The sequence below is a fragment of the Brachyistius frenatus genome, unplaced genomic scaffold (genome assembly GCF_029030835.1).
Source record: "Brachyistius frenatus isolate BFR_SWC_R1_liver_20210118 unplaced genomic scaffold, ASM2903083v1 Contig_69, whole genome shotgun sequence".
Classification (NCBI taxonomy): Eukaryota; Metazoa; Chordata; class Actinopteri; family Embiotocidae; genus Brachyistius; species Brachyistius frenatus.
Genome location: NW_027210668.1, coordinates 439,784 through 583,346, shown reverse-complemented (window position 1 = coordinate 583,346; position 143,563 = coordinate 439,784). Strand labels below are relative to the sequence as shown.

General features: G+C 43.2%; 6 protein-coding genes and 3 non-coding genes across 19 annotated transcripts in view; 5 read left to right on the top strand and 4 right to left on the bottom strand.

Annotated features, from left to right (window-relative positions):
• Positions 1-7,795, bottom strand: part of itgb4 (integrin, beta 4) — a 28,162-nt gene extending 20,367 nt beyond the window's left edge. The window contains 7 exon segments of the mRNA XM_069707452.1: positions 56-227; positions 341-437; positions 516-720; positions 832-933; positions 1,129-1,211; positions 1,860-1,942; positions 7,315-7,795. Of these exon segments, the coding sequence (XP_069563553.1) occupies positions 56-227; positions 341-437; positions 516-720; positions 832-933; positions 1,129-1,211; positions 1,860-1,935 (735 nt within the window). The 5' untranslated portion in view covers positions 1,936-1,942; positions 7,315-7,795.
• Positions 7,796-9,762: 1,967 nt separating this feature from the next.
• On the bottom strand, positions 9,763-26,683 carry sap30bp (SAP30 binding protein). 4 transcript variants are annotated; one of them, XM_069707448.1, is made up of 10 exons: positions 26,571-26,683; positions 25,949-26,061; positions 23,920-23,964; positions 20,143-20,182; positions 15,544-15,632; positions 12,928-13,019; positions 12,529-12,641; positions 12,392-12,450; positions 11,224-11,314; positions 9,763-10,496 (listed from the first exon to the last, which is right to left on the bottom strand). In XM_069707448.1, the coding sequence occupies exons 1-10, from the start codon at positions 26,662-26,664 to the stop codon at positions 10,315-10,317; spliced, it is 918 nt and encodes a 305-aa protein (XP_069563549.1). In that variant the 5' UTR covers positions 26,665-26,683; the 3' UTR covers positions 9,763-10,314. The 4 variants fall into 4 exon arrangements, with proteins under 4 accessions (XP_069563549.1, XP_069563550.1, XP_069563551.1 ...); XM_069707449.1 differs by having other exon boundaries at positions 9,763-10,493; XM_069707450.1 differs by having other exon boundaries at positions 10,357-10,496; positions 12,345-12,450.
• Positions 26,684-42,708: 16,025 nt separating this feature from the next.
• LOC138626050 (cerebellar degeneration-related protein 2-like) lies at positions 42,709-55,081 on the top strand. Its single transcript, XM_069707446.1, has 6 exons — positions 42,709-43,165; positions 50,943-51,055; positions 52,067-52,215; positions 52,304-52,468; positions 52,561-52,768; positions 53,058-55,081. Exons 1-6 carry the CDS (start codon positions 43,087-43,089, stop codon positions 53,823-53,825), a joined length of 1,482 nt encoding a protein of 493 aa, XP_069563547.1. The 5' UTR covers positions 42,709-43,086; the 3' UTR covers positions 53,826-55,081.
• A 2,301-nt stretch (positions 55,082-57,382) lies between these two features.
• On the top strand, positions 57,383-57,455 carry trnar-ucg (transfer RNA arginine (anticodon UCG)). The gene has a single exon. It is a non-coding gene; the product is annotated as a tRNA-Arg (tRNA).
• A 311-nt stretch (positions 57,456-57,766) lies between these two features.
• On the top strand, positions 57,767-57,838 carry trnam-cau (transfer RNA methionine (anticodon CAU)). Its single transcript has one exon. It is a non-coding gene; the product is annotated as a tRNA-Met (tRNA).
• Positions 57,839-57,972: 134 nt separating this feature from the next.
• On the bottom strand, positions 57,973-60,381 carry mrpl58 (mitochondrial ribosomal protein L58). The gene is made up of 6 exons (XM_069707425.1): positions 60,208-60,381; positions 59,948-59,972; positions 59,778-59,837; positions 58,629-58,711; positions 58,278-58,447; positions 57,973-58,192 (listed from the first exon to the last, which is right to left on the bottom strand). Exons 1-6 carry the CDS (start codon positions 60,370-60,372, stop codon positions 58,108-58,110), a joined length of 588 nt encoding a protein of 195 aa, XP_069563526.1. The 5' UTR covers positions 60,373-60,381; the 3' UTR covers positions 57,973-58,107.
• A 183-nt stretch (positions 60,382-60,564) lies between these two features.
• Positions 60,565-60,636, bottom strand: trnaq-cug (transfer RNA glutamine (anticodon CUG)). The gene has a single exon. It is a non-coding gene; the product is annotated as a tRNA-Gln (tRNA).
• Positions 60,637-61,127: 491 nt separating this feature from the next.
• Positions 61,128-75,757, top strand: daglb (diacylglycerol lipase, beta). Its single transcript, XM_069707445.1, has 15 exons — positions 61,128-61,801; positions 61,886-62,037; positions 63,744-63,918; positions 64,011-64,278; positions 64,993-65,115; positions 65,201-65,328; positions 66,605-66,731; positions 66,853-66,936; positions 68,722-68,799; positions 68,883-68,963; positions 70,830-70,957; positions 71,988-72,056; positions 72,408-72,480; positions 72,579-72,832; positions 74,578-75,757. Exons 1-15 carry the CDS (start codon positions 61,707-61,709, stop codon positions 74,771-74,773), a joined length of 2,031 nt encoding a protein of 676 aa, XP_069563546.1. The 5' UTR covers positions 61,128-61,706; the 3' UTR covers positions 74,774-75,757.
• Positions 75,758-76,534: 777 nt separating this feature from the next.
• Positions 76,535-123,809, top strand: spag9b (sperm associated antigen 9b). 8 transcript variants are annotated; one of them, XM_069707454.1, is made up of 30 exons: positions 76,535-77,189; positions 88,708-88,828; positions 92,452-92,522; positions 93,709-93,806; positions 102,163-102,310; positions 104,610-104,675; positions 105,954-106,392; positions 106,511-106,604; positions 107,607-107,731; positions 108,274-108,331; positions 108,842-108,994; positions 109,118-109,175; positions 109,970-110,100; positions 112,867-112,920; positions 113,985-114,164; positions 114,767-114,896; positions 115,021-115,104; positions 116,223-116,384; positions 116,503-116,674; positions 116,770-116,979; positions 117,122-117,278; positions 118,417-118,545; positions 118,633-118,713; positions 118,806-118,873; positions 119,358-119,506; positions 119,603-119,774; positions 119,887-120,000; positions 120,454-120,633; positions 120,934-121,092; positions 121,183-123,809. In XM_069707454.1, the coding sequence occupies exons 1-30, from the start codon at positions 76,890-76,892 to the stop codon at positions 121,299-121,301; spliced, it is 4,182 nt and encodes a 1,393-aa protein (XP_069563555.1). In that variant the 5' UTR covers positions 76,535-76,889; the 3' UTR covers positions 121,302-123,809. The 8 variants fall into 8 exon arrangements, with proteins under 8 accessions (XP_069563555.1, XP_069563554.1, XP_069563556.1 ...); XM_069707453.1 differs by having other exon boundaries at positions 76,536-77,189; positions 112,867-112,923; XM_069707455.1 differs by having other exon boundaries at positions 76,537-77,189; positions 112,867-112,923; positions 120,955-121,092.
• Positions 123,810-143,563: the final 19,754 nt, after the last annotated feature.

The window sequence follows — 143,563 nt, the reverse complement described above, 5'->3', positions numbered from 1 at the left end:
CAGGGACACGAGCCTGTTCTTTGCCACCAAAATTTAGTTTTGTATTTTTACTAACCGTGCACACTGTGGCCTGCAATATGGCATCGAACCCTCCTTCAGGAGCGTCCAGGTTGCCAGATATTTTCTCGTTCTGGAGCTTAGTGGTGAATTCGTTGACGTCGTTCGTCAGCTTGATGACGTTTTGGAAAGAGAACGGAGCGTCGCTGTCTGGCCACGGCTGAGCAAGTCTGAGAAAGTCGAAGGAAGGTGGACAAATGAGAAAGAGGAAACAGCATTTTCACTTGCGGCCAGTGCATGTACGTGCTTAAGTTTCTTCAGCGTGTCACGTTTCCTCTCTTACTTGGAGGGTCTCATGTCGGTCTGGGGCTCGATCACTTTGTCCACAAACTTTCCAAATCCAATGGTGTAGTCGTCTGACAGGTCCTTCACCAGTGTAGCTGCGGGAAACACATTCACCGTCAGTATTTACATCGCGGGCTCCTTGACGGCCATCGCAGCACATCGTCGCCGCTCACCCAGCTCGTTGCCCATCCTCTTCAAGTTGTCCAAATCGTCGGCCATGGAGTTTGAGAAGTCCATGAGGATGTAGAGATCCAGGGGGCCTTTGGTCGGAGCGAACACCTCCAAGTCCACCACTTTCTCCTCTCCGGGCAGGAGGGTCATGCTCATCTGTTGCGGAGACACCTGCGACTGATTGATTTTCATGTTGATTTGTTGGTTCTGGGCAGTGAGAGGAGGGAGAAAGAGGAAGCACAAGAGACAACTCAGACTTAAAACTCTTGAATTTGAAGGAACGGTGGAATGAGTGGAAGAGAAATGACGAAGACTCACTTTCAGCATCTCATAACTGCTTTTAGCCGTGATGATGGCGGCAGCACTGCAGCCATAGCTGAGTATGTTCTTATAGAGGTCACAGCGAGGGCCGTTAAAGGTCTGCGGGAATAGGGAGTTGGATTCGTTAGTTTTGCTTTTATGCAGTCTTTATTTATTAGAATAATTAGAACTGAAATAAAATATATTTTCTGAATCCCGCTGCACATATTAGCTGGAGGGTATCGTTCCATCCCAGGTTTAATGCGATAAACCAAAACATGGTCTGGTTCTCTTCCTGCAGTTTTCGGCTCTCACCTCATCAGGGCAGTAGGCGCAGTCCTGCCCGGCCTGCAGACACTCTGAGCAGGTTTTGGCCCTCGAAGCAAAGCAGTAGTTCCCTGTTGAGGCCCGAAGGAGAGAGATGGTGAGGGAACAGTGTTGGGAGGAGTCAAAGAGAGGCAGTGACGTGAGGCTCAAACCCATGAAGCTCAGCTAGAATACCTGCGGTAACACTAAACAGACTTTGGCTCATCTTAGTTTCTTCCTGTTAGAGTTCATAAACACAACAGTCGTGAAGCAGCGAACCGAAAGGCTGATCAAATCAAGATACTGCATGTAAAAGATGAAGGAAATTATGCTTCTGAGATAAATCTTCACAATTTAAAAGAAATACTGTACTTACTGTGCAACCTGTAGTATTTTACTGTCAGCTACACACACATTAGTCTAAAATAGTGGGCTAACTTTTTTAATTTAAAGCTACAACCAACTATTACTTCAACAATCAATGAATATATCAATTATATTTTTGAATTCATTTGTAATTTAGTGCATAAAAAGAGAGAAATTGGTGACAAAAAAAAAAAAAATCTATTGACTGTCTCCTTAAGGTCCAAGTTGATTTTATTTGAATTGCTTGTTTGTGTTTTGTTTTTATCTACGGTTAACTTATAAAGACACAATAGCAACAAAAGACTTTTTTTGGGAACTTTTCTTCAACAAATGTCCATGTTGCTGTCAGTAAAGATGGTTCTGGTCTTTCTCACCTTCAGCAGGACAGCAGGCCAGCAGGACGGCGAGAAGCCCGACGCCCACTGAGAGATGTAGCGTCCATCTCCCCATCTCCTTCCTGCAGCACAAACAAACACAGACACGCTCACATTTAGAAATCTACAACAAATCCAGTGTTACAGAGAAAGAGAGAGAGAGAGTCTGCTGCTCATATCTCTGCAGACGAAGGTGTAACCCGAACCACCTGTACTTTCACCTGGTCACAGTCCAGAGAAAAGCGAACAGGCCCAGACTCTCCTCCTACCGTCACTTCACTCTGTGAACACAGCGGCCAACTTCAGAGCGGTTCAAAACAGAAAGACGTTGTACTGCCAGAAAGCGTCGCTCCCAGCAGACCTTTCCTCTCTTCAAACACAACTGTTCTTTAAAGGAACATCAACTTAACTGTTACACCTGAATTTAGGCATAAATAGTGACCAACGTGACATTTTTTAAGGGCCTGTTTATCCGCGTCCGTCTGTAGTTGTATTTGTTCCTACAGGTGACTTTGCTGCTCAGGTTTTGAGATATCTGAAAAACATGAGGCTGCGCCCCGACGCACTGGAGCTCAACGGAATCTCAATGTCCGATTACTGCGAACTGATTTCCCTGAAACTCCCTGCTACAAAGGAAATCGTTTCTTCTGACGTCCGACGTGTAGGATATCGAAAACTGTGAATCTGGAGGTAGATGTTGGAATTTGTCCGCGAATTCCATTGACTTCCATTAAAATGTGAGATATCACAAATCAATAAAACAATGAAATGCAAAACATCCGCACGGCTAGTTTCAATACTTCATTGCAACGCAGGGTGGAACAACACTTTGATTTCTGGATGCTATTCGTAGGTGATAATAAAAAAATATGTGGTGTGTTGTTTGTTATGCTTTTACAGCTAATTTCAGGCTTATCGTGAAGAGACAGAAACAGAAAAGAAAGGATGGACACAGAGATGGAGCAGCATGCTGTGTCGACTCCTCACAGTAAAACCACCGTGTAGTTTCATGCTGGAATCTTGGACAGAAAACAATCTGTTAGATATAAACCCGCAAAACAAATCTCCACTAAACACAGAGCGAACAAAGGGTACTGTGTGGCACCAAATGTCTCAGTAATTGTCTCAGTGGGCAGATGCAAGAAAAAAAATTTGTGGTCCGGAGATTTACAACTCCAAGAAGGAATTTCTCCTTCAGGCGAGAGAACGATGGGTTCAAGTTAAAAACACAGCCTGACGACACATGGGAACGGCACCTTAGCACCTCGCTGTGAGCTTGAGCTGGCTACAGGTGTGTACATGTGTGGGAGAGAGATCATGGCAGGAGGTGCCACATAAATCACTGGCCAGAGTGGCTCGGAGAAGCCAAGAGAACAAACTCTCTTACTTTTCAATCTTCATATTTAGCCATTGAATATAGGCGAAAAAGAAAAAAAGAGGACTTTGTCTTTTGCTGCTTCTCTTCTTTGACAGAATCAAAGGCGCGCAGGCGTTTATAACACTGGCAATAAACTGGGAGACACAAATTACAGCTTCCAAAGGATGGAAAATAGAAGTGAGTCATTCATGCTGGTTTTACTTTGTTCTGAATGACTCCAAAAAAAACAAAAAACAAAACAAAGAAGAGGGGGACATTTCCCAGAGTTCAAAGTCACAGTTTGTTTCTGCGCAGACAACAACATGCCTGCCAGGTGAGCATACCACCCCTGGGTGTGGGTCTGACCCTGTCATGACTTCCTCAGTGAGGGACGGGGTCTTTTGTAACAGGTTGGGGGGGGTCATGGTCGGGGACCTTCTGATGAGAAGTTCAATAACAAACAAAGATAAGTTTCAGTTTTATCTGTATTCGTCCTTTAAAACCCAAACAACACCGAGTAAACTTTATATTATGTCTTTAACAGTAGACGACAACTATTCTGCTTACATAAACACGAGGAATGCTTGCTGTGTTATTTGTTCTGATCTCGTTTCTTTCACCTGCGTTGCTTTGATGTAATGCAGAACGAACAGCGAAATGAATAATAATAGACAAGGTTCAATAGAAAAGAAACAAAAAGCTAAATCCAATTTGTCCAAAAGCTGAATCGTCAGTTTTGCATGCAATTTAAAATCCACACGGCGTGATATAAAGTTGCATAACGCACACTTTACAGCCGCAGACCTTTCTCAAACGTCACACAAAGACGGAGCAGCAGAAGAAAGCTCACAAGAACGTTTAAAAGTGAAGGGCACCAAAAACAATGGAGCCTTTAGGGAAATTTATGACTGAGATTACTGATCAAACAAACCTCTCACTGTGCCCTCGCCCACTCCAGGTCCAAAAGTCCAGCAATAAATAATAAGAAAAAAAAGCTATTTCCCTTTGTTGGATTCTTTGTATCCACCTGTGTTGGAAAAAAAAATGTCTTCAAGTCCTCCTGTTCAAGTTAAAAGTTCCTCCAAAAAAAAAAAAAAGAGACTCAGACTTCCACTTTTTCTTTCGGTCTCCTGTTTCTTCTTTCCTGGTCTGGTCAAATATTCACTTATTTGCCCTCAAACTCCGCTCAGTCGTGAGTGTGTGTGTGTGTGTCTCAGAGTGTGTGTGTGTGAGTCTCTCAGAGTGTGTGTGTGTGTGTGTGTCTCAGAGTGTGTGCAGGAGTTTTTCAAGCGTGTCCGCAGGAGATATGAGACACAGTGAGACTTAGAGCAACTGAGTGAGTGCGACTGTGAGTGCTGCGACTTGATCCCTCCTTTTTGCTTGCTGCGTGCACACACACACACACACACACACACACACACACACACACACACACACACACACACACACACACACACACACTCACTCCCTTCCCTCTCCAGGTGAGTAGCTCTGACGGAGGGAGTTGACTCCCTTCCGCTGCCTCTATCTCCTCCCCACCCTGAGAAGTTGAAAGCTCCACACCTCTGTGTGTCAGCGCCCCCTCCCCCTCCTCCCCCTCCTCCCCCTCCTCACCTCCCCCCCGCTGCATTCCACCCCAACAGGAGTTCACCTGTGTGGGCTTGACACTCAGCAGTCTGGCCCCTCCTTCGCCGGCCTCCTCCCAAGCTCTTGGGAGCGGCACACGGAGCAGAACACTGCCTGCAGGCAACGGGAAACAGCTTTGTGACTTCGTGTTTACACAATCATGTACTCATACTTGCGGGCGCATTTTCTACTTGGCAAATATTTGATTGCCAAATTATGATTGCCACATATCTTGTCCTTTTTCAGGATGCAGAACAATTTCCTTCATTTGGTAGAAGAGGTTTTGGTGCCAGTAAGAACCGACACCCAATCCTACCGCTCACCGTGTCTTATTGTGTTCCTACGGTTTACTGAGAAGCTCACAAAGCTTCTGTACATTTGTAGGTTTTGACGAATGTGGAAAAAAAATTGGTGTAAATATCCTCTCGCCACAAAGAGTCCAACAAGTCCTCCGACCTGAACAACAGAAGAAGTCGTGTTGTGTGTCAGTGCTTTCAAAACAACTCATGAGTATTTTCTGATATGTTTTACCTTAAAACCTCAAAACCATCACAAAACGGATTTATTTTAGTTTTCTGGTCTTCCACCTCGAAGTAAAGCAAAGCTGCTTTCCTGCCACATCGTGCAGCTCAAGTCAACTCGACTCTGCTCGCTCGCTACCAGATTTTTCAAGATTTAATTTTCCACTTTAGATACTAAGCCCTCAATGTACCTGGTCGTCATAGCGATGCCACGTTAAACCACAGTGACGTCATCGTCAACGTGATACACACAGGAAGGATGGGCGACATCAAAGGGATGCTGATAACATGTTAGAAACAGTCATCCATCTGAGACAGAACAACAGCAGCATTCATTTAAGGTTCGGTTCATGAAACAAAGTCCAACAATTATGAGAGTGATGCTGAACCCAAACAACAAAGCTGCAGATTGTAAAACCAAAACAGTGAGCTAAAAGACACTAAAACTCTCCGTACAGCTGAACTACTCTACAGTGTGTTGGGGAAAGATTCAGCTACAAGCAACTACTTCATAAAAAAATAAAAATTAAAAAAAAATCATTTGATCCAAATTTGATTCAAATATTGATTAAATAAGCTTTAAGTGTTGATGCAACATAAGTCAAAAAAAATTAAATGTTCAAATAAGAAATGGCACAACATTTGTTTAAAAAAAAAAAAAATAATGGAAAAAAAAAGAAAGGCTTTTAAACTACAGATTAAGTTTGAGTTATAATTTGGGTACATGCATCAACTTCTACGTTGCTGAGACTCTGTTGGAGACGTCACACCTCGAGTCTGTGGAGTCTCATCATCAGAGGTCTGTTTTGGAATAACGTTGATGTTGTTTTTGGATTTCTAATCACCGGATGAACTATTATTCCAATCTTGCTTTTAAATTGTTCTGGTGGCCAAGACTTAAGTTTATCTCTAGACTCACAGAAATCAACAGATTTTTTTAATTTTTATTTTGTTGATCGGTTTCAATAAATCACCTCCTATCCTTTTTACAGTAACTTGATTTCATCACCGCTTTAATCTAATTTGATATTGTTTGGGATTTGCATTCTTGTCCGACAGGTGCTATCTGAATAAAATTGAATTAGGCAGCTGGATCATGTTCGAAGTGAAGTAGGAGGAGTTGCAGACGGGGTCGGTGTCAGCGCAGCAGTTTTCTGTGTGCTTCTCTGCTAACTTTTCCTTCAGCAGACCTCACATCAACAGTTTAAGGGTTACTCGCAATCCCTTACTGTCTCTGCATCCCCATCCGACGCCCTTCAACTGGGCCGACACAGACTCAGATCAGGACCCGTCCCAGGACTTTACATGACTCAGAGGTGAAAGCAGCTCATTTCCTCTCCACTGTAAATACCACTGAGGGCAGTTGCGCTCCCATAGCAACCAGATCTGGTTTAATACAATGGATAACTCTCTCTAGGGGGAACAAAAAAAAAAGAAACTTGCAGAAAACATCTCTTCCCTCCTATCAGGCTCACTGGGCCGACACTTAAGCAGCGATGCCGGTCTAAACAGCCCTTTCACATGGTGAAGGAGGAGCTGCAAGGGAGCGGCCCACTTACTTTAACATTTTAATTTGAACAAAGATTCTTTGTGAAAGAAAACACAGGTGTTGACTCTCAGCAGGTAAATAAGACTAAATGTGGAGAGGGGTTGCCACTTCTGACCATGACAAGGATCCTCAGAAAACCTACATGACGCCACAGGGATCTCCTTGATTTGACCTCCTTACAGTCCCAAATACAACATTGAATTGATGATTATTGATGACAGTCCGGAGAAAGTTTATTTCATGTAGAAAGTCATATTAAAGTGTTAAACTCTGGAGTTGGATCATTAAAAACATGCACAAAGTACCCGTAACACAATCACAGCTGTCGCATTGTTTTCTTGTTCTTATTAACCATGTGCCCTTGAGCAAACAGCCACAGTGAGAGTAAAGACGGTTACTTACAATGAATAAGATGCTGTCGTGGTGAAGTGGGCTCATCAGCAGAGGACAGATCTGCGCCCTCCACACACACAAAAAAAACAACCAACAACAAGTAGAGCTGCATACGTTTTCGGAGTTTTCAGAGACGAAGCCTGGACAATAATGTCTCCACTTTCAGTCCTCAGTCTGTGTCCAACTCATCGCCAATTTACATGACAAAAACGGCGCTCTTTGGATCAGTGGGCTCATTCACTGCTAATGGCATCTCTCGCTTCCCCCCCCCCCTCCACCACCAGTAAATGTGCTGCAGAGCTGGAGACCTCGCAGCACATTTCAGAAAGCGTTGCACACATATGACAACTATCAAGAAGACTCAATAAAATGTAACGCTACGGAATCTTCAATTAACTATTTGTGGCTCTAATTAAGTACATGCGATGATAAAAATGCAACTAAGGGTGACAAACAAGTGTATTTTGCAAGGAAGTGTTGCTTATATCAACAATTACAGTAAAACTGTTGAAATATTTAACGTAACATATGACGTCAGAACTGGGAATATACATGATAACAAACGCGCAGTAAATAGTAATTAACCTACCAAGCTACCACAACGTTTTACAATAATAAACAAGGTCCACGCGCCCGCAGGAAGAAAAGTAAATAGTTTGTTTCCTCGCGTCAGCACATTTTGAGGCGCATGTAGTGACGACAGCAGCAGCTCGAGGGGAAAGCTGAGACCTGCTCAGTACGCGCTGCATGCGGGGCGTGTCTCGCGGGCTCACCCGCCAGGTGTGAGCGCGCTCACAAGACCTCACGCGCACAACTGCAGTGATGAGGATCCGCAGAGTTCACCGCGTGTCCGCTGTTCACAGCAGGTCGGACTTTACAGCCTTCATACAACCAGTGTGGTACTTTTGAACCGTGTTTTTTTTTTTATTGTCGCTCTTCAACTATAATCTCAGCAAATTGTAGAAAAATATTTACTACAGCTGATTTAAACTATTGTTTGGTGTTTATTACAGTTTTATAAACATATACATACATATACATATATATATATATATATATATATATATATATATATATATATATATATAAAGTCAATATATAGATGTATAAGCTCAATTTACAAGTGAAGTTCCCGTTAAATTACCATAAAATAAGTCTTTACATTTTCACACGGTTGTATTCAGTCACTGTTACATCAGTGCGACCAGCTGTTGAAAATAATATGGAAAATTAAGCTATTTTGTAGTTAGACTCTATACAGGTGCATTGGGATAAAAAAAAAAAAATAATAATCAATTACACTATCAATCAAAGGAACCTGCTAATAGGCTGCAGTTTCTGTCTCAACCTTGGAGGGTTTTCATTCTGCAGTGAGGAACCAACATGTCAGACACATCTCAGAGGGAGCCTGCAGGGTTTTTTTGTCCACGTCATTCCTGTATTTTCATTCCATTCTCAGCCAAAAAAAAAAAAAAAAGCTGTTCAGATGGAAGACAAACGTGGACGTTGGTTCACCTCCGTACCAAACGCATGACTTCTGCATCGGCTTGTGGCCAAACGTGGGCATGATTCAGCTGATTGTCATCAATGACTCAGGTCTGAGGCACAATCTGCGTTAACCCTGGAGGGTCCCAGAGTCCCACAAAGACTCTCACGGAGGATTTGGATCATGGTTGGGGTTTTTTTTTTTGCCATCTTTTCCTACTTCTAAATTGTAAAAGTTAAAAAATGGTGAAATTATTGTGTTTAGAAAATATTCATTCATGTCAGGGCTTAATCAGATTTTTCTGTGTTCCAAATAGCAAAATAAAAAAAAAAAAAAAAAGTTAATAGCGAACTGGATGCTAATACATTAGTCAGTTTTATCGCTGGCTGTCATGTATCTACTTTTTTTTTAGGAAATTAATAAAACAGAAAATTCAGTTTTAGATTAAGACACAATTGAAACACGAGGAATTCTCCTTTGCATAGTTTTGATGTTGACTCAGGCAAGTTCAAATACAACGCCCAACTTAATTATGCCGCAGTGCGAAAGGTTACGAAAAAATATGTGCAGCTTGTAACGGTAAATAAACGCGAGGCCTCCGACTTTATTAATATTTTTTCCTGATCTTGAAGGCACCTGAACTTTAACCCCGCGCCTCGCCTCAAACGCACCGACCTCTGGATGCAGTTTGACAGGACTCAGATGTGCAGTCTGAACACGCAGCGCTCCCCGACAGAGAAGACAGAAAGTGTGAATGAGCTCGTGGGCGTCGATTCTTCGAGCCCAGAGCTCGATCGCCGTTAAACGTGGAGCGTCCTTTCATTTCCTCGGCGACACACCGAGATGTGCAGCTTCGTGAAAACGGACATTTGTGCAGCCACAGAAACGGTTTCCTCATCTGGATGCCAGCTTACAGTGTGACGTGGTTTCAAAATAATATATAAAAAACAAATAAAAAAAAGTGAAAAGGCAACATCTGATCCATTTATTCACCTCATCATCAATTTATATGTACAAAAGAAGGAAGAAAGGATCTTACCTCAGCCGTTCACTACGCCACTAAAGACTGCTGGAAAATGTACAAACATGTCGAGCTAGTACACATAACCGCTACAGGAGGCGTGATGATACTGCACCAGAGTATAAAAATAAAAAGTTCTTCCAGGTCCGTGTGGGAGCTTTTTCTTTGTTCAACCATCATCTTCAACTGTTTAAAACTAACAGCTGTTGCCAATGTATAAAAAAATAAAATAAAAGAAAGACAGACAAATGTGTGATCTGCATGCGTCAGATTTACAGCGGAGGCGACGAGCACTTCCACCAAACTGTCGGTTTGGCTTTACGATGCAGTCGTGCAGGTACAATCCCCGAGAGAAGGCAGTCCAGTCTTTAGATGAGTCCTGGTTTTAAATATGAACACTGAGCGTCCATCAGTTCGTTGCATGATGAGTGCAGGACTTCCGAGTTCGTGTCGTTGTTTCGTTACTCACTCTTACAGACAAACGGGATTCAGCACCTGCCGTTCACTGCTTTGCTTTCTTCAGGATGGTGCCCACCGCCGAGATGACCGTGGTCTTGGTGCCGCTGGCTGTGGTTGTCACGGAGACGACGGCCGGCAGGGTCGCCGAGGTAGTGATGAGGGTGGGCTGGGCCAGTGTCACGGGGATCGCAGAGTCCCACTTGCTTTTCCTCTTCTGCGCGTCTGCTGGTGAGGAAACAGAAGGGGGAGGAGTCAGTGAGGTGAAGGTCAGAGTTCAGAGTTCAGGTCACCGGGAGGTCTGTGGTCAGTGGCAGCAGTGTGGCAAAAACAGAGAGGAAGTAAATAAACGTTTCCATAGTCCTTTTTTTCTCTGATCTAACATCAGCATGGCTGAGCTGTTATGTCGTGATGTCATGAATTTTCAAGCACCAATCAGAGGGGTTGCTGGACCACCATCAACCAAATGTAATTCGTCCTGATTGGACAGATTAGAGGAGCATTTGACTTTTAAACTCTCGATAAGTAAATTAGGTTTTTCTCAATCTTAAACTTTTTTGATTGTCGAGTCACAAATTTATTATTTCATATGATTTTTAATTATTGACTATCATGAGGTCACAGAAAACCAGCGCCGCTTCTTACAAACCGATTAAACCCTCTAAACACTCCTCATAACATTTCTAATCAATATTGTAATTCATTAAAACGACTATAATATATTTCTGCCTATTTTATGGCCTCAGCTCTAATATAGTGTTTGAAAATGTGACTTTAAATTGTTAAATTTGCTAACTCGCTGCATGTGGAGTGTAAACCGATGACATGGATGAGAACTGAAAAAGTCAACAAGTCGAAGTGTTCGGAGTTTGTCGAGCCGTCGCTGCTTCATTTAATGTGAAATCTGGGATGTTAAACGTATCCTGTGTTGAAGTGTTGAAGCCTGGTGGTGTACCTGTGGCGGTGGTGGTGGTGGTGTTGCTGGTGGTGGGGGCTGCCGTGCTGGAGGGGTTGGTGCCCTTCTTGGTCCCCGTGACAAACTCGATCTGAAGAACAGATGAACCTGTGAGAACGCTGGTTTAACGCTGCGTTCAAAAGGAACTCACGAGCTTGCGGTTACAACGTGGACGCTTGGCACTCAAGCGGTTAAGTTGTAAAAACACGGTTGCCAGGCAACGACAACGTGGCTGGCGTCTAGAAGCCACGGGGGTTAATGATTAAGCGAGCGAACAGGCGGGACGACGCCGTGCAGGAAATACAACGGCAGCGAGGGAAAGGTTTTCCTCAGACGGAGGCTGTTATCTAAAGTTATGAAGACGAACTCTACGTGACTGAAATTACAATTTACTCGCTTAATATCAGACGAAGAATGAACTTCCGCTGCCGCCGACATTTCTTTAAACGTCAGCAAACACGTCACAACTCGAGAACTCGTGGCTTATTGAAAATTTGGACTTCCGACGTCGTGAGTAGCGATAAGAGGGCGGCGTTCATTTGGACTGTTGTCGTGTACGCGGTGAATACGACGCTCTGCGCGAGGATCCAGAACATATTTGTAACGCGTCACTCGTTAAAAGTTTTGAAAAACGACATGCGTGTCAACTGCAGCCTGCAAACCACCGGCTGCATTTATCAGCGGAGAATAAGCGAAGAGCTCCTGTCGGAAACGTGTTCGCTCAGGTTCAGTTTAGGACTTCGGTGCATTGGCAGGAATGCTGCTGATGGCAGCGTGCGTCCCCCCGTTTTCTAACTACATGTGCACGTTGCCACGGAGACAGACATCACTCACCTCTTCAGTCCCACCGAGCAAACTGACAACGCTCTTTTAATAGTGAAAGCAAAACCAGCCAGAAAAGACAGATTCATGGAAAACACGAAGGGGGCTGCGTTGGGAAGGAAGGGGGGGCAGGAGTGGGGGAGGGGAGGGGGAGGGAAGGGGGGCACAAGGGGGAGGGGAGAGGGGCAGGAGGTGGGCCTGCACTGCTGTTACAAGAACTCAACTTGGCAATGTACATTGATTTCCGAACGTGAGGCAGGTGGTGAAGCAGAAATAAAGAGCCGCTGGTGGAGACTTGCCCCTGACAGCAGGCTGATCCACGTCTCTTTGTTCCTGCGAGTCTCACCTTGGTCCGCTCCTTCTTGGCTTTCTCCAGCTTGTCCATCTCCACTTTCTGGGCTTTGGCTGCAACAGTGAAACACAGTTAGCGAGTGTCGCGCTGCGATCGCAAAGAACGCGTGAAGAGGAAGTAAATGGTCTCACCGAGAGCCTCGTAGTACGAGTCTTCTGACCAGCCGTGAGGATTGAACATGTCCTTTGGGTAGTTGGTTCCCAGTTCGTCTATACTGCAGAACTGAATGAGCTTCTCATAAATACTGAAAGAAAAAACAGAGAAAAACTGGATGAGAGACTCGGATACTTGTGTGGATAATCTGGATTTATGAGCAGAGAATATTTATGTGCTTGTTTAGTGTTTCTACCCCAAAGTGTATCTACAATCCTGTGTAAATGACAGGCTGTGTGTGTGTGTGTGTGTGTGTGTCTGTGTGTGTGTGTGTGTGTGTGTGTGTGTGTGTGTGTGTGTGTGTGTGTGTGTGTGTCTGTGTGTGTCTGTGTGTGTCTGTGTGTGTCTGTGTGTGTGTCTGGTTTTGAGCTGCACACCTTGGGTTTCTAAATTCCTTCTTTTTCTGGATGTGGTTGTTTGTGTCAAAATCTCCATGGAGCTTCCTCTCGTACAGCTTGTGGATCTTCTCCTGTTACAAAACCAACAGATCAATGAGACAGGAGGTCAACCGTGGCGGTAAAGAGACCGACACCTCGGCCCTCGACTCCTCCACACTAAACATTTGGCAGGATACAATGTCAAAGTTATCAAAACAAACAAAAACTATATATATATATATATATATATAGAAATAAACTATTTCTATATATATGATGAGCTCTGGCCAGGTGAGGGTTAGTGTGAATGGAGCTATTGTATATGAAGTTTCTGATTCCTCTGAAATATTTGACAACCAGGTTCCACTGAGCCGCAGGGAGCTGGCAGAAGTATCCAGAGCATCCTCCGTGATATGAGTTAGAAACAGTTTGGGTGTTAACGAGGCAGGGAGGGTTCGGAAAAAGAGCCGCGTCATGAGAAATGTGAGATTCTGACCCTTTTATAAACTTGACCTGCATTAGGGAATAAAAGTCAAGATGTCCCTGCTGCTGTCAATTTGACCGGGCAAAAGAAAAGGACCATGAACAGCAGACTTTGTTGACCCGGTCTGCATCCACTCCTCCTCTTGCACTTATATTGTGTCTTTTTTACTTCAGTGGGAACAAAACACTTTCAAATTTCAACCTCGTTCCCCTACGGACACACACCACTGACGAGGCCGCAATCAGGACCGATTTTGGCTTCGATGTCCTTCTTCAGGACACTTCAGCATGTGAGCAGGCGGTGACCGAAGTAGACATCCACCTCTACCAGCTGTTTAACTGCTGCATCAAACTACTTCCTGACTTTAGAAAAAAAAAAAAAAAAAAAAAAAGGATCTTGTCGATAGAAGACAGGCAGTTTTCTTTCCTTTTGGATAAAAACAAATGTCCGTTTACTTGGACCGTCAGTCTTCAACACACATCTGAGGTTCAACCTGAGCTGTGTGTGCTGGCAGATAATGGATCCCAAGGTCACGGCCTGATTTTAAAAGGCGCTTGGAAACGGCTCACAAAATGGAAACGTTCCAGCTGTGGTGAGAGGACGGGAACAAAAAGCCAAAAGTATTGCAACAACATAACATCCGCGAAATCCAATTAAACCCCATTCGGGGAGTAGAAGCGTCCTGGGTGACCCGAGGGCCGGGATATCCAGGCTGCTCTGGGGACGGTGAATCATTGGTTGCTCATCTGAAAGGTGGAGGAGTGTCTGACCGCAGGGGAATACTGCTGAGCTGTTCACTTACTAAGTCAGCTGTGTGTCCCGACCTGCCTCAACTACACACCAGACCGAGCTTACAGCGAGTTGGACGCGCAGCGGTGAAGAGAGCGGCGGTGGTGATGCAGCGCTGGATGAAGGTGCTGCTGTAATTACCGGGGCGAGTCCCTCATGTAGCCACCAGAGTTTATCTCTAACCCCAGAGGGAACGAGGGAAACTGCTAAATTATTCACTCGGCGTCGAGAACAGGTTATTCTGAGTGCACCAACATTTGAGATGACGTGTGTGTGTGTGTGTGTGTGTGTGTGTGTGTGTGTGTGTGTGTGTGTGTGTGTGTGTGTGTGTGTGTGTGTGTGTGGATGAGGCAGCCGTCAGTCCTTCACATTTTATTCAAGTCTTTTCATCCCAAATCTGTACTTGTGCCAAAAAGAGCGAGTGCAGACAGCGTGTCTGCTTACGAAAGCAACATCTTCCTTCAGAAGCCAACGCAACGTTTTTGTTGTTCAGCTGGATGAAACTACAACCTGGAAAGTGTTTATCAAACACATCATCAAGCCAACAGAAGGCGTTTTGGTTGGAGACTAAACGGGGTCGAGGGGCTTTTTTTCCCAGTTTGCAGATATGAACCCTGAAACGACGCAAACGGAGCGACTTCCTATATTTCTCTTCGTTGAATCGAAGTCACGCCGTGTTTCCTCCGATGTGTAAATGCTCAATGAAGCCTGGACTTTGTTGTCGGCCCATTTCTCAGTATTGCGCGTCTCCTTTGGAAACTTTCCTGTGCGGTTTTAATCACAGTGGAATCGGACCGGTCGGCACCGTGCTAGCTTCGCCGGTAGCTGTAGTCTACCAGGCTTACTGCTTACGCAGCGTTTTAAACAGGGCGGTTGTCTGTGCTCCTGTGTTCGACCGACCACCGTACACTCACGGCACCACAGCTCCTATTGTGACGGGGAAAGTATCTACCGAGGAGGAGGAGCTTAAAAAAATAAATGTTAAAAAAAAAAGTACCACAAATGGAGTTATAGGAACTTAAAAGGTTCAAGTTTTCCACTTTTTGGAGACAAAAAAAAAAAAAAAAAAAAAGGGGAACTCCCTCTCACTGTTCTTTAAACTGTGAAACAGTTCCTGCGGTTCGAAAACGTAGAGACACAAAGCACAGGTCGCCATGACAACGCCATCAAGCTCTCATGACAGCTAAACCCCGGCTACATCCTCACACCCGCTCCTCTGAAGGGATTAGCAGACAAAACTGTGGCATTAGTGGCGATATAAAAGCTGCTCGCACGTGACGACAGCAACAGTATATTGTGTTTAGATGAAGTGCTTCAGGAGACTGTTGGCAGGAGGCGAGTACCTGCAGCTGGATGGAGCAGCGTCCAGGAGGCTCGGGGGGGATCCTGATCTCATCGGGCGACATGTTCCTCACCTTCTCGGAGAACAGCGCTGCCAAGACAGAAAACATCAACGTGAGGTTTTCATGCGTTTCCCTCTCTGCTCCGCCCGCAGGGTGAGGATTAACATACAACATACAAAAAGGCAGCGCAGCGGGGAGAACCGACGCTGACGTGACGGGAGGCTGCATGTGGGGATGCACTGGAGAGCAAACTCAACGCAGTGACAAAGGTCTGTTGTGTGTTCAGCAAACATTGCTGGTGAATTCCTGAGCATCTTGTTCCATCTCTGTCTGCCGGTGGGTTTTATAGGGCCGTGTGGTATGAGGAGTGGCTGCTGTCGGGGCTTGTACGGAGAAGGGAGGCTCCTTCTCCTCCCTTTTGGACTCGTCCCTTGTTTTGCTCTCCTCGTCTCCCTCTTTGCTTTTCTCTGACTGCAAGCCAGAAATTCTTCAGAGTCGCTCTGTAACCACCCGACTGAAAGTCTCTACAGCCACTCAGCGCTGTCAGGCATATTGATTGTGTGTGTGTGTGTGTGTGTGTGTGTGTGTGTGTGTGTGTGTGTGTGTGTGTGTGTGTGTGTGTGTGTGTGTGTGTGTGTGTGTGTGTGTGTGTGTGTGTGTGTGTGTGTGTGTGTGTGTGTGTGTGTGTGTGTGTGTGTGTACTGCAGGAGCTCGCGTCTGCTGATGCTGTGAAGAACGTCGACATGTAAAAGCTTGACTGAACACAGGAAGATCATTTTTCTGAAGTGCTGACTCGGTCTTATGGAAGACTTCATCTTCCAAAACATTCGAGGAAAATTCCACCTGCAAATTTCTCCGAAAGAAACACTTCAGTTACATCAAATACTTTCACCTGAAGTTACCAATTTCACTATTTCTGCCAAAATCTCAGATCCCTAAATGTGAATTTACAGGTGAGAAACTGAGCTTTATCATCTTCAACAAAGAGTTCGAGCCATTTATTCACTGGGTGTAACTCTCTAAAGCAAAAAGCAATTAAAACTGTATCAGTTTGAACTAGTTTGAAGACTTTTGTATAAATATACTTTAGATGGTTTAATATTTTTGTATGTATATATCCTTCCTCGCGTTACAATGTATTACTTATTTTAGGATCATTTCTGTTGTATTTGTTCTTCTTGCAATTGTTTTCAATAAAGCATCTTCAAATAAAGTGGACAGTTTTTAATGAGGGAACAGGAGCACATGCCCATTAAAAAAAATACAATAAGTCAGACACAAATTACTTTTACAAGTCTATTTTTCAGTGTCTTAAAACATGTCTTGCTCGTGGTCGTTTAGTTTACATGAACACATGAGCAACTTGAACTAGGATCTTCTCTGTGTGGCTTATTTATTAAACAAAGCATTGAAAAACTACTTCGTCAGTGTTTCTTGGACACTGAGAAAATGACTCCCCGTTTACTATAATTTGTACTATTTCATTAGTGTGTAAATATTTCAACTATATGAAGCCCTAAAAACAGCGTGTGCACGACTTTCTGCCAGCACGGTTTGATGAATTGGACCAATACTCAACAGTAATCACATAAATGTGTCTAAAAACAAAAAACTGTGAAGAGTTCAAGGCTGTTCCCAAATGTGTGATAATGTTGACTGATCTTTGCTGACTGGTTCTGATTTAAATCCAACTTTGGCCAAATTTAGGCCAAAAAAAAAACTGGAGAAAAGTAACATTGAAAACCATCTTGTTTTGCTGTCAGGGCTGAAACACTGTGACACTTTGGCCCAGAGCAGATTCAGTAGCAGAATCATACGTGTCTGTTTACACATAAATCTTCCACAGTGGAGCAACAGCAGCACGAGGAGCTCGTGCCAGAAATGAACTGCGAAATGTTTGTTTGCCGTCGCACACTGACACACTCCTTCCGGCCGTCCCTCCCGTCGCTGGCTTTTCTGCTTTTCTTGGTCCGTTGATCATTTGAGACCACAGACTCACGTGTGGGATCCTGACTCGCCACACTGACCTCCCCTAAAGTAAGGAAAGTTCAGAGGAGGAGCAGCACCTCCCTCATAGCTGATATGGTCCTGGTTAACCTCCCCCCCACCGGGGCTAAGGAGGGGCAGGGCGTTGCCTTCGTTGGCTCGACACAGAAGTCATACCGAGCAAGCATGTGTGCAGGTTCATGCATATTTTTGACGGAGAAAAAACCCCCAAAAAAACAGTTATACAGATACATGAATATTAAAGGTTCATGTAACTCGTCTGTAATCCCTACGTTAGAAAAACACTGAAAATACTGTCGCCTCCAACGATAGAAAAACCTGACAAGGCAAGTCCGATGACTCACAGGTATTAGGTGGAGGCTCGGTATTTTGTTAAACTCTCTCACACACACACACACACACACACACACACACACACACACACACACACACACACACACACACACACACACACACACACACACACACACACACACACACACACACACACAAGGGTTTATTTAGCCTTGCTGAAACCTGCTAATCCGCTCAAGACAACCAGAGATTTACTTGATCATTTTGTAGCCTTGTTGGGCAAACTCTGATATAAACACCTAAATAAAGTGTCTCAGTAACGGTGGAAGTGTAAATAAATCACAGCCTGGTAATAAGCTGTTTGTGATTCAGCTAAGCAGGAGAGGAATATTCTCATGAAACACAGCCAGGAAGAGAGAAACAAACAGACAGAGAAGAGAGAAACAAACAGACAGAGAAGAGATGATATTCTGTTTAAAACTTCCATCTGTCGTCCCCAAAACAACAGACAGAAAGTCCCAATCTGTGCCCCGAGGGTCTTCAGGGACAGACGGACAATGTGCGTCCCTTCAGAGAGCAGACAAAGAGCTGTCTTCAGCCTGCTGACGGACGGCTGTTTGCCAGACGCACTGACATTTACTGACAGACGAGACGGAGGAATGTCAAGGGTCCGGGCGATGACTCACGCTCTCACACCACAGCACACTGGTGGCCATGGTGGCTGCACGGAAAACTAAAAATGGCTCGAATGCATTTCCTTTCCTCTGTGACTGCTTTTTATAGCTGCAGCCAACCAGAAGGGGGGAAGTGGAGATGACGGAGGGCAGAAGCGACCACGTTTAATCAGCTACGAGTGTCTCTCTCATGGAGCATGCTGGGATTTAATTTAGAGAGTGAGGCGTGTTGGTAAAACTACGCCTTGAGAACACAAAGGCACCATCATTTTCATCCCACTTAAAAGGTCCCATGTTTGATAATTTGATGTTTATATTTTCAGTCTTGATATCCACAAGAACATCTTAAAATAGTTTCACATCTCCTTTCTAAAGCTTCTCTCAGGAGCTCCACCAACAACAGGTTGTTTCATGTCCGTGTTCGTTAAAATTCATTGAAATGAAGTTCATTGAGTAGAGTGACACTCGCCCAGGTCGACCACAAGGCTTTTTTTCAGTCTTGCAGCTTGCTAACTCTGCGATGGAAAGGCTGCTCGAAGTTTTGTTCCGCATAAAATGTTGGCCAGTGGAATATGAGATGAGCGCGGGTTTGTGACATCACAAACTTCCAGAAGTTCAAACGGTACAGTCGGCGTGTGCATTTAACACCGGACAGTTTGACACTGTCCCAGAATTTATACATCACCTGCATTATAATAAAAAAAAATTAAAAAAAAATGGAAATCTGAATTTATATAACGTCGGGACCTTTAAGAAAAGAAATCTGCTCGACCAATCATCTCCACGAGACTTATAATATTCTATTATAGACAGATCTTCACGTTACCGTGTATCTTCTCTTTTACAGTTAAATAATAAATGGATATTAGTGTTGCTTTTCATAATCCGAACCATCACATGCGTCCAGGAAGAGGCAGAAATAAACAAACAGCAGAAGGGGAACCGATAGTGTTGAGAGTTTATGGTTTGACTGGTTATGACTGGTGTAGAAAACGCCGCTCCCCGTATCACTCACATCCTGTCTGATCTGATGCTCACTTACACACATGCACACCTGTACAGGTCAGCGATTGCTCACTAACCACTGACAGCTCCTGGTGAGACCTTCATACTCCTTCTGCCAGTCGGTGCACAAGGAGGCTTTTATAACTCCACCAGGTCTAGTTAGTGACTCATACGTTTACTACACCAACACCCAACTCGTACAATAAAAAGTCCAATCCCATTCTTACACCGTATCCTACATATTTGTCTTATTATTTACATCAAGAGATAAGTGTTAATGGGTTGTTTTCTTACAGACTTCCATTCCTTGTCTTAATAAAATAAAAGCCGCTGCAACCCCCCGAGAGTTTGATCCATTTGGTCCGATAACATTTGGAAAGTTTGGAAGTGGTGCCTTATTGACTTATATTACAGCCGTGGCCGTGTTTGCTGCAGGTCTGATTGGTTGATGCCTCTCAACATTATACCATCAGATTCAAATACATTTTGAAACTAACATAGCTGCCGGTGGGTTGTCAAGAGAAACTATTAAGTCTGGTGTAAATAAGTAAATAAATAAATAAGTAAGAACACAGGTTCAGCACAAAAGATATAGTGACACACAAACACACGTACTCACCCACAAGCTCATTGGGATCCTTTCTTTCTGCTTCTGGGATCTGCAAAACAAAAAGATGGAGGCGAGGATAAGAGAGAGAAACAGAAACACGTGGGATGTTTAGGTGTTAAAACAGGGGAGTCTAATCATCGAGGCTGGCGGGGGCGATGAACACCACCAGTGGTGGATGTTATCAAACCATGTTCTTAGTTTTTAATGTTAACTATGGAGGATTACGGGTAGGGTGGTGAGATGATTTGTCCAAAAGGTCAGTTCTGGTGAAAGATGTGCAGCTGAAGATAAAAGCTCTTTCCATGTGTACCTGAAAGCGAAAAATCACAGACGCTCACGCAACAGAGTGCACAGAATAGTTTCTAAGACGTAATAGAAACCAGAAGAGTAAATCGAGGCCGTTTCCAGTGAATGCCTCGGCTCAGGAGGAGGAGGAGGAGGAATCTCGCGCAGCCTCTGAAATATGCCTCCTGTTGTGCCAGCTTTGTGGGCATAACACAGGTTCAGCACAAAAGAACAGAGCTGTTATTCACAGGAATCACGTCGTCACCTAGCAACTGCTCGGGCACATCAAAGGATTGTCCTGAACTTGGCCAAATCACGAGGGGGAGGCGGGAGGACGGAGAGACACGGCAGTACAGCAGAGCTCGCTGGCACAAACCCAAATTAAATACATCTAAACAGTATAAATAGATGGCACCTTCTGTTGGACACAGAGCCAATAAACACTCATCGTTTCATTGATCGCCCAGCTGACATTTTTCTCCCATTTGGCCGCCCTTCAAAGTGAGGTCAGGGGTCACAGTAAGCTTAAAAAAAAAAAAAAAAAAAAAAAGAGGGCTTTTAAGATTTAGTGTCTTTAGGATAGAATAAAGATTTTTTTTTTTTTTTTTAATTCAGCCCTCTGATGAGGTCACACTGTAAACACAACACTTATGATCACAAATCATAATTATGCTTGTCACCAAAACTCTGGCCATGAATATACTAAACATTACAAACAGACATTTTCGTACCTAGTTGTTACTTTTGGACAACGAACAAAACATTTTAAATTAAAACAAAGTGTAATAAATTCTAATTAGGGCTGGCCAATAAATCTATATTATGATATAAAACTAGATATTCACGTCTGACCAATAAATCAGCTGATATCGGCCCATCAGATGTGTCAGTGTATGGACACATTTTTTTTTTTTTTTTTTACAGAACATAATTCTGAAAAAGATGTTTGGGATAAATTAAAAATTGATCTCATTTATGATCTATGTGGTGTTGTTTTTAAAAAAAATATATATACAGTTTATATAAGTTTACTGTTTCAGTGGACAATAAACAGTAAAATATTCTGCCTCCTTTACATTACATCATCAAATTTGATAAACAATTTCTAGGGATCACTGCAAAAAATATATATATGTTTATATACTGTATACATATATAGAGAAATATCAGCCGAAATATTTATATATAATCTTTTTTTACTCTGTAATATTAGTATCAGCATCGAGCCCAAAGATGCAGAATCAGTCGGACTGTAATTCGATTTTAGACAACGTTGTGTGATGTGACAAAAGTGCTGCATTACAGTAAATTGATGTCATTTTCTGAATTTAACAGACTGTTCTGTTATTTGTTTTAATCCAACAAGTCATTATATTCACATTACTCGCACTCAAAAATCGAATTTCATCAATATTTTAGTAAATATTCTGTGAAAGCACGAATCCAACGCAACAAACTATAGAGTGGATCAATACATCTACAACAGAAGACTGACTTCATGATGTGTTAAAACCTCAGATTGCTCAACTTCTGTTCGTGTCTGTGCAAATACATCAAAACTGGGAAAGAGATCTTTGGATGGAACGAGTCTCCTGTCTCCTGTCCCCTGTCCCCTGTGGGACTGAACGAGCTGGCAAAAGTCTGTGAAAACAGCCCTGAAATGCCATCAGGACTTTCTTGAACTTGGAAGCTCTCTAAATTAATTATTGTAAATGTTATGATCCAGTGTTGAGTTTGAACCCCACAAAGGACGAACTGTCGCAATATCTTTTCCAATTTATTGCTTCCATTTAGATCTGAATATTTTTCTACTCGTCTCTTATGAGGCCCCAAACTCTGTGACAGTTTACAACTAAAATCACTGGACTTCCTCCTTTTACAATTTCTAACACAAAGCCTAGATCTTAAAGAGAGTTGAGGCCTGGTGCTTCTAAGACCTCTTCTCCAGCAGGGACCTTAAATGTGGGATTGGACACTAATCCATCCAATAAGATATCAGTCTGGAGCTAGATAATAAAATAAAAAATAAAAAAATCAATATCACCAAAGTAATTGGAGCATTACTGCTGCAGATGTTTCCGTCGGGACTTAAATGACTAAGAAACAGAAAATCCATCCATTCTCACCATTTGGAGACAGAAACTCTGACATCTACTCATCTTACAGGGAAACGTCTCGACAACACATCCAGAGAAACCAACTGTAACGACACAACAAACCTCACAGCGGTTTGCTGGTTTAAGGAAGAGAACTCCTCATCCACGAATGTGGAAACTGAGAGTATATAAGCCAATCCGAACGTTACCCAACACTCTGTGAGAAAACACAATCACACATCCCAGCAACAGCCCAAAGGAAATTGGGGATTCGGCTTTTGTCAGTTCTGCTCCAAAGCTGTGGAACAAACTAGCTGTTAGATATCAGGGAAGCTGCTCATAAATACTTTTAAAACAAAGCTCAAAACAAATCTCTTTACTTCAGCCTTTAACTCGCTACTCCTGAAGCGGTGTGCATATTGCTGTATTTTATATTGGAACTCTGTTGCATTTAATTTGATCTGTTCTTATGCATTTGATTTATTTTCTATATATTTAAATGTACTTTCATATGTGAAATACTGCATGTAATTGACTTGCTGTAAAGCTATTTGATTTCTTGCTGTAAAAATAAAGTTTATTATTATTGTCCTCCACCACGACTCTTACCCAGCGTCACCTGGCAACGAGCTGGAGCAAGAATTCAAAGATTTCCGGAGCATTCAGTCTTCCTGGTGAAATGAGGCCCAAGCAGACATCACACTGAAGCTCTAATCTACAGACACAGAGCTGCAGCAAAACACCAAGCAGCAGCTGCCACTCATAAGACAGACAAGATAACTGCCCAGAAGAAGAGTAATGAAGTGGGAGGACTCTGGACCTGAACCCATACGAGCGTTCCCACCGGTCAAACCTTCGGCGCTGAAGAAAATACTCCTAAAACATAACAACACAATTCAACATTGAATATGATCCTACGAAGCAAACAGAAGTGTTTCCATGACATTCCTGGAAACGTTTCTCTTCCTCGGTAATAACGCTCCACATGTCGACACAAGCGTTGTGGGGAAATCGCATCATGACGCAGTCTTGATCACATTTCAAGATCTTTATGTTGCTGTCGCTCTGATCTCCCCTTCATGACATGAAGCACCCTGAACATACAAACATCCCAAAACGACAGCTTATCAGGTGACTGTCAATCAAAGACCTCAGACGCCATCTCAGACAAACCTAAAGTATTGTTTGTGCTTGTTAAGAGTTGTGAGTCTCACACACACGCACACGCACACACAAGGTGGGGTCAGTACGTGTGACGGTCTGAGCGCTGTTGATGAACCCACAGCGCCCTCTAGTGATCGTGCTACACAGCACATGGTGACAGAAATTTCTTTGCTTTTGGTTAGTTGACAAAAACATGACAAATGAATCGGGCTTCATCGTTTTCTGTATCCAGTTCAAATACCTCGACATCCTCTGCGTCCCTCCCCTCGTCAGATTCCTCCATCTCCTGTGAAAACAGAAACGCAGAAGGTTAACAAGTCTATCGGGCTCCACAGGAGAGGAGACCGAGGACGGAGAACCGAGCAGCAGCCAGCAAAGGACCGTAAAACTATCGAAACCTCGTCTGCTAGTTCTTGAAAAATGATAATTTAGGTCCAAGATTGAGATTTGGTTCGCCAGCATTTGAACCTGAGCAGGAACGTGGTACATTTAATGAACACTTCAAGGAGACACAAATATGATAATAAATGTGAATTCAAAAGGCTTTTCTGGGTGTGATAGCAGCTTGTGCAGAGAGAAGATAACATAACACATAACAATACTCCTCTCTGGGCTCGTGTTGTTTCTCTGGATCAGCTCTCAGTCAAACAACAGTTTTTATAGTTATTATTCATCTAAAGTCTTCGACACGGAGTCACGAGAGAAAAAACCGTCAGCGGTCCGACTTACAGAGAGACAAGGAATAAAACTTCCTCTGGAGGACGGATCAATTGTGAGGTTGTTGACAGAGTCAGAGACGCTACCATTCAACTCTATGGTTATTTTCAGGTTATAGTTTATGTTGATGTACTGAAGTGCACAAAAAACAAACATCTCTTACTGTGTTTCATTGCTGTTTTACTAAATGATGCACTGAAACAGACCTGCAAAGGAATAAAAGGACTTCAGGGGAGTTGCTGTCTACAGCGTATCCCTTCATTAAAAGAGCCGTCAATCAATTTTAATTTGACAGGACATTGTATTGGGTATAAGGCTGTGACTAACAATTATTTCCAGTCTATTCTGATGTGTCAGCAGTCATGATACAAATACCACGAAAGGTTCATGACAACTATTATCAAAAATAATAAATAAACAAATATATTTTAAATTAAACCGTTTCATTTTATGAAACTGAAAATGCAAACAGACACAACGAAGAGCCAAAGATGGAAATATAACATCTGTTAGTTTTATCCGTCTGTTTTCATCCCGATTAATGGAAAGTATTCTAAATATGTTATTAATGTCAAGTTTACAACCAAAACTTTCTCACCTTGAATTTTTAAATTCATACAGACTTTTGATCGTCGATAACTTTTCCCTCATCATCCGACTCAAACACTAAAAAAAAAACCACACACACACACAAGTCTCGGTGAGTTTTTCCCTGCAAGTCACAGCAACTCCAGCTGCCATTTGTGACTCCCTAACTCACTAACTTCTCAAAAAAATAGTAAAAAAAAGAAAAAGAAATCACAGATGTTGAAAATTAAAACAATAACTACAACACGAGTTAGGTTTTGGATCAAACATCCTACTTTTAATATCTGCAATTGTGGTTTTACTACAATAGACGTCTGAACGTTTCAGTGATTTGGTGCAAATTTGAAGTTAAACTGAGCGGTTGTGATATGATATTGTGTGTTTTTAGACTTCCAGCGCTGTTTCTTCAAAATAAAACGCTCTCTGTTTAAAGTCTGTCTGATAACAAGTCTCCTGTTAAACCACTGGATGCTTCCCAGACAATCTCCAGCTGTTTTATGGAGGGAGAAATCCCTTTTATTTATTTACATGTTCTAGTAGCATTTAATTTGTATTTCTATGACTGTTGACTTGTATTACTATGATCAGATTTAAGAGTTACTGAGGCCTTTACTGCAGTCGAGCTTTTATTTAGAGGTGAAACAGGAATCAGAATACTTTTACTGAATGGATGAACACTGGATTAATAACTGCGATGATATGATAACGTATCGAGATGTCAACAATCACCGGTTTGTAAACTACAACACATCCCTGCTCAAACACAAGATCACGTATCTACAACTGCCTTCAAAATCAAAAACAAACTGGTTGATTTTCTTCGACTTTGCGGTTTATGTGTTAACGCTTGAATATGACGCAGCTGCTGTCACAGCCGACACATCAGCACGTTTAAAACACCCAAACAAACACGAGAGGAATCACGTTTTAAAAGACGGAAGTGACTCGAGAGATGAAATACGGACCGAGTTGCTCTCTCTGCTGTCTTCATCTGCAGACACTTTGTCCCCGATGTCCTCGGTTCGGTTCAGGTCGTCGTCACCGTAGCTGTACACCAGGCCTCCGGCACGAGGCCCCGCTGGTGGACACCGAGACAGAGAGAGAGGTCAGAGGTCAGAGGTCAGAGAAGTGGCCCTGGGGGTCACCGTCGGCTCCGATCAAACAAACAGCAGCTTTGACGTGTTTCAGTAGAAGTTGAAGTGTTTCACAACTTATCATTATTATTATTATTATATTATAATTATTATATTATACTTATCATTCACGTTTCACCGGTGCGTGAAACCGGAAGTCAACAAGTTCATCTGGGAACTTTTTTTTTTTTTTTAAACCAGAAACTCGTTGACAAAATATTCACGGTTTCTAATCACGTTGCAGTAAATATAAACAACGACCGTCTGTGTTCAAAACAACAACAACAACAACAACAGTCCCCTCCGACGTGTTGTTTTTACCAACAATGACTGTAAACTACGTGAGCTAGGTTAGCTACCAGCTAACGTTAGCTGCCACATGAGGCTCGTCCAGCGACAGACTTGATTTCTAGACCATGAACGAACCACAGCATCTAACGTCGTGATCACTTACTTGTCTCTTCTGGTTCGGGGTCAGAGTCTGGCTCTGAATCGTCTCCATAGTCCGCTAAAGAGGAGAGCAGCGCACTCTTTTTACCGCTCGCCATTACTGTGCGCGTCGCTTAAATGCCTGGTCGCGGAATTATAACGTCACTAAAACGGTACTGCGCAGTACGCGGGGACCGTGCAGCGCTGGGAAATGTAGTTTAAAAAAACAAACTACATTTCATGAGGGGCGCTGAAGCTCGCGGAACTATTGAGGTCAGCACGTCGTTGTTTTCCGTGCAGCATTATACATAAATGAGCATCGTTTAAATCTATATGTGTTTTATATTTGAGACCAGACGCCGGCTGGGATCAATGCTCAGGGTTTGTTGTGGCTGTGCAGCAGAAAACACGACAGTTATGCACGTAAAAAGTTTGGAAAAGTCCTCCCGCAGAAAAAGAAACGTGTCGCACGAGAAGGTCTGAGTCTCCTCTACCAAAATCATCACGTGCTCACAACCATTTCTGATGGAAATATACCATATTTACATACTATGGACCATATTTACATGTCCAGCTGTGCAGCTTGCAGCTTTAACATACATTCAATCCAACATATATCATGTATTTATATACTGACCACTGCTGCACGTCAGTGTCTGAATACTACACGCAGTTTATGAGACAAAATGATATTTCACTTACTGTGAATAACTTTTAAAGCATGAAGCTCCAAAACGTACTAATAGCTTTTAGGTCTAGGATCGTAAATGCTTGTGGATAAATACAAATTGCAAATCTTACAGAGCAGAAAAATCAAGTTGTTTTGTTGGCTGGGAGAAGTTTTTACACAAACCATACTACTCTGATCCATCGCTACGTCCACCGGATCTGGCTTGCAGGTATATACATTTACACCTCGTCGTATCTTTGTCTTTAATCTCTAATGTATTGTGAACATAAATTTATAAAAATGTTTGAAAGACACATATGATGCACAAGCAGCTTCCTGTTGAGCTGCATTCATTTGATGATTTTCAGGTTAGAAAGACATCTAGAACGGACGCATCCAACCTTTGTCTCAAAAGCAGCGGATGACTGAAGTGAAGCTGACTCACTGAAACACGTCATTCTTCTTTTTCATAAAGTACATTCAGTATCTTATTCTTAGAAAATACCCAACAGATAATCACTGATTTTGTAAACATTTTTGACTGAGTTTTTAAACCAAAGATCTAAAATGAATTTGATTAAAAGATTGTTATACTGATATAATTGTGTGTTATTTTTTTAGCATCTGCCGTTTTGATACATCCCTTGATTGACAATGACACACACCGATAACATTACATTACAACAGGGTGGCTGCCAACTCAGCCAAAATCAAATGATGCTTTGATTAAGGTGATGTGATTCAGTGCAAATACAGAAATGAACAATACTGAAGAAATGTCAAATGTTTTTGGTTTAATTTAAATGTACATTTAAGAAATGGATATCCTAGAAAAGCTGTGACACACTGTGCAGTTGCGAAAGCTCCCAAAAAGTAACATTTCCAACACTTCTGGAAGATTAGCCACATGTGATTTCAACGAGTTGCCTTCACGCGTCTAAATCACTGCATCCTTTGAGCTCCTCTGCTTCTTCTTTGGTTTCTCCATCTGGGGGCTGCAGCAGCATCCGTACAGCAGGGCGAAGAGCGCCAGACACAAAGTTCCCAGCACGAACATTCCCATGACGACGACGCCGCCCAGCGCCCACGGCTCCTGATGCAGACGGTACAGGAACCAGTCCACCCAGTCCTCAGGTGACCCCGTGGGTCTGTGCTGCTCGGGTACACTGTGACGAGCGATGAACCGGTCAGAAGCTCGACCGGAGCCCAGATGTTTAATTAATGACATCACGCTATTGGTGCCATTAGTTTCTAATAATAAGACTTTACAGAGCTGCTACTGACAAAATGTCTGAAAGGTTTTTTACTGTAGTTAAATATATTTTGTTATCTGCAAATTGCACAGTAATCCGCTGATGTTACGACCTTTTGTCAGCCGACACATTCCTGTTGAAAAACTCACCTCTCCATGGCCATGTCCTGCTAAATGATCCTCTCACGGCTCAGTGACTCCAAACAGGCTGTGAATATAGTGTAGTGTGCGAGAACAGATCAGGTCCAGCTGCTGTTCTGATCTACGTACAGCAACTATCTAAAACAGCCCAAACATGGCAGTTTACTATCACTTTGTGCACAGCGGAGGCATTGCTGTAAATCTAAACAGTGGATGGGCTTGTGTCTTATTTTCAAGGTGACGGTGTAATTTGCTTCTGTGTGGGCACGGCAGAGCGAAAGCAACAGCTCCTGGTTAATGTTTAAACTCAACATGTTGACTGCAGGAGGGAGAGGGGAAGTGTGATCATAAGGCGTGCAAACAATAGTGAAATGATTCCCTGATGGGATTCAGATCCAGGCTCAGGTTTGGAGTCTATAAAGAGACACAAGTAGTTGCTTTTTTGAAATAAGATGATTGAACATGTATTTATACAAGTAAACACAACAAAACACATCGGCATACAGCTTCACACAACAGAATACTGTGTGACCTCTGTTTTACAACATAACAAGAATACAGTTGTAGTTTTCCATTGGCACAAAAACAGGTTGTCTTCACTGGGCCAGCAGAGGGCGCTCTGTCTTTTTTTTTTACAAAGGCAGGTTTGCGTTGAAAAGCTTAAAGTCCACAACACATTCACATGTAGGAATGTCTGTTCTCCATGTTGTTTTTTTACATCCCTGATGAATGTCAGCAGCACACAAAACGAGATGGATTTGTAGTATCTGCGTCTCTGTCACGTTCAGGCACCGATCAGCCTTGAAACGCTGCCACACAGAGTTCTTTGTTCTGGTTTGTGGTGAATCTTGATGAGTCGTGTCCCTCTGCTGATTTATATGGATTCCAGTGGCGTGGCTCTCTGGATGCTGATCCCGTCTTTAACCCAATACTGCAAATATCGCAGCAATGAGCCGCCATCCTTCCCTGGATTAAATGCCATTTGATGTCCGCTTGATCCCCCCAAAAGAAATCAATTAGTGTGAAAAGAATGATGTGAAACAGCGACTAAAGGCCTTCTATCATGTGGATGGAGGTTGTGTTTATTGGGGGAGTCTGGTCTCTGTCTCCTCTTCAGATGGTCTGTAGAGGCCGGACTCTGGGGTCGTGGTATTTGGGCCTCCCGGAGTAGTAGCAGTGGACGCAGGTCAGCACGATCATGAAGAGGAACGTGGCTGTGAGGACAAACAGGAGACAGGGGGCAGAACAAAGACGCAGGGTTTTGAATCGTATTTAAAGCTGCGCCAGTTCATAAAAACAACTGGTCAAATGTCTGTATGACATCGGATGCTTGAAGGGAGAAAGCTGCAGACAATTACAACTCTACAGGTTCCACCTGCTCTGTGGAGCATTTTAGCATCTTTTAGCTCATTGTTTTAGTTGTATGGTCTGCAGCTGTAATGTTTTAGTTTGCCCTCACCCATCTCACCTTGTTTCCAGGAACAGCAAGAAGCAGAAGCAAAAAAAGCTCTGATAAAACTACGACACAGCACATCTTCGTACACCGAACGACAGGTGGATGTTAACTACCAGGTGAAAACAGGAGGGCGTTCAGCAGCTAAAAAGACATTGTGTATACTTTACTCATAAGTGTGTGTGTGTGTGTGGTGGTGGTGGTGGTGGTGGTGGGGGGGACTTAATAATAACTGAATAATAATGTTGCTCTGCATCTCTTAGTGTAAACGAGCAAATGTCTGCAAACACTTTTGCCATATGAGCTTTTTAAGGCGACAATATGTCAGTGTTGTGTTTACAGCTTGTTTTGCTGCCCCCATGTGGTCAGAGAGAGAACTGATGCAGGTGTATTTACCAACAAACTCAGGAATACAAACGGTACCAAAGATGTCATCCTGGAAAGTAACTAAATACATTTACTCCAGTACTGTTCAGTCTTGAGGAAATTATACTTGTGTTTTTCCACTTTATATTTTCACTCCACTACATTTATTTGACAGCTTAAGCAACGTCACAGATAAAGATTTGACATAATGGATAAAATAACAAGCTTTTAAATTCATTACATTAGCAAAGATTAAACCTTCCATCTCCAATCATCTGATGTCTTACAAACAGCAATGTGTAATCAAGTCAGACGTCTTGAGTTGTTGTCATCTCCAACAAATAGTGACTTTTCCCTCTAAATGTCTCAAATATTTTATTGTATTAAATGTTCAAATGATCCAACATCTCAGCAAAAATCAAAGATGAGAGAAAAACGTGGAGAGTGCGTTCAATGTGGGTGGAGTTAAACGTGTGGCCCCGCCCACATTCAATGCTGCCCCGAATTGCAAACTGCAGTGAGGGACACCTGGGAAAAAGTCCAAAACTTGAAAACTTATTTGTGGATCAGAACTTTTCTTCAGTAATCATCTGATGAGCCTTCAGATGTGTTTGATAACTTTGTGTTTTAAATCTGTATATGAAGAAGTTCAACCTGCAGCAGCTACAACAGGAACATGCTGCTGACAGACTGATGCTTCAGTATTAATTATCAAATGATGTCATATATAAAACAATATATCAGTCAGAGGGACCAAAACAAGACTTTAACTTTAACACTTTAACTACATTTTGCTGCTAAGACTTCTGTACTTTTAATTACGTGGGATTTTTCTTTTGGGACTTTTATCTGTGAAAGACTTTTTCTCAAGTAAAGAATCTGAATACGTCTTCCACCACTGACGTCATCCCTGGTCAAAAGTTGCTGAGGGTGGTGTTGGGAGTGTGTTAGGTGAACTCATGATAACGGCGATAACTTTAGGAACACACAATGTCTCCAAAGAGCAGCTAAGACTCCTGTTTACAACTCATTTTCAGGATCCTTGAAATGTCACTAATGCGTCAGACAAAACTCACCAACAAACAGGATGAGCACAAAGAAAGCTCCCAGCTCCAGCGAATTTGCTTGAGGGAGACTTTGAAGTTTGGTCCACGCCTTGTGAAGAATATGCATCGCCTGATCTTTTACCTCCATGCTCACTTTCAGATGCAGGTGATGCCCGACGAGATGCAAAAATGGCCTCCGTAGAACCTACGACACTTGAAAAACACAAGATGAACGGGGATGAACGAGTGTTTCACTGTCTTGTGTAAAAACGGTCTGAATGTAGAAATGAAAAAAAGTTATTTTCATCTTCAGCTGCACCCTTCACTGCTGCGATTCTATACTTCCACCCTGCAATTACCCCTCAAGCCTGCTAGGATCCCTAAATGCTCTCTGCGCTTTGTAGGTACTCATTCATTATGGATCAGCACCTCCATTTAGCCCTCCGATTTACTTCCTGTACGTGTAGGTGTGTGTGTGGACAGACTGTGTGTGTGTGTGTGTGTGTGTGTGTGTGTGTGTGTGTGTGTGTGTGTGTGTGTGTGTGTGTGTGACAGACTGTGTGTGTGTGTGTGTGTGTGTGGACAGACTGTGTGTGTGTGTGTGTGTGTGTGTGTGTGTGTGTGTGTGTGTGTGTGTGTGTGTGTGTGTGTGTGTGTGTGTGTGTGTGTGTGTGTGTGTGTGTGTGTGTGTGTGTGGACAGACTGTGTGTGTGTGGACAGACTGTGTGTGTGTGTGTGTGTGTGTGTGTGTGTGTGTGTGTGTGTGTGTGTGTGTGTGGACAGACTGTGTGGACAGACTGTGTGTGTGTGTGTGTGTGTGTGTGTGTGTGTGTGTGTGTGTGTGTGTGTGTGTGTGTGTGTGTGTGTGTGTGTGTGTGTGTGTGTGTGTGTGTGTGTGTGTGTGTGTGTGTGTGTGTGTGTGTGTGTGTGGACAGACTGTGTGTGTGTGTGTGGACAGACTGTGTGGACAGACTGTGTGTGTGTGTGTGGACAGACTGTGTGTGTGTGTGTGTGTGTGTGTGTGTGTGTGTGTGTGTGTGTGTGTGTGTGTGTGTGTGTGTGTGTGGACAGTGTGTGTGTGTGGACAGACTGTGTGTGTGTGTGTGTGTGTGTGGACAGACTGTGTGGACAGACTGTGTGTGTGTGTGTGTGGACAGACTGTGTGTGTGTGTGTGTGTGTGTGTGTGTGTGTGTGTGTGTGTGTGTGTGTGTGTGTGTGTGTGTGTGTGTGTGTGTGTGTGTGTGTGTGACTGTGTGGACAGACTGTGTGTGTGTGTGTGTGTGTGTGTGTGTGTGTGTGTGTGTGTGTGTGTGTGTGTGTGTGTGTGTGTGTGTGTGTGTGTGTGTGGACAGACTGTGTGGACAGACTGTGTGGACAGACTGTGTGTCCCCTAACTCCAGGCTTGGTACACTTTTGAAGCCATGCTGCTCAGTTTAATTATAAACAAGACAAACTATTTCAGGCCTGGCATTTGAAGACGGAGGACTGTCAGCATCACTGCAGCAGCTGTGTGTGGGTGAGGTCCACCAGGCCGGTACTGGTGAGGACACTGAAGACAACCAGTCCTGAGACACCAGTGATGAACACAGGAACACATTTAATTAAAGAGTCTTCCCACACAGTTTGTTTGTGTTATTTACAGACTCTGGTACATTGTGCATCACTGTTTTGACTCCTTCTGCGATTAATATTTAAATTAAAATCAGTTAATGAAGATATTTTGCAGGACGTTTTTTATTTTCCCTCTTGACTGGACTAACTTTTCCTTCAGCCACAGAATATGTCACATAAATGATGAAGATGAAGATTCAGCAGCGGAACAAACAGGCGAAGATCAATTTAGCTCATTCAAGCCGCTCTCTCATTAGCTAAGCTAACGTTAGCGTTCACTTCATCTCTGCTGGTATAAAACTGATCAACGTTACACCACTTTGCCAACTGAATCATATTTGTAATTGAAAATTAAAAATACTAATTTTTCAGTTACCTAAACAACGAGTTATCATGTAAACGTTTTAAAATGTAAGAACTTCTGTAGCCACCGTACCTGAGAGTTGTTGTTGCTGCGTTGCTAGGCAACACGTCGTCAAACAACGTTCACCGGTTGACAAGAAACTCAGCGAGAATTTATTTTTTTATTCAAAACAAAATTTAACGATCAAATCCTATTTTTGTGTTTATTTATTTTACTGCCTTCATCTTCTTTTATATAGCTTTTTGGTAAAAAATTTTTTAGTATTTTATTTTCAAACGTTCGTGCAGAACATTTCACATCATATAACAAACTGAGAAAGAAAATTACACTACTTTTCTTTTCTTTACCTTTATTTTGTTTTGTTTCATCCTTTTCTTTTTTTTCTTTTCTTCCCTTTTCTTTTTGTCTGATATGGAGAAGAAACATCAGACTGCAGTTCTTACTGGAAGAACCAGATCTCCTGATATCACTAGTTGTGCTCACTCAGGACATCAGTATGAATATGTGTCTATCTTCAGTCTCTGGGTGGACATCAGTATGAATATGTGTCTATCTTCAGTCTCTAGGTGGACATCAGTATGTATGAATATGTGTCTATCTTCAGTCTCTGGGTGGACATCAGTATGAATATGTGTCTATCTTCAGTCTCTGGGTGGACATCAGTATGAATATGTGTCTATCTTCAGTCTCTAGGTGGACATCAGTATGTATGAATATGTGTCTATCTTCAGTCTCTGGGTGGACATCAGTATGTATGAATATGTGTCTATCTTCAGTCTCTAGGTGGACATCAGTATGTATGAATATGTGTCTATCTTCAGTCTCTAGGTGGACATCAGTATGTATGAATATGTGTCTATCTTCAGTCTCTAGGTGGACATCAGTATGTATGAATATGTGTCTATCTTCAGTCTCTGGGTGGACATCAGTATGTATGAATATGTGTCTATCTTCAGTCTCTAGGTGGACATCAGTATGTATGAATATGTGTCTATCTTCAGTCTCTAGGTGGACATCAGTATGAATATGTGTCTATCTTCAGTCTCTAGGTGGACATCAGTATGTATGAATATGTGTCTATCTTCAGTCTCTGGGTGGACATCAGTATGTATGAATATGTGTCTATCTTCAGTCTCTAGGTGGACATCAGTATGTATGCATATGTGTCTATCTTCAGTCTCTAGGTGGACATCAGTATGAATATGTGTCTATCTTCAGTCTCTGGGTGGACATCAGTATGTATGAATATGTGTCTATCTTCAGTCTCTGGGTGGACATCAGTATGAATATGTGTCTATCTTAAGTCTCTACATCAGTATGTATGAAAATGGACATCAGTATGTATGAATATGTGTCTATCTTCAGTCTCTGGGTGGACATCAGTATGTATGAATATGTGTCTATCTTCAGTCTCTGGGTGGACATCAGTATGTATGAATATGTGTCTATCTTCAGTCTCTGGGTGGACATCAGTATGTATGAATATGTGTCTATCTTCAGTCTCTAGGTGGACATCAGTATGTATGAATATGTGTCTATCTTCAGTCTCTGGGTGGACATCAGTATGAATATGTGTCTATCTTCAGTCTCTAGGTGGACATCAGTATGAATATGTGTCTATCTTCAGTCTCTAGGTGGACATCAGTATGAATATGTGTCTATCTTCAGTCTCTAGGTGGACATCAGTATGAATATGTGTCTATCTTCAGTCTCTGGCATCAGACATCTTGTCTGGTTTTCCAGGAGCTCCTCCGGCTGATCGTGGGAAGTGAAGAGCTCCACCACCTGCCAGAGTTAGTCAGAAGAATGTGTGACCTTTGCTGTGGACCCTCTTTATGTCTCAGTGTCCTCTTGTCTTTGTCTGTCCGCTGCACTCCCACATCATGTTTCATAAGCAGCACAACACGCAGACCAAAACATGCAGCACAAATCTTACTGAAGGACACATGGCAGGCCTTTGGAGATATAAGTAAGTCTGTGTGCCTTTAAATGAGCTCAGTCCTGAATAAACCTGAACAGTTGTTGTTCTTTACTTCCTGTGCTTCAGTATTTGAATATGAGCAGGAATAATAAGTAGAAATCCTGTTGTTTTTTTCATGCAATATGGATTTCCAGCTCCAAAATGTGTAAAGCTGCCTTAAAACACAGTTATTGCTGAAAACAGGCTCTTACCTCTGCAGTGAAACTCCTGTTTCCACTTGTTAAATCTTCTCTGAAAAGAAACTGTAGTTCATAAAACTGTCCCACAGACTTCTCCTCCTCCTTCTTGTTTTCACCCTCCCCCTCTTCTCCCTCTCTCCTTCTTTTTTCCCTTAAAGTTGTTTGTGGTGCTGCTGCTCTCAGGCTCTTCATCTAATTAGGCTGCTCCTGTTCAGCCTGACAGACCAGAGCTGGATGTTGGGAAGTAATTTGACTCTCAGCAGATCAGCAGCCTTTTTCTGTGTGACTGCAACTGTCCCTCCTGCAGTTCACTTTCTCCTCCTGCTCTCTGGGAGTTTGTGTATACCTCCTCCCTTCTCCTCCTCCTCCTCTTTCACCCTCCCTCTCTCTCTCTCTCTCTCTCTCTCTCTCTCTCGCCCTCACCCTTGGCCCTGTTTACATCTGAACACTCATTCACTGGTTTTTCCTCCCCCCTCCCTCCCTCTCTCTCTCTCTCTCTCTCTCTCTCTCTCTCTCTCTCTCTCTCTCTCTCTCTCTCTCTCTCTCTCTCTCTCTCTCTCTCTCTCTCTCTCTCTCTCTCTCTCTCTCTCTCTCTCTCTCTCTCTCTCTCTCTCTCTCTTTCTCTCTCTCTCTCTCTCTCTCTCTCTCTCTCTCTCTCTCTCTCTCTCTCTCTCTCTCTCTCTCTTGGTTGCTACAGACCAGCTGTGCCAGGGCCTCTTTTTTTGTCTTCAGTCACCGTGGAGACGAGGCCCCTTCTAGGAGCAGGCCCCTTCTAGGAGCAGGGGGTGGTGTGTGTGTGTGTGTGTGTGTGTGTGTGTGTGTGTGTGTGTGTGTGTGTGTGTGTGTGTGTGTGTGTGTGTGTGTGTGTGTGTGTGCATCCATCTGGTGTCCTGCCAGCTGACTCCCATATTTCTTAAGACCATGTTCTTTCACATCTGCGGTTGCTTCCCTTGTATGTCCTCCATGTTCACACAAAGGAGGTGATACAGGAGACATTTACAAGACTAGTGGTGCAGCTGATTTTCGCCCCTGTGAGTCCTTCCTCCATCTTTATCAGAGGTGGTGTGTCATGAGCCTCAAAAAAGGGTCTCTCAAAGACTGAGAGAAAGAACAATGAGGCCGCTTCTTTTGCTCTGCTGGTTTCGCTGGTTCATGTTCTGATGAAAAATGGTGGTTTTGATGAAAGACAATTGTGGGTGTCCACATGCATTAGAGGATAATTGGTCTTTCCAGGCTGAGTCGAATTTATGCAGAAGTGGCTATTACTCATTTCCCAAATCTTTCCTGCAGTGGAAATGTTACAGCTGAGGCTCTTGAAAGACGCTCTGTCGGTGCTGCTCTTGTAGAAAGCTGTAAAAACATTGAAAGACATGGAAGTTGGACTTGTTTTATTTCCACATCAGCCATTTTAAAGCAGTTTCACAGATTATCCAGATACCAGCTGGCCTGGCATTGATTCAGTTTTAAATACAACATGAAGCGTTACATTACAAAGAGGCACATACGAGAAAGAGTGTGGATAGTTTCAAACAGCATGAAATAGAATAAATAGTGCTCCACCTTGTTGTCTCATACAGCTCACTTTCTTCTAATGTTGTTGTATGATGGAGGTTCAGGTTTCAGCCACCTAATTACAATATGGGCTTTATGACAACCACTAACAGGGTTGGTAGCTGATGGGATCGGCTCATCCCTCAACATCCTCTAGAAGTTCATCTACGACGGTTACTTTTGGATTTTTGGAAATATATAGTGGAACATTTCTTGAAGGCCATCAAATATTTCCTTTTAATAATGTCTCACCTTTAAGCAGGACCAGGAAATATGAGTGTGGTTGCCAGTTTTTCTGTTTTGCAGCACTTCTGGAGGCGGAGCTCCTCGGGCTCCACCAGTTGTCCCTCCCTATATAAATCAGACTACATATATTCTCTTTTACTTAAAAAGGGTTTCGCTTCATGGCCAACATTTGAGATTAACATTGGAAATACCTTCCTCGCATCATTTCCAGTTTTCAATACTGTTACAAACAGTTTATCATTGGGAGATATTTAATGCAAATAAATAAATGAGTTCAAGCCTGCTTTGCCTACTTGGTGGAACAAAATGATGACCTGCGTGATCTTCTCGGGCAAACGATGAGTCTAGGAAATGTCTTTTAGCTCGATTTTGATCTCAATGAAACAGAGCAACAAGTTTATGTGTCTGGTCACAAGAGTGAATGTAAGTTCGATATTCACTCTGTTTCAGCTCTTTATTGGTGACTGAACATTGAGTTCTCTCGCTGTTATTATGCTCCATCATGTTCAAGTTTCATCAGCACTTTTTCACTAAAGGTTGCTTGAGTAAAAAAATTATACTACAAGAGTGAAGCAAAACAATTCATTTCTGGGCATAAAAAAAACAAAACAATAAGCTGAAAGATGCAAAAATGTGTGAACTGTAAAGTTAGTTTGATTTCATTTTGACTATGAATTGGTTATAACTGCTTGAGATATTTGACTGGTTGTGGCTAATTAATCTTTTTTAATGTGAGATCATACATTTAGTTATTAATGGAAGTTTAGAAGATGCTCTCCCTTTAGATCTTCCTTCATGTGGGTTATTAGTTAGATGTGGATTATTCACACTTGTTGCGCAACACATTCATCACCAGCAGGAACTGACTTTCTTACAGCAAAGAATGTGTCAAGTAGATGAAAACCTTTTGACGTCACTAAGTGTGACTATGGTTGTAGCTGTAAAAATATAAAGGTTTCCATTCCAGCCTACGAACACGGAAACTCCTCATTCACAGGAATCGTTTATTTAAATTCACACAGCTTCATTTTAAATGCCGGAGGAAAAACACTGATTTATTGTAAGGATGTCATTGATATTAATGGAAAGGGTCAGGAGTCATAAGGGAGCACAATGTGCAACACTAGGCTGATTTGCATCGACCCCTGTTTGATAGGGTGTGGGGAGGTCTGGAGAATAGAGGCCCCTGCTTGAATCAGTCTCCATTCAGGCTTTGTTTTAAGCAGACTCAACGAGCAACGTGATAGCAGCTTAACCTTGTAACCTCTGACGGTGTCAGACACACAGAGCCCTTTACACCAACTTACACCCTGAACTTAAGTGACCCTTATTGACACTTTATTTTGATCCGGACTTAAACACAGATACATGAATTGATACATATAAATGATCCATTTTGCTCTCGTAAATTAGTAGATTAACATGTGGCAGGTTTTGCAGATAAATTCGAAATTTGATGTGAAAATCTTTGTTTTAGGATGGTTGGATATTTGACACTGTTGATGGATTAACAACATTTCCGAGAGCACAAATTGTTTGTTTTGTCTACGCAGCAGTTGTGAGTTATAAAAGTGATAACTTTACAAATGTTTGTCTAAAGTGTGTGGATCTGTGTTACAATGTAAAGTTGTGTATTAGTGTACAACTGCAAACCATTTTGTGCACATGTATCTGACGTGTGGTAAAGGAAGGGTAGGTCTATGTCTGAAAGAGACATAACTCAACGTTAACAGACTGGTTATAATATTCATAATCCTGCTTGTGGTCTTAAACTCCTTTTCTTGAAGTAACACATTGCTTTCATCACACAAAAACACCCATTTGAATATCAAACTGGTCCTTCCTCCTCTGCCTTTAATCAAGACAAAGCGGCTCTAAACTCTCAGCAGATGTCTGTTTAGAGTTTTTTTCAGCCTTTAGCCAACCGTTTCCTGTTAAGAGTGGTGACTGTTCTTATGAATGTAAGCAATCCTCTGGAGTTAAACAAAACAGTGTGAAGCAGTTTGATTTTGGGAGTTTATTTTCGAAGTTATTCTGCAGCTTGTGTTCAGTGATACTCTTTGGTGGAGTAATATTTTGGTGTTCATTTGCTGGGTGTTGTATGAATCAACTCTATACTTGGTGTTTACTGTTCAGCTCTGTTGCTGTATTAGCATTTCCCAGCATGCATTAGTCATTTGTTTGTAAAGCAACCAAAGTAAATAAGTGATGGGCAGAAATTATATTTCCTTTGGTTAAAACATGCACTTTTGGAACATTTCAATGAAGACGTAATAATACATAAAATGGGCAACCATAAGTGTGCAAAGAATGTAATATATATAAATATATATATATATATAGGTCATTACTTGACTTGTAACTTGTCACACATGCTATATATTCATGCCGCATTAAATGTTGCACACTGCATATATTTCTTAAATGATACATTTGTTGTTGTATGATATTCATTTCGATGTCAAACCTTTACAGTGTGATGAAATTTCAACTCCATCAGTATCAAATAATACATACTGTACTTCTAAGTGTTGATTGTTAATAAAAAAAAATGTCCCCTTGGGGATTAATAAAGTAACTATCTATCTATCTATCTATCTATCTATCTATCTATCTATCTATCTATCTATCTATCTATCTATCTATCTATCTATCTATCTATCTATCTATCTATCTATCTATCTATCTATCTATCTATCTATCTATCTATCTATCTATCTATCTATCTATCTATCTATCTATCTATCTATCTATCTATCTATCTATCTATCTATCTATCTATCTATCTATCTATCTATCTATCTATCTATCTATCTATCTATCTATCTATCTATCTATCTATCTATCTATCTATCTATCTATCTATCTATCTATCTATCTATCTATCTATCTATCTATCTATCTATCTATCTATCTATCTATCTATCTATCTATCTATCTATCTATCTATCTATCTATCTATCTATCTATCTATCTATCTATCTATCTATCTATCTATCTATCTATCTATCTATCTATCTATCTATCTATCTATCTATCTATCTATCTATCTATCTATCTATCTATCTATCTATCTATCTATCTATCTATCTATCTATCTATCTATCTAGAAAAGGGTTACTTTCACTCTGCTTAAGAGTGTGTTCGACGGTCTCACATTTGCACTCAAATAGAGTTGATCTGAACTCACGGAAAGTTTATTCCAACGACCACAATTTGCTCATCTCTAACCCTAAAAATGATCATCATAACAACAGCTGGTGTAGATAAGGCAACTGTTTCAGTGTGTTTGCATGAGAAATGATTCAAATACAATCCTCAGAGACCATGTCAGCTCTCAACCGTGAAGACTTTCAGCAGAATGTCATGCTGTCAGAAAGAGAAAAACAGCTCTAGTCTGAGTCCGGCCTCCATCTGTATCCTCAGTGCATCATCAGGGCTAGAGGTATCACTATGTTACACGAAGGGGCGTGTGGGTGAGTCACGTCAGTGTTCGATGATTTCAAACAGAAAAGTGCATCAGTGTTTCAGAAGCACAGGACGATATAACATGCAACACGTTGGATATGTTTTCATCATTCAGAACACCGAAGATTTCCTTTTTGCAAAAGGCGCTGCAGCTGGACGTTCCAGACGTGTCATCGTCCTCTGCAGCTTTAACTTTTAACACAAGGAGATTTTCTGTAATACTAACCTGAATCCATCCTCCATCCGAATCCTCTTTCATTAGCTGTGGGACTTGGCAAAAGGGATTTCATGACCCAACTTTTACAGAACTGTGACACAGAAATTGCTTTTAATAGGCAAAGCGTACCTGCTCAGTGGTTTTCTAAAGAAGGTGCAGTGAGTCTTTGTGTTAAAAAAGGATGTTAATATTGTGTCAATTAATCTGCTTGAATGTAATTTCCAACTGTAACCCAGTGAAAGATCAGTATGGCTATTCTGATGAGCAGTTAAATGTGATTTTTATTACATGTAAATCTATATGTTACTGAATAATGAATAAAAATAACCACATTTGGTGCGCAAAGGGAGGAAAAGATAGAAATAGTATTGTATTATCTTAAACCTTGATGCTGAGAGGGACTTCTGATGTTGTTATGTCAAGTATAAAACACGAGTTCGCCCTCTACTGGTCTAAAATAACATTTATAATTTTTGTGACATGATCTAAATCATTTCCAGCAGTCTAAAGGACACAGTTCACTCAACTGCCACGTAACTCAGCATCTCCTGCCAAAAAAGCAGGTTCAGGGAGCTGCAAAAACACAAGACTATTATTCAAACTGCATTTACTTTGTATCAAACCTCAGTAATGTTTTAATCCAAAATGTGTTCACATAACATGATGATCTTTTAGTACTGTTGTACATTATTAGCTCATTTCCTGTTATGATTACACAGCCTGACGTAGTTGTGTTTAAATTCTTTTATACATTTTTTGACACAGACTGGAGACAGGACAACCAGTACAAGGAGTTGAATGGAGGTTTCTGAAGCAGCTTTTGAGTTTCCTTTCTGTACTTCACGGTCAAGCTTTCAGTGTGCTCTGATGATTGACTTTAAAAGTTGTGCCTTATTGTTTTATGATGAAAAGGAAATATTGTTTGTTGTTCGGACCTTATGTTCCATTTAGCACATAATATAAGCTAATGAAACCACACATTTAAGTAAACTTTTTAGGTAGCCTATATATTTAAATTGACGTTATATAGTGCACTTTTAATATACTCATGGTGTCCAATAAGTACACTTAACTGCAATTTTAGTGAAATGTATTTAAAAAATGTTACTGTTTCTAAATGTGGACGTCTGAAATTCAATGAAATCATGGTTTCAAATTACAGCACTTCATTACAACTTACTGTGTCACATAAACAGTCTAATGCACTTAATTGTGTTTCAGTATTTCTTTGTGTACTAGGCCACATAATATATATATATATATGTGTGTACTTTTAATTAGTAACACAGCCTACTTCAGATACTGTTCTAGCTAGTTGTAGCTAGTTACTATGTCTTCAATTGATGATGATGATGATGACGATTATTCCCATTTTTAGGTCTAACTGGATCTGGGATGATACTGGTTTTAAGGTGACGCAGCGTTTACGTGCCGTCTGACATTTCAAATTGCCCATTTGTTGGTTACCTTTGAACACGATCGATATTCCAAGTAATGGCGTCTAAATGAATGGTGTCGCGTTATCTTAATATCTACTTTGACATTAGAGGGCGCACTTGACCGAAAACAAGACGAGTGGAGACAAAAGTGTTGCGTACGAGCCGCGCATGAAGGCACCGCGAGTCAGCCGCTGTCAACAGGGAGAAAGGAAGTGCTGGTATTGCAACATCGCTGCCACGTCTGTAGCTGGAGCTCCACTGCAGCAGCAGCAGAGGCAGCAGCGGCGGCGGCTGGTCGGAGCACCGGGATGGGCCGGTGGTGGGGGGATGAGAGGCAGAGGTGGGAGTGACCGAGGAAACAAGAGGAGAGGAAGGAAAGAGGAAACACGTAGAGCCCCAGCACAACGCAGCACTCCCTGAGCCGAAGAGCGCAGCTCCAGCCTGAAGGAGCGACCCGCTGCCTGCCGGAGGATCCCGCCGGCTGCTGGAGGTCTATTGTTCACGCAGACCGGGGATTACTGCGGTCTACCCGGGTTCAGGAGGAAGGGGGTCACCCATGCTAAGCTCAGGGAGAATGGAGGAATTCGTAACCGAAGAGGAAGAGCCGTGGTACGACCAGCAGGACCTGGAGCAGGGTAAGACATCCTCCATCCCCGGCCGTAGCATCCCTCCTGTCAGCTGCTGGCGCCGGCCGGTCAGCTGGCCTCCGCTGAACAAAGACGCTCTGTCGCTGGAGGAGACGTCATTTCTGTTTCAATGCGATCGCTTCAACATTTAAAGGAGTTTTCCAGGAGGCAGGCTGTGCTTCTTTGACAACAATGCATTGAAAGCATGCCAAGCAGGGCCTGTGAAATAGTCAGCATCAGGCAGTGTGATGTATCCTCAGCAGCAGTGTTATCAGTGCGGTTCATGTAAGGCTATCACTATTACTCGATTACTTGACAAAAAAAAAAAAAAAAAAGTGACGTCGTATAGGTCAAAAATGATAAACATGTCATCCTCCCAGCTCTTCATTGAAGGATATTTTCCTATATTTATATGAAATGAAACATTCATAATACGGGACCAAATTATGAGGAAACATTCAGGTTCAGTTGCTGCATGTATTATTTTGAGGGCATTTACTCCTCATTTGAGGCTGACGTCAAGCCTGAAAATATGAATATGAAAATATGTAGTTTAACAAAGCAATGCAGTGTAAGGATTTGAGTTTTAAAGCAAAAGTAAGTCTTGATTCTTTTCTGAAAAAAATACCTTTGATACCTAGAAAATTAGATGTCAAGATTTCTTTCCCACATAAGCAATACTAAATGTTTGCTGTTACTGTTGTTTTAGAGGTTTTTATTTTGGAATAAAGTAGGTTAAAACCATCAGGATGTAGAGATACACCCTTTAGTTTGGGCTTTACATGTATTTTGGCTGTTTTGCAGGTTTGAACAGCGACTGAGGATCATTTTAATTATGAATTATACGTACAATCATTTCTTTGTAGATTAATCAATTCATCTAAACTGTGAAAGAAGAAATAAAATTTGATGAAGATCAGCCAATTCTCTCATCTGGTGGAAATTTCGGCTTGAAAAATGACCAATCGATCAATAACTGCAGCTCAGGAGCATGTTTTCTGATTGAATTAACTTTTTTAACGGAAAAATCTCTGTGACAGTCCAGCAGGATGATTCACGGACTCAGTGTTTGTTTAATTAACCTAATTGAAAGGCAGCTAATTCCCCTCTGTCTTCCCACTGGGGCCACCTTCTCTCAACGTAACATTATACGTGAATCTGTCTGATCTACAAACATCTTCATGGTCCTAATTTCATTCATATATTTCAGCTCTCAAAGGATGGACCGATCAATTGAACATGCAAAAACCCTTTAAAAGCTTTCCATATTTATTTTGATGCTTGTACAAAATGCAATCCATGCAGCAGATGGAATTTGTATCAGCCAATTTCCATATAGATGAGGATGAGGCTCTTTATGTTCCAGTTCAGGGGGAACTGGAACTAATATCTGTCGATGATTTAGGAGGCTGCATTTTGGATGATGTCACACATCTGTCAAACATCTGCTTTGACATTTATCAGCCACTTTATAACCAAATTTAACATGCTATTTAAACTCTCTACATATTAGTATGACCTATAGAAACCAAAACAGGAGTTATACAATGATGTGCTCTGCGGCCAATATGCATAACACGGTGTTCTGCGTTATTTCCTGTCTCCCGTCATCTCTCAGTCCCCTTCTCTCTGGACAGCTAATTGTAATGGTACATTTCCTTTGGCACAGCATCAGCACCAATGGCTGAAACAGTGCTGATGCTGTGATTTTACTTGACTGGAAACACACAAGCAGGCACGTACTCGCCATCATGATGTCATAGATCCTCAAGTCAACTTCTCCCTTTGTGCACGACGTCACTGAACCGGAGGGTAAAAATAGATCTTCACTAGCTTTTTTTTTCATTTTGGGAGGTGGTGAAGAAGAAAGATGGAAGCCAAATAAGGATGGCAGCAGTAGAGAGGACTGACATTAAAATGAAAGTCGAAAATGGCTGGTGTCAGAAAATGAGCCGTGTCTTCTTCATGTGTGCGTCCATGCAGAGAGCTCGTGTGTTTCCAGGAGCAGAGAGGATGTCGGAGCTCTCAGAGCAGCGCCGGGCTTCACAGTGCTGACTGCCCGAGCTCGTCTTCAGTGGTGCGACATTTCTGGATGCCACGAGTTCTCCAGAGAGGGACACCGCTGTCATTGTGTTACCTTGTTGTCATGCAGGAATCACTGGGCTGTGGCAGATAAAAAAGACTTCTTTACGAGTTTTCATTATAAAAAAGCATTTTTGTGAATAGGTGGCGGTGATGAAGTATTTCAGGATGAAAAAATTTCACTAAACTTCACTGTTAAAACCGAGTTCATTGCCTCTAAACCTGACTTTTGCCAAGAAAGTTATGGTTTTAGTAGTTTATGGTAGTTTTTAATGACACATTTTGAATTTTTAAAGGTTCCTAGACTGGTTGTCAAACTCTCATATAAATGGTCTATTTGGGTTGGAGTTGTTAAACACATAAAAACTGATTCCAGTATTTGTAGGCTCTTTTCATTTTAATTTGATTCCTTTCAACCAATAAATGAACGATTCAGCATTTTTTTGGAATAATATTATTAGTGTGGAAAAATAAAGTGGCAGCAGCTTATTTTACAGTTTGGCAATTCTCTAAAATAATATAATTTCTTGAAAAAAATATGCAATTAGCTACAATGAGTAGATATCAGAAACAGCATTTCCAGATGACCAATCATGCCAGGCATGTCACCACAATTCAATTTTAGTTGACAATAAAGAGTCGCACAAATAATTGTCTTTTTATTTTAATTTTATTGTGACCGCCAGCTTTTTACTGCAAATCTGACAAATCGCCTCCTTCAAGTTATCGGGCTCTTTTTAAAAAAATTTTTTTTAATCTGCCTTTAATCCAACATGTTCTCACAGTCTGTGGTGGATGGCATGGCACCTAAATAATTTCTGTTCATGTCAACAAATGTGAATCCTCACGTATTATTACCTTTAATTTCATCATGCATCCACCCGCCTGTTAAATCTCAGCACATGCGTACAGTACACCACATGCGGTGCTGCTGGTTTAAGCACCAGCACAAGATGGTCGCCACGAAACACTCAAACTCTGACCAGCTTTGAGAACAACATGCCTTTTGAATATAAGTTAATATAAATCTTAATGAACAACTGGTATTCAGACTATACAAATTCTAAACGAGTGAATGTCCACTGTTTTATAAAACCATGTAGTTGGAGTCATTTATGAATGAAAATCTTATTTTGTGTGAAAGTCTGGCAAATGTCGAACTTGGACAGCCGAGTCCTCCTTCCTGAGGAATGTCGAATCGTATCACGATGCAGCTGCAGCTGCAGCTCACAGTTCAACTCTAAATAAACAGGGAGGACGTAGACGTGGAATCAGGATGTTTCTTCGTTTGGGCCGACTGCGTGTTAGGGAGAGTCTCTACTGGCTCACCACCAAGAGGCGACTCTGTGGCGCTACCAGCTTAGACTGGCTTCACTTCCATCTGATGAGAGGTTTCCTCGACTGTTTAGACTCTCCTGTCTCATCTTAATGAGTATTTACGCCACTCGAGTAGCGTTAAAGAGCAACGATCCCAGGACAGACTGTAACAATCTGCCTGCTTTGAAACATATTGTGCATTAGAGCACTTTGTAATCCAGAAAAACACTCCGCTCGAGCACTCAATAATTCATTTAATGCCACTGAATGTTTTTCTGTCGAGAAGTCGTATCTGCAACTCAGAAAAAAGAGGAACAGGACAAGTCTTGTTTTCCACATTCCAGTGAATCTCATGGGTGATCTGCACCTACCAAAACAACGCCGCCTGTGGAAGACATCACCTCCTACACTGCTGTGTGTGAGGACATTTATCTACAAGTACATCCACAAATCTACTTACCAGATCCATTAAATAAGAGTTTAAAGGTTTGCTCCTCGTTTTTGAGTGTTTTGAACTCACAAACTCACTCCGAGCTGGTTTTAAGAAGCAGGCAGGAAGTGTGTGTGTTCTTCATACATGCTGTGATCACGGCCTGCTGTGGCTTCATCCTGTGTGTGTCAGTGTCCGGACTGTCTGAAGCGAACACACAGTTGTCGAGTATTGACTTGCTAAGTTGTTTGCTTGTATGCAGTGAATTCTATCGATTGGCTCTCTTTCGCTCTCCCACTCTTACGTTGTTTTCTTCCTCCTCCTCCTCCTCCTCTTCCTCTGGTATTCTCTTGTCACTGAGGCTTTAGGCTGTGTACTGTTCGCTTTCCCTCTCTAGCAGCCGAAGAGAATTCGACATTTGAATGCAGACACTAAAACAGTGTTTGGGTTGTCTGGTTGTACTCGGTAGGATTTGGATTTAAATGTGTAAGAGGTCTCACGCTGAGACAGCTTCTGATAATTCAATTCAGCTTTCTTTTTATTAATACAAGGAACTCTAGTCAGTCTAGCATTACTCTGACGATGACAATACTGCACAAATTTTTTTTTTAATGCTAAAAAAAAAGAGTTTTTGTCACTAGTGCTATTTTCCTTATGTGTGTAGCCATTGTTGCTAACACTGCTAATGCTTACTACCCAGTTTTGATTAATTCTTGTGTATCAGAGGGTTTCTAATAATATCTGCTGCTGAAATCTGTGTGGATGAGAGCAGATGACACTGAAAAAGAAGTCAAACAAATTACGTTATGAAGCCCCCTAAAGCCGATTGAAGCCAAGCGACAACCAGCAGGGACGTCAGTGAGTGGCGTTTTTAGACAGCTCGTCAGAAAACTAATAAGAAAGGGAGACTTTAGCTAAAAACACCATAAAAACTTGTGGAAAAAAGTGATTGACTTTGTATTTCATGAGAGACGTTGAATGGGCGTCTATGGGAGCCACTAACCCCTGGAGGCACTCGGTGGTATTGCAGCTTAAGGCACTTTCACATCAGCCTCGTGTTTCATACCCGGAAGCTGCGTCCACTTTTATATACAGTCTAAGAAGCAGATGAGAGTCACCTGACACAAAACCAAACAGATGGTTGTTATGAAGCCCTTAAAGATGATGAGAACTGAGTGATAATGCTCTTTTGTTTGTCAGTGCTAGCGACCCATTTCATCCCAAGAGTCATTTATTCATTGTTAACATAACAATGTTTATTATGGCAGCTTTAACTACTGTAGGTGAGAATATTCTGCCCATAACTACAATGTACCAGCAGGACTGTATGTGGAAATTTAAATAGCACTTGAAAGGCCATTTCTGATCCTGTAAATGGAAAAAAAACCATCTTAACTCAACGTCCACTTACAAATTTTAACCTCATCCCAGAGTTTCTAAGTGGATTGACTTTTCTCAGTTGTCACCACATGCCCTTTAAAGTCCTAATGGTCTTGAACTCCCCGTATAAACACCTGCCATTTATAATGGTTAGTTGTACATGAGATCACCTCGAATTTTCCTCAAGAAGTAAAGTGAGAAATTAAAGATCAATTATATTGTCATACCACATCAATGAGAGGGTTATTTATTAGAACCTCAGAGGCCTTAATGGCTTCAATAATAACACGTCATGGGCTGCTTGTGTTCCTCATGAACCGTATTAATTCCACACTTTGAGTCGTATTTCTAGTAACAGAACGAGGGCTGAGAGGAACATCATTCACTCCAGCAATGAAGAGGGATTCATTCAGTGGTGCCTGAGAATTCATTAAGCCATCAGCACAGAGGGAAGTGTGTGAATTGGTCCATATGGAGCCGTTGGTAACAGCACGTGTCGCTCGCTACTCATTAGTCCAACTCGAGGAGGTGATGACAGGACTGCCAGGTAGAAGAGGAGTGTGGTTTCACTGAAGCGGTGACTGAAAACATGGAGCTCCAACAGTGCTGCGTTTTTAGAATTAATACCAACATCAGCATTTAGGAGAAAAAAAACAACCTCATCACAATTGGTGGATCCATACTCACAATTTCATGTAAAAAGCAGACAATATTTCTAAATTAACGCAAACGTTTGGTATTTACGTACTGCAGTTTCTTGACAGCTGACATATAATTATACATTATTTTTGTCAAAATTAACCTTATGTATTTGTCAGGGTTACTGAAAAGTAAGTCGTGTAATTTTTTGGAGGAACGTTACACCTGCGAGGGAGTTTTTAGCCACTTGGAGGCAGCAGAAACAAGTTGCAATGACACCACTGTCATTGTCATATTTCAAGCCGACTTTGCAAATTTGTTAGCAGTTTATGTTTTTATTTACACATCCACCAGACGCTGAGCAACATTAGTATTCATGTCTCTCAGCACCAAGCTCAACATCCACTGCTTTTAGCTCTGTTTTTGGTCTCCACCGATGGGAAACAAGGCTGGACTGAGCCAAAACACTGATCCAAAATAACAAGCGAAAAGGGACAAAAATGCTCAGTGGTAACTTTCTTTTGGGTTTGTGACTTCAAGTGACCCCGTTTACATTTGATCTTTTCATGACTTTTAAAAGAAGAATAATAAATAATTACAGAAGACTGCAAGATTACTTAAGAGTCAGCTGACAAGCAGTTTTATTATGGGTGTATGAAAGTTAGTAACATGCTAACGTTGACAAGCTTCTTCTCAGTCCACTGGGCTGGTGTTTGTTGTTTGTTGTTTATTGTGTTTATTAGTAAGACCAGAATAAAAACTTACCAGATTGATTATTATAATGACAGAATATTCTGTTTAATGTATCAGTTGTTAGAAAACAGTGACACAAATGTCCATCACAGGCGGATGTCTTTTACATTACTTGTTTTGTCCAACTAGTATTCAAATGCAAAAACATTCAACTTACAAATTCACACATTTGGAAAGCTGAAACCACAGACTGCTTGGCTCGTTTCTTTTTTTTTTTACTGAATTTTATTGCTTTTGACCAATCAACAAACTCTTTTAGCACAAAATCAGACCATGACATCCTCAGTGTATGTGTGCTTGATTTGTCTCTGTGCTTCTTTCCCTCATTGCAGATTCAGTGACAGATAAACGTTGCAGTGATGCAGGTCAGGAGTCGCTGTAGGTTGCTCGTGTGCTGGCATCCGACCCGGTGATCACTCTCCATTATTGAAGTCAGAGCTGCGGCTGTATGAGAGAGGTCTTCATTGGCTGTTCGGTTTTAGCGCTGACTCAGACCCGGCAATGTAGGCCGTCAGTACCGCTGAGTCAGAGCACAGTTAGAAAAGAGAGTGATGACCGTGACTCATCTTACTTTGGAGGTGCATTAGCACGTCTGGAAGCACAAATCAAAACAGGAAAAGTGAGGTGTGATTAAAAATAATTCACTGTCAACAGAGCAGTTTTATTAAACTCTCTAAATGTAAATCTACCTGCCTTTAACTCACTCGCCTCCTGTCCTAATCTCAGAGGAGAGGTGTCTCTCCAAATAATCCTGGCACCGATCTCTGACCTTCATAATCAGTCAGCAGAGAGACGAGGACCTGCAGGACGACATGCTGCAGGGACGAGCGCCGTCTCTCTCTCTGTCTTCCTGCTCTCCTCTTTCTATAATTGTACTGATCCAGTGATGAGGTGATGTGATGGGCCGTGAGATCACACCAGACCTTGTTATAATCTTGCTTTAAATAGAACCGTGTGCTCTATCAAATCGTGACAGTGGTAATCTAAATTGTGCAGCTTCATATGTCTTCTTCTGAGATTAACTTCTTCTGAATCATTTCTCTTCTATTTTTCCTCCACCGGCATTAATATTCATGCCTTCATTTCTCGCCTCTCCCTGGCTTTCGTTTTTTATCCCAATGCCGTGTTTTTACTCATGTCTTCGCTGTTCTTTAATCGTTTCCTCCATTTCTTTCTAATTGGTAGATCTCCACTTGGCAGCAGAGCTGGGGAAGACTCTGCTGGAGAGGAACAAGGAGCTGGAGGACTCTCTGCAGCAGATGTACATCACTAATGAAGAGCAAGTGCAAGAGATCGAGGTATGAATGACAGAGTCCTGACAAAGAGCAAAATCCAGTTCTGTTTTATTTATAAAGCGCCAAATCATAATGTCACCACAAGGCCGTTTAAGGTCGAGACTTATTGAGGATTATTACTGGAACATGTCACTGGAATGCATTCGTCTGGTACAAGTTATTTATCAGACAGATTCCAATTTGTTAATCTTGACTCTTCCGGAAACCAACAGTGACGTCACCCGTCGGTTAGTGAACGGTTATGAAGCTTCGAGTTCAGACTTGAGTCGTCACCATTTTGCTAGTTCGAAGTAGTTTGGAGCCAAAAGTGAGCATATGTGGACAAGCTGGGGAGGAAACCTGACGATACTAAGTCCCGCCCACTGATAGCAGTAACCTGACTGCACCACAGGCCTGTCACTCAAAAAGACACGCCCCTTCAAACGGCTTTTTGAGGCTCATTTTCTAATTAATGACGGGATTCTTTTCGCCAGAAAAGTAATAAGGAGTGAAAAATGATTTGAACTTGAAGTGAGCCGGAGGGTTTTTGGAGACAACCTCTAGAAGTTGGTGGTATTGCAGTTTAAGGCACTTCAACATCGGCTTCATCTTTCAGAGCTGGAAGCAACGTGCACTTTTAACAACACTTTCGATAACAAGACATCATCGTCAGAAAGAAAATCTTTCGGAAAAAAATTTGAATTTCTAAACATTTCTAATTCTATGATTGCTGCCAAAGTCCACGTGCGGCTGAAGGTCGTGCGATATGATTAAAAGCTTCAGAGCAGCTATTATATGGACCTCAAAGTGAGATTAATTTGTCAGATGTTGACTTTTGGAAGTGAAGAGATTAAACTTTAAAGAGAGCAACAACTCCCACTGTCTGTGAAATGAACAGGAAAGCAAAGTCAAATTTAAGTGAGAGCCCGTGAAAGCTTCCTCGCTGTTGTTACAGATCTGAGTTTTAAGATCGTCGTTACTGATCCTGTACATGTTGTATTAGTGATCCTCCTAAACCTGTGTATGCGTTTCCAGTACCTGTCCAAGCAGCTGGAGGTTCTTCGGGACATGAACGAGCAGCACGCCAAAGTGTACGAGCAGCTGGACGGGACAGCCAGAGAGCTGGAGCGAACCAACCACACACTGGTGACGGACAGCAAGGCCTCGCAGCAAAAGATCGAGAGGTGAGAGGCGCTCGGGGGTTTTCTTACCTCACCTTCTTTATCCTCTTTCGTGCCGTCGTAAAGCTTTTCTCCTTTTCTCATGCACCAGGTTAACGGGGACGATAGAGACTCTGCAGAACCAGGTGGATTCTCTGTCGGGTCAGGTGGAGCAGCTTCGCTCCATGGAGCAGCTCCGAGTCAAGAGGGAGAAGAGGGAGCGGCGCAAGACCATCCACTCCTTCCCTTGCTTGAGGGAGCTTTGCACGGCACCGAGGTACTCGTCGTGTCCCGAGCGGTATTAAACGGTAAAGAGCAAAAACCCTGCCGGTAAGAAACCAGCTAAATATTTCTCCTTCACTTCGTCAGGTATGAAGATGAGTTTGTCGTGGGCCGGGCCGAGAGCTTCACTCTGGATGCCAAGCGTCAGCCGTTCGAAGAAGAGAACCAGCACCTGAGGGAGGCGGTGTCGGCTCTGCGGGCGGCTGTCCGGACCGAGAGGGGTCGAAGGGAAGGGGTGGAGAGGGAGTGCAACCTCCTGATTGGAGAGTTCTCCCGGCTGCAGACGCGCGTGCAGGTAGGATGCAAAAGCCCTGCTCACAACTTCAGATCACTAACGGTACATAAAAGAAGACTCCTCATAGTCGTACCGGAGGCCAGAGCAATGCCATCTGGACGAACTGTATGCTTAGAGTTTGAGTTTTTGGGTGTATAGTTGGTCATCTGCATATCATGAGAACTTTATACAATGCTTCCAAATAATAATGGCTCTGAGCGGTCCGTCTCAAAGGAATCCCATCATTAATTACTTTAAACAGTCCGGGGAATAAAACGTCACGACAGTAACTGAGTGTTTGTGTCGACAGGATGCAGAGGGCTGCCAGGCGAGGGTACGGGAGCTGGAGGTGGAGCTGCAGGAGCTGCAGCAGCTCCGTCGCGCTCGGACTTTCCTGCTGAGCAGCGAGGACGACGGCGTGGCTCTCACCCAGACTGTCCTCAACATCACCCCGGAGACCGACACTTTCCTGGAGGCGGAGGTCGGGGAGACGGGAGGAGGCGTGAGGGAGGAGAAGGAAGGAGGGCGAGGCGTCGGGGGCGAAGCGTTGCCCGAGTCCAGCCCCGTAAGGAAAAGCTGCAGCGACACGGCGCTCAACGCCATCGTGGCCCGCGACGCGTCCGGCCGCCGGCGGGGCAGCTACGCTCTCCACGCCAACAGCGTGAGGAAGAGGGGGATGTCCATCCTCAGGGAGGTGGATGAGCAGTACCACGCCTTACTGGAGAAGTACGAGGAGTTGTTGGGGAAGTGCAGGCGCCACGAGGAGAGCCTGTGTCACGCCGGCGTCCAGACTTCCCGGCCCGTCTCCAGAGACCCGTCCATGAAAGACTGCGCCATGGGCCCCACCCCGGCGCCTCCCCCCACCCCCACCCAGTCCCCCTCCACCCCTGAAGCCATTGAGAGCATCAGCAAGCAGGTGGAGGCGGTGGATAAGAGGCTGGGGCAGAACACTCCGGAGTACAAAGCCCTTTTTAAGGAGATCTTCTCTCGGATCCAGAAGACCAAGATGGACATCAAAGCTACCAAAGCTGCTAAAGCTAGCAAGTCTGGGAAATCTGGCAAATCTAGTAAACACTAAATTTACACTGAGCGGCTCCAGAGAGATTAATTATGTCACCAGTTCAGTGTTTTGTTCTCGGGTTTGTGAGCGGGCAAACATTAGAGGGTGCTACTTTGAAAACGGCTGAATTCAAACACAGTTCAGGTCAAAATGACGTCAATTCAAAAGTGAAAACTTCCAGCAAAGAAAAATAATCTAAATTGCATGCGATGAAAACTTTATCAAATTCAGTCGTATAAAGTAATATGAAACATGGATGACTTTGTTGAGGCCTAGTTTGAGCTCAGTCGCCACTTATTCTTCTATTCGATGTTCCAACTGAATCGGTTTTACGTTACAAACTACATTTGCTGAAACAACACGCCTCTCGTGGGAGTTCACTAAAAGTTCACGCTCCACTAAAACAGGAGAAAGTTGGCGACGACACGAGTAGAAATCAGAATCTATTGTGAACGTGAACTCAGACGAAGATCGATCTTTCATCTCTCGAGCTGCAGAGCTGTTGTGTTTGAAGAAGGACCTCGAGGTGCTAACGGTCCTCATTATGTCACTGTTCACATTAACAGCTTAATAAGCCTTCTGTCTGGATGATGTTCACCGTTATCTTGCGTTCATCATAACTTCTGCTTCTTTAAAGATTATCGCGCCATGAATTTCTTTTTTTTTTTTTTTAAATTAGGAGAGTTTAATGAAAAGATTGGTACCGCCGTGTGAACGCTGCGTCTGAATGGACGTCGTGAGCACGACGTGGGACGTGGGACGTGGGACGTGGGACGTCGTGCTCACCGTATGTTCGGCGCTCAAGCGATTAAGTGGTGAGAAAGCTGTTGCTCGGCAACGTGGACGTCGTCCAGAGGCTACGGAGACGAACGATTTATCGTACAGGCAGGAAATGCGTTATGAAATCGGGTGTTACGGGGGTGTGTACCAGGTGATTTCTTGGCCAGGAGCAGAAACAACACGTTCAGACAGAATATAATAAGAAACTTTAAACTTTAAACGTGCAGGATTTTGTTGGTCTGGCTGGTCTTTGCGCTGAGCTTAGCCGAGCTAACCACATGTTGGCTGTATACAATTATATTTATCCTACGAACACGAGAGCGGTATCTATTTTAACTGTCTGGAATCAGTAAATAAGTGTATTTCCTAAAACACTGAGCTAATGTGAATTATTTTATTCATCTTTCTCTCAAAGTGTTCGCATGCTGTTGGAGTTTAAACCTGAATTGCGCCCCCTTCCACCAATGAGAGTAATTACAGTAACTCTGTCACCGCGTGGTGACGTCACGCCGTCGTAGACGACTACCGATAACTGAAGAAACTGTTTTGAGAGTCACATCCCCCATTAAAAGGACTCGTTTCACCGTCGATTCCATTCGGTTTGAGAAAATTCAGAAATTCAGGAAGAGGCGGACAATTGAATTATTTGATCTCCGTTCAAGTCAGCGTAGAAATAAACTGAAAGTCCTCCGGCTCGGCCGACGTGAGTCTGTGGTGTGAATGCTCGTCTTCACTTCACAGGTGAAGTCCTGCTCTTGAGCTTTAAGTGAAAGTGGAAGGCTGAAACGTAAAACGTCGGGAAACAAACTCCGACTGGAAACTTACTTTACATTTATAAATTAAGGATAGTCTCCCTCCACTGTGTAAAAGTCACTTCAAGTTATGAGCACTGAAGTGCCTTTAGTATTTATTTATAGTGATATCTACAGCATATAATTAAGCTAATTATATTTATAGTTCCAAATATGTATTGTGAGAGTGATGAACCCAGTAAATACTAAAAAGCTGGTCTCTTGCAGACAATCTGTAAATCTCTGCAGACAGTTGTTTTCACTATTTCTGGGCGACGTGAACTCTCATCATAAAGAATAAGGGATACAAATCTTTGGTTGTTGGGTGACCCAGTTTTGTTTCTGCAACTAACCGACCGAACAATGAGAAATTGCCAAAATGTGGAAGGGAAATAACTACACTGTCATCAATGGGATAAAAAAAAAAAAAAAAAAAAAAATACAAGGGCACTGAATGAAGACAGCATGAACGTTTGTGAAAAACAAAAACTTTTTGTTATGACATTTAAGTGTTATTACGTTTTTGTTTTAATTATAGCCACACAGACAAACTGTATAATCAATGTTAATCCAGTATAAGGCTTAAAACCAGGGCTTTGTCTAACACCTAGCAGTCTTACCAAACTATAAATCTAACCTGCAACATATTGCACCTTTTTCACAGTATACAATACCAATGCCTTTTTTCTGGGTAACCTCCTATATCTAAACCTTTGTTATAATGAATGTTATTACAGCTGATATTTTATACCCAACTCTTCAGTCATGACATAACCAAGCTTGAAAGCTTTCACACGTGGCACAGCGGACACCTGGGGGACCCTGCACTTGTGTTTAACGCTATAAAATATAAATAAAAAAAAAAAAAAACTGGAGGAGAAGTGTTTGTCTGCAACCCAGAACGACACAGGATTTTGTGTTTACCTCCTCAAGAAGCAAAAGTTTGTTTACAGTTTCAGCAACTTAAATATCCTGGAAAACTGTGGTGTATAAAATGCATTTGAGGTAAGCACTTGTGTCTTTTAGAATGATTTAAGCGTAAAGAAAGGGGGATTATGTGTTAGTATAGACAAAGCAATGCCAAAACCAGAGTCTGTTATGATTTTATAAAGGCTCATAAGGTTTCTGTACTGTAATGTCTTACCTATTGCACTTGAAAATGTCTGACGCCTCATCTTTTGCATATTTAGAGTAGTAATATGAAATTGTAACTGTATTTATTTGTGTGGATGTTTTTTTTTTTTTTTTACTTTTTCAGTACCTGTATGTGAATGTCATTAACATGTTGTCAGAATTAACCTATTTAATTTGCTTTACTTTTATGATACACTTTAAATGTGTGCATTATTAGTTCATAAATATTGGCATTGAAGTTTTGTCTGGTCTTATAGTTCATATCATTACTGAACTGAGACCTACTTTATCCTTAATAAAGCATTCATATAATGCATCCGGTGTTGTTGTATTTATTGTATATTCAATCACGCTGAGTAAGGAAATGAAATGAAAGAACAATGTGCAATACAACAATGACACACACTTGAAAGCACGAATAAAAGAGAAGAAAGATGTTCTTGAAAGTATTTTAATTCACCAGAATGTCACAGGACTTGGAAAAAAAACAATTTAAAATAAATCATTGGCACAAAATAATGATATAGGAAGTGAGGGTGACAGCGTCCTTTTGTCAATCGGGGGTCAGTCGAAGAAAAAAGAAAAAGAAAACTTCAAGGATGACTACGTAACCAAGTAATGTCTTAATTTTGCTCCCTCAAGTCTGCAAAGACATTATCAGTATAAAGGACGGTTACAGTTAGCAGTTCATGTTGTTTGCTGCACGTTTACGACGCCTATGCAGATTCAGGCTCAGGAAATTTATTCGGCAGATGAAAAATAGACATCAGGTTCTAGTAGATCCATCGCTATACCTAAAACAAGCTTTATAATCGTCTACGCACTAATCTCTATTTCTTATACGAAACAGGACTCCTCGATTGTCAATCCGACCGCGTGGCCTAATGGATAAGGCGTCTGACTTCGGATCAGAAGATTGAGGGTTCGAGTCCCTTCGTGGTCGCATTTTTTTCCCACCGCAGCTGTAAACTTGTTTTTTACAAAAGTAGTATTTTGCGGTAGTTGACGTTAAACCGCAATTTGTTGCGAACGCACAGCAGGATTTGCTTGGTACCGAGCTATATATTTAGCTAACACAGACACGGTGGAAGCCTAACTTGCTGTCAAGTGATAATTAAGCTGTTTTGATAACGTTATAGTTCAGTACCCACTTAGAACTGTACATATACTTTACAATACGCTTTCAACAACAAGTGAACAGACTGACGTGTTTATCCATTAAATAGGAATAAACGAGCGTTCAGCGTCGTGAGCAGCAGAGTGGCGCAGCGGAAGCGTGCTGGGCCCATAACCCAGAGGTCGATGGATCGAAACCATCCTCTGCTAAGTGTTTTTTTTTTTTTTTTTTTCCTCTCCCCAAGATGTTCTCACATTCAATCTATAATCAGAATGTGTGATTGGGCACCTAAAGCGATGAGTATTTTGTGTTAAAATAATTAGCAATTTTCACAACATATTGCTGACGTTTTATATATTTTTTTTCGGGTTTATTTTATTTCAGAGGAAATCAAAGGAAAACGAATTTACACTGGAGATATAAATACAAGGTAATGACTGACCAGACAATCATGGGAGCTTGAAACATAATCAATCAGTTAGTCAAAATCCACTCGTCTGCTGTGCTTCACAGCTGAATTGATCTTCTTCTGTTTGAGTCGCTCCTTGTTCCTTTTCTCTAACCTGCACAACACATTTCACATTAAAGTTAAATACATTCACAATAAGGGAAGATTGAGTTACGTGCTCCACATCTGGGTAATAATACCTGGATGCCCTCAGGGCGATGTCTGCAGCTGTGGGCTCGTGGGGCTTCTCGCTGGCCTCGGCTATGATGTCAGAGATCTTCTGTATGCAGTCAGAGAGGTTTCTCTGCTGACTCCTGCTCAGCTCTGACGTCACCAGCAGCTCTCCGGCCTTATTGATACGGGTTTTGTTCTGAGTTCAGATTCAATAGGAAAGGCAAAATAAAAGCAGAAGCTAATTTAAAAGCTATTAGATATTCTATTAACCGTGATACAAGGTGATTTATATGTACACGAGTATAACCAGAACAAAAAAAAGAAGGACTAGTTGTGATGAATATGTTTTTCTGATGCCACAGTATTTAAAAACGAACCTTTTCAAGGACTTTCTGTCGAACATCTTCTGGGATCCAGTCGGCTGTTTGCACGTGAAATCGGACTTCTGCTTTGGTGCTGACTGTGGGTTGAGAATTAGACCGAACCTGATGAATTGCCTCATTTGATTATATATGTGTCCAAACTGTGTTGATGGGAAATGAAGTTGATTGAAGCAATAATGTTCTCAATTAGTTCTCCGTGTCTCTGTGGAGGCAACTGATAAATAAGGTCCGACATCACCAACGCTCGGGCTCCTCCGTCCTTGATTTTAATGAAACGAGGGGAATTTGACGTGACGACACCGGACCGGACGGGTCCAATAAACCTTACAAAGCTGGAGAGGAGTCCGAGATGGCGTCTGAGTCTGTGACAGAGTCACTGCTTTAAGATGACTCTGAACTCTGTATTTGATCCTTTCTGAAGATCCTGTGTGGTGAAGTCAGCCAATACTAAATCTATAATACGTCATAGCACCTGACACTTTGTTCTTCATCCCAACATGTAGTTATTTATTGTGTTACATAGTTTGTGTATTTATTCATTAGTCCAATTTTTTCTAAAATAAATATTTGTATCCATCTTTTTCTTTCTTTCTTTCTTTCTTTCTTTCTTTCTTTCTTTCTTTCTTTCTTTCTTTCTACCTACCTTTCCATCCATCTACCCACCCACCCACCCACCCATCTATCCACCCACCCACCCACCCACCCATCCATCCATCCATCCATCTATCTATCTATCTATCTATCTATCTATCTATCTATCTATCTGTCTGTCTATCTATCTATCTATCTATCTATCTATCTATCTATCTATCTATCTATCTATCTATCTATCTATCTTTGGTACACACTGGTACATGGTCGCAAAAGTTTCCGTCTTTTTATTAAATTGTTCTGGAAACATTCTCATCGGCTCTTATTGTCTTTTTAACATTGTTTTGTTTGACTTGTCAAAGTGAACCGAAACATTTAGAGGAGTTTGGTGACAGAAACTTGCAGGAAACTTCATCTTTCTGACATCTAGCAGCACTGACTTCATGTGACTACATTTCCCATCAAACACCGAGAGAACATCCACATAAAAACTCCCAAGTCTCCCCTTTAATAATCACCTCATGCCGTATTTATAAAGTAAACTGTGTTAACCTTTATTGACGTGCTGACCACCGGGACCGCTGCTTCTGCTGTAACACACCGTCAGACGCTCTGCGACACCGGACAGACACGTGAACACAACTCACTGATGACGGACAGCGTGATCTGATTATTAATATGTTAATATGTTAATATGTTAATATGTGGGTGAGTGTATTTACCGACTGGAATATGGACTTGGGTTTCCTGAAAAAGTCAAGATGAAGCACGTGGTCAGATTGAACAGTATTATTATTAATATTACAGCAAACTCATTGAAACACCGACGAGCCCGTGAGCCTCAACGACCTCCACTGGACGTGAGGAAGTCAGCACCTCCTTGTTCCGTCAGATCTCCTCACTGCAGGTTTGAATGAGTCCGGCGTGACATCCAACTTCAAAACAAACGATACCTGCGTTTGTTTGTCTTTACGTCACTAACCTGCGGATAACCTGCCCCTCGCGTCCCGAAACAAACACTCGGCTGGGAAGTGTTGTTGATGCGTCTTAGCGCAACACTCCCGTGTTGGACATGCCGTGCAATCACCTTTATTCCTGCACGACAACAAAGTAAATAAGAGCGTCGTGCTATGCAGGCTGCCGCCATGTTGGACCGACGTCATGACCAGTGAAGTCACCTTCCACGTGATAACGGAGCTGATGACGGGTGTGTACAGATGTTGCGTGGATACCGAAGCGGTCGACTTGTGTGCGGCTAAAACGATTTCAAAATAACTTTGTGGTCTCGTATGTATTTACGGGAACAAACATGGGAGCCTGTAAAATAAAACATAAATTCAGGTTCCACCGAGATTTGAACTCGGATCGCTGGATTCAGAGTCCAGAGTGCTAACCATTACACCATGGAACCACATGGGCACGCAGAGAAAAGCACTGTATTTCAATGGAAGCAGTTCCAACGAAGTACAACTGTTCTATAACTGTGAGACTCTAAATATTTGCTTACTTTCCAAATACATTTTTAATTGAGTTATTCGGCATTGGAAAAAATGAAACACGCCTTAAAACACACCTGACTACTCATTTATACTAATACTTTGCTGACAAATGGCAAAAGACCAAGTGGGTTACTTTGACTCAAGAGGACGGAATGAAATATTCACTTTATAACGGGAACTTGGTTGAAAGATACCGAAAAGACAGTTATTAATCAAGTGTAAGCCGTGGTGAAAGTATCAAAAGAGACAAGTTTAGTTAAAAAAAAAAAAAATATTGTGGACAGGAATGAATAAAACTAATTCCCAATCTACCAAAAGGGGGCGCTGTTATTCCGTTTCGGCAAATCGGGCGAATAAGAAAGCGGAACTGTTCGTCCGTGGTCTCTGTTGTAGTCGGAGGACATCTGCGGACGGACGCTGTTGTCGCTCTAAACACAACAAAACCAGCCTTCCACATTTAACGACGCGGAGTTAGCGGAACATCTGACGACAGTAGGCACCGTCACGAGTCGCAGACTGTGCGGATATAGTACGAAGTAAAACACCAGCAGCGTGTATCGCTGTCGTTTTCTTGGAAAAGCGTTTGATTATTTTTTTTTTAGCATCGCGGCTAAAGTTAGAAGCTAACCCCGCAGCGGGTGTCGAAAACATGATCTGATGTCAGTCCGGCGGAGAGCGGACAGGTCGCAAACCTCCACACCGACGTAACCTCGAGCTCCACCACCGCGGGGCCTCCTCGGTACTCGGACTGTGAGCTCGAAGCGAGCTGCGGGGCTGAAATCAGTTGAGAAAATTATGCAACACCGGAGTTGTGAAGTGACGTCACACGAGGCTCGTCGTCGGCCTGCCTCGCTGCTGCTGCTCCGTCACTGAAGTCATGCGTGACGTGAAGCGTCCCGTCGGAGAGACCGCTGCCCACGTTGTAGTGGAGAACCGGCTCGGTTCCTACCAGTGAGATATTTCGGCTCGGTTTGGCTGCACGATGCCCGGGATGGTGGTGTTCGGTCGGCGGTGGGGGATCGCCAGCGACGACCTGGTTCTGCCCGGATGCTTCGAGCTGTTCGTCCGCATACTCTGGTACGTATGTTCATCTTCACGGCTCTGAACTAATGAGGCACCATCGCATCCTTGACTTGACTCTGTCGGCGTTTCCTCCTCCAGGTGGATCGGCACCATGATCCTGTTCACGTATCACAAGGGGCATTTTGATTGTAACGGGAAAGGAGTTCTTCACAGCTACCTGGTGGGACTGCTGGTCGTGTTGGCGCTCATCATCCTGTCTCTCTGTGCTATTGTCTACGTCAGTGCTCAAGGTACACCGGGTTTAAAGAGTTTAAACTGTAAAAGGAAGCAGACACGACCATCAGGGTTTTTTTTTTTTTTCTGGGTTTCTGGAATTGCATAACGCAGCTAAAAGCCGCGCTTGAGGAAAAGTACAGATGTCTTACCAGAAAATCACAATAAGTTAAAGTCACCTGTTAAAAATGACTTGAGAAAAAGTCTTAAAGTATCGAATATTTACTGTACTTAAGTATCAAACAGAATTATTTTTTTTCATATTAAACATACTCAAGTATTGAAAGTCAAAGAAAATACAAGTGATCAGAATTTTGAGAATTCTGAAATGAATTATTTTTAAAAGCAACACTGAACTGTGGCTCCGAGTGAAAATCAGGATGAATGCAATTCAGTTTTCATGATGTAGTTGTGAGTCACTGCGACTCACCCGACCTGCTTCGGTTCAGTCAGTTCTTCAGATTTGATGAATAATGAATGAAGTAACTAGGATGCTTAGATGAAATGTAATGGATATTTAATTGACATGTAGTGGAGTAAAGGTTGAAAAGGTAAAAGAAATATATAAACTCTCATAAAGTACAGATACTGTCATATATACTGTATATTGTAATGAAGTATTATTACTTTGTTGCATCAAACCACTGGGCTCATATGCTGTGGTCGAGGAGGAGGGCAGTCATTTGACTAAAAACAAGTTTATTTCCATGTAGTTTTGGACTATTACAATATTACAATATGTATTTAAAAATGCACTGACAGTGGCTGACGTGCAGTGTAGTTATAATGGTGGAAATCAGTGAGGAACAGAGTAGCTGAGTGTCACAATAAAGTTCATCCCGTAACAGCAGAATGTGTGCAACGCTGTTGCTGCCTTCCACAACACAGCTTTAAGAAACAAGCAGGAAACAATGTAAAACAAAGAGTGGACTTCCTGTTAGTGAAAACTTTCAGATTGAAAATAGCTCCAAACGATGAAGGTATTCTTCTATCGTTATTATTCAAGCAAAGAAAAAAACTGTTTGAGAGCAGATTTCTCGCACTGGAATCAAAAATCAAGCTTACGAGTAAAAAAAATAAATAAATGAAGTGAGATTCAAATGATTTGGTTTGCAAACAAATGTGCTCTTACAGTTTTTTTGTTGTTGTTTTTGTCAAAGATGCCCAAAAACCAACTGTTTAGGTAAACAGACCTCCATGTCGCTCAATGAGATCCACACACAGTCGTCTGCAGGCGGAGGTGTGTGTTGGAGGTGTGTGTGTGTGTGTGTGTGCAGCCGGCCGTAGATTCAAGTCAAACAGAAACTCCCCTCTCATCCACCAGCGTTTGTTGGGTCCAACTCAACTCACAAAGGTTTTTCACTTGCAACAAAAAAGTCCGGATTTGCACTCAAAACCTTTTATAACAGAAAAACAGTCGTTTCATGAGCAAAAGTCTGAATTCGGTGACCAAAACTAACAGAACAAATTTGTTTGCAAACCAAACAGTTTTATTCTCAGTTCATATATTTTTACATGCAAACTTGATTTTTTTGCTTGCCGTGCGAGAAATTTGTCCTCAAAACTGTTTCTTTTTGTTAATGAGTGTCTTGTGTAAACCCTGTGATGAAACATGCCCAACAGCCTTTCTAACATTACACTCTTCGGTTGTGTGCGTCTCCAGCGTTAAACCCCAGGTCTTTTACTTTTGTTGATTTCTTAACACCCGTGATTACTCTCTCAGGTACGATCACCAACCCCGGCCCGCGGCGCTCCATGCCGGCGCTGGTGTACCTGCGGGCGCTGCTGTACCTCCCTGAGCTGGTGTGGGCGAGCCTGGGAGCGGTGTGGGTGTCCGACGGCAGCCGAGGCTGTGATCCCGCCACAGTGGGCGCTGTGATTGCAGCAGTGGTTGCCAGGTGGGTTCTTCAGGACTCGTGTGTTTCCTGTTGTTCCTCCGAAATGTATTAAAGAGGTGCTTTGATCTTTCCTTCTGTCTTCGCCACAACAGCTGGATCATCCTGCTGTTCACGGGGCTGGGCGTGGTGTTTGTCTTCGACCCGCTGGGAGACCCCCGTCCTCAGCCGGCCGCCATGGAGCCGCTGGGAGTGCGGGACATGCAGAGCAGCGAGGGCACCCAGTTCCTGTCCACCGCCCGCTCCCTGGCCGTGAAAGTGTGGGAGAGCCGGCTGCGGCTGCTGTGTTGCTGCCTGCCGCAGGACGAAAGCCACCGAGCGGCGTTCTCCAGCATCGCGCAGCTTTTCAGCGGCTTCTTCTCTGTAAGGGACGCACGCCTGTGCTGTGTGACGAGTGACACGCTTCCCTCAGTACACTCAGAAATAGTGCTCTTTCATGACAGGACGCTTATTTGTGTAGTGCAGGAATATGAACAGAGTCGTGTTGTTTCAAATCTCACACCGATGTTCTGCACTGACAGGAAATGACCTCATCATGTGAACACATCACCCGCCACAATATCTGCAGCTTTAATTATTTTTACACAGAAATTTACGTGTTTTAACACACTTAAAACTGACAGATTCTTCTGTCCAGCAGTGGAAAAAGAAAGTTTGTGTTCAGGAACAGCTGCAGCTTCCTCAGACGCCTTAATGTGAAAACTCTTTACCTCGGTGGCCCCGCCCCCTTCCTCCACAGAGCCAAGATGGCGCCTGTTTAGGGCGGAAAGTGTCCAGAGTTTCACACTTCTTTATTTGGACTGTTTTAAGTTCATCATCCTGGTACTTGTAGTTCACTGCATGTTTCTGTACTTGTGCACTCAAAATAGCGAGTGTTAGTACACAAGTTTGGACCACAGCACTTGTCTCCCCGTCTGATCCCGATTCTGTCAAATAAATAAGTAACAAGTTCAGCAAGAAAAAAATGGAACGTAAATAAGCTGAAAACAAGTTGTCTGGGATGTTTGAACTCTCCACTGGTGTTCCAGAAAGAGAAAACGCATGTTGAGGTTCTCTGTGTTGCTGTACGTCTGGCAGGACACTGACCTGGTTCCCAGTGACATCGCCGCCGGTTTGGCTCTTCTGCACCAGGAGCAGGACAAGATGGAGCGGAGCAGAGACCCGGAGGCCGTCACCGCTCACAGCCCGTCTTCTCCCATCGTAAGTCCGCCGGTGTCGGTGTCGGTGCAGCGGAGCTCCGAGACGACACGGGTGTTAGAAAATATTTCCTTTTACTGTTTTGCAGGAAGAAGATTTGGAGATGGAGCTGGAGAAAGCAGCCCACTGTATGCGGTTTGCTGCGGCGGCGTACGGCTGGCCGATGTACATCTACTCCAACCTGCTCACGGGACCCTGCAAGCTCAGCGGAGACTGGTGAGATGCTGTCTTTGTTGGGATGAGTCAGCGAAGGCCTGGCGAGTTTGGAGGACGGTAGCTTGAGCCGGTTGCAACAAAAAAAGCATCAACAATCAGCTCATTTTAACGTCGTGCACGAGTGTGCTTTTCTTTTCTGCTGCTTGCAGATATTTAAAAGCAGCAGATTGTTTGAACTAGAAAGTTTGAGTCGCAGAAAAAAAAAAAACATCAAAAAGAAAAATCTCAATTCACGAGGGAGCAAAGAGCTCTACGACTGCTCGGTGATGGGCACAGATCAGGGGAAGCTTTAGTCTTCATGAGTTGGTACTCAAAGTTTCATCACATGAGCAACATCAGCACCGGTTGATTTCTACAGCAGAACAGTTACTGTCAAACTCTGGAAAATGAAAACAGACCTCTGAAATATTTCGGAAAATCGGAGGCGATAAAACAACGAGCCGGCGAAATGTTTTCGCATCAGATGAAGAACAGAGCGTGACTGCGTGTTTTCTTTGGGGTTGCGCATCGTGAATTCGTCCCCCAGGATCAGACGGTCAACACAGAGTTCCACTGCGACGTTCTGATGGAAAACAACCTGCATTTAGTTTCTATTTCTTGTTTTTAGATGACATTTTGTTGTTTCTATGTTTTTATGCTCCTTGATTTGTTTTTACGTTAAACACTGCACGTAATTTTCTTGCTGTAAAGCACTTTGAGCTGCATTTCTATTATGAAATTAATAACTGCGTCACTCGGGTTCTCCAACGAGACAACGTTTCCTCAGAGTTTCTCATCGCGACACCACAGTCGCTTCTCACCGGGGTTCGACTCCCTACGACTTCTTTCTGTTCAACAAACATTTGACTCGAGCTTTGATGTGCTCTCTCTGCTCGTGTTTGAGGTGGATGGTGAAATAGCAAATGCGCACATACCAGTGGTCACGAAAAACGCGTGTAACTCGGGTGCTGATGTCGATCGAGCGATGTAACACGTAGAAAGTCAGTTCCTCCCACTGCTCTCTGCATGTCACTCATAAACTCATATGTTCATGTTGAATTTGATATGAAATAAATGTACAGTGTTGAAAGCTCAAACAGATAAAGGATGGGACTTTATTTTCCAGTTTTGTCTCCTTGGTTTACATCTTGTTTATCTTTATTCAGCTACAGAACTGCGACACTGGTTGTTCTCAGAACCAGAGAGGAAAGTCCGAAGCTGTTCTGCGTTGTCTTTTGTTAAAGCTCAGTCCAGGCCCAGTGGGTGCAGTAAATCTCAATGTGTGTTTGTGCATCAGCTGCAGGAGTCGTGAAGCTGAGTACGACATCGTCGGGGGAGACCACCTCGGCTGCCATTTCTCTTCCATCCTGCACAGCACCGGGTTGCAGTACAGAGACTTCATCTACGTCAGCTTCCACAACCAGGTAGGAGCCTCTATATATAATATACTCCTCTGTGTTCAGAGTTTCCTTTAGATTCATGTTTTAAATCCCTGAGACTGTTTCAGCTTCAGTTCATCATCTAAGAAAGCGTGCTGTGTTGCAGATCTACGAGATCCCCTTCTTCGTGGCCCTGGATCATAAGAGGGAGGCGGTTCTGGTGGCTGTGAGAGGAACGCTGTCTCTGAAGGTGAGTCGGGATAACATGGCCGCGCCGACTGTGGCTCACAGCTTCAGTTGTCTTCGGTCTGGGTACTCGGCCGTATAAGTGTTTGCGCAGCCACTCTGAAGGGCGGACCAATCAGTGACCGGCATCGTTTGTCCCGCCCCTCCTTCACTGTGATTGGACGGCTGGTGACAGTGACGAGGGAGACTCTCGGTGACCGGGGGAAACGCTGAACTCTCAGCGCAGGACAAACACTGAGCACCTCGTCACGCTGCTGCCGTTTATTAAAATCAATGAATGGCAGGTTGTTGCAGCGGTGGCAGAGTGTCGGCCGGTTTGAGCGCGAGCTGATTGGTTAAAATGAACCGGGGGTCTACGCCGAGTAGGAAGGAACGTCTGCAAACGATTCGCCATAGAACATCCCTGACCCGTGTATTCACAGAGAGGAACTGCTTCTGGTTTGCACCAGGTTAAAGTTGGGACCCCACATGATCACTTTTTCATGAATAATAGTTGCTCATACATATTTTTAGGTTGGTTTTTTTTGTGTGTTTGCTCGGTCAATATACTTGCATCAGTTTTGACATTTAGTGACATGAAAAAGGGATGTGATCATTTTTGTCTTTGCTCTGTTGATCCTCCTGCTTCCTCTTAATACTCACAATCACTTCCCTGTTTAAATGGATGACTGATAAAGGATTAACTGAAAGAATAGACTGATAAATATAGTTTCACCATGTCTTCATCTGCCTGAACTCTGGCTTCCTCCCACCGTCCAAACACATGGATGTTAGGTTGATTGGGAATACTAATTTGTCCGTAGGAGTGAATGTGAGTGTGAATTGTCGGTTTCTGTCCGTGTTACTGTGTTGTCCTGGTGATGGACTGGCAACCTGTCCGGGTTGTCCCCTGGCCTTCACCCAAAGTCAGCGGGGATACGCTCCACCCTCCCGTCACCCTGTTCAAGATGAGGCTTGTGTAGATGAAATGATGGATGTCTTCATCTGAAATAGCGCGTGTGTGTGTGTGTGTGTGTTGTGTGTGCGTGTGCGTGCGTGTGCGTGTGCGCGTGTGTACCAAGCTGCAACCAACAGTGACGTCACTCTAGTGGTTTATGAACTGTCGTTATGAAGCCTTGAGTTCAGATTTTCGCCATCTTGCTAGTTCAGAGCGGTTTTGAGCCAGAAGTGATCATATTTGGACGAGCTGAGGAGACGTGACCGATGGATCTGACTCCATCTGATTGGAAAGCCAACGACATAAATTCCCGCCCATCGATAGCAGTAACCTGACAGGCCTGTCAATCAAACAGACCCTCCCACCCAGTTTTTTTTAAGCTTATTTTCTAATTAATGATGGATTGTATTCAGATTGACCACCAGGAATTTATAAGGAGTGATTTTACAACACCATAAGAACTTGTGGGAAAAAAAATGTATCGCTTTGTATTTCATGAGGAGTTGAATGGGAGTCTATGGAGCCGGAGGCTTTTTGGAGCATCTAGTGGGACTCAGTGGTATCGCAGCTTAAGGCAACTCTATATCAGCCTAATTTTTACATACAGTCTGTGGTGTCTATACATATAAGTGAAGGTGAAACAGTGATTCTGAAGATTCTGCTTGTTTGTCCACAGGTCTGAAACATTTGTCCCAACTTTAATGCTAAACTCAGGATGTCAGTCCACAAACATCCTGCGTGTAGCTTTTATCTTTGACATTTCACCTGACATGGAGTTTGATGTGTGATCAGTTTCCCAGTTGTTGTTGTTGTTGTTGTTGTTGTTTACCTGACTTGGTGTGTGTCCTGCAGGATGTCCTGACAGACCTGTCTGCTGAGTGCGAGAACCTGCCTATCGAGGGAGTGACCGGCGCCTGCTACGCTCACAAGGTGAACGTCCACTCACACACAGGACTGTCACCCTCTCTGTGGAGGTCTCCTCCAGACTCAACACATGGCTGTGTCTCCTGCAGGGCATCTGCCAGGCGGCGGGTTACATCTACAAGAAGCTGGTTAACGACGGCATCCTGAACCAGGCCTTCTCCATCGCACCGGTAAGAAAGACAAGCAGCATCGGAAGCTGTGTTTTCTCTGTCACATCCCAGCCGGTGAAGCCTATTTATTAGAAACAGATTCACAGAGATGGTATTGATGTGGCAGGAAAAGAAGAATGAAGCTGGTTTGCATTTGTCATCTGAAAAACTCTTTCAACAACTTCTATGCAGCGCTCTCGTACGGAGATCTCGAAGGGTCACAGTAAGAATTCTCTTCAGATTTAGAGATTGTCATTTACAGTAGAAACACAAGTAGCACAATTCAACAATGGGTTCTGTATATAAACTAATTAGACATCAAAACATCAAGAAAAAGAAGCACAACATGAAAAGACATTTAAAAACAATGATAGAAACATTAGAATAAAAGAAACAAAAAAAGCTAAAATAGGATAAAAGTTACTGTAAGACATAAAACACAGTTCAGTGCAAGAAATGAATCAAGATCCTCAAATCTGGTTCAGTGAAAGGAAGCAAACAGAAAAGTCCTCAGGCTTGATTTAAAGGAGCTGAGCGTTAAAGCAGACCAGCAGGCTTCTGGGAGTTTGTTCCAGATATGTGGAGCATAAAAACTGAACGCTGCTCCTCCATGTTTAAAGTGGATTCTTTGATTGACAGGAAGCCGGTGAAAAGACCTCAGAACTGGATTGATCCACTTTCTTGGTTTCAGTGAAGACTCGAGCTGCAGCGTTCAGAATCAGCTGTCTGATCTGCTTTTTAGAAAAAAACCTGCAGACGCACCGTTGCAGTAGTCGAGAGGACTGAAGCTCAATGCATGGACACCTTTTTATCCAAATCCTGTTCAGACATATGTTCTTTGATCCTTGATATATTCTTTAGGTGATAGTCGTTAGGAAGGAAATTCTTACTTTGCTAGTCCTCCTTTTACTTTCAACAAGAGAAGGAAGAATTTTAACTTCAAAAAGTTACAAATATAGAAAAATAAGAATGAAAATGATGAAAATATACAATATTTCAGGGCGCAGCGATCCTGGAGTGACAGAAAACCACAGCTCATAAAGTTCGCTGCATTATAGTGGAAATGGTATTAAATAACTTCTGTGTTGCCGCGCAATACTTTTGTTTTTCCACACGTCTGTTTCTGTTCAGTTTCTGAGGTCCACATTTACAGCTGGTGTGTTGGTCCAGTTCAGCTGTGACTCTCTGCCAGATAAAGGAAACACTACAGAAGGAGAGATGATGCATTTAGTGCTTAGTCATCGGAATCTCCGACAGCATTGGTCTTCTGGGTGAGAACAGCTGCAGCTGCTCTGCCTGGCTGTGGTTGGATGTTGTTATTGTTCAGTCTGTAGTGGGATGGATGCGTCCAGCTGTCACTATCTGAGTCCGCACTGCTTCTATCACAGAATGTGTTGCAGCCATCGGAAACGAATGCGTCTCAGCTCTAATTGTAACAGCCAGAGTTATAATCCAACCTACAGTGTCTCTGCGGCGGTCGGCGCGAGAACTGCTGATGTTAAGAGTATTGCGAGTTAATCCAAAACTGAGTACAGTAACTAGTCCTGAATGAAAGCAGCAGCATCCTGCAGGCCATTGCACCGCTCTCTTTTGAAGATACATTTTGATCTAAGAATTAGTTTGTTTACTTTCACTAATTACACAACAAGGCCTATTCAGAAGGAACGCAAAAGTAATCCTCACAGAAAATCTTGTTTTCAAAGTTGCTTTTTTTTTTTCAGTACTTCTAAGCAATTCATCTACAAGAGAAATTAACTATTAAATATGCAATTATCTCCCTCTCACAGGATGAAGCAAACTCGGCTGAGTTAGTTTACATGTCAGGGAGAACAGATTGCGTCTAACCTCCTAAGTATGCAGCGTGTTTGTGTCTTCCTGTGTTTGTAGGAGTACAAACTGGTCATCACTGGTCACAGTCTGGGCGCTGGCACAGCTTCACTGCTGGCTATCCTCCTCCGCAATTCCTTCCCCACCCTGCGGTGCTACTCGTTCTCTCCACCAGGGGGACTCTTGAGGTAAGGCACAGACACAGAAGACAGCTCTGGTTGTAAAGGTGTGCGGCAGGTCAAAGCAGCTGGCGGCGGACAAAGTACAAAGTTCGACACATCATATAAATGTGAGGACATTATAGTTAAAAGATGTCAGCAGCTACAGGTTAAAGAACTGAGTGCTGCGAAGGTTCATGTCCATCCAGAGGCACCTCTGTTGCATGTTCTTCATTTTCTCTCTCACCTTTCATTTCCTGTCATTTTTCGACCTCTTCCTTTCTACCAAAGATATAAAATTCTTCAAAAATAGTTTTTAATAATCTCAAAATAGTTTTAAACCAAACGTTAAGAGGGGAGTTTTATCATTACCGGTAGTTGCAGTCGGGCTGCATGATTGGTATCGCGATGGATATCCATCTTATCAAAATCACGATCTCAATTCGTTCCTCGGTGCAACGGATGTTCAACTTCAACAACACGAAGGCCAAATAGGAAGATCACAGAATATTTAGTGAGTTAATGACTCCAAAGGGATTGCTTATGAATCAAGATGCACACTTGCTCCTACTTGCTTTAAATATCTATTTATATCTTATATCACTCACATGCCAGGTAGCCTCTTGTGGGTCCTAGAACATTTTCAAAAGGACCGTCATCAGCTGGCGGGTTGCTAGTCTGCGCTACACGGCCTCATTTCTAAACGACAACAATTCATCAGCATTTAAATTTGGGACATGAGTCGCTTCAAAACAAGCTCTGCTACTTTCTCCCTCAACAAATGCTCACGCGCTCAAAAGCTCGTGTTGTGAAGAAAAGAGACTGAAGTTGATCGTATTTATGTTTGGTGTCAGATTCATGGTTTTCTGTTGTGTTTAATTCTCTACCAGGTAAATGAGAGCAATAATTCTTTCTTTTTAATTTAAAAAAAAAAATATCCCGATTCACATTTCATCCAGCACGCTGCAGCCCTGCTACAGTTGTATGTGTCCTGTTAATGAACAGACTCTTCTTTGAATGTGCTGTAATGTTCTCTCTTGTGTGTTTTCTGTGTGTGCAGCAAAGCTTTAGCTGACTACTCCAAGGACTTTGTGGTCTCGGTGGTTCTGGGAAAGGATCTGGTTCCCAGGTAAGACAGGAAGCTCTTCTACACTTATTCGTGTCATCAAAGCTGCAGCTCGTGGTGGGTGGATATTGTACGTGGATGCTGGGTCGGTCCTTGTGGCCGTGAAGGTAGATACGTTTGTGTGTCAGCAGCAGCGCAGCGTGTTGCGTTCAAAAGGCCAATACGAATGTGCTGTGGTGAACAGACTATTCTAGACTGCAGCGTGATGAAGACTCTATATTTGGCTCTGCCCTGTTATTACAGGCCCACAGAAGGAGAATATGAGGGCAGCTGACACGCTCCTTCATCCCCTGATCTTTCTCAAATATTCCCGTCCTTTCTTATAATCGCTCTGCTTTGATTCTTCCTGTACAGACTGAGCATTCCCAACATGGAGGATCTGAAGGGAAAGATACTTAAAATCGTTTCAAACTGCAATAAGCCCAAAGTAAGAACCGTTCAAAGCCCTGAATTTGGCTTCACACCATGACATGATATTTAAAGTCGCTGTCAGTGATTTCAGATTTGTTTCCGTCCGTGTTGCAGTATCGCATCCTGCTGCAGGGCTGTTGGTACGAGCTGTTCGGAGGAGACCCCGACGATTTCCCCACCGAGATGGACAACAGGAGGGAGGAGGAGCTTAGCCAGCCGCTGCTGGGGGAGGAGTCGCTGATGATTCGCCACTCGTCGTCCTATCAGAGCCTGGCATCGGACGACTCGCCCGCCCACACAGCAGCACACTTACCCCTCTTCCTGCCCGGACGCATTCTGCACATCACAGAAGACGGGCCGTCACGGAGGTTCGTCCACAAAAAAAGTTTAACTCCTGCATTCACAACAGATTTACCATAAACAGGAGAAAGTGCTCATGTGTGCCCCCTAGTGGTGAGGAAGTAGGACCTAACCAAGGATTGAAGATTTGTTTTTTTTAAGGTCCCCCGTCCTTTACTCCAGTATACGCGTTAACTTTGGTTTGTCGGCCAGTAAATTACACTTTCATTTCACAATTTGATACAGGAAGGAAACTATCAGATGATACCATGATAATGTAGACGATTTAAAGGTCCTGTATTATATATATATATATAGATTTCCATTTCCTTTGTGATAATGAAGCAGGCCTTGGTGCCGTATAAAGACTGTAAAAGTGTCAAAACGCTGAGTTAAGGGAGAAGCATTCAGCAACTGTGCTGTTTGAAACAAGCCCTTTGGACCTCTGAGACTTTGATGTCACAAACTGAGGTGCATGTCATATGTCAGTCCTCAGCATGACACACTGTCAAACCTTTTATGTGTAAGAAAACACCAACGGGTGATTCTGTCAAGGAGGAAACAAACTTCAAGTCTGAAGAAAAAACGGTGGTTAGCCTCGGCGTAGCGTCGGCCAATCAGAAGAGAGAGTCATTCATATTTATGCGGCACAGACATTAAGCAGCCTGTTCTTCTGTTAAAGGACATGTAAACTATATCGAGACAGTTTTTTAAAACCACAAAAATCTCTTTTGGACATCAAGACTGCACATCGGGGACATTTAACTTCCATAGATAACATAAAAAGAAATAAGTAAAAATGGTGCATACTGTCACACAGCTTTCTCCTTTTTCTATCAGTCCGCCCACGTCCTCATTAAAACCAGTTCATTTTACTGTCAGTTATGATTCATTTGCAGCTCAGCGTGGGAAAGGGCGGGAGTCAGCGGTTCGTCACACAATGAGCCGGACCCATTCTGATATTAGGACGTAAAAAAAAACACTTTTGACACTTGTCTGAAAAACTATGAAAAAAAACAACAACACACAAAACAAACTATTTCTAATTTAGCCCCAAACATTTTTTTTTGCCAGTCTGTTCAGTCTGAAAAGCCAAAATGTAGTTCCCCTCTTTGTTTTTGTTGAATGGAGAAGTGATTCTGAAACGAGAATTGATTCTGCATTCAATCATTTAACTGAGAATTGGAAAGACATCAAATTGTAAGATTGCCAGAGATCGTCCTCTCTGGTGTCATTACAGATATCTGCTCAGTACTTACAGTAAACATCAGCTGACATTTCATAGGACAGATGACGTATTTTTCTCCTCAGCTGACACCTCCTCTCCTTCCAAGGCTCTCCCTGCCTCTTCAAACCCTTTCAGGGTTCATGACAACTTCTTCCGACTCTTTCAAGTCCCGCAACTTCCAGTGAATAAAATCTACTCCTCCTGATTTAAGTGCTCACACCTCAGTTTATCTTGTCTTTCACTTAAAACACTTGAAATGCACAAATTTGAGGATTCTTTCTTGCCTAATTTGTCACCAACATATTGATTGACATTTAATCTCTGCCACACTTGAACTTCACTTGTAGTAACTTCTATTTTCACTGCTTGTTGTTTTTCAGCTGTTTCAGCAGAAAGCAGCATCTACCTTCCTCAAAAACACGTTGCTCCTTCTATCCACGGATGATTTGAACAATCCCACTGCTTGATGTCTGCATCAGTTCCAGACACAGACAGGCCACCCACTTTATTTATTTATTTGATCTTTTTCTGTTGCCCCCTCCCCAGGTCCTGTTTTTCTCAGGTCCGGTACCGTGCAGACTGGTCCAGCCAGATGGCGTTCAGGAGCGTGCTGATCAGCCCCAGGATGCTCGTGGATCACATGCCCGACGCCGTGCTGCGAGCTCTCAACAGTCTGACCTGCGACAGGCCCTTCTCCCTCTGCCCTTCGTCTTTAAACGACAGCCAGCACAATACCGTCTGAACCGTGACTGCAGGCTCTTGCCTCCTCGTGTCTGCGCTCCCGGACTCGACGGTATCCTGAACCCACTCCTGTTTGCGTCTCCACGCCTGATCCTGGACGGCTTCAAACAGTCCACTTCGCCTGTGATCCTTTTCCTCATATATGTGTTGGTCCCTGATTATCAGGCTTCTCAAACATTTAAACATTTACTTTTGATTGTATCGGGAGACGTGAAACCGTCGAGGTTTTCCCGTCGTGCGCTCCGCGACTGAACCTGATTGGTAAAGAGACACACGTCGGAGCGCGCGCACTCGTTTGTTCAGCTGCACTTTCAATTATTTAATTCAAATCATTTCATTTATTCGTAATTATATGAGTTACTCCGTGAGCAACTTTACGCCATGATCTTTGAATGTGCATTGTGTACAATATTTGACAGCGCTGCAGTTTTATTGTGCCGTCGGTGTTTTATGTTTGTGTGAGTCGAGGCCGCCCGACGGCCTCTGGTCTTCCTCGTCTTTGAGGGCGACCGAGGAGCAGCCGCACCATGTAGAGGTAACTTGTACCTCAAAACGTGGGCTGAATTTACTTCCTTCATTGTATTGTGACTGTAGTTAGCCTGTCTTGTGTTTATTGTCTGGAGACATCAGGATGAACAGTGCCTATGCATTATTTAAAAAATAAAATAAAAATAAAAAGTCGACAAAATTGCTGTACAGAAAAAAAACAACAATGATGAGTTGCAGTAAGTTTGGCTCTGCATTTTCCTCAGTGCAATTTGAATAGTGCATGGTGTCTGGTATAAACATGATCGATGTGGCAGGTGGGAAGATTGTACTCTTTGTGGGAACCCGTTTACTTGCCGTTTATATTACATCTTTTTTTTCAGGTCATATATACATATAATATTCTAGTTTGAATCAGTTGATGCCTGCATAACTATTTCACATCTTCAAGAAAATGCATTGGACTCCTTGATGCAAATAAATGCGTTTGTGAAGCACAGTCTTCATTATTTTCTTCTTCCATCAGGGACAGCAACCTGTTGATCAGAAGCCCAGTCAACTCAAATTTGGAGTAAAAAAAAAAAAAAAAACCTAAAACGGTCTAAGAACTGAAGTCGTATGACCAGTGGTTGTAAATATGAAATGTTCCAGTGAATAGCGCAATAAGGATTAGTTTTTTTGTTTTTGTTTTTTTTACTTTATCCCTCCCAGTCCTTTTTAGCATGTGACGTCAGAGCGACGTCCCGTCACCAATACATGACATCTTCAAGTGATCCTCGTAAACTCCTAATTCAAAACTCAGCCGTAGTAAATTACAGTGCGCTGAGTTGCTGCCTCAACAACATACTTCTGTGTTTGGCTGCGAACCTTGAAATAAATGGAAACCTACATTACTACTTGGTGCTCCAGTTTTAGAGTTAAAGGTGTAAAATACTTGAGCCAGGGGATTAGGTTAAATTGAGGCGTAATTAATGTGGAATCGGAACATCCGTTTATGTCTGCTCGGGAAGATCAAGCTACAAATGAGTTGCCCGTGTTTCTTTAAACGAGAATCAGTTTGTCCTCCGCCCCCCAAACGTCACATTAACAGTAACTATATATGAGTAATTGTTATAATTAAATTATTTTTCATCTCCCGTATGAGCTTCATTTGTTGCCACACGTTGTTAACACTGTAGAGTCCTTCAACGGTCTGGTTTGAGTTTTGTGTGCATATTTTGCTGTAACTAATGTACGTTTAACAACACTGAGACGACCTGTTTTTTCCTGCGGTGTTGACCACTTTGCTGAGTCGTTGAACTGCGTTTATTCCTATCTTTCCGACAGCACGTGAACGCAGCAGCAGCTCATCTGTTGGACAGAGAAACTAATCAGGAGACAACTTAAGACTTTTCAGGACTGCTAGCTGCTCGGCTAGCAACCTTTTAAAGTCGGCCGTCCGGACGACGGAGGGACACCGACTTTATTCGTGAAACACGGCGTCTCCTCAGCACGGGAAACGACCGCGGAGCCATGTTTTAGGACCGCTGCGTTGTCGTCGCGCTGGAAGTACGAGGCTGCGGGCGGCTGGAAGCTCGCGGCTAGCTCCTTCACGTTAGCGGGGGGAAGAAGCGCAAAGCGGAGGCGAGAAAATGGAGCTGGACGACGCCGTCCTGTACCAGGACGACTCGGGAGACTCCTCCGTGATGTCCGAGCGGGTCTCCGGGCTGGCCAGTTCGATATACCGCGAGTTTGAGCGGCTCATCGAGAAGTACGACGAGGACGTGGTGAAGGAGCTGATGCCGCTGGTCGTCGCCGTGCTGGAGAACCTGGACTCGGTGTTCGCGGTGAACCAGGAGCACGAAGTGGAGCTGGAGCTGCTGAAGGAGGACAACGAGCAGCTGGTCACCCAGTACGAGAGGGAGAAGGCTCTGAGGAAGCACGCGGAGGAGGTGGGTCTCTCTCAGCCTGGGCTGGTGGTTAAAACGTCGTGTCGTCTACTTTTGGTACGAAAGGATTAAACGCGAAAGTCGGTTGGGAAAAGAAAAAAAAAAAAAAATCTGCCAATTCACTGTCGCGATGCTCATTAAATCCACATTAATGTCTTTTACTCGCGATTGAGCACTTTTTGGTAGAATATATGACCCGTTCTTTAATCCGGCGTTCAAAGTCCAACACCTGAAGACAAATACTCTTATAAACGTGTTGTTGATTACTCACCGCGAAACCTTTCTGGGGAATAACAAGTAAAGTTATTGGACATTTGTTGTTTGGTTGAATCTGGAGTTTTCAGAGAAAATGTCCAAAAGACTGGTGTAACAGCTCGTCGCTGTAGCAGGGGGCTGCAGACCTCCGAGACACACTGTCCTGTCCTGGAGCGGAGTTATGTCACCTTGGACGTTGCTCTCGGGACGTAGTCTCACTAGAAATGCAGTCACTTTCAGTGGAGCCTCAGATGCACGTAAACCAGTCTCTTTTATTAACATTATTTTTAAATGTATATATATATATTTTTTTATAACTCCCAACAAATACAAGTCCCTGTCCCGGTGATCACGCCAGGTGTCCCCGGTGCGTTTGATTCCGCCCCGGTGACGACCCCTGTTGCCACAGTGCGGCTTGTTTTGCATGTCCAGCTGCTCTCCTCCTGCACACCGGCCCTGACACTCAAACTAAAACTGGAGTGGTGGAAGATCATCAGGAGGATCTGAGCTGAGACTCTGGTGGTGTTGAAGTAAACTCACAGCAACAGAAACCTCATCTGTATTCTCTTCTGATTTATCACTGTCTTCCTATTTAATGGGACTCGGTGTGAACATCCATCTCCATAACATGTAACTGCCTCATAGTTGAGCCAGGCTGTCCTCCACGCTTCACTTCTGTTCTTTGAAGTCGTGTCAGTTTGCTGCGACCTGTTGCAACAAGTCTTCCTGTAATCTCGCACGCAGGGACATCAATCTTGTACTGAATCCGATTTCAGCAACATCTGTTGAGAACAAACACTTGAGTCTGTGCTCTGGTACACGTGTGTTTATGTTTGCTTCCCATTGTCCATACGTATTGTTGACTTTGATTATGTCTGTAATGGTTTCCCCTTCCATCAAAGGTCTAAATCACCAGATAACAGCTCTGTAGCATTATTATGCCCACATTAATAAAGGTCTGATGGTGCTGGTTGATAGAGGCGTTGATGAGATTAACTGCAAGACATCTGGAAAACAAAGGAATATTTTATAAATAAAGAGGGAAGAATATCTTTAAAAGACTTTCTTAAAATCTGGGTGGTCTGTTGTAGAGCAGAACAATAAAAAAACAACAACCGATAGTTTCAATTATCAGTTATTAATAATCAGTTATCAGTGGATATTGAATTCCTGAAATCTATTACTAAAAGTATTAGTAAATCAAACCTTTTGCTGTAAAGCAGACATGTCCAAAGTCCGGCCCGGGGGCCAATCACGGCCCGAGGTCAGATTTAATATGGCCCACAGCTTCTGTCTTAAAATGTATTGTTTATGTCCCGCCAGCACTGTCAAACAGAATGAATAAATCATACAGGTTCAAAATGCAATTCCTCTTTTCACATTATGGCGGCAGCACCACTCTGTAACGCTGTCTGGTAGTGTAAAATATCCTGTAACCCCTTGACGCTCATTTCTGCCATGGCGACGAGATAAAAAGAGGGAAATTGATGGTGAGGGCCGCCGCTTCCAGGAGAGATAGAAATTGCAATATTTTTTTCGTTGAAAACCAAAACAATTGTGTTTTCCTAATTTGTCAAGAGACTGTTGCCTTATTTTGGATGAATTCATTGTAAAGAGAGACTACCAAACAAAACATGCCAATGCATACGACAAGCTATCAGGGAGCGACCGTTCTGAAAAAGTGAAGCAACTCCACGCTGCCTTGGCTTCATAACAGCGGTTCTTCTCGCGGCCCGTGAGTCAAATGAAAACATCACCAAAGCAAGCTACGACGTTTCCAGAAATGCGGACATTTGCAAAGAAATTCTGAGCTTGTTCGGCTCCACGTGTTTGAGTGAGCAGACATTCTCGGTTATGAACTTAAACAAGAACCGCTCGAGGTCAAGTGACTCCCAGACATGTGACATTTTATGTATCTCATCCGCTGCTCTCAAACCAGATCTGGCCTGTGTACTGAAATCCAGATCTCAGTATCACCCTTCTCATTAGTGTCCGTGAGTTACCAGTTTCTCGGCCATCTGAAATTCATTAATCTAGTTTCTGTGTTTTGAATTTATGTCAGAGATCTGATGTGTAAGCTTTTTCAAATGGTAACGTCTGTCACTATTAACACTGAAAGGCAAAAACCACAGTTATAAATATATGCACTTGGATTTATGGCACTTATTGTATTGAACTTTTCAATAAGATTTGTTGGTGTTATGTACCTGTAGATGTGACACAAAAGATTACTTTCTGAATGGTCTCGTGTGAACGACCAGAGCAAGTTTCACATGTTTTGAACTTCAATGTTAACAGACAACATTTCATTACCCATAATAAGTCATGTTTAAAATGAACCTGAGGTAAAGATATTTATCAGCTTCATGGACATTTTAGATATTCCAGACAGCTTGTTCTTTATGTTATCTGACTCTCTAGATGTGAAAGAAAGGCAGAGTAGTTTGTTTTTTTTTTAGATTTGCCATGCCTCAATGGCTTACATTTGGTTATATTTTCATTTGAAGAAATGACAATTGTTGTGTCATTCTAAATAAACTTGTTATAGAACAGTGCATTTGTACGTAACTTTTATGGTTCAAAAAGTGTCAGGAGGGACCGTTGGCCCTCGGGTATTTTCAAATGATAAAATCTGGCCCTCTTTGAAAAAAGTTTGGACACCCCTGCTGTAAAGTAAAATAAACAAAGTTGTATACATAAGCTGCATCAATTAATCAATTAATTAATTGCTGAGTTGATTGAAAGGAAATTAATTGCCACTTAATTTGAATTAATTTCTTTAATGAAAAAATGTTCAAACTCTCTGATTGCAGCTTGTTCGATAATGAATATTGTCTGGCTCCTTTAGTCCTCTATGATAATGAACAGATGATATTTGGGTTGTGGACTAAACAAGACATTTTAGGGCTTTGGAAGACATTTACAGTTTTCTTTTTATAATTTTCTGACATTTTAAAGATCAAACATCTGATCAGTTAATGAAGGAGATGAATCAGTAATGAAAATAATTGCTAACGCTGCCCTAAACGCAAACCACAATACTGAATGAAATAAAGGATTATTCCTTTGTTATTTAAACCAGGTACATGATTGAGATTTCCAACTGGATCTGTAAACTGCATCAAACCGTTTGGTTACAGCACGTTGAGGTTTAAAGTTATAAAAAAAACAAGTCCCCCACACTGTTACATGTTTCATTTATTATGTCCTGCAGACGCAATGAGACGTTGAATGCCGGGTTTGTCCTTGAAGCTTATGATCACTTGAAGCTAGGAAGTATTTAACAGACTTTAACAAGATGCTGATTCAGTCTGAACTCCGAAGGTAAACTACTGTTTTTCTCTGGTTGCAGCGCTTTTATGAGCCGTAACATCGTGTACACTCGAGCCCTGTTCATGGAAGTCATAGGAAAAGGCCATAACAACAACCAAATTAAACAACTCTTAATGATGTTACTTTTGACAAATTATTATCAAATATGTCTGATAGGAGTATGTTTTACGTCGATCTTTAATCGAGTTATGTTTGTGTGCTTTCAAGGCCCAAACACAAAGCACTGCTCCTCTTAATCCTTCCTCGTCCTCACATCTGAGTATTAAACGCGAGCAGTCCCTCAATCAGCCATCTTCAACAAGCCTCCACAACTTAATCTGTTTATTTTTCCAGCCTGTACGCTAATAATCCCGGCAAATTAGCGTCCGACAGGGTTCAGACTGGGAGAAAGGATTAAGATATTACAGACTTAAAACATACTGCGACATATGTGTTTGAGGGTAACGCTGAAAGCTTCATGTGGTTGAGAGGTGTTTAGGGAATCTCGGTACGGTGTGTGTGAACTGGTGCTCGTTTTTCCGAGTTGCTGACATTTATCCTGACGGCCGAATGTTGAATGACGAGCGCAACAGGTCACACGGTGGCGTGTTCACATTTGATGTCATGTTGTAACACGTAGCTTCAGCTTTTACATGTAGACTCGTGCACTTGGGATTTTCCACCAGTGTGCGACGGGCTTCTGTTGCTCCTCTTCTCTGTGGCTGCTGTGTGTGAAATCCCTCATCTCTAATAAAAGCTGTTCGCTCCAGCCGGGCAGCCGGTCAACTACCACGTTGGTGTGATCGGTCATGTTCCCGATGCCGAGATGATGTCATTGTTTATCCTTCTACGTCCTTTCGGTAGGAGCGGTTAGCTTCTGTACATCACAATCACAACTCAGGATGTAGTATTTATGGCTGCTGACCTTTCTGCTATTTGTTCCCCTTCTGGTTTTTGTGTTTTTAACGGCTGATCGCTGTCGCCGGCTACGTTGAGCTCCAGTCAGAAGTCCCGATCAGCTCACACAGACCGCTTCATCTTAAAGTTGGAAACGCCTCCACGTTCACATTTTCACCGCAACATTCTTCACTATTATTAAAGAATTAAAAAAGACAAGTTACACTTTTGCAGAATCTACCGTGACAAATAGCTCAAATTGTTCAATGTGTGTGGCTACAGTACATTAGCTCAATGTTTATGTGACAAATTGCAAGAGCACTGATGGTCTTACTTTCAGTAGAATACTTTAATTTTGAGCTTATTATTATACTTGAAGTCACAGATTAGGCTCCCACTCACTCTGTTGGGTTTTGACATAATATGATTACAAGCCCATAATTAAACACAAATACCAACACATTTTGGTCAACATGACCCATTATCACAGAAACATGACCAGCTGATCCCAGAGCTGTGACGTAGATCTGATCTTATAAATGCCACTTTGTGAATCCCGGTGGATATATATAAAAAAAAATTCCTCATGTTCTTCCAGTTCTGGAAGTCCTTCACCTTTTATGCTATACCGCCTCATTTAAATATAGCAGATGTTTAATAAAGTCAGGTAAAGGTGATCACAAGCAGCTCATGTCGATCTGCATAAAGCAGCATGAGGTGAATAGGAAGCAGCGGCTGTGCCGGGGAAAGGTCAACGAACACAGTTCTTTACCAGCCATCTAGTTTTAACATGTTCTACGACTTTCAACCACAGACTGAATACAAAAGTGAAAGTTGCTTCTGGGTCTAAAAAAATTAGGCCGATGTGGAAGTGCCATAAACTGTAATACCACCGGGTGCCACTAGAGGTCGGCTCCAAAAAGCCTCGGCTCCATAGACTCCCATTCAAATAGTCTCATGAAATTTGAAGTCAATATAATTTCTCCACGAGTTATTTTGATGTTGTTAGCTAACGTCACTCCTTCTTATTAGTTTTCTGGAGGTCCATCTGAAAATAATCCCTCATTAATTAGTTAATAAGCTTAAAAAAGATGCGTTTATGGGGGCGTGTCTGTTTGATTGACAGGCCTGTGGTGCAGTCAGGTTACGGCTATCGGTGGGCGGGACGTAGTATCGTCGGGTTTCCAATCAGACTGAATCAGATCCAGCGCTGGCTCCTCCCCAGCTCGTCCAAATATGGTCGCTTCCTGCTCCGAACTAGCAGGATAATGACGGCCAATATCCATATTTTAGGCTCCATAACGTCTGTTCACAAACCGGTGGGTGATGTCACTGTTGGCCGCCGCTTGCTTTCAACCTGGACCCCAATTTCCCGTCATTGTGACTAATAAGATAAGATTGACTTTATTAATCCCACTGGGGGGAAATTCGGTCATTACAGCAGCAAGAAAAAAACAAAAAAGTGCACACAATATGAATTTTTTTTTATAGATACACATAAGAAATAAGATGGATAAATAAAAAAAATAATTATTTTAGAATAAATACACTGTGTACGTTCAGTGAAAGTGTTTGTTTTTGCCACTGACGGTCTCTGAATCGTATTAAAAGTGTCTGACGACATGATGGAAAGGATCCCAAACAGGAAACAAAAGTCTCAAGAAGTCTCGCTCAACACAATAACTTGAGCTAATAATGTTACCTCCAGTCTGTTTACAGCAAAGTGTCCCGCAACAACAAAACAAGCGCCCACTTATAGGAAGCCAATGAGTCGCCTGGCACAGACTCGGTTACTAAGCTGCTCATTAGGATGACAACTCTCTCATTAGGTAAAGAAACAAGTTAATTTCTCCACCAAACAAACGCATTGTTTGAGCCAAGTCCTGCTTTTCTCCGCTCCGAGCCCAGAGGAAGACCTCCTCTCATTGGTCCGTCTCGGTCTCGGAGAGGAGAGGAAAAGGCAGGGCAGGAAATTCTTGGGTAAAAACAGCACTTCCCTCGGTTCTTTTGTCCAGTCGGAGTTGTCTGCCATCTGTGAAAGGAACAGTTGACCCACAAATGGTGTTGTCTGATTGATCGCCATGAATCATTCAAACCCACTTGGATGTTTCCTGAACGCTGGTTTATGGTAACAGCAGTAGTTTAGCCTCATTTGACAGCGGCTTGAGTTTAAGACGGACAGAACCGTGACCGGAGTTTTTAGCCATATTGGCATCATGACTCCAGATGGGAATTTCGGGTGATCGATCCACCACTTTGGATCATAAAGAAATCTCTCATAAGCTACTCGATGGATCAGACAATCACTGGGCGATTTCTCAATCTGAAAGATGTGTTCTTGATTGACTACATTTCTTGGATGTTATTTCATAAAATCCTAAAATCCATCAAAAGGGTTGATTAAGGTCTAAGACCCTTCAAAATTCAGAGTTCTTCAACAGACAACATCATGTGTATCTTCAGGGTCCTGAAAGCACCGACGGTCCGATACGTTCACACGAGAACGGGATCTTTTCAACGACGCACTCCTAGAACATAATATGGCGATAAAACTATTCCTGGTGAAGAATAATGATGCACACCTGCCTGATTGTTTCATTGCGTGTTCTCCGAATGCATGAAGGAGTCTAGTCTCCTCTGAAGGACCCGTCACACCAGAGACACCCTTCACATGGAGAAAACACCCATTGGCTGAATTAAATGACATCATCCACTTACACTGGAAAACCTGACTGAGCTCCAGGCTTGTCGATGAAAGCCGGTTCAATCCCAAACATCTGCTTGACTTCTAATATCCACATAATTAGGAATAATTTGCATAAAGACCAGCAGGGCACTGATCAGAAGTGGATTTAGCTGATGATACCATTACTTGTATATATATATATATATATATATATATATATATTAAAAAAAGAATCACTTTCTATTTTATGAGAAGCTGATGCCTTTTGAAAGGGAGTCTGTTGCAGCTGCAGGTTTTTTGCAGTCGGCCCCACCAGTGTTGCTCTTCTTTAGTTCCTTCAGTGTTTAGTTCCTTCAGTGTTTAGTTTCTTCCGTGTTTAGTTCCTTCCTTCCGTGTTTAGTTCCTTCCTTCAGTGTTTAGTTCCTTCCTTCAGTGTTTAGTTCTTTCAGTGTTTAGTTCCTTCCTTCAGTGTTTAGTTCTTTCCTTCCTTCCTTCTGCCGATCATGTGGCGCCACCACCAGGATTCACTGGAAATCTGGTACAAATATGTTTTGTGTTTGGAGGAAGAACCTCCTGAAGTTGATGATCCCCTCTTTCACTCATCCGGTGAAATATTACCACATCTTCTGGAGAATTGCAGATTTAGAGACATTCAAGGTCTCTTAAGATGCAGCCGACCGACTTTGGTGAACTCTTATATAACCGCTGTGACGTTGACAGTTTGGAGTAAACTGTCTTTACACCTTCATGTTGTCCTCAAGAAGAATAGTAACACGTGTGATTCATTTAGCATCGGAGTATCAACGTGAACTTTGTTCATAAACCAAACTATCAAGAATCATTTCATCAGGACATTTGTAACGCTGTTGTCCTGCTGGACTCCTGCAGCAGCTCTGCAGTCAGTTATTGAGGCCAGTGTCCACAGCACCACACACACACACACACACACACACACACACACACACACACACACACACACACACACACACACACACACACACACACACACACACACACACACACACACACACACACACACACACACACACACACACACACACACACTCCCCAGCTCCCCTAAACGTCCCAGCAGCAGCCTGTAGCCAAAAAACACTAAAAGGAGCTGATTTCAGTCTCTTGTCAATTGAGTGCCAATACAGTGGAGCCCTGTGTGTGTGTGTGTGTGTGTGTGTGTGTGTGTGTGTGTGTGTGTGTGTGTGTGTGTGTGTGTGTGTGTGTGTTGGCACTCGGGGACAAAGAGATCATTATATATGCACCGGGGGGGGAAGCGTGCACGTTAAAACGCTGGAACACTTCTTCTCTGCAGCGTTGTCATGAACAATCCTCCCGTCGGTCATATGAGGAGCAGGCTGGTGTTGTTTCTCATGAATGTGTGGAGGAGTGTCGGCGTGTCGTCCATACAGACGCTCCGTCTGAGAAGTGCACTTATTGCAGTTCATTGTTGAAACTGTGAGGAGGGACAGAAGGAGAGTTTTTAAACAATTCAAAAACCTCGTCCCTTATTTACATCGTCTGTTACAGTTTTGTACATTTGCAGATTACACTGTCGCCTCCTGTAGTGTGGCCCGGTGCTGTGTTAATGCTCTTAGTAGATTTACATAGAAAACAAGCTGCCTTACGACCCACACTTGAGTTGTTAAGACGCTCTACGACCCCACCGGGCCGTCTGCAGGTTGCTCAACCACGAGTTTTAAATAATAGAGTGCATTTTGCAGCCATTCACACAAACTAACCACAATTTTGTAATACTTCAAAATGTGCTGACTTTGTTTTACTTGGATTCCGCTTAAAAAAAGAGGACAATCAGATTATTGATCCCAAATCAGGTGCTCTACCCTGAAATAGTTTAAGCCCACAGGCCAAGAAAGTACATCAATAACTGAATTGTTTAAAAAAAAAAAATTGAAAACAAGTTCACAAAGGTGTCTTGAAGAAACAGATTTGTGTATAAAGAAGAAGCTGCTCAGGTGACCCTCATCTCTCGGTGGATAACGTGGCCGCGGGCCTCCGATCCACAGAGAGCATCACAAGGTTGCATGATTCAGACACCTGACTCAGCTGATCTGCTGAGAAACAGAAAACAATCCAAGCAAACAAGAGGGCAACAATAACTCGTCTTCCTCCAGGCAAGAACCGTCAAAACAGTTTGAGCGGTCATGTAAATGTCTTCTGGTTCACAGTGGAGCACCTTTTATTCATTTGAACGGTCACTTGGACTTTAGACGTGTGATTTTCCATCCTTTCATGTCATGAAGTTCTGCTGCTGTTAAACTTACTCAGCGTTTTACTTCCCCGTATATTTCAGTAGGAATGCGATTAATGACAAGTTTCATTATGGATCATTCTGCTGACAAATGGATTTTCCTGTCGCAGAAGATGAATCGAATCAGGAAATATTAACACGCAGAGAGCAGAGAGCTTTATGGATGGAAAGGATATTTGGAGTCTTTGTTCAGCCAGGGTTGTTGGTTTTCTGCAGAACAACACCGTTTATATGCAGGAGTTTCCAGCAGCTTGCAGGACGAGAGTCTGCAGGACGGGAGTCTGCAGGACGGGAGTCTGCAGGACGGGAGTCTGCAGGACGGGAGTCTGCAGGAGGATCGGTGTTGTAACAGACTGCAGCGCGGCCTCGTAGAACACAACGGATTGAAAAGAATAACTGGAGGTTTTAATCCATGTTGTCGGTGTGACTCGGGATGATACGGTCTATTAATAGACCGTTTCCATCCCCTCTGGTGAAGACTGAAATATCTCACCAATTAATCATTCATGGTCCCCAGAGGATGAAGCCAGATGAGTCTGGGGATCCTCTGGCTGTGTACTGACACCATTAGCTTCACACTGGTGGTTTGAAATATCTCGTCACCTCATCGACGGATTGCTGATAGATTTCAGTAAACTGATGAACGTCCCTCTCGGGATGAAGTCAAGTTGGAATCGCTTATTTGCGCCTCCGACTTTTCCTCTCGTGTCATAATTTGGTCAAAGTTTCTAAACTGAAGCTGTTTAACAAATGTACCTCCAGAACAACAGCATGTTAGCGTTAGCATTTATGTTGAAGCGCTGCTTTGTAAGTGTTTCAGTCACTATTTTCTGACATTTGAAGGGCCTAATAATAAATCAATTAAACGAGTAAACAACTGTCAGATTCATTACAAAACCAAAAAGTCATAATTTGACCTCTATTTTACATGTGGAGGTCAAAACTGTACACATGTTAACTGTACTACAGTTACTACGCAGGCTAGCTGATAAACATGTCGCCTCCGTGATATTAATAGAAGCTGTTATCTGCTGTATAGTTTCCCGTTTCATGTTTTTATAACGCGTCTTCTTCGTCTCAGTATGTTGTTCTGCAACTCACTCTAATTTCAAACATCTCTTCATTTTTCAGGCTGTACTTTGAGTGCATTCCTGATAAAATAGTGTTGTTTTTTTTCACCTTATCTGTTTTTTTTTTTTTTGCTGCTTCAGAGAAATTTTGTCCCACCAGAACTAATTAACGTTTCACTTCACCTCATCTGTTGACCAACAAAGCGTGCACTGCCGTCGGAGAGCGGCGGTTGAACCGGCAGTGAAGGGATCGGATCAGGTGGCGGTCGGCGGGTCGGAGGAGCCGCTCGACGCCACAAGTGTTCCTTCTGTTCCTGTTACACTGCCGGGAGCCGCAAAGGAGCATATTTCTAATCAGAATAATCTCTTTGTGTACATTAGTGCTGAGTCGGTCCGGGTCTTAGACCAGGATCCCCTGAGAGAAGCACTCATCTGTGAAGAATAAAAAAAAAAAAAACCTTGACGCTGACATCAACTGTTGCTCACGTCCTCCGGGAACCGAGTGTGTTTGTGTGGACACGTTGTTGTGATGGTAGAGGACGAGGGGACGCAACACGTCAACGAGTGTCCTCACGCTGATGGAAAACAAACGTGTGTGTGTGTGTGTGTGTGTGTGCGCACAGACGAACACAAAGGCTAGTCTAGTGCTCCTTTTCCTTGAGGAAGTTGTCGCGGTGCACCTGTTGTGCAGAGATGTCGGACCGCTTTCATAATGACGGCTACTGTTCGCTCTGCTCTCCGCTGGCAATGAAAGATTTAGTCCTTCATCATCTCCCGTTTCACTACCGCCTCTGTTTCATTACACACTCCTGTTCTACACGGGGACGGTTGTGAGAGTTGAGCTGAGACAAACCGACCGCTCGCACGCACGCGTGACCTTTCTGCCCCCCCCCCCCCGCCCCCTCCCCCCTCCCCCACCACCACCACCCGGTTCTGTCATAAACAAATCATCAGCCCGTCGGAGGCAGTTCACCGTGTCAGATAGTAAATGTGTGTTTCCGCTGTCTTCCTCTGCAGAGGTACATTGCCTTGGAAGACTCCCAGGACGGCGAGAAGAAGGATCTCCAGGTCCGACTGGTGACGTTGGAGTCGCACACGCGACAACTAGAGCTGAAAACTAAAAACTATGCAGACCAGAGTAAGTCTCCACTCTTTCACCTGCACTGGTTTTACTGTGACGGCTCTATTGTTGGAAAGTCTTAATGCTTTGTTCTAAATGGCGTAATTGCGAACACTTTTTATTGTACGAGTGCATTTCACGCCGTCAAGTACAGAAACATGTAGTGAACTACAAGTACCCGGATGATGCACTTAAAACCTGACCAAATAAGAAGTGTGAAACTCTGGACACTGGCGCCATCTTGGCTCCGTGGAGGAAGGGGGCGGGACCACCGGCGTAAATAATTTTTACATTAAGGCGTCTGAGGAAGCTGCAGCTGTTCCTGAACATGAAAGTGTTTATTTTTCACTGATGGACAGAAGAATCAGTGCGTTTATTGAGTTTGTTAAACGGAGGGAACAAAAACACATTAATTTCTGTGTAAAATAATTAAAGCTGCAGATATTGTGGCGGGTGATGTGTTCACATGATGAGGTCATTTCCTGTCAGTGCAGAACATCAGTGTGAGATTTAAAACAACACGACTCTGTTCATATTCCTGCTCTACACCAGAAAAGCCGGAGATATACCTGCTGTCGACGCGTTCTCGTTGACAACTGTCTGCGTCGTGAACGTATTTGTTCAGAGACTTGACTCTGTACTACATGTGTTACTGGAGGACTCCACCAGAGGGCGCACCAGTGAAACAATGATACCATGAGAACATCCCGATCCGCCTGTTGTGAACAATAAACATGTTGACACCTGGGGGGCGGGGTGTGTGTGTGTGTGTGTGTGTGGGGGGGGGAGGACACACCCTTACCGCTCATTTGTATCACGCATCTTGCGCACGCATTGCGTTAATTTCTGAGGACAGTCATGGGGTACATCAGGCGGTCGTCATGGCTACGTGTAGTTTAAAGCAAGTACATCGCCGGCTTTAGAGTCCTAACATGTGTACACACACACACACACACACACACACACACACACACACACACACACACACACACACACACACACACACACACACACACACACACACACACACACACACACACACACACACACACACACACACACACTTGTGCGAAGGCCAGATACCCTGAGAGCAGCTTTGACAGTCTGCAGGTCTTGTGACTGTTAGCCTGATGTGCCGGAGGACAGATGGACTCCCGTGTCCCCGCTGAATAAAGAATAAAGGCCATTAGGAAGCTACTGTACGTGTTTGCCTGCCAAGTAAATGAGCTCTAATAGGATAAACATGGTAAAGTCAGGAGAGTTTGACTGGTCAGACCTGATCTGCCTCTTAAGTTTTTAGTTTTTTAAAGAAACATTAACGTGTGTTTTGAGATAATAAGAACTGCTACACGCTTTAAATATACATGGGAAGTATGAGCGCCCGTTGCAGCTGTTAGTGAAGTAGGAAAGCTCTGTTTCCATGTAAAGGAGAGCGCTCGGAGCGTGGCGAGTCGTTCCAGGGCTTCTCGGGAAGAAAACCCTCATGATGTGTGCATGACTGCACCGTTGACGGCGCGTGTGACTGCTCGTTTGTTCCACCACGGTATCGTCACATACGCCTCTTTCTTGCTCGGGGCGGGAACCGAAGAATTCCCAGTAAAAATTGTCTTTTTGTTTCTTTCACCGTGACGCTTCCTCCTCTTTTTCTGTTTGTGTGATTTTCTTTTTTTACAAGCCTTCTTTTGTTTGTGATTGCTTATGGACTGAACTGGCAGCAGTGTGACTCGGATCACGGCTGTGTGTGTGTGTGTGTGTGTGTGTGTGTGTGTGTGTGTGTGTGTGTGTGTGTGTGTGTGTGTGTGTGTGTGTGTGTGTGTGTGTCACTGGAAAACACGTAGAGTCCAAGTTCATAAAACATCAGCATACTTTGATGACTGCAGCCACATTGCTGAGCTCTTATTTCACCGCTGTCTCTCTTGATTCTTAATGTTATTTGGCCTTTATTGTCGATGTAATTCAGTACGTGTCATGTTTTATTTATTTGTTTGTTTGCAATCCGTGTTGCTGGATTGTATTGTACAAGCTTAATGAATGAATTAAAGAAACCTTTCGGCAAGACAACGTAACATAATAAGACAAACAACGTCATAAAACAACATAATAAAAGTATTTTATGGGTAATCGCTAAATTGAAATAGTGTGACGTTAAATGCTGTGTGGGACAAAGGATGTGACGTCTCCTTTTGTCCTCCTGATCATGTTGGACATTCGCCCTGAAGACAGGAGTGTGTATTAAGACCTTGGAGGGTGCAGTGGAGCCGCTACGATCCTCCCAGCTAAAGCCAGTGTATTGGTCTGCCATGCAAGTAATGTTGCACATTGGTTTCCAGGTTGTCCTGGCAACGAGTTGCCCCTCCCCAACACTTGAACGCTTGTAAAACAAGCTCAGCACACATCCGTCCACATTAACACTTCTGAGTCTCTTTTAAAAAGTAGGGACGTTGTTGAGCCTTTGCAACCCTGGATGGACAGAAACTCACTTCGTTATCGTCTCACTGATTCACCACTAAACTGTGATTGATTTAATGTCGGCCAGATATCAACACGGCTCCCAGAACCGCTACTTCACTCTGTACTTTAAGTATCGTTTCAGATACCCGGCGATGATATTCATTCTTTCAGAAGGAGATGTTCAGACTTTGCATGCGGGGCTTTTCTTTTGGGATCACTTCACTTTTCTCTTCACACCTCCGTATCAGACCCGAGTTATTTCTGCTCCACTATTTCACCTCCGCTTCCTTCTCAAAACCACAGTTTCCATCATAATATACAGCTGCTGTCAGAGCTGCCGCTCTTCATTCTTCTTAACTGGAGCGTTGAGGAACATCTGCTGTTCGGGACTTTAAACCTGCGCCGCAAAGCATGAATGATGGAGGATGGAGGCTGCTGTGGATGAGCATCATCAGCTCTCTGAGTGTCCGTCGTTTAGAGGGTGTTTAGAGGCTGGCATCACAATAGCACGCTCAACAACTGTCTGACTGTTTTGCCTATAAATAAGCAGCTGAGAGCCACAAACACTGGAGTCAGTAAGTTGTGCTCTTTAACTGAGAACGATGACACTTTGATCTTTTAAAACTCGGGTATCTTTTCACTCCTTTTGGTATTAAATGGTGTCGTTTTTCTCACTTTAGTTTTTGAACTGTAATGTAAAAGAGGGTTGTTTCTATTCTTTCTCTTGTGGCTACATGAGGTTTTATGAAAGAAATCAGTTTCAGAAGGTCGTAAAAAAAAAACCCAGAGCTGCAATGTTCATCACATCATCTTTTCGTCATTTTGAATTACGGTTTTTTACTAAAAATAAAAAACACTAGTTTCTTCCATGACTCAGTCACTCCAGTTTTGAAACACTATCTCTCCATTCAGGTGGAGTTCAGGAGGTTTTCTTGATGCTTGGTGGCCCTCTTCTGGCTCTGAGATGTTATTGCAGCAAGTAGCTCCTCATTCTCCAGACTGAATATACTCAATATAAAAGTCCTGGATTTCCCACTGACTTCACAACAAATTGTCTGATCCATGTTCAGTTCATGAAATAATATTTTTTTTAATTTTTTTATTCAGAACAACTACATAATGGTATTTTCAGACAAACTTGTTGTAAATCTTCGTCTAATGTCATGTCTCTTTTTCTTTTTGTCTTCCAGTTAGCAGGTTGGAGGAGAGAGAAGCAGAGCTCAAGAAGGAGTACAATGCCCTTCACCAGAGACACACTGAGGTAGGCTGGCCTGCCACCTGTTTAAAGTATGTAATGACATGTTTCCATATGTCCTTGTTGTACTTATGTACAATGACCTTTTTTTCACAACCCAATAACCAGTAATGATATTTCCTTCAGACTTCTTTACATGACAGACATGATTCAGATTCAACGCCACATGTAGGGATGTCCAGATCAGGTTTTTTGGTGCTGATCCTGATCAGAGTTTTTTTAATATTAGTCTTCTGTTCGTATCAGTATCAGTCTTCCGTCAGATACAAGTGTATGGGACACATTAACATACCTGGTGTAACCATGTGCTTAAGTTAGTAATATGATATGAATGAATATGCTCATATTATAGCATGGCTGTGGTAAAGGAGAGCAACACTGTGCACTGCCTGCTGGCTGAAATGGACAAATCACAACAGAGTGCAGGAAAGACGGGATCAGATTTTTTTATTGAGCCAGTATTTATCCTTTAAAATATGTTCTGATTGGCCTTAATATAGATTCTCAGGACATCCATACATGTATGCGTATATGAATGAAGTGTCAACCTGGGAGAAACCTACTGAGCCTGTGAACACATACATCTCTTGATAAGCTTTGCAAATATACAAAATACACAAGGAATGAATGAAACAAAATGTTGAATTTATGAATTAATCAATCATTGGTTACCACCTGACTTAATCCAGAAGTTGAGAAATATTCTGTTTTCAGTGTAGACCATGAAGAAAGCGTAACGATAATAAAAGCTTGAGTAAATGGACAATAAGATGTGTAGCTGACCTCCTAAGTGATAGAAAAAACAAAGCTGAATTGGATGAAGCAGACGAGAGGCCGAGTGAAGATGATTAAAACACGAAGGATCTGGACATGAATTAGTTCATGCTGAGTCTGTTATCCATCATGGATCACTAACAGATGCCTCGGTGTCCAAACAAACCTCTCGGGCTTCAGCAGCCAACTGCTGATCTGAATCCCGCTGAATAGACAAGATGAAAGCTGTCCGCTACACACTGCTGCTGCATTTACATCATTTTCTGTGAACCTGACTGTCACAGCTGTGTGTGGACACACCGATGACTATTCAAGTTGATGGGAGTAACCTCCACCATTTCTGGCTCTAATTAGCAGCCCTTCATCAGTGAGTAAAACAGTGCTAATTCTCTGATTGTCTGTGTTGCGTAACTTCCAGATGATCCACAGCTACATGGAGCACCTGGAGCGGACCAAACACCAACATGCATTGATGGCGGCGGAGCCCTCGGATACGGGCACTTCAGCCAGAGCACGGTCAGACATCCACACATATTGTTCTGGTTCATTCTCAGTTCAACGTAGTTCACCGGATTCTTATGATATTATTAGTCCTATAGAAACGGTTATAACCGAGTATGGTTGATGTCTACAGAAGATCAGCCTCTTACTCACCAGTTTCTGATTGCCAATCAGTGGAGCCTGTTTCTTCAGGTCGTCGACCTTCACAGCAACGTAGAAGATTCTCACAGACTTTGAGCCAAGGCCGTTTCTGAAATAACCGATGTATACATTTTCTTTAGAATAAACTTTAATTCAATTCAACTTTATTTATATAGCGCCAAATCACAACACAGGTTATTTCATGGCACTTAACACATTAAAGTCCTTACAGCAAGACTTTACAATTCAACAATTCCCACATAAGCTAGGAAGGAAAACAACTCCTCTTTAAGGGAGAAAAACCTCCAACAGAGGGAAGAAAAACTCCCTTTAACAGGAAGAAACCTCCAACAGAACCAGGCTCAGAGGTGGGCGGCCATCTGCCTCGACCGGTTGGGGTGAGAGGAGAGCAGAGAGAGAAAAGGACAGCATAGAGATAGAAGAGAAGAACTGCTGGTGGAGAAGACAAACGCAGGACAGAGACATGCAGCTCCATGACGGGACATCTGCAAAAGAAAGTACAGAAACCACATGAGCGAGGGAACTGAATGGAGACAACAGACAATAAGAAGAAACTGGGAGAGAAGAAGATGGTGAGGTATGAGTCAGTTAAAGAGTAGGAGGAAAGAAAAGAAGCTCAGCGTGTAACAAGGTCCCCCAGCAGCCTCGGCCTATAACAGCATAACTAAGGGTTGGTTCAGGTCTACCTGAGCCAGCCCTAACTATAGGCTTTATCAAGAAGGAACGTTTTGAGTCTAATCTTAAAGCTAGAGAGGGTTTCTGACCCTCAAACACAAACTGGGAGCTGGTTCCACAGGGGAGGAGCCTGAAAACTGAAGCTCCGCCTCCCGCTCTACTTCTGTAAACTCTAGGAACCACAAGTAGACCAGCGTACTGAGAGAGAAGTGCTCTGCTGGGATTATATGGTTCTGTAAGATCTCTTTAAGATATGATGGAGCCTGGTCATGTAGAGCTTTGTAAGTCATCAAGAGAATTTTAAATTATATTCTTGATTTCACAGGAATCCAGTGAAGAGAAGATAAAACTGGAGAAATATGATCTCTCTTGCTAAATCCCATCAGTAATCTTGGACCTTGGAACTTTACAATCCCAGCAGAGAAAATTCGGACTATTAAATATATAACAGGGTTCTCCGACCTGTTGCTTGCGAGCTACCGATAGTTTGTTACCCTTTTCTGAGTAGTTCGCTGAGGGATCAAACAAAATGCAGTGTTTCCCCCGCATAGACATGTTTGGACGGGCCGTCCCGGTACAGTGACGGCAACCCGCGTATAATAGTGGTCTTTTTTTTTTTTTTTTTTTTTGAACCTGTACCAGAGAACAACGCTACCATGGATCCATCAACGAGTGGACAATCTCCTCTCGCTCTCCGTCACCTGTCACTGCTCCGCGATGTGTCAGTGTAACGAAGGGAGGACAGGCAGGGTTGAGCTCCGTCCTTCATGAAACACACAGAGATCAGAGGACATAAAAGCAGCAGAGACTCTCACAACCAGCCATAAAGAAAAGGGTGCTCAAATGAGGTAGATAGCATACATAGATTTGTTTGGCTGGACCGCTACAGTGGGACTAGAGCTATAAAGCGAGTGTCTGTCACTGAGTAATGGATCAAAGTTACTCTGCTGTTCAGCTGAATTCTGTGACTTTTCAAATTAAAAGTGTGCACATGCTGTTCAATTTAAGCTGTTGTGATAGAAAATGTGTGTGTTGAGAATCATTTTGTGATTGTTCCCTTCAAAGAAGCTTATTCAGCTGGTTTGGGTGGAGCTCAGCTATGTGAATAAATGTTACTAAACATGAGTAGCTCTCGGACACCTGATTATGATTTTGTCAAAGTAGCTCTCGGAGGAAAAAAGGTTGGAGACTCTTGTTTGTGTGTTTTTCTTTTGACACTTTTATTTTCTTAAAGAATTGGTTTCCATATTTTGTCCTGTATTGTAGACACCTGTCAGTGATGTCATCACCATCACCCTTTCATTGGGACAATTTCTTGCTCTATAAATTTCAAGACTGGAGAAGATGGACACTTGCAGTGTTTCATGTGATTCTCCAGGTCTACCCCCCCCCCCCACACACACACACACACACCTACCCCCCTCCCCTGTAGTGGAGCAGCTCTACTCCTACGCATACAGTACATCCTCTCCACAGGCGACATGCAGAAGTAGGTCAGAGACCCTGTTTCAGCAGAGAAACAAGGAATGAAAGAAAAGGAGAGGAACTTCAGTAATATGCAAAAAAAAAAAAAAAGTAGCCCTGTACAACATGCAGATCTCGGGTGTTTGTAGATGAACATTATGAGACTATTTTGACATGAAATGCTAATCAGAGGAGACATGCTGTCAAGAGAAGCAGTGGGACGGACTGACGCTGCAGCGCAGCGGGACAGATCGAGGATGCTGGCGATGTTGTGTAAATCGGCACCGTAGTTTGGCTGCTGTCAAACTAATCTGCTTCGATGGAAAGAGGAGATTTGCGCCCCTTTGCTCATCTGCAGAGCAGATTACGACTGAGCATCATGCTGCAGGGAGACAGGAGGTCACAGGACCTCCCGGGTTCACATCATATTTCATTATCACGAGGTTTATGTCGGTTGTATGTTACAACATTATGTCATCACCCTGTTGAGTCATTGTTGCTCTGTGTTTTGGTGGATCCGTATTACGGTCCGCCCTCACAGGATGAAACTAACCACACTCCATAGTGGAGATGCTTTGTTTCTGCTGAGGTGCAGTGCTTACTGTTACCAAACACAGACTGTATATAGAAGTGGACGTAGCATCCGGGTCTGAAAAAATGAGGCCGATGCGGAAGTGCCTTAAACTGCAATACCACCGAGTGCCACTAGAGGTCGGCTCCAAAAAGCCTCTGGCTCCATAGACTCCTGTTCAACTTCTGTAATAAAATGTGAAGTCAAGAAAATTTCTCCACGAGTTATTTTGGTTTTACTAACTAAAGTCACTCCTTCTCATTAGTTTTCTGTCCATCTGAAAATAATCAGTCATTAATTATAAAATAAGCTTTAAAAAAAAAAAAAAAAAAAAGTTTTTTGGGGGCGTGTCTGTTTGATTGACGGGCCTGTGGTGCAGTCAGGTTACGGCTATCGGTGGGCGGGACGTAGTATCGCCAGGTTTCCAATCAGATGGAGTCAGATCCAGCGCTCGCTCCCCCCCAGCTCGTCCAAATACGGTCACTCCTGGCTCCGAAACAGCTCTGAACTAGCAACATGGCGACGGCCGAAATCCGAACTCGAGGCTTCATAACGGCCGTTCACAAACCGACGGGTGACGTCACTGTTGGTTACCGCTTAGTGCTAAATACAGTGGGATGGTCACAAGGCTCTGTTTGGCCCATTTATCTCACTTAGTCTTCCACATGCATATTTCATGTTTTCGTCAGCTTTGCATCAGCAGGATCAGCCCTGTGAACGCAGATGATAAAGTTATGGTCGTCTGAATGCCGCAACTTCCTGTGTCTTCACTCGGGACCCATGCCACACAGACAGTTTGTGAGGAGGGACAGCTTTAAGCAGATCTAAAGGGGCGTCATATTTTTCCGAAAGGTTTAACAAAATTGAAAAGAGATAAAGCTTCCGTGCGCGTACAAGAAATCTTCGATTCTTCACTTTAACTACGAGCAAAAACTAAAGTTTGTCAGGAGTGCGATAAAACATGCTCATGGTTGAATTATATTATTTCAGATATTAACTGCCACTCAACAACCAACAGCTGCCAGCTATAGACACAAGACATAAAGAAAGGCAAAGAATGACACCTGCGTGGATAAAACTAAGTAGCACCACATCCGTGTCTGCTTGTCGAGTGCTGGAGGTCATACGAGCTCTCACATTAACTCTGCTCTGATAGTTGAGTTCTGCTCTTGTAAATAAGAGGCCTCTCGCCCTCTTAAGTTTATGGTTTGACTGTCAGGTCAAAGTTGTACTTGAACAGTACTTAAAAATGTGGCCAAATTCCTGCAAAACAAATGGCATTCCTGTTAGTTTCAAATAACGAACAGGTCTTTAAACCTGAGAAACATCAGTGTGTTAGCTGACTAATGTTAGCATTTAGTTCAAGTACAGCCGACACAGAGCTGCTGGCTTGGCGGTAGAGTCTTGTTGCCAAAGAAAGGGAACATCACATTACATTACACTTCATTTAGCTGACGCTTTTATCCAAAGCGACTTACAGTAAGTGCATTTCAACCGTGAGGGTACAAAACCAGAACAACAGGAATCAAGAAAATACAATTTCTTATGCTTATGTTTTAAACATCCAACAGCTCTTAGATGGTCCGAGAGTTTCGGGCTCAAACGGCCTACCGTGATCACACGCATTCAGCTTCTTGTGTAACTTGGCTGCGATTTGCGACAGGAAGCCGTTTTTCCTTTTTCACGTCACATGCCTGTGATTTGTAGAAAGTTTCAACATGTACTAATACATTCACATTTCAATGAACACTGGACGAGTTCTCTGCACCTGCTTAACCCCCTTTATTCCCTGGACCCCCCACCATGCCTTCAGTTCACACACACACACACACACACACACACACACACACACACACACACACACACACACACACACACACACACACACACACACACACACACACACACACACACACACACACACACTTTGCTCTGCTCAGTCTCCCCATGCTGCAGCCAATAAGCTGCAGCCCGAGAAGAGGCATATGGAACGAGCTGCCTCAGCATCCAAAAGAGAGAGGGAGATGGAGAGAGAGGCAGCGAGGGAGGGGTGCTGGGTGCGATCACAGCGAGAGGGGGAGAGCGTCGGAGAGTTCTAGACTGCACAGCGGCAGCCGTGTCGCATCTCGGCAGAGGATAGGAAGAGAGAAGGAGGAAGGAGAAGCGATCACCTGGCGGAGGAGCTCCGTGGAGGAGAGCTGCTGCTGCTCTGTGGACGATCGACCGCTCTGCTGTCATCGGTCACTGCTGCTGAAGCCGGCAGGATTACTGCTGCTGACACGTTGTTCTGCCTGAGACCTGCTCCGAAGGAGGCAACATCATCTCCGACATCTGCACCTCTGCTGTTCATGTACCTCCAGTAGTGAATTTGGTGCCCCGGTGCCCCCCACCACCCTGCTGTCATCGCCTGTGCCCCCCAACCTCCTGGTCCCCAGTGAGGCACTGGGCCAGGATCTGGGGGGGCCATGAGCCCCGGGTGTATGCTGCTGTTTGTTTTTGGCTTTGTCGGGGGAGCGGTGGTCATCAACTCTGCTGTGCTGGTGTCTCTGTCTGTGCTGCTGCTGGTTCACTACTCTGTCTCTACCGGAGGCTTACCTGCCCTGCCTTCCTTACCCTCCCTACCCAGACCCAGCAGGTACAACCCGTGTGTGTGTGTGTGTGTGTGTGTGTGTGTGTGTGTGTGTGTGTGTGTGTGTGTGTGTGTGTGTGTGTGTGTGTGTGTGTGTGTGTGTAATGTTAGTGCGTAGGTGTGTATCTGAATTGATCTTCCCTGCTGTAATCTTTGTAGCTTTAACCAGTTTGTGGCCATGCAGTCGCAGTGTTGCTGCCATGTGGGTGTGTTATAGTCGGACACTATGAGACTGCACACTAAAAGTAGGTCGAGAGAGAGAGAGAGAGGTACAAGTAGCATGAATCAAATCTTGACTACATCCTCTTCGATATTTCAATCTCGCCACCGTTTATGGTTGTTTAGGAGTTTTCTTATAGTTTGGTAAAGATCTTTTTAAAGTAAAACTGGTGCCTGTAAACTCGGCATGCGATTTTTTTTTTTCTCCTTTCCTCACTGCTCAGTTCAAAAGACAAAAGGCAGTGGTGGTCACCATCAGTGGCCCGCATGTGACCTCCTCCTCTCAATATGGTGGTGTGTCCATTGTTTTTTTTGGGCCGGCTGCTTTTCATCCCTGCTCGCCAGCTGCTCTAATGGCAGCCATTGTTCTGCTCACTGTACAGGAGTTTGTTTTCATACCTGGTCGCTGGATTGAGAAAAGCTGCTGGTGTGCATTTGCTCTGATGCAGTGGAGGGTGCAGTGTGTGTGTGTGTGTGTGTGTGTGTTTATACTCTATTGATCCCTGTGGGAAAACTGATCCTCTGAATTTTGCATTTTGACCCATCCTACGCACACAGACACACGAGGAACTACACTTCAGCTCCGGTTGTTTTTGTCCAGTGCTCCTGAAGAGAGTATTAACTCCATAGGTATGTTATTAACATACGAGGAAACCCACGCAAACACAGGAAGAACATACAAACTCCACGCAGATACAACCTGGAGCGACCAAGGTGTTCAAACCAAGCATCTTCTTGAACCGACCACTCAGCCACCAATTTGTACCCGTGTTACTGGATATTGTTGATGTTATCGCTCATTCGGTAGTTCCAGTTCTTGTTAAAGTTTGTATGTGAACACGATCACGCCACAATGAGCGAGCCGAGTTTCGGCTCTGAAGCTAAAGATAATAATCGCTTGTTTTTGCTGACGTGTTCCGGCCTCTGTGTGAAGTCCTTCAGCTGACCTGCTTCTAATAACACAAAATGCATCTCCATCATGGAGACGGATACAAATGGGTTTTTGTGAAGGAGTTTATGAGGCTATAAATCTCCTCCCACGCTAGTGCAACCGGAGTCTTTACTACCGAACCTCTCTGTGAAGTCTCCTCTCAGTCTCGTCACACAGTTTGTTTTGTTTGACGGATTATATTTGGCTCATCTGCTTCCACTGCTCTGGAGAACGGACTGTTAATATCCATTTAGTTTCGCAAAAGCACATTTAATATAGGATTAATTATGTGAGTGACCTCGTGCTTCGTGAACTACAGAAGCTGCTAAACTCATCGCTCCACATTATTAACTCTTTTACCTTCTGTCACGTTCTCTGTAGGAACTTCATCACAACATGGAAGAGGAGGGCGAGAGCAGTGAAAGTAATGAGAACATAGAATCCGATATACTGCACTCCTTATTGCTCACGATAAATCACGCGTTCTTGCACCGTGATGTGGGTGCGACTGCTTCTCTCGTTTTAAGGCCTCCTTTGCTACTGAACAAAATGCCAGCAGCCTGAGTTTCGGGCTGGAAATGTGACCAGACTAAAATATCTTTGCAACTATTGGATGGTTTGAGACTAAATTTGGGATAAATATTCAAGGTGCCCAGCAAATGAACCCTGATGTGGCCACAGTTCAACCCCTTGTAAAGAAACCTAGACCGTTGCATACGTTCCTAGATCTATTTATATGCTAACTTTTTTTTTTTTTTTTTTTTTGTAAATTTTGATGGTCTGCTGGCAACTTTTGGAACTGCTTGGAAAAAAAAAAGACACATTTGACAAATACCAATCGGGCTTCTTTCAGAAACACAGCAGCAAGACAGCACCAAGACAGCTCTGCTGGGGGTCGCCCATGATGTGCCCATGCAGCCAGACCTTCGTCTAGATGGAGCTACGTCCTGTGACACCATTTATAAAACTATTAGGATTGAAAGGCTCCAGAAATGAGTTGGCATATCTGGTGTTGCACCGAACTGAACTCTTTATTTCTGTTAAGTGGTTGTATTTCGTCCAAAACTCCTCGTCTACGAGGCTTTGAATTGTCCTGACCAAGAGGATATTAGTGAACTATTAATCCCATTTGCCCAACTAGGGTCCTCAGGTCCGCTGAATGAGCTCTGTTGGACTTGTGGGAGACTGAAAACATGAGGGGGCTGCGGTTCCTCCTGGGAGTCAACTCGCCAACCTCTCTGGAGGGTTTTAAGTCACAGCCAAAGATCTGTCTTTGGTTTTTATTGTTCTGTTGTGTCCTGTTCTAATATCTTTGTTCTTTTAACCATTCATTTTTTGTAAAGCACTTTGTAAGCCAGGTTTTGTAAGGTGCTATATAAAGAACATGTTGCTTACTTACTTTCTTAATAACTTTGTGTTTGGTGCTGATTATCTAATCTAATGAATTCTAACCTGCTAAACTAAGGTGGTGAACATGGTGAATATTATACCCTCTATTTTTTTTTATTGTGAGCATATTAGCATGCTAACATTAGCATTTAGCTCAAAGCACTGCTGTGCTGAAACCTCAGCGAGCCCTCAGTCTTGTTTTTTTTATATTCTGCTTACATCAGAGTGACTTGGCCAGCGGGCCAATCTCTGACTCTTTCATGTTACTTTCCTTTAAAATTATTCTTTTTACTTTTGAATCATCCCTCCCTCTGTTTCTTTCTGTCTTCAGGAAGGAGCGTCCCATCTCCATGGGCCTATTCCAACTCCCTGGGCCTGACGGTATGACCCCCGACCCCCAGAGGGAACCCGTGGACACCCCATCTGAACCCTGGAGATTCAACAACCTCAGCCACCCACGGTCCAACACCAGCCTCAAGGTACGATGCTTGCAGGTCCTTCTTTGAAGTCTTGATTCATTTAAGATTAAGACTTCTCGTCACACCAGCAGTTACAAAGTGTAACGCTGCCGAAGCTTCCCACGGATCAGACTGGTGACATCATCCCCCGTTCATCTCAAAGAGTTTGTGGAAACAAAATGCAAACAGTCAGTGCCAGCAAACACCAAAGAGAGAGTACGTTTCTATTCAGAGAGAAAGGATTGTTCAGTGCGTCCAGAATTTTTAGCAGTTTGTGCTTTCGTGTGTGTGTGTGTGTGTGTGTGTGTGTGTGTGTGTGTGTGTGGTATGTGTGTGGTGTGTGGTGTGTGTGTGTGTGTGTGTGTGTGAGAGAGAAGAGAGAGAGCCGGGGTGGCTTGGAGCCCAGGAAGCAGGGGAAGTGGTACCATTCGGGGGCCTGCCTTTAACCTCAAGGGAGGGAGGAAAGGACACAGTGTCTTCACATTGTTGCTGTTGGAAACCATGCTGTAAGCAAGGGTCCATCATGAATATTAATGAACATCCAATTCAGATTCATTTGGAGTTATTACACTGGGACTGGGTCAAATGGACGGAGGGTGGAAGTGGGTTGGCTTTTTGGTGCCAAACTTTTTTTATTCAGGTTATTGCGGCTGTTAGATTGTTTCATAACTGGCAGTCGAATCGTCTGATGATTCATGGACTCCTTTTGAGCATCACACACACACACACACACACACACACACACACACACACACACACACACACACACACACACACACACACACACACACACACACACACACACACACACACACACACACACACACACACACACACACACACACACACACACACACACACACACACACACACACACACACACACACACACACACACACACACACACACACACACACACACACACACACCGTTTTACACTTTACCCTCAGTTCAGCTACACAACAGCGCTTTTGTGTTGCTTCCTCTGACTTGACATTTTCAGAAGATTTACGAGTAGTGAGCCCATCCCTCTCGCCATGTTTAGAGGTGTGTGTGTGTGTGTGTGTGTGTGTGTGTGTGTGTGTGTTTTCTGGATGAATAGGGAAGAGCAACTGTCGAGGAGGGACGCTCCCCCCAATTGGCCACTCAGTGCTACTATAGCAACAATAGGGTGACGCCAGCATGTAGACAGGCGATGTGAAAGGAAATACTGCCATCAGTGCAGAGAGGGGAGGAGGTGGCTTCAGAGAGGGATTAAATGTGAGAGAACAACAGGATAGAGGAAGATTCATTCTCTAATATTAACTCATTTAATGTCTGAGAGCTTTGAAGTCTCTGTTATTTAAGTGTTTTAACACCCAGCTTGTGTTTTTCAAGGTAGAGCTGAGCAGTATATTGATATTACTTTGATATCAGGATATGAGATGAGATGAGGTTCAAGGTTCATTTATTTGTCATTTCTATCATGTCCATATTATTGCCATGACATATTGTAATGTCATGATTTGACTTTGAAGTGTTTGTCATTTCCTGGTTTTAAAGGTTTCATCATTACATGAAAGTGATGTGATGTCATTTTTCTAACCTTACCAGACTCTTCTAGTTGTTCTATTGGCTGCCTTTAACCACTTAATCATAATATCCACATTACTTGTGTAAATATTTAGTCAAAGCACCAGTGGTCATCCCCACAGTATTGCTGGTCAAACATGTGGTGATATTTGATGCAGTCCCCGTTTGAAGGTGACAGAGGGATCTGTGTGGATGCTTTGTTATTGTCCCGATTGATTCTTTTCCATCAGCACGTTGCTATTTATAGGACCGAAGCTGCTGGTGTTAGCAGATCAAAACAATGTGGGGCTGGAAAATGTGGACGCCACTCCGGGCTGCTAAGAGCTGCTGGAACCTAAGAGTGTTTGAGTGGTTCTGTAAATGTCAACTCAACTTTGATTAATTTACACACAGAGAGCCGTCGCCAAGCAGGTCACCTTGTGCACTGAAGGATTTCGTAAACGGGCATCGCTGCTTCGTGTGCTTATGGGGGTCAGATTTTTTTATCACACTTTTGTTTTATTATCTTAGAAAAATGCAGATAAGTTTTAATAAGAAATAAGAATTTCCGGTTTATTTGAGGTCCTGCAACATCCCTCCATAAGAAGCAACTTCATTTATACGATAATTAACACGACACGTTTTTTGTGTGGAGTTTTTAAGATTCCTTTGATTGATTTAAAAAATAATAATAAAAAAAAACAAAAAAACATTCTACTTTATCAATGTATAGTGTGAAATTAATAAGCACATCTTTAATATCCTTCAGTTTAAGGATCTATTTTCTGCAGCCAGAGAGGAAGGTGAAAGTTCCCAGGAGGCTGATCAGGAGCAGGTAGACCTGTTTCTCATGGAGAAACTCCGCCCTTCAAGCATCCACCAGACTAACAGAGTTCTGTGACGTTATGTTTGGTCACGTTTGTGTTGCAGAATTGACTGTATGTGTAATTTTATTAGATTACGCTAACATATTGACAATACCTCGTTTCGGTGAAATGCATGGCGTCTTTGTATTTTCAGTTCGGAGTATGAAACTATCAGTCATAGTTTGTCATAACAGTGTGAAAACTGAAATCAGGATTCATTTGAACATAGGAAATGTTTATCTGCATTTAAAACATTGTTTTAAGTGTTGCACGTTACCAGAATGGAGCAGATTTGTAACGAGGCGCAGTCTCAGGATCCGGCATCATGAAGTGATCTTTGAGTTAGCTGACCTCTCTGAGCTCAAAATTATGATAACTGATCAGGAAGCTGGCCGAGTTTCCTCTGGGGTTACTCATCCCAGTGTAATTATGGCAGCAAAAAGTTCGGTTTAATGAGGAGAAATATACAGTACAATCATAATGACATAATTGTCAAATTTATTACTAATAAAAAAAAGATTTCCTCTGCATTTAACTAACATAATAACTAGTTTTATTATATAAACTTGTGCTCTTTTGTCCCTGTTGGGATCCTGTAGGAATGAGTTTCCATTGATCTGATTGGCTCGTGGTCGTGCTGTTGGCAGACTTGATCTCATCCTGTGAAGTTAACGTGCGCTCGAGCAGTCAGAGGTTACCATGACGATATACCTCATTAACGGTCGAGAGTCCAGTAAATAGCAATAAAGCCATATTGTCATTTCAACTCACGAAGTTCCCTGAAGGACCGTGATGCTACATAGAGGAACATAGTTATGAGACCACATGGACCTCAGTTTATGATACCAGACGACCCGAGTTAAGACCAAATATAAGCAGCTGTCATCACTGAGTTTTAGGCCCAGGATGCATGTTGGATTTTGGGTTGTGTTGCATTTATGTGAAGTTGAGCTGCATGGTGAAGTGAAACCTTTTGAACACAACAAATAGAATTACATTTATTTGAAAAAATAAATAGTTTAAGTTGTTAATGGCGTGATGTGTTTTTTGTTGTTGGTTTTTTTCACCCAGCTGTTTGCGTTTGTTTTGCATGTAACTTATTTTTACAGCTGAAAATGAGTGAAGTTGAAAATATAAAACCTCCAGTATACGTTACAAGTAACGCTCACTTCCTGGTGATCCTAGTTTTATCTGTTGCTGTCCTCTGTGTCTCCTGACTCGCTCCCCTCTTCCTCCTTCACCTTCAGGATGAATTGACCCATGGGAACCGCAGAGGCTCAAAGTCCAGCACGCCAACCCACCAGGGAAGTGTCTCCAAAAGTGGAACTCCTGCTTCTTTACAAGATGGAGGCTCCAAATCCAACAGCACCGCGTCCTCTCAGGGTGGCGCCTCTAAACCCAACGACCCCACCGCTACATGCGGCGGGAGCTCTCAGTCCACCGCGCCCCTCTCGCCTCATCACGCCGTGAGTCCTGCGTCCAGTGTCGGGGGGAAGTCGCCGCTGTCTACGTCCGCTTCTGATGTTGCCATGGCGTCTGTGGACACGCCCCTACGGGAACGGGACGCTTCAGACAACAAGAACCTGGACCGGAACGGCGGGAAGCCGGAGAGCAATAAGAACATAGCAGTAGTGCAGGAAGGACAGCAGGGTCAGGAGGCTGCGACTACACCAATCAAAAGTGATGGTCAGTCCACTTTCAGCTCCCTGCTTGTACTAAAACCTCCATAAGACAAGTGCCATTTAAACATCAACTGCCTTTGCTCTTACAAAAACAATAACTGTATGTGTGCTGGTTGTACTAGATGGAGCGGACCCCCTGGAGAAGTCCGAGGTGCAGGCCATCATAGAGTCCACTCCTGAACTGGACATGGAGCTCGGTGGCTGCAGAGGAACAAGGTACAGGACTACAATTACTTTCATCACTAATTCATCTGCACAATCTTTTTTTTTTCTTCTGTGAACTGAGAAAACTGCACAAAAATGCTTGTTACGGTTCTGTAAAGCTCAAGATGATGTCTGTCAATAGTTTTGGTCCAAGTAACAATCTAAAACCAAAAGATGCTCAATTTAGCATCATAAAACACCAAAGAAAACGCTCCAAATTCTCACACTTGATTATTTGTAATTTGAGTTTGAGAAATGACTTAAATTTATCACTAATTATCAAAATAGAAGACCATGAAATGAAATATTCCATCGTTTTCTGACTGTCAACAAATCCGATAAAAAGACCAAAACCAGCTGTTCTTCAGTTCGTGCACTTTCTGATTCCTCCATCCCGTCTAAGGACTCATCACCACTGGTTCCTAATGAAGTTGGTACAAAAATACAATCTAATGCTCCTGAACAGCTGCTGAATGGAGCGAATGATGAGATTGATTTGTCAGCTGCCGTTTCCAAAGTCCAGAATGAAACATGTAACTTTGTAATTTCCTCAAGCAGCCGAGGAAATTCACAGGACAAATAGTGCATTTGTTGGGGACTATTTTACGTTGCGTATTAATCAACATTTCATGCTCTGGTGAGTGTTTCTTGCGGCAAGATGGTGGATTTGTAGCCGAGTCAGAATAAACTAAAGTGTTTGTGTGGCTCATCGATGTGTTTTTATAGTTTTTACCCAGAGGAATTAGATTTATGACGACATACTTGTTGAAGGCTATGATTTTTGTCTTTTTGTGGGATTTGTTGACTATAAGAAAAACATAGATACTCACCACTTCTCGTGTCCACATCACAACGTGTTGCTCTATTTTTAATTCCGATTTTCCTGTCGCCACAAATAAAATATACAAGTTGATGGCAGTATTGAAATAACAAACCTTCTTTATCCTGATAATCCTCCTTCTGCTCCCTGTCCTTGTCTCACATTTCCTCCCTGTGCTTCTCCCGTCCACCCAGCACACCAGCCAAAGGTGGCATCGAGAATCTGGCGTTCGACCGCAACACCGAGTCTCTGTTTGAGGAGCTGTCGTCTGCAGGAAACGACCTCATAGGAGACGTGGACGAAGGAGCTGACCTGCTGGGTGAGAAGCCTCGCTCCCTCCTGACTTCTGATTGCCCCGCAGTCTTTACGTTTTACAAACCATTTCATTTCCCTCTCGTATTCTCTGAATTGTCTTTTCCTTTGGCTGTCGGGCTTTACAGACGACTTTTCTGGTGTGTATCAGTGAATTTACCCCCTCAGAGCTCTTTAGCAGCTCCTTGTTGCCTTCATTAGTGTCCCTGATGTGTGTACATTTTCAATGCCCTCTGTGACTTTTCTGATGGAGGTCCAGTATAGATTAGAGTAATGTTGTGACAGACAGTCTTACTGTAGAGTAGAAATGTTCAAATTAGACTATTTAACTTACTTACAGAGTCTCATGAAGCTGTTTCTGATCACCCTTTGCATGACTGTCAGACTACAACTTTCTAGGTAAGACAGAGTGTTATGTTAGTGTGTAAAATAGGCATAGAAACAAAGAAATGTGGAATTACCCAATTTCAACATGTGTATTTATTCCTTTCATGCTGGAGCAGATGATGAGACTTATTTTTAATTCATAATATGGCTGTTCATTTTCAGGTATGGGCCGTGAAGTTGAACATCTCATCCACGAGAACACGCAGCTGCTGGAGACCAAGTTAGTATTTTGTATGTCTCCTTAAGAGGCCTTTCTTCCCATGTGTGTATGTAAACAGTTCGGTTGCGTGCCAAATACTTGCATTAGTCTTTTTGTTGTTTTTGTGCTGTATGTGTTTGTTCTTGATGTTTTGTTGATGCTCTCTGTGTTTGGAATATTTCACCTTCTGTTTGGCTGCAGGTGGCGTTTATGGAGCCGTTAGTTTCCTCATTTACTTAAAAATGTAAACCTCAGAGCAACACATGATTCATGGTTGTTGTTCAACACAATATCACTGTATCAGTGTTTGTACTTGGGATTAAGTTTCCACTGTCAAAATCCTTTTCCAAGAGTTGCTTCTATTTTGTTTTGGTCCACTCCTTGTTGCACTTTCTTTCTAAAGATTCATATTGATAATGAACTATTAACGATGAGTTCCGTTATTGAGAAACAGGACAGTGCTGCCACCTGGTGTTTGGTAGCGGTATCCGCTGAGGATGCTTGATCTCATTCATCTGTGTTCTGTGTCAGAAACGCTCTGAATGTGGTGAAGAACGACCTGATAGCACGTGTGGACGAGCTGTCGTGTGAGAAGGAGGTTCTGCGAGGAGAGCTGGACGCTGTCACTCAGGCCAAAACCAAACTGGAGGAGAAGAACAAAGAACTCGAAGAAGAGCTCAAGAAGTGAGTCGGTGCAGACACACTAGCCGTCCGCCAGTCGACAAAGTGCAGTTTGACGTCGAGACCTGGTTGCACTGTACTGTGTTGTGTACTGTGATGTGTACTAGGTTGTGTACTGTGTTGCAGAGTCCGATCAGAGATGGAAGACCCCAGACACAAGGTCAAGAATGAGAATGAGGACGATGTGAGTCTTTGCTTCTTGTGTTGTTTTCCTGTATAAATAGGAGAGCTTGAGGTTTTTAAAATGTTTAACGAGCTTTAACACTTAAAATCCAATTGGATGCAAAGTGCGTTCAGATTCACTCTTCTTCTTCTCGGTTTGATAGCGCAGCAAGTATACATCTCGGAGAGATGTAACGCACATTCTATGAAGCTGCACGACTTGAGCTTTCCAGAAATGTCAGTGCCTTGAAAAAAATTATAATAACAACAACGTTTTTCTGTGCTTCCACTACAGCTGAATTATTAGCACATATCACTGGGTGTCCCTGGTTTGGGCCACCAGGAGTCGTTTATGACATTTATTTTCCTTCAGGCACTCAAATTGCTGAGTCATACAGTCTCCCACAAACATGGTCAGATATCGTTAGATTCGAGACAATCTCCTCTACACAATTATAAAAAGATATCTCTACTGACAATATTTTCTGGTGAGATACATGTAAAAACCTAACAATTTCATTAGACTAATTTCTTTTTTTCTTGATGTAAAGGCAAATTGAAAATATCTGTAAATATTACCAAATTAAATAATGGAAAATCTGGAAAGCCTTGACTATTCGGAAAAAAAACAAGATACAGCATGAATGGTTCGCCCCAACAGTGACCAATGTATGAGCTTAAAAGTGTAGGTAGAGAAATTACCTTGAAAACAGCCGAGGGTTCATCAGGTGAAATGGAAGTAAACATGAACAGAACTAATCAATCTGAATGTATTGATCTGAATGTATTGATCTCATGCTTCTGTCATGCCTGCAGAGCGATGTGCCGACAGCACAGAGGAAGCGCTTCACCCGGGTGGAGATGGCCCGAGTCCTGATGGAGAGGAACCAGTACAAGGAGAGGCTGATGGAGCTGCAGGAGGCCGTCAGATGGACCGAGATGATCCGGTAAGTCGGGAGGAGCGAGTGTGTGTGTGTGTGTGTGTGTGTGTGTGTGTGGGGGGGGGGGGGGGGGGGGGGGGGGTCCTTCTGATGACGTTACAAATACACATAATAACAAACAGAAACAAAGGCAAAATAGAGGGTACGCTTAAAAACAGAGATGCACTGAGTGTGGGTTCAAATAGAAACGTGGGGCCTGTCGGGAAAAAATCGGAACATTTAAAGATGCTGTAAAGTAGAAATGAAAATTAGTTTCAAGTTCATCACACCACAGAAGTATGGGTTGTTAACTACCCATCCACATTTGAATCAAAAAAACACTGACAAGTTTGTTAAATTAGGGTTTGAAATGGTGAGAAAATCCTCAGTCTTCCCTGCTCTGAGACTGTGGGGGCGTGTCCTGAAGGAGCTGAAGCTCCGCCCCCTCTCTGGAGGGTGTTCAGTGTTGTGTAGGACAGTCCTGTGGCTGCAGTTCTTTTCCCCACCAAGCGGTCCGTCTGACATCCAACCTCTCGGTGACTTTATGCATGATGTCCCACTGGTCCTCTGTCTCTGCTGGACGGAGCAGCCTGCTTTGGGAAAACAAAATAGAATCAGAATTGATTTGTCCAATGAGGGAAACATACAGATGCATATAAATGAAGCTTGTCCCCCTGAGCTGTAACACAGGAGTAAAACTGGACACCAGAGACAACCATGAGCTCCCCAACGACATCAGGACAGCAGAAACTCTGAACATCTTCCGCCGCAAACTAAAAACACACCTCTTCAGACTTTACCTTGAACAGTAGAACTTTAGTGGAACTTATATGAAGTCAATTCATTACATCACATCAATTCATTACATCACATCAATTCATTACATCACATTAATTCATTACATCACATCAACTCAAACTTTGAACCTGCTCAGGTCGAGCCGAAAGTCTTTCTCTTCCACTGATGTCCCTCCTCCTCCACTTCCACCTCCACCTCTTCCACCTCCTCCACCTCCTCTCTGCAGCCTCCTCCACATGTAGTTGTGCTCATTTATCCGGACCGGTACCGGTACATGTAACCGAGAGGGTCGCTGATTGTAACGTTACACCGGAGTACAACAACAACCCTCATTAATGTGAGGACTAGATCTCCTCTGGTCCATGTTCACCATCACCCCGACATGTAAAATACAGAGTTACATATATTATAGTTCTTATCGGAGCTTTATTGAGACATAAAACAATCTGCGGTTATCGGAGCATTTTCCTCTGAACTCTGCTACGAGAATCAATATAAGCTAATTAGCACGTTAGCTCCCATTTCATGAAAATTAAGTTATTCTACATCGAATAAAATCACATTAGCTGGAGTAGATCTGAAGTCCAGTGGGAGGAGCTCTTATGCAAATGAGCTGCAGGCTTTTATAGCGTTTCACCGTGAGAGGAGGAGCCATGCAGAAGGTTCTATAAACCGGCTGTGATCTGACGTAGATAGGTTGTTGTGACGTAGATAGGTTGTTGCGACGTAGATAGGTTGTTGTGACGTAGATAGGTTGTTGTGACGTAGATAGGTTGTTGTGAGGTAGATAGGTTGCTGTGACGTAGATAGGTTGTTGTGACGTAGATAGGTTGTTGCGACGTAGATGGGTTGTTGCGACGTAGATAGGTTGTTGTGACGTAGATAGGTTGTTGTGACGTAGATAGGTTGTTGCGACGTAGATAGGTTGTTGTGACGTAGATAGGTTGTTGTGACGTAGATAGGTTGTTGTGAGGTAGATAGGTTGTTGTGACGTAGATAGGTTGTTGTGACGTAGATAGGTTGTTGCGACGTAGATGGGTTGTTGCGACGTAGATAGGTTGTTGTGACGTAGATAGGTTGTTGTGACGTAGATAGGTTGTTGTGACGTAGATAGGTTGTTGTGACGTAGATGGGTTGTTGCGACGTAGATAGGTTGTTGTGACGTAGATAGGTTGTTGTGAGGTAGATAGGTTATTGTGACGTAGATAGGTTGTTGTGAGGTAGATAGGTTGTTGTGACGTAGATAGGTTGTTGTGACGTAGATAGGTTGTTGCGACGTAGATGGGTTGTTGTGACGTAGATAGGTTGTTGTGAGGTAGATAGGTTATTGTGACGTAGATAGGTTGTTGTGAGGTAGATAGGTTGTTGCGACGTAGATAGGTTGTTGCGACGTAGATATGTTGTTGCGACGTAGATAGGTTGTTGTGACGTAGATATGTTGTTGCGACGTAGATGGGTTGTTGCGACGTAGATGGGTTGTTGTGACGTAGATAGGTTGTTGTGAGGTAGATAGGTTGTTGTGACGTAGATAGGTTGTTGTGACGTAGATAGGTTGTTGTGAGGTAGATAGGTTGCTGTGACGTAGATAGGTTGTTGTGAGGTAGATAGGTTGCTGTGACGTAGATAGGTTGTTGCGACGTAGATAGGTTGTTGTGACGTAGATAGGTTGTTGCGACGTAGATGGGTTGTTGTGACGTAGATAGGTTGTTGTGACGTAGATAGGTTGTTGCGACGTAGATGGGTTGTTGTGACGTAGATAGGTTGTTGCGACGTAGATAGGTTGTTGTGACGTAGATAGGTTGGCTTTTAGCTCCGCCTCAAACAACCTGAGCTGAAGACGGGTGAGAAACTGTTTAACGGTTTAACTCCACATTTCAGTGCGACAAAGTTTTCTATCTTTGCAGAAGCTTTCAGCGACTGATTTCACACATGTATAATGTACTGAGCATCTTTAAAGTGATTAATTTTAATCAGAGATGTTTCGCTTCCTTTCAGAGCTTCAAAGGAGAACCCAGCTCTACCAGAGAAGAAGAAATCCAGCCTCTGGCAGTTGTAAGCTCCTCTTTTCTTTTCTTTTCACTCGAAGCCCTAAATACCAACCACAGTGAGATTACTGTGTTATTCACGTGTATTTCTGTTGTTGTTTTTTGTTTACTCCATGGGGTTTGGTTGTTTCCTCCAGGATGTAGGTAAATCTTGACTGACTTTAGATAACAAACTCTTAACAGAGGAGAGCCCGCCAGCTCATTTGAAACGTTTAAGGAAATCAGTAACATCCAGCTTGACAGAATATTTGAGGGGCCAGATGTGGGATCATTATTTGTTTTTGTTTTTTTCCTCACTGATCCAATGCTCTCCTTTGTTGAGTTTCAGAAGGAATGAGTGTGGTTTGGTTCGGAGACGGACATTATTTGGGGCAGGTGTTTGTTTGGTAACGGGACGGGAACGCTTGTTGCCTGCGAGAGAATCCTCGTCTGATAAATCTACCGTCTCTGCCTTGTTTTCTGTGTGTCCCTCTTTATTCTGCCTGATGTTGTGATGTCTGTGTGCAGGAGGTGTGTGCAGGAGGGTTGCTATGGAGATGGGAGGGGGGGGTATATGGGTGGAGGAGCTTATTTGTTATGTTTAGTTATACATTTTTAGAATATGCTCCGAAAGTCTTCTTCATAAACCTGATAAATATCTGCTGACGTGTCAAATGACAAATACTCGAGTATAGTGCAGCAGGTTTTCGGGGGGGAATTAAGTGGTTTTGTGGGCAGGCCTGTTCTGCGTTGTGTTGTTGACTAACGTCCGAGTCGGTGCGCAGTATTAACCCTGCACTCCCCGCTCTCTGGCGTCCTGACGCTTCGCTCTTCAGATAATTTGGGTCTTAACTTGAAGGGTAAATGTGTATCGCTGCAGCAGCTACCTGTCTGAAAGCTAGCATGGTGTGTTAGCATGGGGGAAGGAACCTTCTTACCCTTTTAAACGTCGAACCCTACCTCTGCCGCTGGAGCTACTGCTTGTGTCCACCCCTCTATACGTTTGTCTGTGTGCTTCTTTTTCCTTCCTCCTCTCCCCTCCTCCCCCCCCTTCTCCCTTTTCCCACTTCCCCGTCCTTACACCTCCAGTTTCAGCCGTTTGTTCAGCTCGTCGGGCGGCGCGGCCAAGAAGGCGGCGGTGGAGGCCCCGGTGAACGTCAAGTACAACGCACCCACCTCTCAGATTCAGCCGTCCGTGAAGAAGAAGAGCAGCACGCTGCAGCAGCTGCCGAGTGACAAGAGCAAAGCCTTCGACTTCCTCAATGAGGAGTAAGTCAGCCGGGGGGGAAATGTACAGATGACCTGCTGCATTGACTCAGAAATCAAGAGGACACTCGCTGTCTGTATTCACGCCATTCGGGCTGCGACTAACTATTATTGTCATAACTAATTCATTTCAGATTCTCAATTATTTGATTAACTGATTAATCAATACATTTTTCCAAAAATGTAGGAATAGCTTGTTGTGTCCGACCAACATCCCCAAACCCAAAGAATCTCAGTTTATTGTGACGGAAAACTAATAGAACGACCAAATAATCACATTTTAGAAACAAGAATAAGAATATTTGACATTATATAAAAAAACAAAAACTTGGAGAATGTAAAAGTCAAAGTAGAATAAAAGTGGATTTGAGCTTAAATAAGGACTTGAGCAGTCAATCATGAACACATTGATTTCTTAACTTCTGCTCGCAGCGCTACACTCAAACAGAACTGCTGTTACTTGCGAGCCTGTATTTAATTGATTTGACTTTGATATAAAAATGTATGTTACAGACTTTTTCCCATGTAGTAGTTGGTTTCACTTCACACACACACACAAAAAAGAACAGACATCTTTGTCATTGAGCTGTTTGTTTGCCCCGCAGAGTGGCAGCTGATAACGTGGTGTCCAGGCGGGAACAGAAGAGGGCTCAGTACCAGCAGGTCAAAGCTCACGTCCAGAAGGAGGACGGACGAGTGCAGGCGTACGGCTGGAGCCTGCCCAAGAAATACAAAGTAAGGAGACCAGCGTAAAAACATCCTGTCAATCATACCGGGGTTTGTTGTGGGATCGAACTGTGATGAGATGAACCGGGAACCAGCTGTGATGCAGTTGTGTTGTGTGTCTGTGACTTTTCAGGCCAACGGCGGTCAGGCGGAGAGTAAGAACCTTCCTGTTCCCGTCTTCCTCAGACCGCTGGATGAGAAAGATGCTTCTATGAAGGTGCTTTTTTCCAGCTCTTTAACATTTATGCTGCGTTCAAATGAGGTCGTGTTTACCGTGTTTACGAGAAGAGTCCATGTTAACGGCGCCCTCTAGTGGTATTCACCACGGAAATGTCAGAGGCCATTGAAGTTAATTTTTGTGGATGTTCAGCTAATATATTGTAATTTTATTCATGGAGATTTTGTCTTCATAACTTGGATAATAGCCTCCGTCTGAGGAAAATGTTGATCCTCCCAACCATCTTTTCTCTCTGTGACTTTGCGTCTCCTGCATGTCGTGACCTCCCTGTTAGCTTGATAAATCGTTAACCTGTGTGGCTTCTGGACGCCGTCCATGTTGCCGTTGCCTAGCAACAGTGTTTTTACAACTTAACCACTTGAACGCCAAGCGCACGGTGCGCATCGCGTGTTGTGACCACAAGCTCATGAGTTCCTTTTGAGTGCAGCATTAAATCTCAACATAAAATAAAGACATTTTCTAACAACCAGCTGTAACTCCTGGTTACCAGGGTGAGCAGATACAGCAGAGGATCAGTCAGAATAATCCCAACTGGTACACTGCAGTGAATTATGCCACATTAAATATACAGTGTTCCCTCAGGTCAGGGAATATCAGGGAATTTTTAAAACTCTTTTCCAGACAGGGAAAGTCATGAAATTGAATATTTTTTCGGGCCACGTCATGGACTATCATCATGAAAAAATGTCCATGTTTGTAACTATAACATTAGTTCGCTAGTTATTGTTAATAATTATGTTAATTCATTGGGAATGTAGCTTATTAGGTTTCGAGCTAATTACCGTTATTATTAGATACATTCTTTTCCTCGGTAACCAGTATTTAGACATTCATTTCATTTCTTTCAGTATCAGCACAACCGGAGGGACATGTCGGCCCGATCTTAACAGAAATGTTGCCGTTTCTCATCTCCTCAGCACAGCGGCCTGTTTTTCTGTTCGTTATACGTCAGAGGATTTCAGCTTTTTAGTCCGTGAAAGTCGGGGAATTTGACATTTGCCTTTGAGTGGGAACCTGGATTTGAAGCATTGTGCATTAAGTACTGTGACATGGAAACAGTCCATTCATTGTGTGTGACTGTTGTGTCTGTGTCTCAGCTGTGGTGTGCTGCCGGTGTGAATCTCTCCGGAGGTAAAACCAGAGATGGAGGTTCGATCGTGGGCGCCAGCGTGTTTTACAGCGACGTGTCCACGCCGGAGATCCCTAAAAGGAGGATAGGCTCTCAGAGCAGCCTGGACCAACTGGATCGGGAGCTCAAGGTGAACACGCACACTTTGATGCGTCACATTTCAGACTGACTGTATCATCCACGCACAGAGACAAAAATAGAGAGCTAAATAACCGATAAGTCATTAATTCTCCGCCGTCTCGTTGCAGGAGCAGCAGAAGGAGTTGCAGCACCAGGAGGAGATGTCGTCGCTGGTGTGGATTTGCACCAGCACGCAGTCCACCACTAAAGCTGTCGTCATCGACGCCAACCAGCCTGGAAACATCCTGGAGAGCTTCTTTGTTTGTAACTCGCACGTCCTCTGCATCGCCAGCGTACCAGGTCAGTGGAGGGAACGTCATCTCACAATCACTTGTTTAACATTCAGAGGACTCGCAGCAGGATTTCTCTGCTCCTTTCCCCGTGTTGTTGTTCAGGTGCAAGAGAGACGGACTATCCGGCTGGAGAGGAGGTGTCTCCGAACGCCGAGGCGGCACCAGCGGGAGACGCCAGCGTGCCGGCAACCGACAGCAGCTCGGCGGAGGGCGACAGCGTGCTCGCAGGCATCACTGTGGTGGGCTGTGAAGCCGAGGGGGCGACCGCTGTTCCTCAGACGGCCGACGGTCCAGGAAAAGACGGAGAAACCGGTGAGAGCCGTCAGGATCATCATCCTCATGACATCATTATCATGGAGCACCTTACAAAGATAATGATATGATTGGTTCACTGATAAAATATAATAATTTTATATATATAATTTTTTATATATATAAAAAATTTCCTCTACAGAGTCCAGACCGGCAGAAGAGGCCACGGAGGCGACAGAAAGCAGCGACGGACTCGTCGACCAACGAGAAACCCTGAGAGGAGTCTACACCGAACACGTCTTCACCGATCCGCTCGGAGCTCAGCTGACAGCAGAGACTCCAGCCAACTACTCTCAGAGGTAACGTCAGGAGGCCCATCACCACGCTGTCCTCACCACGCTGTCCTCACCACGCTGTCCTCACCACGCTGTCCTCACCACGCAGGCTGATCAGTAAAAATTACATTTTTATCAGTTCGGCCATAAAGAAACCACCGAACATTAATGCTCAATAAAACCATTTACTGCTTATGAAGCTCATGTAAATATTTGTATGATAGTAAATAATCATTAAACCTTGTTGGCTCTGGGATTTTCCCTCGAGAACACTGCTTATTACATCAGACGTAGAACCGCTGAAAGACAATGAAAGTAGAAACAGGAAGTCAGCTGTGGAACGTAACCAAGTTTGATTTATGGTCCGTCTGAACCTGCAGCGCTCAGAGAGGTGAGACGAGCCGGGAGCTATACTCCTCCTCTTTGTACTCCTCCTTCTACTCCTCCTCTTTGTACTCCTCCTTCTACTCCTCCTAACTAATTGTTACTAGAGAGATTTTTCCCGCATGTTCAGAACATCTAGAAACATGTTGGATTTCTGGTCATTTTAAGAACGAGTTCAGAGATCATTGCAGGAACAGGAGAAACTGTAGTCTTAACAATATGATGTTTTACCTTTTAAATTCTTTATACTGCACATATTTATTTGGCAATTTATTATTTTACAGACTAAAAAAACTGACAATATAATTTGTTGTTATTGATATAAATCGCCAACACCTACTCATGTGTTGTAGTGATATTTCAGTGATATATTTTGTGTATAACGTAATTTAAACCCCCGAATGTGTCCATAGCAAATACAATACTTGCTGCATTATTTATATATTCTGGATTTTTCGTTATAATTTTTTCATTTTATATAGTTATATCAAATAAATGTATAGTTACATTTTTATTGTTATATATTATAACTGTACAACACTCAGTGTCCCGTCCACTTATTATGGAAAGCACTGCGCTCCTACACGTTTGTTTTATTACAAAAGCTGCATCAGCCTTGTGTTTAGTGCTTCTTCTTTTTTAACTTTGGAGAATCGTGTCCACATCTCGCTTGAACAGGAAATATATTCGATGACGAGTTGCCTCACAAGTTAATACATATAAAGACTCGCACAGACTCTAATAATTCTCTGTTTTTGACGTTGCCTCTGATGAGCAGGGAGAGCGATCTGTTGAAGGACGGCGTGAGTTCGAACCCCAGCGCCGAGGAGCAGGACCTGATGAGAGAAGAGGCTCAGAAGATGAGCAGCGTGTTGCCCACCATGTGGCTCGGCGCGCAGAACGGATGGTGAGATTGTCAAAGCGCCTCGTTTCACTTCTGGGAATTTCAGTAAATCCGCTGTTAGCTGATGAAATGCGCCCGCTGTGATTCCAGCGTGTACGTCCACTCCTCGGTGGCTCAGTGGAAGAAGTGTCTCCACTCCATAAAGCTGAAGGACTCTGTGCTCGGCATCGTGTGAGTTCACCCAGACAAACGGGCAGCTGCAGGTTTTTATGTCGCTCTTCTTCTTCTTCGAACGTGTGATTCTCACTCTTTGTCTCCCACAGACACGTGAAAGGTCGGGTACTGGTCGGCCTCTCCGACGGCACGTTGGCCATTTTCCACAGAGGAGGAGGTGAGAGGACACGAGCTCCACCAGCGTAGTGGGATATTACTGACATGAGTCAAGAGCATGCTCTTTCAATCTGAGGGCGTGATTATTTGTTTTCACAATATCATGTTGTAATATTCTCTCTCAAAAGTCTCCCCTCGCTCTCAAATACTGCAAACGTCCTTGTTGATGCTACGATTTTACTGGTCTGGCCCACTTGAGATCAAAGTGGGCAGTATGTGGCCCCTTAACTAAAATGAGTTTGACACCCGTGGTGTAAACATACAGTAAATCCTCAGGCAGCCCGGTGCTATTTAAGTCCGAGGGAAGACTTTTGAGAGAATTTTGTTTTCAGTATTTGATTGTGAAAACAAGAAATCAGGCTCTCAAATTGAAAGAGCCGGCTCTTATGACAGTATGATACCCCGTTTACCAGCACCTGTTTTAACATGACCGATGTGGGTATAAGCACGTCTCTTGATTCAGTACCGCGACTCTTCTGCTTCAGATGGACAGTGGGATCTGACCAACTACCATCTGTTGGACCTGGGGAGGCCTCACCACTCCATCCGCTGCATGACTATAGTGCATGACAAGGTGTGGTGCGGCTACAGGAACAAGATCTACGTGGTTCAGCCCAAAGCCATGAAGATTGAGGTGCGTACGATATTAGCCGGGGTGGAAAATGGTTGAAGTCCGAAGTCAAGTCTTTTGCTTTACTGTTGTCAAACCGTTTGTGTTCCTCTTCTACAGAAATCCTTCGACGCGCACCCTCGTAAGGACAGTCAGGTACGTCAGCTGGCCTGGGACGGAGACGGCATCTGGGTGTCCATCCGGCTGGACTCCACCCTCAGGCTGTTCCACGCTCACACCTTCCAGCACCTGCAGGACGTGGACATCGAGCCCTACGTCAGCAAGATGCTGGGTCAGTCCACGGCCGCCTGTCCTCAATGACACGCAGAAGAAGCCTGTTTTTGAAACGCAGTGATGTCGTTCATCGGCTCAGATTCGGTTTTGAACGTTTGGCTTTCCTCCAGGAACCGGAAAACTGGGCTTCTCGTTTGTGAGGATCACGGCTCTGATGGTGTCGTGTTATCGTCTGTGGATCGGGACCGGCAACGGCGTCATCATCTCCATCCCTCTGACGGATTGTAAGTTCAAGTGCTCCAACTGTTTCTTTCATTTATTGATTTTGAACATTTTGGGGGGGAAACTGTAAGAAGATTTATCACGATGTATCTTCATTAGTTGGTGATGAAGCTAACAGTGCTGGAGCAGCCCGGAGGGTTTGTTTCAGTCATGAACTGAGTGTAAACCAGCGGATCAGTTGGGACTGTGGTGCTCGCAAGTTCTGAATTTTCGACGTTTTTGCATAAAACATCATCAGATTTTCACATAAGTCCAAACATGTATAAAAACAACAACCAAACGAGACCAAAATATTACGCTTTGTGATTTATTACATTTTGGTTTTAAAAGCAAACACTGACTCTATTTTTTTTTGGGAAGCTTTTGTTAAATTCAGTTGCTCATTTATGTAGACAAACGCGTTATTAAAGTGAATATTGTTTTAACAGCGTATTTTACTTCCACTTTTCCATCAGCAGCCAACAAGGTCACCAAGGCAACCGGTAACCATCCCGGAGGGGTCGTTCGCATCTACGGCGACGACAGCGGTGACAAAGTGACGGCCGGGACGTTCGTTCCTTATTGCTCCATGGCTCACGCTCAGCTCTGTTTCCATGGTCACCGAGACGCCGTCAAGTTCTTCACCGCCGTTCCAGGTAAGTGAACTGAGAGTGTATTTAATTTAATTACATTTTTTTTTTATATGTTTCCAGTGTTGTGTCTTAACTATCAGCTGACTGTGTGAAATATAACTCTGTCCCTTATTGAATAGTGAAAAAAAAAAGGTTAAATGTTTCTAAAAAGTTGCTCTTTCAGTAGATGAGTATTTTGCCGTACAGCGACGGTGAAAACATTTTCCCGTAATAACGGGAAGACTCGGCAGGCTTTCTATATGTAGTAATATTTACTTTTTGCTAATCCTGCTGTAGCTGAGATCTCCGTGGTGTTATTTCCAGTTCGTGTCTCGGTGCTTTCAGGTCACTCGGTTCCACCGGCGTCCGGCGGCGGAGAGGCGGCGGCGGCGGCCGACAAGGCGGCAGATGCCACGACTCCGGAAGGAGGCAAGTCCATGCTGGTGATGAGCGGAGGAGAAGGCTACATCGACTTCAGGATGGGTGAGTTTACGACACGGAGACATCGGGTACGATCGCAGCAGCAGCAGCCGGTGCTGAAGGAGAACACGGCGCCTGTGTTTGTTTCTGCAGGCGACGAGGACGGCGAGTCCGAGGAGGCCGAGGACGCCACCATGAAGCTGCAGCCCTTCCTGGCTAAAGCGGAGCGCAGCCACCTCATCGTCTGGCAGGTCCTCGGCAACGAGGACTGAACTCTGACCTCTGACCCCTCCGGGCCGGATTTGCCTTTTTTTCCTCTGAAAGCGCTGCCTCGGAGGAGGAGGAGGAGGAGGAGGAGGAGTCGAGGTGGGCGACTCCGCTCTGCAGGCTCCGGTTTAAGCAGCATTTTTTATTTTTGATCTTTTTTCCTTCCTCAGTCCTGAACAATACAAGTGAAACAAGCAAAAACTGCGCTGAGAGTTTTTTCTCACTGATAACCAGGATGCATGTCGTCGTTTTATCACGACTTGCTTTCTCTTTTTTTTATTTTATGCATTTGAATTACAATCTGTTAAGACGCCTCCTGCTCTTTTCATATTATTTGGGTGAAGCCGTCGTTGAGAACAGAACCTTTATGTTCTGTTTGCTCTCAGTCCGCCTCCTGCGTGCTCATGCTGGACTCAGCGGATGCTTAATCAGTTGTTCAACACAAAACATGGCCGCCTGTAGCTCCCCCGTAATCCTCTTAGATGGAGCCAATCATGTGGAGTTCCTGATTCATTTCAAATCCCGTTTCATTCATTCTGTTTTGCAACAAGAAATGTAATCGATCCGCTGTGTTTGGGACAAATGCAATACGTCACACGTTGATCTGGACAGAATCTGTCTCTTCATGTGAATCCTCAATAGATCGAAGTGGTCGCTCAGTCTGTGCCTCGTGTTTTTACCCTTACGTTCACCAGTTCTCCTAAAAATACGAAATAACTGCTTGCATTATTAAAAAAGAGCAAAGATAGATGGAACCGATCTGTGGCTTCCTGATCAGGAAATAAGGCTGCAACGTGACAACGAGGTTAAAAACGTTTTATTTTATTTATTTTGATCTTGCAGCAGATGGAATAGTTTTTGACACAGTTGGTTCAGAGAGACTTGGAGGTTTCTGGAAATACATTCACAGCAGCGAATGTAAAAATAACATCTGAACAACTGCTGGATGGATTGTTTTGACATCCTGGACAAGATATTCACAGTAAAACCCAGAAAGGATTGGCACAAAATTCCCAAGTGGATTTATTCACTTTTGAGTTCTTTATTGAAATAGTTCAACAACTATTGGATGTTTTTTTAATTTATTTTTTATTTTTTATTAAATATGAGCTCAAAACATTCCCATCACTTCCAGCACTGCTTAGTGTTTAGTGCTGATTGGACAACGTTCACACGGAGATATTAAACGGTGTAACTTGAATATGATGGTAATGCATGAGAGGCACAGACTGGAGCTTCAACAGAGTTACTGTAACATCTGCAGAACCTTGTTAAGTGATTGACAGAAGTCCATTCAACAAAAAACAAACAAACCTTAATCATGAAATGAAACTAAGTCCTTCCTCCGTTCAGTTCATAGACTTGTGTTTAAGGCGTCATCACCGGAGGACGCTGACTCAGTCGACACTTTAAGACTTGCCTTAGGTATCGAGGTTGGACAGAAGCGTGACGACATATTTATTTTTATCTCAGAAGAATGTTCTGTTTGCTACCAAAGGTTAAAGACTTCGAGATCGATAGTTCGGCGGCGTCTCGTCCAACGCGGTCGGCAGCACGTCTGCAGATAACAGGCAGGTTTTTGTAACAGAAATCCTCGTGTATAGATAAGATATATTTTTTTCGACTTTGATATTTGGAAAATGAAATGTTTTCAAGGTGAGAGAAGAGAATGTTACTGTGTGATGATAAAACAAGCAGGATTACATAACTCTCCTTCTTTAATCCTTCTCGTGACTCTTAGAGGTCAAAACTCTGACGCAGACATGTTTGGTTTCTGCAGCGCTGCTGAGACCCCCCCCTCCCCTCCCCCCTCCCCACACACACACACCTCCCCATGGTTACCTGATGATGGTAAACCGATTCATTGAGAAAAAGGTTTAAAGTCTATTTTTATGAGCGTTTATTTTTAACGTGTCTTTTTAGACTGTCAGCGCATCAAATGTTCATTCGGTGCATTTCAGACTGTATTTCTGGCCTCTGTTGTTTCAGGACTCTGCACTCATGTTTTTGTTTTATCCTCTTTGTATTGGACGGTGTCAGAGGAGGCGTGTCCTCAGTGTGTGTGTGCGTGTGTGTGTGTGTGTGTGCGTGCGTGCGTGCGTGTGTGTGTGTGTGTGTGTGTCTTCTCTCCAGGAGAAAAGAGAAATATTGCAGTTTAGCCATTTCAGTATTTATTTACAATGATTGAGCCTTTGCAATTCAGAATGTATCTTTGTACAATGAATATGAATATATATGATTATATACGTGTATGAAACCTGAACACGGCTCGGGTTTATTGATTTGACAACAGTTGTTGCTGTTGGACTGATGAATTTGTTTTGCAGAGGGTAACTTTCCTGAGCTATGCACCGTGTGTGTGCGTGTGTGTGCGCGCGCGCGTGTGTGTGTGCGCGAGCGTGTGTGTGTGTGTGTGTGTGCGTGAGCACGTGTGAGGGGAGCGGAGCGGAGAGACGCTGCTGCAGCCCGTACACACACACACACACACACACACACACACACACACACACACACACACACACACGTTCTATATGTTGTTCTATATCTATATATATACACACACACACACACACGTATATACACACACATATATATATATAGATATATATATATATACACACACACACACACACACACACACACACACACACACACACACACACACACACACACACACACACACACACACACACACACACCCCCACCCACCATCAGAAGTCAGACTGAAGCTCTATGTAATGACCGGGCCGCTCCATCCCGTCTCAGCTCCCCAGAGGAACCTGGTCTGAGCTCGTCCTCCACACACTCCTCTGGTCTGCACATGCTCTCCATGTGGCTGACGGCGGCCTCCCTCCCCTCCGGGTCTGCAGTGCACACACCATCCTGTACTTCTACAGCATCTCTAGCCTTACTTATTTTTAACAATCAATTAAAGCAACTTTTGTGGGCAAAGTTGTGTCTGCTTGTCACATTTGTTTGGAGTTTTTCTGACGTGTTTTTTTTTTTAATTTTTTTTACTTGTCACTAATGCACAGGTGTATTAATGAGTCCATTCTGCGCGTCAGCAAGTCCTGACGGTGAACCAACATGCACAGAAGCAGGACGTCCTCCAAGTGGGACGCAGCCATCATTAATGCACCTCCGCTGGTTTTACACTGACAAGTCAAAATGTGCGCCGTGAAAACGTTCTGACATCACATGACGCTCACGAGGAATCACTGGAAAGGGAACGTCTAAAACGGGGTCACAAACCCTGTGCAAAGACTTAGAATGAGAATTTAATGCATGTGGTTTAATAAATAAATAATGATAAATAGATATGTAAAGTTTAGATCAGATGTTGGACTAGTTTATTTGATCTTGTTCATGTTTGTAGGGAGACAACAGGAAATCAGGCATCAATTTGTATGTTCTGTGGGCTAAAACACAGAAACAGAAGATATTATATGACATATTGAAGATTGAGTGGAGAATCCAGTTTTCTTTCACACACCCATGACTTCAGTCCTGGGACTGAAGATGCTCAACATTTAATCATTAATTCATTAGACTGTTTTCTTTAAACTTCCTTCCTGACACTCTTTACTGCTTCAACGTGAACAACTTTCAATTTCACTGATTTGAATCTAAAATCTGACCTCAATTGAATATTTAATCTTACATCTTGTATGTTCATCTTCAACACGCTAAAGTTGTCTTTGCTTCATTAATGTTGGTGGATTCTACGCTAATCTTTGCTTTTCTGAAACTTCCCTCGGCTCTATAAGCCCTTGGATTTTCTGTAATATCACCTCATGTTTCTGTAAGTAGGGGAGAGCAGGTTTGGTTGCAACACCATCAATTCCTCCAATCAGGGATAAGATGGGAGTTATTCAAGAGTTATTTCATCATTTCTGTGTTTACTCACTTCCTCCCCAATCCTCCATGGTGGCCGTCGGGCTGTAAACTGCTGCATGCAGGTTTTATAGAGGAAAAAAAAACAAACAGATTTGAAGGTAACAGTACATTTTTGGACCAAAACAATTTTTTGTTTGGTACTTATACAATGGCAGATAAAGTAATATAGCTAATATAAAATGTAATTGAATCGGTGCGTTTATTGAGTGTGTTAAACAGAGGGAACAAAAACACGTTAATTTCTGGGTAAAATAATTAAAGCTGCAGGTATTTTGGCCGGTGACGTGTTCACATGATGAGGTTTATTCCAGTCATTGCGAAACATCAGTGAGAGATTTGAACGCTGCTTTAAATTCCTGCACAAGTGAGCGTCCTCACGTCACCGCCGAGACCCGGCGCGCTTTCCTTCACGGACACTAGGTGGCGTGCTCCACCTGCGGTGTGCGAATGTTTTCCCAGTGACTTCAGTGGAAGGACAGCAGCACCCCTCCCCCGCCTGTGATTGGTCCACCCTATTCAAAGCCTCCATTGACTGAGGCTGAACTGGTGCTTAGCGGGCTGACAGACAGACAGACAGACAGACAGACAGACAGGCAGACAGGCTTTAATCTCTTCCCGAGCTCTTAGCAGAATGCCTGGCTGTCACGGATCACAGTCATGATAGTGGAGTACGAGGTTAAGTAATACATGTACAGAGGCTTTGCTTCTCTTCCTGTCAGCTCAGCTTTGATTTTGAGAGAAGATCAATAAAGACAGAACTCAAACAAAACCGCCTGTCAGGACCTTCAGACGGAGAGCATCCAGGACACCAACTGGGAGAACCCAGCCTTAAATGATGACTTAAACGTGTGTGGGAATAATATTGCATCGATCATGCTGAAGTCGTCACATTCACAACTCATGCCTGAGGAAAATCACACGCGAGCAAAATGTCCCAAAAGTCTTCATTACGTTTCAAATGATTGAATATTAAGTCTGGATGGACGGAAATGATATAAAAAGGTGCTGCTGATTATTATTGCACTAAATTGTGACTGTGTCACATTTACCCCAAACTGTTATCTTTTCCTGAAGGCACCTTACTTTTCACGCCTCGGCGAGGCAAAGCGTGACACTGACACGGTATCCACTCGTAGACTGACGGGTCTATTAGTGGCTTGTAGGAGCTAATGGTGGCTAATTTTTTTACTAATATTAACAAACTTAAGGTCTATATTTCTGTGAAACCGACAATAGAAAATATTTTTCTCTTTCTTTTAGTTTGATAAAGTCATCCTGTTTGCTCTTTACTGTCAGACAATGACTGCAGCCCACTGACATTAGCAAGGGCAGCAACTATTCAGTGTTTCACTTGTAACAGGAAGAAAGACGTCCAGCTGTTTCACTCCTGAAAAGTCTCCTTGTACTCGGCAGAATAAAACTCCTCAAACCTTTGGGACCAAACTGCCCACATAATAAAATTCAGGGTTGTGGCTGTAGCTGAGGACATGTAGGTTTTACTCTCTGAATAAGTAACAGTTGCATCCTTTTAATACTCTGAACGACCGTCCGCATAAGGTCACAAACATTTATTCCAGCTTCGCTAACGTGAGAAAAATTCTCTTCTGCCAGTTTGCATAATCTAACAGAACCACTCGACAGTCTGCTCTGTGGTTACGCAAGACAGCCAGATGGTGTGTGTGTGTGTGTGTGTGTGTGTGTGTGGGGGGGGAGGTGGTATCCAGGTCCCACCGTGACCGTAACCTGTGGGTCTTGTGGTAGCTGCTGCCCCGGATGCTCCGGGTCCACCGCCCTCCTGATACCGCTGCTTACCGTAAATACATCCTCCCAACAACACGCTGTAAAAAGAGGCTTAATAAGTGTGTCTTTGAGTGTGTGTGTGTGTGTGTGTGTGTGTGTGTGTGTGTGTGTGTGTGTGTCACAGAAGGTCACACGGGTGTAACGAGGTGGATGCTGACTCTGCTGAATGACACTTTTTCACCACAAGAAGGAGACGGTGCGATGGAGGAAAACGCTGCTCGCTCAAAACTCTCCTTCTCCTCAAGACAGATTTGCTGTTGTGCATCTATTCAGCATGAATCACAAACACACACACACACACACACACACACACACACACACACACACACACACACACACACACACACACACACACACACACACCTCTTGAGTGTGTGTTTGGTTTCTACACACAGCCCCGTCGCCTGTGTGCGTGTCACAGCCCTCGTCTGCTCTGTCATCTCAGCTGGCTTGACACAGTCTTCCCTGGTGCTGAGTAAACACACAGCTGGGGTACCCTACACACACACACACACACACACACACACACACACACACACACACACACACACACACACACACACACACACACACACACACACACACACCATCCATTTCTGTCCTCTCGATGCTTCCCGTCACTCTTTTTACCCCTCCTCTTCGTCTCCGTCATTCCTCGTCTTCCTCTGTTTGACTCCCGTCCCGTGATAATCATCTCTGTCACCGCCGAAGGTTTCTCTCTCCTTTTGTGCGTCCGACTCTCAGATCACCGAAAACCTTCAGGATGATTCGAGGTGTTTATTGTTAAACAAGTACGATGCTGTGCGACGCTTTGAAGGTGACTTGACAGTTTGTGAATTTATAAAGAATCATCAAACTCAGTCTCACATCTTTGCTGTGTCTTCATTACTAAACAGGTTTTTGTATCCGAGCGCGAGCAGTCACCCCGACACTTTGATCTGCTTTGTCAGGGCTACACACACACACACACACACACACACACACACACACACACACACACACACACACACACACACACACACACACACACACACACACACACACACACACACACACACACACACGAGCATAATTGAACACACACATTGGGTGCATACAAATGCGCGCACACTGATTATACACACTCATTTCTCTTTCACCAGCCAAGAGCCCGAGGCAAAGACAAAGGAGAGAATCTCTGGAGCGCTTTGTGTTTCAATTTTCAAATCTCCTCTCCTGTCGTGGCATTTTGCTGCATTTACTTTGGTTCAGTCTTTGAACTTTAGTTGCTGGATTTCTTCATAGCCTTCACTGTGTGACCTGTCAGACCGAACTGGGGTGATTCCAGCATGACTGGTAGTCTGCAGGAACATTATTCATATCAGGGTGAATATAATAGAAAAAGGTTTAACATGCATTAACGTTAATGTTAAAACTGTAATTACAACATTCTGTCTATAAGATCTATTGCTGTCACTAGCTGTCTAAAAATGTACACTTACGAAGATTTACAACAATATACATACATGCGCTTTTTGAGGCCTAATATCTGATCTGGAGTTATTTTCAGATGGGCCACCAGAAAAATAAGAAAGAGTGACTTTAGCAACTCACTCTATTATGACTTGTGGAAAAATGTATTGACTTTACGTATTATTAGAGAAGTTGACTGGGAGTCATGAAGCCGGAGCCTTTTTGGAGCCAACCTCTAGTTGCCCTCGGTGGTACTGGCCTCATTTGTCAGATCCCAAACCTGCATCCACTTTTCCACAGCTGGACTTTGGTGACCCCTCTCTGAACAGCATGGACCGGCTGGATATCGTCATGGTAACAAGTGTAAGTGGAGAGGACGAGGGCAGTGGAAGAGGAAGAGGAGGAGGAGGAGGAGAAGCCGGTAAAGCCGACGGGGGGACGAGTTTAGGACTACTGACGCCGCACACTTCGCCGAGCGTCTTCCAAATTTTCTGGACAGCACGAATCTTATTTACAGAGCAAAGAACAGCTGACAGCACAGATGAAGGAGGCCTCCCATCAACATGTTATCTTTTGGTTTATAAATCCATAGGAGAGTTTCTGTTGAGCTAATTGTGTTTCCTATGGACGGAGCTAAAGCCTTTTCCCCTTCAATCCAGTTGTTGTTTCCTAAAGTGTCAAACTATTGCTTTAAAAGCACAAAAATATAATCTACAATAGTGTAAAAAATTAAAACAGGAAACAAACGTTAAATTGTGTAATTTGATTTCAATGAATGGATGAATAGCCATTTTGGCGAAGTGATATTGTATTCTGTTTTCCGGAGGTTTTCACAGCATGAAGGTCTTGAGCAGCAGACGTTAATGAGTTGTCAATACATGGATTTTGATCCGAATGCCCTGCAGCTCTTTTCCACAATCTGACAAATTAAAGAGGGAAACTGAAAGAAATATAAACTCGCTGGTAAAAAAAAGTGAAATATTACTGATGTACACTGTTATTAACCATGAACAGAGGACTGAGCTGATATTAACTCCTCCATGCCTAACGTGGTACTATTGATTACATTCGCAGCACATTTTCTGTTCATTTCATCTGTTTATTAAGTGAAAAAGCTGCTGTTTCGTGAGCATGAATCTAACAAAGATTGAAATGATGTTTTTGATTACAGACAACAAGAAGAGCATCAATAAGCTCACGTTATGTCAAGGACATCTATAACTAAGACTGATATTTACCAGTGTTTCAATCAGGAAACGTATGACCGCAGATGAAGATATGGCCCGTAATGATAAAAGATGAGTACCATTAATAGAAGATGGGATCCTCCTGTAAAAGTATAATGAGGCATAAGCAGCAAAGAATGAAGAGAAACTGTAAAACTGTGACTGCGTCGTTGGTTGGTGCTCTGATCTGATAAATTTCAAGAAAGATGAGGTGACATTTAGAAATGTTAAAGAAGAATTATAACGGAGATTATCGCCTGCATTGTAGGAGCTGAATGGGATAATTAAAGCAGGATTAATGTTAGCTGGCACTTTTTTTGTTTAACAAATGAGGCACGTGTCCCAAAAAGCCCTAATAAATTAAAATGGAATAATAATAACTATAGATATTATTTCACACCTCACCTGTGTAATTAATCGAACACACGTATGATGACGGTCATATTTCCTTCTTGAGGGTGTTCATTCGAGCCTCACTTTGGTCAGTCAGGGCCATTATTTCCCCCAGAAACCAATCAGTGAAAGGATTAATCAACTGAGGGAAAATGAATTACCAACAGTTTTGATGATTAAATAATGATTTTTTTTCGGTATTTTATAAATATAAAAGATCAACTAAATATGAATATAGAAAAGAAATGTAGAGACATAGCTTTCTATAATAGTAATGTTAGACATAATGATAATTGAAATGATAGGTGGTTGCAGCGTTAATGGTGATGCCTCAAAACATTTTGGAGACGAGGAAATTGGCAACGCAGACACCTGAGATGATTCAGGTAAATTCAAACTATAGAGGTTCAACGTGACAGTCATCATTATATTGTAAATATATCATAAAGACAAGCCTGTCAGAATTGGTTTTTACCCTTTCTAGCATTATTTCATTGCAACTTCCATAATGTGACCGAGGGTGAACAAGACGGAGCGCAACACATGCTGATGGACAGACAACCCTTTTTTAGGCTGAACACAAAACAAACAGTATTATTCACACCATTGTTGGTTTACGGTGGTCGGCCTCTGGCACCCGCTTCCTGGTGACACCAGCAGGTTGTGAAAGACAGCAAGCTATGATTGGTCAGTGAACAGGAAGTAGCCTATTAAATGTCTCGGACAAATCATGGCAGGAATTTAGGACTCCGCAAGGTCCAAATCTGACACAATGACCGTTTTATCAAACACATTCTATACGGGACATTACAAACACTAACCAGGATGTTTTTGAACCATCACACAGCTAGAAATGATAAATCACCAGTTATTGCTTTTCTCAGTCTCCCATCTCAGCCCTTTGGTGATCTTACTAATAATCTTGTCCCATATGTCTCTGTCATGTTCCTTTGTTTTCATGTTGCTGCTTTTGCCAGGGAATTAACAAGCTGTGATTTTGATGAAGGTCCATTTAATCTGAAGGGATTATTTTAGGAAATTATCAAATGAGTTTGTGTGAGTTAGCCTGGCTCGCTCCAAAAATCAGAAACGTCAAAACCTCTGAAGGTAACATACTTTAATTCAGTTCTATTAATACAGCACCAAATCACAACAAAGGTCATCTCAGGACACTTAAAGTCCTTAAAAGAGATGCTTACAACGATATAAAAAGGGACCCGACAATTCAATAATTCCCACTTGAGCAACAGTTGGAAGTAAAAACTCCCTTTGAACAGGAAGAAACCTCCAACAGAACCGGACTCAGAGGTGAGCGTCCATCTGCCTTGATGCACAATTGTTGGAGAGAGCAGAGAGAGAAAAGAACAGCATAGAGAGACAATAAACAACAAACACTGTGCAGGTTGGTGGGTCCGGTAACTGTAGATCGGACACATGCAGAGACAGAGATACCTGCAGAAAGAGCACAAATCTATGGAACAGAGAAAGCATGAAGTTAATGAGGTGCTGAGGTGGCACTTACATAGCTCAGTGAATCATGGGAGGTCTCCCAGCAACCCAGGCTTTCAGCAGCATAACTTGGATGGCTCAAGGTCACCTGAGTCAGTAATAACTATAAACTTTAGCAAAAAGGAAAGTTTTAAGCCTAATCTTAAAAATAGAGACACTCTCTGCTTCTCAAACCCAACCTGGGAGCTGGTTCTACAGGAGAGGGACATGAAAGCTGAAAGCTCGGCCTCCCGTTCAACTTCTGGAAACTCCAGGAACCGCAAGTCGGCCACTCTGTTAAGATACAAGAAGATCTTTAAGATAATATAGAGCTTGGTCAATATGAGCTTTGTAAGTTAGAAGAAGATTCTTTACTAGTGTATCTAGTTTATTTAAGATGCTCATTAACATCAATTGAAGGCGTTTTTTGTTTCTTAGCAGCAGTGTGCCGCCTCCAGGAAACTTCTCGTTATGTCACTCAACCAAAGAGATCAAAACTAAAAGCTGTGGTTGATGACCAGAAGTCAGAAGTAGCTACAGGGAGGATGGACAAAGTGTTCATAATTACACGTTCAGACTGGACGTTTTGTATTGAATTCAGGCAATAATGTGGCATGAAGCCCTGCAGAAAACCCAAATACATCGAAATGACATGATTAAATGAATATTCAGTTTAGTCAGGGATGATTACAGGACAAATCCTCTCTTCAGATACCGGATAAGTCTTCGAGGACAGACCGTCAGGGTGTCCGTGGTCCGGTCTGTCCTCCCTCGTGTCTTTTGGATCCCCTGACTGGTGCCATGAACACTGTCAGGATGAATGAGCTTTTAGCGTTTCCGTTCTCTGCCCTCGCTGCTGCTCATCTATCGGCCCGTCTGCCTGTCTCACTCACTCTTCATCATCCCCGGCAGCCCCCCTCTTCCTCTCTCCCTTCAAAAACACACAAAGATACACACTTCATACTGCGAGGTGAGGAAATGATTTCAAATTGGTTCTGTGATCCCGCCACGGCGGTTCGGCTGATGAGATATGAAAATGAACAGACAGGTGGAATAAAGGTGAGAGATGTATTTTGAGAGCAGAGCCCGAGGGTGAGATGAGTCATCTCGCCCTCCCAAACCTACCGGGCTCAACGGGGACTTACACAGCCTGCAGACACACACACACACACACACACACACACACACACACACACACACACACACACACACACACACACACACACACACACACACACACACACACACACACACACACACACACACACACACACACACACACACACACACACACACACACACACACACAGACAGATCGGTTCAGCCTCTCCCACACACCGTCCTTGCTCTTTTGCCCTGTTCAACTCTCTCAACTTTCACTCACACACACATATTATTGTTAACGATACTGCAGCGCTCCCCGTGAGTCGTCACTCACGGCACGACCAAATGTAATCTGATGATACGCCACGTTGCCATGCAGCACAAAATATTACACAAGTCTCTTTGATTAGAAAAAATATGCCTCTCCGGCTCTCGTCGCTTTCATTTTCAACCACATTAAACCGTCAGTTTCACTCGGTGGAGTCTAATCCTCAGGGAGATTTCTTTTTTTGCTTGTAAATGATGTAAAACGCACACGCAGAGGGTGAGCACAATCATCTCTCTATCTGTTGTCTACCAGAGACTGCAGCATCACATCACATGCGGGGTTGTGTGTCCTCATGGGGAAGGTAGACGTGCGCTGTCAGTCCTGGATATCTGGATTTCACTACAGAGACGAATGAATCCACTCTGGTGAATCCGTGAGAACCGCGGTGAGGTGTCACAGATACGCAGAGGAGAGCACCGGAGGAGAGCACCGGAGGAGAGCACCGGAGGAGAGCACCGGAGGAGAGCACCGGAGGAGAGCACCAGAGGAGAGCACCGGAGGAGAGCACCAGAGGAGAGCACCGGAGGAGAGCACCGGAGGAGAGCACCGGAGGAGAGCACCAGGCCGGTCGGAGGCGGCGCAGCGACCCACAGAGGACTCTCTGTGCTCCACTCACGATGCTCCACTTTTAAAACAATTATGGTTTGGAGTGAAAAATAAGATCTGCACTCTACTTCCTGCTCTGTTTGGTGTTCTGTGCCCTCGAGGCCTCTCCGAGGACGTCTCACAGTCTTCACACGGAGGTAGACGGCCTGCAGGGAGCACTACTGTGTCGGGAGTCGAGATGGGAGAGAAAAAAAACAAGCTCTGTCTTTTCCTCAGCCCTGCAGAGCCTGGAGACACACTCCTCTCGGCCAAATACTCGGTGTGTGTGTGCGCATGTGTGTGTGTGTGCGTGTGTGTGTGTGTGTGTGTGTGTGTGTGTGTGTGCGCGTGTGTGTGTATGTGCGTGTGTGTTTGTGTGTACCTGGCTTTCCTGTCTGGCCATGTGGCCTCCATCCTCCCACCCACTGCTTCAACTTCCTGTGTCCTTTGTTGAGTCTTTTAGTGGATCAGAGAATATTTAGTGAGAGATCTGGCCAGTCGGTCTGAGGATCTACAGATTCGTATAATCCTGCTCTGAACAGACATTAAACATCTCCCAACTATTACAGGCGCAGTGAGTTTGAAGTGTAGCGAGATTAAATTGAAAGAATTTGGAGGTTGGTGACCTTTTTAAAAACATTTCAAAAACTTCAGACACAAGAGCAAAGGTGTAGCAAACATCTTACACCTCCACCTGAGAGCGTGTTACCTCCAACATGAAGGAGCATGCTCGTTTTTCATGTTTGAGGTCAGATAAGTGCAAAAAAACAACTGAAATAGTGACATATCGGGAAAAATACACCGATATTTAGGCTCTGCCTTCTTCAGTCTGCAACGATCCTTCAATTTAAGTTTCTTTTCACCAGTAAGGAGTCAGTTCAGTGGTTTCCTCAGATGAGAGGTGCTCTCAGAAAATATCTTCCCAGCATAAAAAACACACATTGAAGTTTTAAGAACCAAAAACAAAACTACATATACATTCATAGAACGATATAATAATGTGGATAATATGGCTAAATCAATTAAAACAACCATTATGAAGAGTAATAAATAAAAAAAGTAGAAACAAATAAAGACACTGTTAAACAGGATTACAATGTGACAGCAGCGTCATCACTGTTACTGTTTTACCTCAATATGAATATAATGATGCCTATTATTAACTGATGTGTAACTTTATACTGTAATGTTTTTACTACTCAACATTACAGTAAATGATCTTAGAATAACAAGATCCTAAACCCATAGATCATGTTTTAAAAAGGATAAGATCAGGATCATATATAACAGACTGGTGGGGCATGAATTGGCAGCAGTGTTACCAGAATTGGGCCTTTTTTTTTTTCTTTTTTTTTTTTTTTTAACTTGGGAGGGTAAAAAGGGATTGAGGAGGATTGTTATAATTTATTTATACATAACTGTTCACCGTAAGAGGACCCAAATGTACGACATGAGAGACCGGAGGTGTAACAACAAGTGAGATTTTACTCACAACAGTGACTCATTAGTGAGAGCAACAAATCCAATGGAGCAGACACTGTACTAAAAACTAAAACTCAGAGATGTGCATGATATAAATAACAGGATTTGACAATCCAGCAACATGAAAGTGGAAGAATAGTGTTGTGTTTGGTTTGTCCACCTGTCCAATACATATTGAACTGCTGTTGTGCATAGAGATCAGTTCATTCATTCGGATGGTCCTCTGCACACTACAAAGTTAACTAATGGACAACTAGAGGATCCAAACCCAACGGGAGCCGATGTACTGGCTGCGTGATTGCCAAGTGGCCGCAGGTGGAGTTGACGGGGGAACTGAGAGCAGGTGAGGGAACAAACCAAACAACAGATAAGTCAGAGAGTCCAAAACCATGACAAGTCTGGTATATTCTAGAAGTTTTCTACAGAGCACCAGAAGGGTCATTATTAATCCAGATCTCAAAATGATGTGATCGTAAGTCATAAAGTCTAAAAATGTCAGTCTTGAGCACTATTATTTTACAGCGTTCCCATTTTCGAACGAGTCTGCAGGAAAAAGTTGGCCAATGATGCAGTTTTCAACCCACCGAGGAACCGTTATCTTACATGGCTAGCTTTGCAACGGCTACACAAACGGGTACACAAACGGGTACACAAAGATGCCAACAACAGTTGAAATCAATAATCCACTATTTTAAAAATGAAAAAGAATTGGATGTGACTGCGAGAGCTGGCTTGATAGACATACAGTAGCAGCAGTAACCAAGGGGGCAGAGCTGTCAATTATTCAATTCATTGAATTATACATTTTATTTATGGTGTAAAATGAACATGGAGCATCGTCCCGATACACTCAACAAGCACAAAAAATAACAACAACGAAATATAAAAAAAATATTAAAACAAAAAATGCAAACAAACATAAAGAACGACTTCATTAAAATGTCAAAATGTCAAAAGTCAAAATCATCCTATCATTTTACATTTAAGGTGAAAATAATATCCGTGTGCATGTCAACATGTAGAAAGAGTCACCGTGGACAGCATGCTGCAGTTCAAGCCTCTTCTTGGAGTGGGTTACATTTTCAGATATACCTGCATGTGACACGGAGCTTGTGTGCTTCGTCAAACAGAAGTCCTGTTTCTTTAGGAGTGACCCCTGTGTGTACTGTGCGAGATCACAATTACTGTACCGCTAACAGTTTCTCCAGTTTCCAGCTGCAGTCTCGATGCCGAGAGCGATGCGGTTTGTTTAGAAAACAATGTGCAACCTTTTGGGTAAATCTTCTGTATGTTCATCAGACAAACATATTCCAAAGATTGCATGAAATAACCTTTTGCTTTCTTACTGTCTGGGTTTGTAAATGTCAAGTATACAGTCTTTATCCTCTGTGAATGTTAGCTGTGGAACAAGGACACTGGTATTACAGAGTGGTTTAAGTGTGTGTGTGTGTGTTTTTTGTTCAGAATAACCAGAAGGAGCTGAGCATGAGCACGTGACTGAGTTTAATCAGTGTTTTACAGCAAACCTGCATTCTTCAAATCCTGTAAGGAACCATGGAGTCCTGTTGATTTAAGATTATACATGTGGAGTTCAGACAAGAAGCTGTTGTTCAGTTATATGTTTGCCTGCTGAGTCACAGTGATGCATCACTTACAGTAACTGATTGGGCAACAGTAAGGTTTAAGGCCAATCACAAATAAAGATAATGATTTTATTTCTAAGTATTTTTTTGGGGGGAGGGGGGTGTAATTTTGGCCTAATCAGACAGGAGTAGAAGACATAGACAGAAAAATTGGATTGGACACTGTGGGATTGGACACCGAGGGATTGGACACTGAGGGATTGGACACTGGGATTGGACACTGAGGGATTGGACACTGGGATTGGACACCGAGGGATTGGACACTGAGGGATTGGACACTGGGATTGGACACTGAGGGATTGGACACTGGGATTGGACACTGAGGGATCGGACACTGAGGGATTGGACACTGGGATTGGACACTGAGGGATCGGACACTGAGGGATTGGACACTGGGATTGGACACTGAGGGATCGGACACTGAGGGATTGGACACTGAGGGATTGGACACTGACACTGGGATTGGACACTGAGGGATTGGACACTGAGGGATCGGACACTGAGGGATCGGACACTGAGGGATCGGACACTGGGATTGGACACTGAGGGATTGGACACTGGGATTGGACACTGAGGGATTGGACACTGAGGGATCGGACACTGTGGGATCGGACACTGGGATTGGACACTGAGGGATCGGACACTGTGGGATTGGACACTGAGGGATCGGACACTGTGGGATTGGACACGGACTGGACACTGAGGGATCGGACACTGGGATTGGACACTGTGGGATTGGACACTGAGGCATCGGACACTGTGGGATCGGACACTGGGATTGGACACTGTGGGATTGGACATTGAGGGATTGGACACTGAGGGATTGGACACTGTGGGATTGGACACTGTGGGATTGGACACTAACGGATCGGTCACCGGTGGATCGGATACTGAGAGATCGGGTCGCTTCCTGTCATCTAAATTTCAGAAACGCTTTTGCTCCAGTTTACAGAGAACTCGTGATGTTCACGTTCTTAATATTGTACATCATGTTGCAGTCGTCTTTAACAGGTTCAAAATCCCTTTATAAGATCATGTTCTTGTGTCTTCATCTTGTTGTTAAATTATTTTCCCCTCATGTAGCCACAGTACATTTTTTCCTACTTCTGGTGTCTCCATAAGGACTTCTCGGCAGCAAAGGACACACGTACTCGTGTGATAGAAGTAGATGAGAGGTAAACGAGGCCACGAGAACGCAACACAATCGGCTGGTGGTCAGGAACTGTAATGTGATCACACACGTGAGTAAAGTGTGCGATTGCAGCTGTGTACTACTTTTCAAGAAACAACCTGTAACGCCGTCTCTGGGGTAGAACAAGTTTTGGCTCTCCGAGTCCGTCACTATCAGAGCGCCTGCAGCCCCGAGCGAAAGCTTTACGCCACCATGACCCACATAAACACGCTGAACTCACATCAGCACTTTGAGCCACTGTGCGATCACTTGGCCCGAGTTGGAGCAGCGTGTTATTGACCCGTGAATGGGTCCAAAACTCATCCCCCCCCCCCCCCCCCCCCCCCCCCCCCCCCCCCCCCCCCCCCCCCCCCCCCCCCCCCCCCCCCCCCCCCCCCCCCCCCCCCCCCCGGCTATGTGAACTGCTCTGGGGGAGGGCTGCTTGTTGAGGAGCAGCTCCGCTGATGGTGACGGGAGCCGGTCGGAGCCAAACTTTGACGTCTGAGTCCCGTTCAAGGCTGCGAGGTCCTGACTCTGGAGGTAACATAACCACAGCTTCAGGCCTCGGATTCGCCGTGACCCAGTTCTGTCTTCCTGTTGCCAGGACGGTGTCGGTGGAGAGGAGGGGCACCGGAGGAGAGATGGAAATGTGACTGAGAGGGGAAAGGAAATTTCATTTAACTAGAGAGTTTTGATTAACAACTGCATGTATGTATGTCCACAACGAACCTGTTAACACAATGTAAACATTTAAGACGTTATGAATCTGTAATTACCACTTTCAAAAGCAATTATTTAGCCACTAGCTGCTGCCTTGCTGTCATAAATGAAGATAATGAAAATGATCAGGGAGCCAGCGTACTTTTAACAAATAAAATGGAAAAGACTTTTTTCCACCTGTTAATTATGTATTTAGACCAGAGGTCTTCAACAGGGGGTCCGCGACCCCTAGGGGGTCCGTGAAATATTTGGTTGATTAGACAATTTTTCATATTTAAATTTGTTTTTCTTCCCTCCAAATTTAAATGTCTTCAACTACACATTAACATGAATCCAACATTTTGTAGTGAATGGATAAATGGAGGCAGAAGATGTTATCTTTCAGTCAGAAATGGACACATTCAGAGACACACAGGAGCTCCCTCAAGCTGGACACCGGTTCACTCACAGGGAGAGACTAGCGTGGACATGTCCCCACAAATCTCCTGCAAACAAAGAGGAGGCCCCGCCCCTTTCGCTGCTGTACCAATCACAAGGCCGCATGTTACATGATTGCTCTGTCAAGTTCCCGCTGATAAAAACGTCAATCTGAACAGCTTGTATGCGTGATTATCATGACAGACAATGTTGATACTGTCATTGGTATCAGTTGACAAGGTATGTTTATAAATGGCAGTGGCACGGCCACCCTACTCACTGTACCTTGCACATGTTTAAAATAAAAACATGAATATATGAACCTGTGTACTATTTGAATAGCTTAGTATTGAATGCACAATAACGTGTTTATACATGGCACTAGGCCCAGTTTAATATGAAACACAATTTTATACCAGATATATAGTAGGGGGTCCCTGCTCCATATCTCTATCAGTTTGGGGGTCCTTGGCCTAAAAAACTTTGAAGACCCCTGATTTAGACATCTCCTGTCAAAACCAGCTTAATGAGAGGACAGAGAGAGTTTTGAGCGACAGCGGTCAGTGAATGGGGGAATAATGATAGGTTTCTTCATTCTCTTATTCAGAGGGCTGTATTTAATTATGGCAGTGTGCCGCGAGTAGCTGCAGAAATTAAGAGCAAAGCCTTTATACAACACAGAAAAACACAAGACGCAGACACGAACATCTACATTTCTAACGGGGAACAATGAAGTAATAAAATGTTTGTGTTTGTGACTTGGAACAGGTTTTCAGATGTATTTAATGATAGGATACTATATGTTCCTTCCACTTATTCTAACCACCTGTTGCAGCAAATACTCACAGCTCATAACACTTATTAAAAATGTGTCAGTTTGCCTTTCTTCGCACAAGCGGTAACCAACAGTGACATCACCCACTGGTTTGCCAACGGCTGTTTAGGACACTACGCCTCGCCCACCTATTACAGGAATTTTACTGAACCACAGGCCTGTCAATCAAACAGACAGACTCACAAAACATGGCTTTTTGAGGATTATTTCTAAATGAAGACAGGATTCTTTTCAGATGGACCACCAGAAAACTAATACGATAAAGGGACTTAAGCTGATGACACCAAAATAACTTTAACTTTCTATTTCATGAAAGTTAAATGGTAGTCAATGGAGCCGGACCTCTGGTGGCCCTTAGTGGTATTGCAGTTTAAGGCACTTCTGCATCATTTTTCAGACCCTTGAAACGACGTCCACTTTTATAAACAGTCTATGTTTACGCATTAAAATATTTGGTTATAAGCAGTTTCTACTTCCTTTTCTCCTAAGCAAAGTCTCACCACTGCAACATTCCTTTGATTATTTCATTAGATTTACTAATAAGAAACTCATCCATAAATGACTAAATAACCAGATTTTACCACATGATTTTCCCTGTAAAAAATAAAAAATGAATCTAATCCATTTGAAACAAAACACAGCAACTCTTTAGAACAGTAAATAGAAGCAGAGAATATGTCAGTTGCAGACTCAGCACCTGGCTGACCCAAACAGTGTGTGCACACCCATTAGGCTGTCGGTCAGCTCTTCTATCTGCCTGCAGCCCAGTGGGTCTGCATGCCTGCCTCATTTGCATGATAAGAGAGAAGTGCATTATGGCCCTGAGATTGTTGCTGTGACGACGCGGAGGAGACATATGGCTCTTTCAGAGAATCCTCAGGGTGTCGGAGAAGGTGGAAGCTCTCACTGAGTGTGTGCTTGTGCAAGGTTGGATTAAAAAAAAAAAAAAAAAAAAAAAAAGGAGTGAGAGAAATGTTTTGGTGTTTTTATGCACTCGAGCTTCCTGACGCACAGAACAAATGTTTTTGTGTGAGTCGACAGCCCCACCGTCCCACCGCCATCACCACCACCCTACCTCCTTCACTGATTTGTATTGGCAAACAGCCACTGAGGAATTTATGATCAAGGATGCTACACTCTTAAAAAAATCTCAAACAATAGAAGACGAAGGCTGAAGAAAATGAAATATCTGCGCACAAAAACACAGCCAGGGTGATTTGTGTGGGAAGGAGCGTCACCCACACTTCATTTGTGAAAGATTTTTGAAACGACTGAGGCGCTGTTATTTGCACATAAAACAATCACTTTTCTATACATTTAAAATAACATTGTTATTGGCTGCCTCATGATTTTCTACCTTAATAAAACCCATATCATGAAAGTGCTTTTTTTTTTTTTTTGCACATGCATGCTGCCGTTGTTTTTCAAAGTCCACTGAGGGCAAAAACAATACAGGCCCTGTGTTTGTGAGCAGGAACACGTGCTGCCCTCAGACTTAGAGAGCAGCTGGCAGCACCATCAAACATTCATGAGAGATGGAAAGACAGTGAGGACTCAGGGATACAGCTGGAGAGGCAGAGATGGACGGTGTGAGCTCACAAAGGTTAATGGGACTTATCTGCATTACCTCTGAGCTGCTGTTGTTTTTATGGGTCGTTGTTTTGTGTGTTTGTGAGGTGGGCTGAGGTGAGCTGAAATCGAGTTCCTGTCACCAGCGTTGCTTTTTTTCCCCCTGTGCAGTTGGCAGCAGCTGTTCAGTTCTATACAAGTGAGAGATCCTGGCCACCTTTCAGTGTTTCACCACGTCATGCGGCTTTGTTTTTCATCAGAGCATCTGTTGATGGGAAAATCAAAACACCCCAAAATCCAAATAAAAACACCTGTAATTCTCTTCATTGTTGGTTAAATATCCACAGTGTTATGTTGTGTGTGTATCGGGAGGCGATGTGAGCACAATGGTATGTAGGTATGAAGGTAGCTGTTGTGGTCAGGTTTTCAACCCCGGGAGGTTTTTGACCTCCTTGGCACTCGTTTTCTCGCCTGGCTGCACAAACTGTCACTCACAGCTTCAGTTTTCTTGGCTGTGATAAACGTCTGGTATCTCAAGCTCGTATTAGTGTTTGCACAGCCGCTCTGAAAGGGCGGACCAATCAGCGACCAGTGCCTCTCCTGCACTCGGATTTGACAGCTGGTGACAGTGACGAGCACAACGTTAATATTTTTCAACTCTTGTTCACCAGAAAATTTGCTGAAGGTTCAGCGCAGAATAAATGTTCGGCACCTCATCAAGCTGCTGGCTTGTGCCGGCCGGTTTCGACGCATGCTGATTTTTTTCAAATGACTTGTGTGATTAGAGGCTTCTCTGAAGGAAAAATGGAAGATGGACTGTATTTATCTGTGTGGATACTGAGGACGCATAAATAAATAAATGCATTTAATCTGCAAACCAAGAACAGCCTGTGGACCTTTATTACATGCATCACACTCCTGGGTGAAACATCTCAGTAGCTTCGTAGTCGACAAAGCATTTTAAATAATTCTGTTTGTAGAGTCCGAAAAATGTGCTGCACTCATGTAAATGAGTAAAAGTTGTTTCCACTGAGACTCAGTATAAAAACAACTGAAAAACAACTGACCTGCAGCTCCTCTCAGGACTGGATCAGTGTGAGGGGAGACAGGTGAACATGGCGGGTTGTATGAATCGCAGCAGACTGACAGATGACCTGTCCTGATTTCAGCAGTGATGCTGAGAATTCCTCAGAAGGTGTAAGACACGGGAAAAGAAGATAAAACCCACAGTCTCGTCTCTTCGATTGCCAGAGTCTTATAAATTATTTTGATAGTTTGATCAAGGTCACGCATAAGAAGCAGAGATGGACCTGCGCTGCCAGAGAAACCAGCACTGATTCTCTTTTTGTGAAGGAATCACGATGCAGGAATAAGAAAAAAGGCTTTTAGTTTTTCAGTGTTATCTTTACAGTGAAATATTAACTGTGTGTCAAACCCGCGATGCTGTGAGAGTAAATGTGAAGGTTTCACAGAAGAAGAGAGTAGGTTAACTTTGCCAGTGATACCGTTGATGTCACGCACTAATTAGAATATTTGTGACCTCATTTTGTCATCTTTGTATTCTGCCAAGTGTCAGGTGGTGTAAGTCCTTTATGTCTGGCTGATCCTCTCATACCATACTGTATTTTACTACAGGTTAGATATCTTTAATACAACTAAATTCCCATGAAAGCTGTCTTCATTTACATATTTTCTGTTTGTCAGAAAATGAAGCGAGTGTAAATAGTGACCATATCGTGGTCCATTAAGACTAAATCTTAAACCAGCAGTCAGTTACAAGTCATTTATAAGCTGCTTCTCTGCACTGCTAAAATTCTCAGTTTATACCTGCAACGTTGTCTGAAAAAAAAAATCACCATAATTTAAAGACAACAGCTTCGCAGCGATTTCAGCTCTGAGTAAATGTAGTGATCACCCAGAGAGAAAGTTAGAAGCACAGAATATATAATTTGTTCCTCTCTGACAGCATCGAGCCACTCTGCCACCCACTGAAAAGAGTAGATGCAGACAGCGCTGTAACTGCTTTGTGAGGCAGTGCTGTTGACTCCCTCCCATGGAAAGTACCTGAGGTTTGTCCAAAAAGTCACGAGAACAGTCCTTAAAGGGATCTGAAAAGTCACTAAACCTAGCGGCATAGTTGCTAAGTTGGCAACAGGA

Bases quoted from the DNA above. Each gene is read 5' to 3' on its own strand.
- mrpl58 (XM_069707425.1), bottom strand. From the start codon at position 60,372: ATGGCGGCAGCCTGCATAGCACGACGCTCTTATTTACTTTGTTGTCGT. The intron at 59,838-59,947 runs GTAAATACACTC...CCGGTGTCGCAG, and splicing joins CCAAGTCCATATTCCAGTCG to AGCGTCTGACGGTGTGTTAC. The intron at 58,193-58,277 runs GTATTATTACCC...TGTGTTGTGCAG, and splicing joins ATCGCCCTGAGGGCATCCAG to GTTAGAGAAAAGGAACAAGG.
- daglb (XM_069707445.1), top strand. From the start codon at position 61,707: ATGCCCGGGATGGTGGTGTTCGGTCGGCGGTGGGGGATCGCCAGCGAC. The intron at 64,279-64,992 runs GTAAGGGACGCA...TACGTCTGGCAG, and splicing joins TTTTCAGCGGCTTCTTCTCT to GACACTGACCTGGTTCCCAG. The intron at 65,116-65,200 runs GTAAGTCCGCCG...ACTGTTTTGCAG, and splicing joins ACAGCCCGTCTTCTCCCATC to GAAGAAGATTTGGAGATGGA.
- LOC138626050 (XM_069707446.1), top strand. From the start codon at position 43,087: ATGCTAAGCTCAGGGAGAATGGAGGAATTCGTAACCGAAGAGGAAGAG. The intron at 51,056-52,066 runs GTATGAATGACA...ATGCGTTTCCAG, and splicing joins AGCAAGTGCAAGAGATCGAG to TACCTGTCCAAGCAGCTGGA. The intron at 52,469-52,560 runs GTACTCGTCGTG...TCACTTCGTCAG, and splicing joins GAGCTTTGCACGGCACCGAG to GTATGAAGATGAGTTTGTCG.
- spag9b (XM_069707453.1), top strand. From the start codon at position 76,890: ATGGAGCTGGACGACGCCGTCCTGTACCAGGACGACTCGGGAGACTCC. The intron at 119,775-119,886 runs GTCAGTCCACGG...GCTTTCCTCCAG, and splicing joins CTACGTCAGCAAGATGCTGG to GAACCGGAAAACTGGGCTTC. The intron at 121,093-121,182 runs GTGAGTTTACGA...TTGTTTCTGCAG, and splicing joins CTACATCGACTTCAGGATGG to GCGACGAGGACGGCGAGTCC.
- sap30bp (XM_069707448.1), bottom strand. From the start codon at position 26,664: ATGGCGAGCGGTAAAAAGAGTGCGCTGCTCTCCTCTTTAGCGGACTAT. The intron at 26,062-26,570 runs GTAAGTGATCAC...GGTGTCCACCAG, and splicing joins CCCCGAACCAGAAGAGACAA to CGGGGCCTCGTGCCGGAGGC. The intron at 12,642-12,927 runs GTGTGCAGCTCA...TTTTTCTTTCAG, and splicing joins AAGGAATTTAGAAACCCAAG to TATTTATGAGAAGCTCATTC.